This window comes from Mesocricetus auratus, unplaced genomic scaffold (genome assembly GCF_017639785.1).
Source record: "Mesocricetus auratus isolate SY011 unplaced genomic scaffold, BCM_Maur_2.0 Super-Scaffold_100707, whole genome shotgun sequence".
NCBI lineage: Eukaryota > Metazoa > Chordata > Mammalia > Rodentia > Cricetidae > Mesocricetus > Mesocricetus auratus.
Window position 1 is genome coordinate 5623697 of NW_024429269.1, and position 121751 is coordinate 5745447.

Consider the following 121751-nt stretch of genomic DNA (forward strand, 5'->3'; position numbering starts at 1 on the left):
AACACTAGTTATGTACTGTGGTGTTTTGAAAGAAAACGATCCCCAAAGGGAGTAGCACTATTAGCAGGTGTGGCCTTGATAGAGGAAGTGTTTCAATGTGGGGGTGGGCTTTGATATCTCTTTTGCTCAAGCTTCCCTCAGTGTGACAGTCAGCTGATTTTCTATTGCCTGCAAGATGTAGCACTCTCAGCTCCAGCACCACATCTGCCTGCACACTGCTATGTTCCCTGTCATGAAGATAATGGACCGAACCTTTGAAACTGGATGGGAGGCATCCCAATTAAATGTTTTCTTTGTAAGAGTTGCTGTGGTCAAGGTGTCTCTTTACAGCAACAGAAAACCCCAATTAAGACAGGTACCATCTTTTCCGTGTTCAGTGGGCTATGTCAGCATTGTCTTCAGCAATAGGCCTTATCATCAACTGATGGAGAGCAGCCAAGAGCCTTGGCAAAAGCCTGAGTAGTTTGGGGGTTTCTATGGAGCCCCTTTGGCCAATAACTCAATTAGATGTAAGCCTGGCACTAGAAGATTCATTTGGTGGAGAGACTGTTTAGTTGGGGCTTTGTCTTCCTGTTACTTGGTGATTTCATTTAGGTTTCTTCCATACATGTATATAAAGAAGCTTCTACTGTAGTAAGTTTCCATATGACCCCTCAAATGGCCCTTAGCTGTCCCTCCCTATATTCCATCCCTTACTCTCATCTTCCCTCCACTTCCCCATTTACATTCTAGTCTCCCCATTATCTCCCACCCCGTTGTTTCTAATAGAATTTCATGTGTTCTAGCCTCAAACTCCTTATGTAGCCTAATCCTCCTGACTCTACTTCCAGAATGCTGGACTAACAGACAGATACCAGCAAGCTAAGTTTGTGCACTGCTGGGGATTGAATCTAGGGCTTAATGCATGCAAGGCAGGCACTCTACAAACTGAGCCATGACACGGCCCCTGAAAATAAACCCAATAAGAGGAATGTTTTCTTTTCCTTTTCCTTTTTTTTTGAAGATAGTTTTTTTTCTTAAGCAATATATCCCAATTAAAGTTTCCCGTCTCCCAGTTTCTCCCCACCTCCCCTCCCCTCCAGATCCATTCCTTTTCTGTCTCTCATTAGAAAAGAACAGGCTTCTAAGTGATAAAAATCAAACATGACAAATATTAATAAGATGAAACAAAAACCATCACATTGAGGATGGACAAGGCAGCCCAACAGAAGAAAGAGCTGCAAGAGCAGGCATAAGAATCAGAGCGTGATGGTGGCACATGCCTTTAATCCCAGCACTCACGAGGCAGAGGAAGGCAGACCTCTGAGGCCAGCCTGGTCTATAAAGTGAGTTCCAGGGCAGCCAGGGTTGCGCAGAGAAACCCTGTCTTGGAAAACAGAGCAAACCAAAACAAGAAAAAAGAATCAGAGATCCACTCATCACACACTCAGAAGTCCTATAAAAAATACTAGGCTGTAAGCTGTAACACACATGCAGAGGACTAGGGCAGACTGGTGTCAGCCCTGTGCTTGCTGCTTCTGTCTCTGTGAGTTCATGTGAGCTTTGCTTAGTTGATTCAGAAGGCCTTATTCTAATAAGAGGAAATTAAATTGTGATATGTCCATGAATGGAGAAGCATGCACTTTTTAACATTATATTAGACATGAAAGCAGAAGGCATCAGTGGGAGTTGGGGGGCAAGAGAGGGTGATGGGGTGAATATGGTAAAACACACATTATGTACACACAGACAACATCATAATGAAACCCATTACTATGTATAATTAACATGTTAATAAAAATCTTTAAAATGGTTTTAACATTTAAAAACTAATTATATGAGCTAGGCATGGTGTTGCCTACCTTTAATCCCATCACTCAGAGGTCAGGAGCAGGTAAATCTATGAATTTAAGGCCAGATTGGTCTGCACAGATAGTTCCAGCCTGCCAAGGCCTCCCGTACACCTCCCAAAATGCTCACAATATATTAAGTAGAAAAAGAAGAATATAAAGGACTCCAATTTTATTTTGAATATAAAGGAAGGGATAGATACTAAAATTCTATCAGTGGTTAAATCACTGGGTAGTGAGGTTAAATTTTAAATTATTCTTCTTTTGGTTAGTCTCTTATATTTTGAAAAATGTTGACAATAACATCTACTTTGACTTTTTTTTTGTGGTGCTGGGGATTGAATGATCTCTCACAGGTGAGTCAAGTGCTATATCCACACCCCAACAATAACCTCTACTTTCAAGTTTTAGAAATATTCTCAAAAATTATAAAGCTTTGAAGAGAAAAACCCTACATCCTTCTATACTCTCCCAGTCTGAATAAATTTCCCACTTCAACTGGAGGTATGATTTGCACACATCTCTTTCGGCACTGATTATATCCTGGTAGTACTTTGTATCTTTATTTTTTCTCTTAGGCCACATACTTTCTGAAGGCAAAAATCTGTGCATTATCATTATTTCTAGGGTCTAAAGGAATTTCTCTATTTTCATGAATTATTTGAAAGAAAAACACATTTGAAAGGTTTTAATAATCTTGAATGATATATAATGTTAGCAATACAATTTTCATATAACATTTTTTTCATGACCAACTTAAATGTTTTTTTCAATTTTGTTAAAGGCAGGGTCTTACTATGTAGCCCTGGCTGTCCTGAGATCACTATGCAGACTAGCCTACCTTGAACTCATAGAGTTCTGCTTCCTTGAATACTGGGACTAAAGGTGTGTGCAACTACACTCAGCCAGAAATTTATTTCTTGACATAAGACTGTTCTTGGTTGTCAGGTAGATTTCCTTCACTAATTTAGGGTCTCAGTGACTTCTAATTTATGATTTCCTAGGTTACAGAGTATATTCCCCATATCCTAACTATATTTACTACTAATTGGTCTCTAGTGTGTTAAATCGTAAGATGAGGACTTAGAATTGCCATGGTTGGTAAACAAAAATACAGGATGTACAATAAAGTATGAATTTCAGGGAATATATAGTTTCTATTATGAGTATGCCTCAAATATCACAGGGAACCTATTTATACTAAGATATTATGCATTATCTGAAATTCCAATTTGTCAATCCTTTGTTTTATTCATTGACCCTACCTAGGATGGGTATTGGGTCTATCTGAAAACTACTGAATCCCAAGACAAACAAATCTCTCTGTTACATCCAAGCAGACAGGTACATAAAGAGAGCTGGAGTTAGGTTGTCTGGGCTCTCAGATGTGGAAATCTCAGCACCCTGCATGTTCAGCTTGTTTATTATTTAGAGGTAAACAGACGGTAGGGTTATTACAATACAGCTGAACATGGAGTCAGGGTTAGTACACACAGATAAACAAGGGGCCGGGGCTTATGATGTACAGCTGGGTCAAGCAGACACATAAGTTATTCTCAGTGGAGCAGTGTCTACAGGGGACCATCTTCTAGAAGGAAGAAAGGCGTGTTGGAACTCAATCTGTAGACCAGGCTGGCCTCAAACTCATGGAGATCTGCCTGTCTCTGCCTTCCGAGTACTGGAATTAAAGGCGTGGGCCACCACTGCCCGGCTAAGTGTACTTCAGGGCTTCTGAGGACATTGTATCTCATCATTTTACCTGTCTCCTTTCTATTGAAATACTAAGTTTCTGAGAGCCTAGCATAGTGCCTGTCACATATTCCATGTGCAGCTAGCATTAGTTGAACAAGGCTGATTCAGACTTGTAGTCCCTTGGGAGACTGAGGCTAGGACAACAAGTTTAGGACCAGTGTGGGTTACAGTGAGTTCAAAGCTAATGTGGGCAACTTAGTGAGACACTGTCTCAAAATAAGACAAGATGTAAATATAGCTCAGTGACAGAGTTCACGCCTAGCATGTGCAACAATCCCCAGTGACATAGACAGACAGACAGACACATAGACAGACATACTGAAAGGATATCTGTCATGCTCATGTTCATCTACCAGAAAAACTCTAACTAATCCTCACCCTGGGTAAGTCCACTCTAAAGGCTGACCTTGAACCATTTGTGACTGCTACTGTAAATCACCGCTCAGCAGAAAGATGTAATTTCTTTTTACCTCTGAGGACTTGCATAATGTGTACAGTCAAAAATAAGTTTCCTCTTATGTGCATTATCTTATTACCTTGTTTGCATAATTTCATATCCAATTTTATGCTTGCTACAATTTTTCTTATGTTCTCAACATCACTATCATGATCAAAAAAGGAGGTAGAATAGTAGAGACTGAGGAAGTGGTAAGACAGTCAAACGCAACTGTGTTTCATTACTTCTGAGGAACACAGGTCACCTGATTGCTCTGTGCAGATGGTCTCAATGACAAAAGGGGGCATGAGATCACCAAAGTTAAGTTTGGGGAGCCAGTGAGTTAACTTCCTTACCATAGGTGAGTGGTTACTTACAGGTGTTTGTAGTCTTCCTGGGATTATATATTCTCTAGTCCCTCCCTCAGGCCATGTGCAATTAAACCAGAGGTGGGTATAACAGGTGGTGGAGAGCAGTTGGACAGTCAGGTGAGTATATCATGTCTTCTCAGTTCTTCTGTTCTGGGATGTAAACCATGAACAAGCCCAGCTGGGGTGGTCTTCTGCAATCGAGTGCAGCTGAATGCCCAAATACAGGGGTTACTTGGCTTAGAGCACATCACTCATGACAAGGGCCTATCCAGATATCAAAAGTCAAGTTACTGGCACATAGTTATTTAAAAGTGTTACCCTGCTTGGTTGGTTTGAAGTGATTTAAAAGGGTTCTGTCAGAACAGTTCTACATGAACATTTTGGCTATTGTTTAAGTCAGAGTCACCATACTTTCAGTTTTCCATATAGTTGTTCCCTTTGAGAGTGGAGCAAGGGCATTTGGAGTACTCTCTATTTTTAAAGACATTGTTTTATGTTTACAAGTGTTCTGCTTGTATCATGTGTATGCCTGATGCTCATGGAGGTCAGAAGATGATGGAGTCCATGGAACTTGAGTTATAGGCAGTGGGTGGTGGGGACCAGACCCTGGTCCATGGCAAAAGCAAGTGCTCTTAACCACTAAGCCACCATGCTGGCTCTCTATAGTATTCCTTTAAAAACACCAGCGAAGACCAGCTTTTCTACCATAATGACTCTGACTAGTGCCTCTCAGAAACAGCTTTCACAACATGCAGCACAGTCCTTCCAGACACCATAGTCTGGCACTTTGACAACACAAGAGCTCTTTCTTCAGTTGAATCTTAGGAAATCCTCGGTTGGAATTTAGGGACCATGTTTTAGGAAGGTAAGCAGAACATAAGTAGATATCTTCAAGAGCCACAAGAAGAAAATGAACAAAGGAGATTCACTGTGTTCATCTCTTGTTTACTTCAGGGCCAAAGTCTCTGAGCAGTGGTAGCACTCTCCAGAGCCACCTGTGTTCTTGTTTTTCTGTCTCTCCTCTTGCCAAATAGTTGGGGTTATGCATGTAGGTAACAAATCCAATATACAGACTGGTGATCACATTTAGCATTTTTCCCTTTATTTTTTAAAACAGATGCAGTAATTATAAGGTTATGTGAAAAATACTACTAGAGGCCAGATACATGTATAATTCTTGTACATTAACAGTAGTATTGAGTATGTACATGATGTATACAGGACGGCAGCAAGGCACATGATATAAATGTGAAGGTCAGAGGACAACTTGGCAGGGCCAGTTTTCTCCTTCTGCCATGTGTTATGAGAATCAAATTGAAGTTGCCAGGCTTATGAGGCAAGTGTCTTCACCTCCTGTGCCATCTTGACAGCTCTAAATATGGGGTCATTAATAAGCACTATTAAGATTCAAATGGCTGGGCGGTGCTGGCGCATGCCTTTAATCCCAGCACTCGGGAGGCAGAGGCAGGAGGATCTCTGTGAGTTCGAGGCCAGCCTGGTCTACAGAGTGAGTTCCAGGACAGGCTCCAAAACAATATAGAGAAGCCCTGTCTCGAAAAAACAAAAACAAACAAACAAACAAACAAAAAGATTCAACTGAATAAAATTTAAAAATATAGAGACTAGGGCCTATCTCAATTCTAATTTAATTATTGTGCACATGATGTATGTGATGTACATGTACAACATCAAGCATGTGGAAGTCAGAGGATAATTTATGGAGTATGGTCTCTGCTACCTTTAAGTGTATTCTAGGGAGCAAAGTCAGATCACTCAGTCATCTTGCTTGTCCCCATCCTAATTCCATTGACTCTTCTTCCTCTGGGTATGGATGCTGAGTGCATTATGTTTTAAAGCTCTATAGACAATGCTAATATGGCAATCTTGGCTAAGAACTGTTTTTTGTTTTTTGTTTTTTTTTTACGAGACAGGGTTTCTCTGTATTGTTTTGGAGGCTGTCGGTCCAGCCCGGCCTCGAACTCACAGAGATCCGCCAGCCTCTGCCTCCCGAGTGCTGGGATTAAAGGCGTGCGCCACCACCGCCCGGCTAAGAGCTGCTTTTAAACCATTATCAACTAAGGTGAACCAGAGTCACTTCAGAATAAAGGTTACCCACTTCACAATTGTGAATGTTTCCTGGTTTCTGACTGTGTATCTGCTGCCTACACATGTGCTATCTCTTTCCTGTTCAGCCTGATGGCCTTGCCATTTAGAACTTCACTTCCGGGCTGAAAAGTTGATCTTTGGTCCCCAGTGCCATCACCAGCATGGCTTCTGGCTGTTTGCTTCAGGTAAGTTCTCTGGTCTTGGCTCCCCTCGGTCTTTGCATCTGTCTCCACCACACACTTGCAGGACAGCCCTAGTGTGACAACTTGCCAACAGTACTGACTCAGGGAAGAACTGCCAAGGGTCTGTTGGCAAGTGATTTCATATAACTGTAAAAGGGACAGTGTTACTGATGCATGTTACATCCGCAGGCTCCTTTGATTTCCTGCAAACATGGTTTTGCTTTAGTGCCCCCAACAAAACTGGTCTGAGATAGAGGAGGGCGTTTCTTTCGCTGGACTGCAGGCCTTCTTTCTGGGCCCGATGACCTTGCTTGTGCTTTGCTCGGTTTAGCTGATAGCTACAGCGATCTGCAAGGCTGTTCTACCTTCCTTCACATTTCTAATGGCTTGATTTTTCTTCTTCTCCTTTCATCATCAACTGCTGCTTCTTTAACTCATACTGGACTCATATAATTCCACAGCACACAGGAAATAGACAATTTTCATGGCCCTGTAGGAAGAAGTCTGCTTTCAGACAGGCAGAGCTCACACATACCTGAAAGACCCTGGTAAGAAATGAGACTAGATCTCTGAAAATCACGCACTCATATGGAAACAAAAATGGCATGGCTGTGAAAACAACTTGTCATTGATCCTTGAAGTGCTAAACACAAACCTTGGAAACTACCATCACCCCCGATTTAACAGGTTTCTTTTTCTTCCCGAATCAATTTCTGGTTTTCAGTGTCTTTTTGTTTTCTTACATTACTACAAATTCTTTGAAGTCGGGGCCCTCTTTTTTTATATATTAATTCCCACTAGCCCTAGACATAACTAGTCTGCAGCAAATACTGGCTTGCTTATCACTCTTTATAGTCTTAATCTCACACCTCTACTATGGTTCATTCCCACAAAACAGTATGCTATTTGTTGTTAATAAATTAAGAACTTTCAGAGTTTTTTTTAAATTCCTGAAATATTAGGAAAAGTCCAAACAAGAAAGGCAGATCTTCAAAAATAAAGTGTCACAAGCATGCCACTGCAGTTGAACAGGCCTGAATTTCAGCATAGAGAAAATCCGGAAATGCAGGGCCGGTGGGAAAGGCCCTATAAATACCTACAGTCTAACCAGGCCTCTATGTCCCCAATTCAACTTGCCTATCTGGCGGCAGTTTTCCAACTACATTTGAGAACAATTCTTCCGACTTGCAGGCACAGATTGAAGACTTCAGGTAATGTGACATGGGCAGAGAAATTTTTCTGACACAATACTGGCAGGGACTGAAAGGCGGGTTTCCGGGAAATCTATTCTCTGGGTCACCTGCACAACGTGGTCATCCTTTCCATTTTAAAACGAGGGCAGTGGATTAGAATTTGGCAAGCTCCTTTTATTTCTTAACATACTCTAGTGCCCAAACACGAGTTGAAGAGGGAACTTGGTTGGGGAGGACCGCTGCCTTCCTCGTCCACACCTGAGTTCCCCTTCGTGTTAGCAGGGTTGGGGGAGGCGCTCCAGGACTGGCGTCCTTTCCGAAAGGTCCTCTGACCCGCTGTGGCCGGAGCCGAACGACTGGCGGGGATTAGTACCAGGTCATAAACAACCTTTCACTTCCCCTCCCCCCAGGGCCATCCCGAGGCCGGGCCTGCTGCGGCCGCGTGGGCCTGCGCGGTTCCCTAGCCCACGTCGGTTCACTCTTCTCAGCCCTGCGCTCTCAATCACGACTCAGAGCCCTCGCCCACGGGCTGAGGGCGGCTTCCACTTCCCTTCTCCCGACTCTGTCGCCGAGCACAGCCCAAAGGCCGGCCGCCCTGACACGCACGCCTACAGCCGCTGCCGCCCTGCGCGGGCCGACCCAGTCCCCGCCCCCATCCGCCGTGCTTCCGCGGCGTGTCCCCGCCCCTTCCCGGAGCCCGCCTCCCCCGGCTGCGGGCCTGCGGCCGCCCCTCGCGCTGGCTCTAGCGCGCACCCGGTGCCCCGCCTCCGCGCGTGCTCAGTAACTGTCCTCTAAGTCTGCCTACAAGCTTCCCCCGCCCCTGAGCTGTTTGAATATGCTAATAAGGCTCTAAGGACCAGCCAGTAGCCCAGCGGGTCTGCGCATCACGTGACGCGAGTACGTGTCAGGGGCGGAGCCTACGTAGCCCCTGCCCGAGTTAAAACCGGAGAGTGAGAGAGAAAAGCGCTTCAGTAGCGAGAGGGGCTGAGAAAGTGGTGACACCGCTGGGGTGCGGAGGGAGTCCCTGAAACTTCTCCCAACAGCCCCAGGGCCAATCTCCCCTCAGCCCAGTCCCCTCCTCGCCAGATCCCTGGTCCCCACTCCCTGCACTGGGGGTGGGGTGGGGAACTGGGCCCGTCTCCCGCGGGGACACACACAGGGGCCGGGAGTGGGGACGGGACCCCCCAGGCGGGGGGGACGGACGGACAGACGTCCGTGCGGCCGCCCCAGCGGGCAGGCAGGCCGGAGGCGGGGGTACGACCGGGAGGACCTGGGCTGGGGAGTTTCCTCTCAACTATCGGGGGAGAAACTCCCCACAGCCGGTGTTTCCTCCCGGGGGCCGCGTTCCCCGCCCCGCGTAGCGGCGGTTGCCGCCGCCGCCGCCGCCGGTGCTTCCACCTCTGCCATCTCTTCACCTCCTCGGGCCCCGGTGTCCCCGGCCAGCACTATGCCCATCTTACTGTTCCTGATAGACACGTCTGCCTCTATGAACCAGCGCAGCCATCTGGGCACCACCTACCTGGACACGGCCAAAGGCGCGGTAGAGACCTTCATGAAGGTACCGACTGACCGAGCCCCGGCGGCGACCCCGACCCGGTGGCCCGCGGGGGGCAGGGCGGGGGGCGACCGGGCTACTGCGGGCGCCTCGGGCGCGGGGACCCCTCCCCCACCGCGCGGGCGTGCGGGCGGGCGTGCGGGCGGGCGCCGGGAGCCGGGAGCGGGCTCTGCTGGGCCTGGCCCATGTGGGGTTACTGTGGGTGCGGGGGTCGGCGGAGTGGTGGCCCTGTGTGTACGGTACTGTGGGGGCGGCCAGCGACCCTTCTGCGACTGGTAACCTCATCTCTGTGCTTCCCTCTCCCCCTCCCGTCCCCACCCTGGCCCGCAGCTCCGTGCCCGGGACCCTGCCAGCAGAGGAGACAGGTATATGCTGGTCACTTTCGAAGAGCCGCCCTATGCTATCAAGGTAACAGCCCTCGCCCTCCCCCTCCCTTCCCTGATCCTTCCTAGCTCGCCCTCCCCGCCCCCCTCTTCATTATGCTCCCCTCCCCCACCGCCGCTCCCGCCTCCAGGTCCCTTCCCCTGCGGCCTCCCACCCCTCCCCAGCTCGGGAGCGCCGGCGCGGTGGCAGTTTCTGGCCCACCGCCGTCCCCTCCGGGTCCGGCTTGGCCTGGCGGCGGAGGCGCTACGATCAACATGGCCGACATTTCCCCTCCGCGGCGTGAGCGGCAGCAATGAACTGTGGGGGATATTTATTCAAGTTAGCCCGAGTGACAGCCGGGCCCAGCCTTGCCTAGTCCGGGTTTGCATTAAAAGGGAATCAGCCAAGCTGGCAGGGAAGCCAGGAGGGGGGCTTCGAGACTTGGTCATCACAGAGTGGAACTAGGAAGGCCACCGATTGGTGGGACAGCTGTGGTCAACTTAAGAAGTCCTGCTGCCATCTGCCTTCCGCTAGTACCTTCGCAACACCCGCCCCTTACACACTATTTGGAGGATGTTATGCTAGCGAATGTCCCAGTGAAGTTATTAAAGTATTAAGATTGTTGTTACTTATCAAAAGGTGTAGGGCAAACAGGTTCATTCTTGGCCATCTTTGGAAGAGATTCCTTTCCTCACCAGAGACAACAGTTATAACATGTGACCATATCAACCAAAAGTGAAGTTAACTATGCAAACCTGAAGTGGATACCTGCTTGGTGGACATCACATTATAATCGGTGTCCATGTGTGCTCATGGCTTCACATGATAAAAAAAATTCTTACATCTTTCTTTTCAGGCTGGATGGAAAGAAAATCATGCAACGTTTATGAATGAACTGAAAAACCTTCAGGCAGAAGGACTTACGACTCTTGGCCAATCCCTAAGGACAGCTTTTGATTTGTTAAATTTAAATAGATTAGTAACTGGCATAGACAACTATGGGCAGGTAGGTTGAATACTAAGGTAGAAAAGAGTTGTTTTTATTTATGTGCACAAAACACAACCCAGTCCAAAAGTATGCAACATGGAATGCAAGTATAAAACATAACGAAATTGAAGTCTAGTTTGCACACAGTTCAAAACACCTAAGGTGTATGAGTTTTATATCCCTCATTTTCCCCTTTACTTGTATTTCCCTTTAGAATTTGAATCTAAATTCTTGCCTATAAAGTTGACATGAATTTGGTTTCAGTCCCTCAAAGTTCATAAAAGACATAAAAGGGAAGATGACCTGTCAATACACCAGTCTGAAAGTACACCACGTGTAGGCACATGTGTGACTACTGCAGTGGGCCACAGCTGTCTGTTGACTTAGCAGTTTCTTCTATAGTAGTAAAGATGCTGGAAGAGATGACTGTTAGATTAGGGTTTAGCTCAACTCAGATTGTATACTTTGAAAGGTAAGATTTGTCAGGAGTGCAGTAATTGGTCGACATTCAGATGTCTCTTGAGGCATATACTATTAGAAGTTACTGTAGTAGATAGTCTGAAATTAATGACAGATTGAGAATTTTTAAAGTTTAAGACTTCCAAACCCATGGGAAAATGTTTTCTGGGAAACATGAAAGCTGGCCTGTCTTCCTTAAAGTTGCTCTCTTATCTGTGAGGATGAGGCAAGAGCTTTAAGTCACAACAGTCATTTACCAAGGAAATGTGAGATGATCCATTTATGATATTGCTATCCTAGAAATACAAGATACCAAAGAATATGTAGTGCTGCACATGAGTAGTATCACACCCAAGGAATTCAGTATGCAAAGCACTATTACCATAATGCTATATTTAGGAATATATGTTATATACTCTTCCCAAGTTCCATAAAGCACAGTTCTCATGAATTTTGAACATTTTAGGGAAATTCTTCCAGTGACTTCACAAGCTATATTCCTCATTTGGGGATAACTCTTAAACACTTGACCTTCTGTAAAAATGATGGAATTTAGTCCTATAGCATTTAAAGTATGCATTCCTAGTCAGAATTCTTTGACTGCGTTTCCATCATTTAATTAGTAAATATCAGCAGGTATTGTCTTGTTGCCGCTTGGCCACATGTTGGTCTGTCTCTGTAAAAGCATTTTATTTCTCTGTTATATGTAGTGGTTTTATGATTTTAATCAAGCTTTGCTAAGTTCAAAGACACATTTGAAACTTGCTATTTAGTTTCTTAATTTTGTTGTCAGGTTGTGATCTATTTCCAATTTCTTGTGCCACATTTCATAAAGGGAAGGGCATTGGGATGCATCCACCTTCAGCTACATACTTAAAACAGCAAAAGTCTTTTAGGAGAACTGTTTCCTATGGAGAGATCTTGGGCACTTGTGTACTTATTCTTCTAGGAGGCTTAAGGTTGAAGGCAGAGCTTTTGTGTTTTATCACTTGGGTCAAGAGAAGAAAATCTGGAGATGGGATGTTCTTACTGACTAGGTTTTATTAGCTGGAAACAAGGAAGGATAATGCCTCTCAGTTATTTTAGTGAATCAGGATTCAGTAAGCAATGTTAATGGTTTTTGCTTATGTCCTGAGTTTTGTACATAATGAAACTAGCTTTAAAATAATTAGAAGCTACAATTTCTTAATTAATGGAAATATTTTGAGTAAATTTTACTTGGAAGAAGACATTCTTCTGGATTTTTCATCATAAAACCATTTTCCTTTATTTAAATATTTACTATTTCCTATTTATATGAACGTTGTTGGAATTTTGGATGATTGAAAATGTTTAATACTAAATATTTGGATATTTGGAAAAGAACTTTGTAGGATAGCTTTGTTCTGTAACCTTAGTATTTTTGTACATAAGTACTGCATGCTGAACAATAGGAATACCTGTATTCTCAGTAATTAAAGAAAATGAGAAAAGGTGGGTTATCTGGAATACAGCATGTTAATCATGTTAATCTTACAGAGCATCTATACATCTTTTTTTTTTTCCCCAAGACAGGGTTTCTCTGTAGTGTTTTGGAGCCTGTCCTGGAACTAGCTTTTGTAGACCAGGCTGCCCTCGGAACTCACAGAGATCCTCCCCAGTGCTGGGATTAAAGGCGTGCGCCACCAACGCTCGGCTTATACATCTTAATATAGTTCCAAATTATGTTCTTAACTATGTGTTAAACATACACATATTTATTTGTATATTTACATCAGTAACCTTTTCCCATATACATACAGACACATAGGTGATTTTATCAATTGCAAGAACATTAATTTTCATATTGCATTTATTAACTTGGCATTTTTAATTAGGAAGGATACTCCATATTGTAAGGGTCAAAGAGCTGAGCAAAAAAGATTGTTGAATGGTTTTCTTAAACACCTTTCAATATTCCACTAACAATTGCCTATGTAGAAGGTCCTTTTAAAGTTTGGGTAATCAGTACTATTTGCTGATATTTCTACAGTCAGAGATGAGTGTGAACCTCCAGTCACCTCTTCCCTTTAAAAGCAGCACATTATTAAATTGCTTATTGCAGATAAACTGTTTTTGTCCACGTATGTTAATAGTTTGAAATGTTGTTGATCCTTTAGAATCTGAAAATCAGCTAAAGTAGATAAGATTAAAAATGTAGACACATTGGACAGTTTTATTACATAGATTGACATGTTTTTATTTTTATGTGTTTTTAAAAATTTTTTTTCTTCAATTGTTTGTAGATTTTTCTTTTAAGTTAGGTTTACACTCTGAATCTGAGTCTGGCCTGTTTGTCATGATTTCTTTTTCCACTGGTATGACTATTCCACTCATCAGTATAGTAGCACTGATTGGATTGCCTGACCCATTATGCATTTTAAAAAAAGAAAAATAGTGCTTTGAGGATTTTAAATGAGAGTATATACCTTATTTGACAATGATGGCTTTGGCGTGAGATGAATTGGATGATCCTGTGTTTTGTTTTTTGAGTTGCTAGCCTGGAACTCACTATGTATAGATTGGCTAGCCTTGAACTTCTGAGAGTTGGGATTACAGGCCTGCATTACCATGCCTGGCCAGGCTTTTCTTTAAGTGTTAGTGAAATAGTGAACAACTGATTCCTATTTGAATTTTTGTTTTTTCTTTCCCCTAGATTATCAATAAGTTTTTTGGTATTTATTAAGCTATCAACAACCTTTTCAAGTAAAAGTAGATTACTGTACTTGCCTGTATACTGCCTATAGTACAGTGCTGAAATGTGACATGAAACAACAGTGAATAGTTAAGTCTTCGTGTGGTACTGGATATGAAACCCAGAACCTTGTGCGTGCTAGACAGAGTGAGTTCCTACTACAGAGGTACATCCTCTATCCTGTTATAAAAATTATAAGGCCCTTAATTAAAACAAGTTTTATTTTAAAACTTTAATGACATTTTTGTGTGGGGAGTTGTGTACCACAGTACATGTGTGAAGTTGGAGGACAACTTGTGGGACCATGTTGGTCCCTGTGCTCAAATTAAGATCCTCAGGTTTGGTGGCATGTACCCTTCTGCATGCGCCTTTCCCTGGTGAGTCATCCTGCCATCCGTAAGTTCCTTATTTTTAAGTTTGCAGTTCTGTAGTATTAGGCATATTCACATTTTTGTGCAAACAATGCCTAGAAAACTGAAAGTCTGCTTATTAATAATACCCATTCCCTATATTCCCTTCAGGAAGCTTTTTCTACTTCCTGTTTTTTTTCCTTTGGAGTTACATTACTTGTGTATATCTCTTGTAAGTGAGATGGACACTCCCATCTATGGGCTCGCTAATCCATGGATTCTGTCAACTACACATCAGAAACATCTGAACAAATCCTGCATCTGCACTGAATATATTGCCATGTCACAGGTGACTAAATACAACATAGCATTTAGATTGCTTCACGAAATAGGGCTGGAGAGATGGCTCAGAGGTTAAGAGCACTGGCTGCTGTTCCAGAGGTCCTAAGTTCAATTCCCAGCAACCACATGGTGACTCACAGTCGTCTAGATGAGATCTGGTGCCCTCTTCAGGCATGCAGGCAGATCACCATACATAATAAATAAATCTGAAAAAAATTGAGTTTGGTATTTTAAATAACCTAGAGATGATGTAAAAAAGTATGTAAGAGGTTATGTGTGGGTTATAGATACTTAATTTTATATAGCATACTTGAGAATCTGTTTTGTTAGCTTTTGGGCAAGACCAGGAACCAGCTTCCTGTGTGATACTGAGGGGATTCTGGTAGTGTGTTTGTTTCTCTGTCTGTCTCTCTCTGTTTGTTTTTTTGGAAACAAGACTTCTCTTTATAACAGCTCTGGCTGTCCTGGAATTCTCTTGGTAGACCAGGCTGGCCTTGAGCTCACAGAGACCCATCTGTCTCTGCCTCCCGAGAGCTGGGACTAAAGACGTGTGACACAACCATTTTGCTATGTTTATTTTAGTCATATGAGTGCTTTTATGGGCACATATATTAGTTTTCCACATGCATGCCTGGTGCCTGAGGAAGTGGTGAGCCTCCATGTGGGAGCTGGGACTCCAGCTCCAGTACTTTTTTTTTTGTTGTTAAGATTTGTTTATTACATATACACCAGATTGAATTGTAGATGGTTGTGAGCCACCATGTGGTTTCTGGGAATTGAACTCAAGACCTCTGGAAGAGCAGTCAGTGCTCTTAGCCTCTGAGCCATCTCTCCAGCCCCCCCAGCTCCAGTACTTTGCAAGAACAAGTGCCCTTAGTCACTGAGCCAACTCTCGAGCCCATGCTTATCTTTTTTAAAATTTTTTTATTTTTAAATTTAAATTTAAATTAGAAACAAGGTTGTTTCACATGTCAATTCCAGGTCCCTCTCCCTTTCCCTCTCCTCCTCCTGTGCCCTCTCACCAACTCCCCCAATATCCCCTCATTTCCCCAGGGAGGGTGAGGCCCTCCATTGGGGTGTCCATAGTGACTAATGATTATTTGCCTTAAGGTTCATCCACATTGTAGCATGTAGAATTTTTGTCAGAATTTTCTTGACTATCAGGAATAATACTGCAATTAATGTATGTAGGTAAGTATCTCTTTAAGACTGTTTTCATTTCTTTTGGATATACATGTTGAGATAGTACCCTCTTTTTAAGGTATTCTCCATGCTCTTTTCCATAGTAATTGCAACATTTTACATTCGCAGCAGTAGTACACAAAAGGGTTGTGCTTTCCATATCCTGCTGACCCACCCAGACTGCACAAGCCTTCCTTAGCCATCTTAATGGGTGAGAGAAGATAACATTATTGTTTTGATTTGCATTTTAAGGTTATTGTTTATATTAAGCATCTTTTTGTGTGCTGATTAGCCATTTATATACAATCCTTGGAGATACGTGTGTTTAAAGTCTTGAGTTAAACATGGAGTCGACACATGCACACATACAGGAGCTTTTGTTTTTGTTTTTGTATTCAAAGAGTTGGGAGTTGAATTATGGCCATACACATCTTAGGCAAGTACTGTGTGACTGAGCTGCATTCCTAGCCCCTTGGGACTCTATATGTTTTGGTTGTTAACTCTTTTATCTGTTAGTTCACACATTTTCTGTCATTCTGTAGGTTATACTTTCACAATCTTGATAATGCCCTTTTGGCATTCAGAATTTGTTTTTTTGTAGTTGAGCCTATTTTTTTCCCCTGTACTTTTTCATATCTATAAAGGTTTGCTTAATTTAGCATTATTAAAGCTTTTCTTTTATAGTTTTAGAATACATTTAGACCTTGCATCTATTTTAAGCTGATTTATATACATATATATGTGTATATATGTATATATATATATATGTATGTATATAGTATTGTATATAAGGATTCCACTTTAGCATGTGGCTGTCCAGTTTCCCCAGCACTATTGGATAGTCTTGGCAAGTCCTTCTCAGAAGCATTTTAAAATAATTTGTAGTGAGGGGAGGCCTTCCTCCCCATAAAAATGTTTTACAGAAGAGCAGTGCCCAGTCTTGATTTTGTCATTGAATCACTATATAATGTTAAGCAATGGCATTGTCACCCTATGTCTCTGCTTATTCTGAATAATCACCTATGTATCCATACTGTTATAGAATGGATGAGAGGCTTAAATCTGATGTGTATTTAAAATGTCTGTAAATGTTTAGTTAGGGACAAAACAAACTTGTAAAAAGCACAGACAGTGGGCTTGGTGGCCAAACTTTAATCCAGCAGAGGCAACAAAGCCAGCCTGGTGGGCACAGTGAGACACTGCCTTAAAAGCAAGAGACAAAAAGATACACAGTAGTTTACTGTTTTTCCCCCTTGTTTGCAACTGCAGTCATAAAAACCTAGTGAGTTTTAATGTTGTTCTATTACATGCTTTGAAATCTGTTAGCATGTTGAAAATTTTCCCCCCTTGGATTTTGTAGTTCATCCTAGAGAAGCAGGTGTGAGAGAAAATTCTTCACCAAAGTTGTCTTTGTATGAGATTATATTTTTAAAGAAATACATTAAATGGAAAAGGGGTTAAGTATTGCAAAGACTTCTGTTTGTTTTGTTTTGTTGAGAGAGGATTTCTTTGTATAACAATTCTGACACTCCTGGAACTCACTCTGTAGATCAGGCTGGCCTTGAACTCACAGAGATCCACCCCTGCCTCTGCCTCCTGAGTGCTGGTATTAAAGGCTTGCATCACCACTGCCAGACTTACAGGTCTGATTTTTAAGGAGCTTTCAGGAGCATATATTTTCTTCCAAAGAAACTTGCTACAGTATCTTTTTATACTGTAAATCTGTTTCTAAAAACTTAAAAATTATATAGTTTTGGCATTTCAGAAGAAAATGAAAAAAATGACTCCCAAAGGATGTCATTGTTTTTGTTTTGTTTTGTTTTAGGCAAGGGTTCTCTGTGGAGACTTGGCTGTCTTGGAACTTATTTTGTAGACCAGGCTGGCCTCAAGCTCTCAGAGATCTATTGCTTCTGCTTCCTGAGAGCTGGGACTAGATGCTTGTGCCACCATACCTAGCTTTAGATATTTAAATGACAAAAGCTCATACAATGACCTCATTTCTTCCATTAAAAAAAATGATTTCCTTATATAAACTTTTTTTTGTTAGCTTAATTAATTTATGTAATTTAAGCATGTTTTACCCATTATAAACAATACAGAAGAATTTTTGGTTTTGTTTTGCTTTACTTTGTTTCTATAACTTAAAATTACATTTATTTACTTATTATTGGGGGACAAAGCAGCCTTTTGGAGGTTAGAGGGAAAGTTTGCAGGAGTCAGTTCTTTCTTCCACCATGAGGTCCCAATGGACTGAACTGAGGTTAGACTTGGTAGCAAGTGCCAGCTGAGCAATCTTAGTTGTTCCCCAGTTTTCTTTTTGGAGTCAAAGTCTTCATGCATCCCAGGTTGGCCTTGAATTTGCTATGTAGCTGAGAGTGATCTTGAACTTAAAAAAAAATTGACTTATTTTGTGCGCATTTGCTAGTGCCTGTATGTATATGTGTGCCTTTGTGCTTGGTACACTGGCTTTGGATCCCCTAGAACTGTGATTAAGGACCTGCTGTGTGGGTGCTGAGACCCAAACCCTGGAGCCTCAGCAAATAGCAGAAGGTGCTCCTAACTACTGATTCATCTTGGTACCTCTGTTCTTGAACTCCTGAACTCTGCTTCCACTTCCTGAGTGTTGGGTACCACCATGTTGGGTATGTGGTGCCAGGGGTTGAATGCAAGGCTTCATGCTTGCTAAAAAGGCACTCTACTGAGTGAGCTACATCCCCAGCCCCTGCTTTAATTTCTTATTACTTATCATATCTACTCCAATGTTTTTATTGGAGTACAATTTAAAAACACAAATCCTGAACTTGAAGGTTAGTGACTTTTTATATGTACTCTTGAGCAGAGTTTCATCTGGCAACTATCCATTTTTGTGGTCTAGTATCTTAAGTTTATTGAAGAAAGGCCGGGAAAAGCTAAAATGTTTAATTTGTTACAATTTATGAAACATTGAAACATTTCAAAAGATCAAACTGTATTTGAAATAGTCATATAATTTATTAGTAATTGGTAATTTAATGACTCTTATTCTAAGCTATAATCAGCAGATTTTCTTTATTTCTGTTTTTCTGTCTGTAAGTGATGCAGTGTGAAGTCTTGTGGTTTCACTTTGAAAATAGCATTTCATACCTGGGCAGTGGTGGTGCCCACCCTTAATCCCAGTACTTGGGAGGCAGAGGTAGGTAGATCTTCAAGTTGGAGGCCATTCTGGTAGACAGTGAGTTCTGGGACAGCAAGGTCTACACAGAGAAATCATGCCTCAAAAAACAATAGCAGCAGCAGCAGCCTCAACAACAAATAGCAAAGAAAATAGCTGTTACTTTTAACCTTTCTTGTAACATTTTATCCAAGTATTGTTATTAGCTTCAGTTCAGTTTGGAAAAAAAGGATACATATGGCTGGAGGTATAAGAGGTGGCTGATAGGACTTCAGGACATTTTAAAGACAAGTTTATATATCTAAATTTTACAATTTAGTTTATTTTGGTGTGTGTATGTCTCTTAATCTGTTGAGCCATCTCCCTGTTCTCTAGACCAAGGTTGTAATAATATGTATGTAAGTTAATAGAATTTTTGTTTCCACATTTTAACACTTCATTTTCTGATTTAGGTGGTTAACACACAGCTAATAACTTTTCAGTTAATTAGTTGATCTTTCCATTTGAGCCAGCTAGTAATGGGGCTACAATAATAACTCCCCTGGACACCTTTGTAGTTGGTTAGCTGTCATGGTTTCTTTTTGTCTAAGATGATTTTGAAAATATTTAAGCCTCATGTCTTGAGCTAGAAAAATATGACTGACTTGCTTATGGATTTCCACCACACTGGTTAGTTCCTGCCAGGTCATTATTGCCTCTCATTCTGCTTTTCCATTAGGAAAATTGAATAGAAGAGCTCACCATAGATGACTACGGTGGAGGTTGAGTGGTGTGCAACCTACTTTATCACTGTAATATGATTTGTAAAATTTCCTTTCAGATTTTAAAAACTAAAATAATGGGAAGCTAACTTTGGTTTAATCCTGTTTCCCCTCTAGAACGTGGTGATACAGAAAATCAAAATCCCAAACATGCAATAAGAAGTATATGTGTGGATCTGTTCCATTTAACAGCTTATGTTTTGACAAGTCCTTATATGTCTGATCTTCAACTTTGTCATCCACAAAGTGTTGTCAGTACCAGTCTTTAAAGTTTGTAAGGATTAGAAATCATGAAGTAACCATGTGGCATGTGGTAGAAACTTGGTTGGTGAGGTTCATCATCCCATTGTTAGGGACAACGGTTAGCAACAGGATAAAAGCTTTCTGTTCTCAAACTGACCAGACCTAGAATCTCTGTGGTATAGTATGTGCGCCCCCCCCCAAAGTTATCCACTACTTCCGGCTGAAATCATAGCTTTTGCTGAGGGAACATGTTTTTAAAATTTTGAATCTCAATATGTTGTTTTAAAAATATATTAAAAAAACTTTATTGAAGTCTTTCCTGAAATCTTCATTTATCTTTTCAAAAGCAGTTTCACACCACTAGACACATGCAAACACATTTGTGAATTTCAGAATAAGAAACATCTTCAGTTTTTGAGGAATCCCAAATCAATCTATTTCTACGACTAAGTTTTAGAATTCTGATTGGTGATGGTTAGAAGATAACTTTGTCTAAAGAGTCCAATGTAAAATGTTCCTTTTTTTGTAGATCTGTGTGGGTAAACCTATTAATAGGATAAACCTATGAATTATTATTTTTTTAATATGAAGGGTGTTTATGACATAAGCTATTTGAAATGTGATTACTTACAAGATACAGTTGTATGTTGAAAGACTTCCTAATTGTCAGCTTAGTGACTTCATAATGAAAATGTATCCTAATCCTTATGTACTTGTCTTTTCTGAAATGTGTACCTTAAAAGACTATGGAATCTTTTTCTTCAGTTTGATTTGACCACATGTAGTATGGGGCTTTTGGTAAAGGTCCTTGTGGACAAGGGTTTAGAAGGATTATTTTTTCTACAAAACTTTACTGCTAGTTTTAAGTATGTTAGCAAAGACAATTGTAATGTTACCTGTTAGGTGGCACAGCTTATGGTTAATGAATGACAAAACGGATATGGTTTGTTAAAATATTTTCTTCGTTTTAAACTTTTGAAACCTGTTGGATATTAGAAAACAAACAGATCTTAAGGGGTATTTTGGAACTTCAAGATTAAAAATTCCAAATGCAATTATTTCAAAATTAAAAACAATTATTTTGTTAAGTAAGAAAATTGATTGCCTATTTAGAGTGCTGAGGAAAGTTAGGCCATAAAGACGGTGGATGATTGCAAAGGATTTGTTCATGAGATGGCAAGGGTTAGTGCTTTAGAATTGCCAGGCTTTAGTAAAACAATAAATTTTATGGTCGTTAGTAATGCCTAAATTGTGATAGTTCATGGTCATTTATGTTCTTTTACAAATATAAATGTTTGAATTTTTAACTGTTAAGTTAGAAAAAGAGGAAGAGATCATATGCAGAAAAATGGGTCTTAATGAAAGAGTAAAGGTCTTTATTTTAAATTTTTCTGTTTATTCTAACTTTTATTATTAATCCAGAATGGAATGTCTGACTTCAAACAAGGTTATATTGAATGAAGATCCTAATATAAAAAAGTATATTATGTTCATGGAGTTTCTATGAACTCTGAAATGTATATAGTAAGGTTTTAAATTTGTTGCAGTCTGTATTTTTACCCATATGTGACATCTACTCCTTTATGACCCATATTAATATGCTAAAGCCCTTGTCTGCACTGTGTGTGTAGGCAGAAGGCTTGTAGACATTTTGGGAGTACTGGGAGAGGTTGCTTCATACTGCTTGCCTGACATAAGAATTTTTGATCACTGGCACTAAAGAACAAGTAATAAGACCATTTTTGAAAGAGAGGTCTGGATAGAAAATGAAATTAAAATACATTAAAAATAAACCCTTAAAAAGCCTTGGAATTATTTTTGTCTTACCAGTTAAGATTTATTCTCAACCATAGCATATGGAAAATAATACCCTAGTAGTGAATTTTTTCCTTTCAAAAATATAATGCTGTGTGACTAATTTTTGTTATCTGTAACATATATCAACTAGATTTTCACTATAGGGAAAACTGTTGCACCATGTTTTTGTTTTTAAAATTTTTATTTAAAAAAGTAAAAATTTTATGTGGTTGGGTGTTTGGGGTGAGTGTTTGTGCATCACAGGTGTGCCTGGTACCCTTGGTGGCCAGAAGAGAGTGTTGGATTTCCTGAAATGAGTTCTGGATGATTGTTAGTCACCACATGAGTACTGGGAATTAAACCGAAGTCCTTTGGAAGCATAGCTGGTACTCTTAACTGCTGAGCCTTTTCTTCAGTACTCCTGTATTTTTGTTTTTAAAGATAGCATTGTTTGAAAATTTATTCTTTTGAGATCCTGTTGGTATTGTAGAGGTTTAGAGAGAAGTAACCAGAATCATTCTGTTTAGTCATACATGCAGGGTCTGCTTGTTAGAGTATTTAAAATTGAATTTGATATTTGAGTTCAAGAAATGATTTAGGGGGCTGGAGAAATGGCTCAGTGATTAAGAGCATGTCAGCTCTTAATCAGAGGACCTGGGTCAATTCCCCAGCACCTACATGGTTGCTTACAGCCATTTACCTGTAACTTCAATCCTAGGGGTATATCATCCTCAGATACCAGGCACATGTGGTGTAAAGATGCGTTTGTGGGCAAAACACCCATCCACATAAAGTAAAATTAATAAAATGATCTAGCCAGATTTTTTTTCTTTTTTCTTTTTTGGTTTTTACGAGACAGGGTTTCTCTGTATTGTTTTGGAGGCTGTCGGTCCAGCCTGGCCTCGAACTCACAGAGATCCACCTGCCTCTGCCTCCCGAGGGCTGGGATTAAAGGTGTGCGCCACCACCACCCGGCAATCTAGCCAGATTTTTTCCAAAACTAGTGTCTGTATATCCTGTGGTAGTCAGCAACCCAAGGAGATCATTAAGCTTGAGGGTAGGATAGACAGATCTGGGTGAGTTGTTGAGGCAAATTGAGTTTTGATTTTTTTTGCCGTCATTTACCTGTCTTTGAAAATATATTTTCATCTTGGCATTTATTTTACTTGCCATCTTTCTAACATTTGCTGTATTAATTTTTCCTAATTATATTAATTATATTATATAATATAACTATATAATATAATATAATTAATATTACCTAATCCCTGTAATATAGTAGATATATATTAGGTTTCTTTTCCATAATATCAATACTCCAGTAAAATTATTCTTGCATCTTCGTTTCTGTTTCTATGCAAGTATAAATTCTGCTTGCCTGCTGTTACTTTTGGCAATAGCTTTGGCTTAGGGATGCACATTTTATTAACTCATTTGCTTCTTTCTTTCTTTCTTTTTTTTTTTTTTTTGCTTTTTACAAGACAGTGTTTCTCTGTATTGTTTCAGAGACTGTCGGTCCAGCCTGGCCACGAACTCACAGATCCACCTGCCTCTGCCTCCCGAGTGCTGGGATTAAAGGCGTGCGCCACCACCGCCTGGCTCATTTGCTTATTTCTGAGCATTTCTTCCTGACTGCTTGGCTATACACATGTGTGGAATGTAATGGCATAGGAAGAAAATTTGGGTTCACTGGGTCAATAACAGATATAGCCACAACCATTTGCCTAGAGTACTCAGGACAAGTTTTCTTTTGCTTCAGATTAATTATAATAATAATTGGTTTAAGGGCATGATAAAAATCTATGTTTCTCTTCCATTGCTTTTTTTAGTTTTTTTTGTTTTGTTTTTCCATTTTTCAAGACAGGGTTTTCTCTGTAGCTTTGGAGCCTGACCCAAAATTCGCTTTATAAACCAGGCTGGCCTCAAACTCATAGATATCTACCTGCCTCTGTCTCCCAAATGCTGGGATCAAAGGCATGTGCCACTACCACCAGGCTCGTTTTTTTTTTTAGGGTTTTGAATAAAATTTACAGATTTCTGAGATTTGTTCTTGTATTTTAAAGAAATTGACTTACAATTTTAAAACTATTTTCAAAATTTACTTTAGCTTATCATGAGCTTACCAGTATTGCAAAAATATTGTTTGTAAGTGGGCTCTTTACATTAATTCTTTCAAGTTTTTGAAATTTATGCTTTCATTGACATGTTTAGCACCATGATCAGTTGTTTATTGAACTGTTAGTTTTATGTGAAATGGAGGTTTTTACTTTATATATCTTGGTCAGTATTAAAAATCAGATTTTCTTTTCCATTTCTTTGGTTTAAATTCTAAATCTCAATGTGTACAGTGGCCTCACCTTGAAATACGTCTGTGTATGTAGCCTACTGTCCTCAAACTACAGTTTTCAAGTACTGAGATTACATTTTTGTGCCACCATGGCCAGCTGAAAATCAGATAGATGCTTAAAGCAAAACTTTTATAACTTGTCATGTTTTCTAATTGTGTTTGTACACCTGAGTTTCTAATTGTGTTTGTACACGTGAGTGGGCAGAGTTTACTCTCAGTCCCTCTGCTGGCTGCTATGTCCTGTCACAGCTCTGTGTGTGTGTGTGTGTGTGTGTGTGTGTGTGTGTGTGTGTGTGTGTGTGGTGTGAGATTGATTATGGGAAAAAGGGAGGAGCCGGGGAAGTTAGTTAAAGCCAAGTGAGTGTGAAAGTGCTGTAAGGAAACCTGCTATTTTGCATGCTAAAAAACTAACACAAAACTTTGTGACCAAAGGGAATACCAGGAAAAATTCTTATGTATTGTCTCCAAATTAAGTGACTTTACATTTACATACATCGTTAGGAGTGAAAGTATATGATAGTCTCTTAAATATAAGATCAGAGAAGTAAACATTATAGGCTTGTCATATGCTAATTACAAGTTGAATTTGAATCTAATTCTTATGTAGACTTTTCAATGCTAAATTAAGTTGCTTTTTGTTTTACTGGTAGATAACTAAAACTTTTAATCCAATGCATACGAAATCTGACAAGAGAAAGTGACAGTTTATTATATAGCCATTTAGAGTCAGTGCTATGAAAGCAGGGGAGGAACAGTGGAACTGTACATGAGAAAACTACTGTAGCAGCATGTCTTGCTACTGTTAGTGATTTGAAACTCACTAGCTTCTAATGTGCATAGGGCTTTTTACCCTGAAGAAATAAAAACACTTCATTTGTATATTACATACTACTTTTAGTCATTATTTAGTTTTGTAATTATTTTGTGTGTGTGATTTTTGCTTAACTCATAGAAGAAGGGAGCTTAGTTATTGTAGAGAGGATTGGTGCCAAGAAGATGCTTATGTTTTTTCCTTGATAGTTATATGGATTTTTTCAAAATTGAAAGCTATTCATATTTTATAATTTATTCATATATGTGTATCTGTCCGTGCACTCTGGAAGTGTAGTGTTTTGTTCTTTTGTTCATTTGTTTTTTGAGACAGGGTTTTCTGTAGTTTTGGAGCCTGTCCTGGAATTCACTCTAGACCCGGCTGGCCTTGAATTCCACTTAGATCCTACTGCTTCTGTCTCCCGAGTGCTGTTATTAAAGGCATGCGTCACCACTGCCCAGTGGAAGTTGTAATTTTTACAAGTAATCATTCCTGTATATCGTGCATTGTTTTATGTTGGAAGAAGATGTATTGATTGATATGCAGGAAGAAAAAAGCACTAGTATGAAGTTACAGAACAGGCAAGTTAATTTTGCTGCTGATAGGATACATTTAAAAGAATAGTGGTAGGCTGTGTAGCTCAGTGATAGATGCTTGTGTAATGATGTGTTCCATTGCCAGCACTGCAAAAGCTAGAGAACAGCTGTTTGATCATGCATTCACTGTTGGTTGCATATAGCAGAAACCAGATTGTTGTAGAATTGTATCTAGAGAATTTATGTGCTACCTGTGCAACATCTTATTGTCAATTTACTTATTTATTGTTTCTTTATTTGTTTGACTTTTCCAGACACAGGGTTTCTGTGTGTAGCCCTGGCTGTCCTGGAACTCACTGTGTAGACCAGGCTGTCCTCAAAACACAGATCCACCTGCTTCTGCTTCCCAAGTGCTGGGATTAAAGGCATGTGCCGTCATTATCTGGCTTCATTTTACTTATTGTGTTTTTTGTGTATGTGTGGAAATCATAAGGCAACTAGTGGGGTGGGTCATTTGTTGGCTTTCCTCTCCCATTGGGGATCTAATTCAGGTTATCAGGATTGGCAGCAAGTGCCTACCTGTTGAACCATCTTACTAGTGTCTATATAACTTCTTGATGCCATGGAATAATCATGATTTAGAACTTTAAGTTCTGCCTGAAGTTGCTGCTTATTAATCCTAATCTTGAATATATCATTTCATCTTCCTGAAAATTTGACCTCTTCAAGACTTTTAGAACATAAGTAATCTGTTATTTCCAAGATCTGTGGTAGTGGCTCTTGAGAGTGTTAGGTGTGTTATAAGACTAGTAAAATTTCAGCTAACAGCTTTGTTATAGAAAAACCAATGTTCGTTCTCTTCTGAACTCTAGATCATCTGTAGATTATAATATGTAATTCTGTGTGAATTGTAGTTGCATTGCTTAGGAAAAGATCAGAAAAAGTAGACAACATGCAGTATATTCACAGTTTCTTTTCTGAATATTTTTGACATATAGTATTTGAATCCATAAATGTAGGGAAAAAGAAGTTCAATTGCATTATTTTTGGGGTGATCATCATGTACAAGGGTCCTAATTTACAATAGTGTTTTGCTACTTAATTGAAATTTGACCAATTCTCTGGTGTCTAAAAGCAAATTTCCATTGTGTTTATATAAGAATAAGAATGAAACTAAGTGAAACAATAGGAAGCAATATTGGATGACATATGTGCATACATACTGTTCTTTAAAGATTTATTTATTATATACACATGAATGGTTTGCTTGCATGTGTGTGCACCATGTGCTTGCCTTGATCTCACAGAGAGGGCATTCCTGGAACTTGAATTACAAATTGTGAGCCACCCAGATGCTGGGTGCTGGGAACTGAACAAATAGTCTTAACCTCTGAACTATTTCTAGTTAAGATGGTATTTATTTTTAAATCATGATGGAAACACCCAATGTAAAGATTAGTGTCTTAATCACTAAAAAATTATAAAAGATTGTGTTGTCTCTGTGTGTGTACACACATACTTATGTCTGAATACACATGCCGTGGGAACAACTTTCTGGAAATCTTTTCTACCATGTGAATCTTGGAGATTGAACTCAGGTTGTCAGGCTTGGCTTTTGCTTGCTGAGCTATCTTTTCGGTGCTCTTAACTAGTTTTTAATCTATAGTAGGGTAGTGTTAAGTGTTTTTAGTCTTATGAAAATGGTATATATCATTATTATTTTTTCTTTGTTGAGACAGCTTCTTGCTATGTTATTCAGGTTACCCTTGATACATTGTATGGGCTCAAGCCTATTTATTAATTTAGGGATCCTATAGATATATACAACTGCCTGACTTTAAATGTGCTCCATGAAACCACTGAAAAACCTCATTTATTTGAAGGAATGTTTATCTTAACATCATGCTTGAGGTTTATTTTATTTTTTATAGACAGGGTTTGTAGATCAGGCTGGCCTGGAATTCACATAGATCTGCCTGCCTCTGCCTCCGAGTGCTGGGATTAAAGGCATGTGCCACTATTGCCTGGCTAAGAAGTGATTCTTATCACAGTTTAATAGCTCCTGAAAAATCAAATTGCCAGAATTAAACTGTTAAGGTACCATTTAATAAATTGAATACCCAGGGCTGGAGAAATGACTCAGTGGCTAGGAGCATTTGCTGCTCTTCCAGATGACTAGGATTCAGTTAGTTCCCAGCACCTACTTTAGGTGGCCCACAATTGTCCATAATTTCAGTTCAAGGCATCTGATCTGTCTTTTGTCTTCCTTTGGCCTATGTGGTACCAACCACATGTGTAGTACATATACATGCATGCTGGTTAAACACTCATAAACTTAATATAAAATCCTTTTTTTTGTTTTTTTGAGACAGGGTTTCTCTGTATTGTTTTGGAGGCTGTCCTGGAACTTGATCTGTAGACCAGGATAGCCTTGAACTCACAGAGATCCGCCTGCCTCTGCCTCCCGAGTGCTGGGATTAAAGGTGTGTGCCACCAACGCCCGGCTCTTTTTTTTTTTTTTTTTTTTTCCTTCTTGAGATGTTTGTAGCATTGGCTGTCTTGGAACTCACTCTGTAGACTCTATGCTGACCTTGAATTCAGAAGTCCTCCTGCCTCTGCCTCCTGAGTACTGGGATTAAAGGTGTGCACCACCATCCCCTGGCATAAAATCTTTAGAAAAAGAAATGCTTTATAAGGCACATAAATAGAAATGTGTACTGTAAAAGGGAAAACTAAAGAATATATAAAGAAGAGAGAAATCCATCTGTATATCTATATCTCTAATTAGAGCTAACCACTATTAATATGTATCCGAACGTTTGTTTTAAATGTGCAAACAGGTATATGTTATGTAAATTTCACTAACAGGAGAGATAGGCTTTAGTGAGATGGCTCAGTGAGTAATAAAAAGGTACTTGATTGCCAAGACTGACAAACTGGGTTTGATTTTCAGGTTCCACATAATAGGAAAGAACAGACTCCTATAAGTTGCCCTCCAACCTCCACACATGGCCTCTGACATTTGAGTACACACACAAAATAAATGTAATTAAAAAAAAAACTTCTAGAAATGAAGAGATGTTATACATTGAGGGGAATTGGGACTATTTTGTTCTAAGAATTGGCTTTGTGACTAAAGAAAGTTAAGCCAGAATTTAAGCCTTAATACCTGTTTGTTTTCTGACTTCAGGGAAGAAACCCTTTTTTCTTGGAGCCAGCAATAATTATTACAATCACTGATGGGAGCAAGCTGACTACTACCAGTGGTGTCCAGGATGAGGTAAGTCATATGTGTATCACACAGGTTATACAGATGCAATTGAAACCTGTCTGTGTATGTGCATAATAGGGTATTGAATATTTTGTAGTAGATTTTCTTTTTATTTATCTGGTGCAATTTATAATAATCCATCTCCTGAGACCATTTATCTTTGCTAATAGCAGTTGTCTTTCTATTTTCTTGACTATGAATCCTTTCTTTGCAAAGTTTGTGAGCATACCTCCTGCTCCAAAGTCAGTCTGTATAGTAATAAAATTCTTACTTTCAGGTTTAAAAAAAAACCCAACAACCTACATATAGAATTCTAATAATTTTACTTAATTTTGTTGATTATTATGATAGCTTTTAATCATTAACAGAGCAACTGAAGTAAATAAGCTTATACCAAGGAAAGGTTTGTTTTAACTCCTCAAAAAGGTTTCAATCCATAGTTAGCAGGTTGGGAGTTTGGGCCGGTTGGTGAGGCGGCATTGGTGGGGCAGTGTGACAGAGTAAGCATCTCACTTCATGTGGCCAGTAAGCAACTTAAGAGACTGCAATCAGATACCACTCTGAAGACTGTATATGCTCCAGTGACCTGACTTTGTCTAGACAGGCCCCGTCTCTCAGTCTTGTCTTCATGGCTAGGTAGTGCCCTGTGCTTGGGCCTTTCGTAGACATTTCATCCCAATCATGCCATTTGTGTGTTTATACTAGAGTCCAGGCTGAAGTACAGCAATGCCAAGAGTAGGTTAAAACTAGAAAGTGAAGATTCTCCTGCATTTGTGTTTTTTCTAAGTCATATGTAGTATAAATAATTCAGAGCTAATGTTATTTGCTCTCTGTCAGTGAGTTATGTGTGTTTTATTACAATAAATCCATTAAAGGAAGCAAACTTTACAGTGTTTTTACTGTATTTGAACTGTTGGTAAGTGTTTTACTCTTTCTTTTTCTTCTTGACATGCTGATACAAGTGGTCTTTGAAAGACTTGTTATTGTTTACTCTTAGTTTCTATGGTATTTATTAGAGTTTGGAATGGGAAAGGGACAGACTTTAAAGACTTAGATTAGGAATTTGAATTAAAATTTAATTAAAGATTTGGAATTTATTTCCATTGGGTGACTCTGGAATATAAATTACATGGGATCAGAGCATGTGGGTGTCTTTCTTAATTCAAGTACTTCTAGTAGTGAACTTTGTATCAGTGACCCAATTTCCCTAAATCTACTTTTTCAATGAAATAATGACAATAATTCTTGCTTTCCTTCATAGGACTGTTGAAATCTAAAATGAAAGAGTGGGAAAGTGTGTGGACTATAAAGAAAAGTGTACTGTATCATTTCCGTCATGAGGCAATAGAACCAGTGCAGAATTTAGATGCACATTGCCTAATTTTATATAGGAGGGAAATGCTAGAATTGCATTGTTTCAGCAGTTAATAGTAAAGAGATTTTAGGATATAGTTATTGAGGTAGCACTGAAAAATACATTCTAAACTATAATTAGATATTTTATTGCTTGCTTAAAAGTGGAACCTAATGGGTTATTGGACTTTCTTAGACTTAGTTGGCATGTATAACATTTATGGTCCTGTCACTCTTAGTAGACAGTGATTGTATCTATAGTCACAAACAATAGACATGCCACTTAGCAACTCTCTAATTTTTCTCTCACCTATAATTATTTCAGTATTTGTATTCATTTTGTAGAAATTCCAAGTCTTTTTTTTTTTTTTTCTTTTTTTAAGGCAGGGGTTTTCTGTATACCCCTGGCTGTCCTGGAACTCACTTTGTAGACCAGGCTGGCCTCAAAGTCACAGAGATCCGCCTGTCACTTCGTCCTAAATGCTGGGATTAATGGACCATGCCCTGCTCCAAATTCCAAGTCTTCTGATGGTCGTTTTTTTACCTTAATGATTTTTTTTATTTTTTTTTTTTGGTTTTTCGAGACAGGGTCTCTCTGTGGCTTTGGAGGCTGTCCTGGAACTCACTTGGTAGTCCAGGCTGGTCTCGAACTCACAGAGATCTGCCTGCCTCTGCCTCCCGAGTGCTGGGATTAAAGGCGTGCGCCACCAGCGCCCGGCTTACCTTAATGATTTTGATTAAAGTTATTTCTGTTTTCTGTTTTAAAATATGCCTACCTGTAAGTTTATCCATTCAAGGCACTCTTTCTTTCTCTTGCCTTTTTAGAAATGCTTTTGGTGATGTATGTAGCTTGTTCCTGTATACCTGGATCTGCTTTATTTGTAAAATCTATTTATGGAACTTCCTCTGGCTTTAAGATATCTTGAAATGTGCATGAGAATTAGAATTGTTGAACTTTTATTCTGATTCCTTCCTTAGGAAGGATATTACTGTGTCTTTATAATATTCCAATATTAACTTGCAAATAAGATTTTCCTGTGGGCAGATATCTTAACCTTTCTGTTCTTTGTGTAAAATTTAGTATAGTACTAATAATAGAGTTTACATTAAAAATGTTATAGACATTGATGTATTGAATTTGATAGGAAGTTAAAAAATGATTCCTATTGCTGTTCCTTACCTGAAACAGAAAGTTCATTTATTTTAAGGCAAATATTTTTGATTATTAAGTTGGAGCATAGGTCTGTGAGCTATTTTGATGTTCATGCTTGAGAAAGCCCCTGCATGTTTCTCTTTCCCTCTGCCTTTCTCTCTAGCACCCAGTGCTGTCGATCAAACCTGCATGAAGTCTAGTGCATACCAGGCAAGTGTTGTAGCATTGAGCAGTATCCCAACTCAGTTTCTCTTTCTTTCTCTGTGGATGTGTAGGTGTTCACTTATATGCTTGCTTCATGCATGATCTATATTGCTATTTTTACTAGGGCATGTCAGTTTTGTCTTTACATCTTTACAGGTCTCTTTACCTTTGCCTTTGGTAAAACTGGATTCTCTTTCTGTATTTTTGAATGAGTAAATGTGTGATTAATTTCCATTGAAGGAATTTTATGGGCTATGTGTATGTAATTTTTAGTGGTTTGTGACTTTTTTGTTTTTGTTTTTTCCTTTAAATAGATTGTCTCACTCTATAGTTTAGGCTGACTTTGAACTCATTGAGTAACACTAGCTTCAAATTCAGATTTTCTTGCCTCCACCTTCGAAGTAGTTAGATTACAGGCATGTACCATGACATTTGGCCAGCCGTGACTACTGTTGATAAAATGTATTTCTGTTAGTGGGTTTGTGTGTTCCACCCTCATACTTTACTTGAGATGTATGATGTCTGTTGTGGTAGTTCATATTTGTTCTGTTAGTACAGAATGAGTGATCTCGCTGCTTTCACATAATTCTCATAGCCTGCCTGTACACACACACACATACACACACACACACACACACACACACACACACACACACACTTATTTGTGTGTATGTTTTCATTTAGTCTCTTCTTGTATTTTACAAATGAGGAAATTGAGATCAAAGGAAATAAAATGATTTGCTTTGGTTATGATATTTGTTGCTGCCAAAATCTATTTTAGAATTAATCTAAATTATGATGGTATCTCATCCCAATGGTGCTTCCTGGATTGACCCAGCACCTCTTTGATTCTGTTGTTGAATGTGTTTAGGATTTACCTTCTATTGTTTATATTTGTGTATGTGCTATGAGAGTGTATGGGCAGTCCATAAGCTGATGTTGGGTGTCTTCTTCTGTTCCTTACTTTTTTTTTTTTTTTTTTTTTTTTGGTTTTTACGAGACAGGGTTCCTCTGTATTGTTTTGGAGGCTGTCGGTCCAGCCCTGCCTCGAACTCACAGAGATCCGCCTGCCTCTGCCTCCTGAGTGCTGGGATTAACAGGCGTGCGCCACCACTGCCCAGTTTGCTCCTTACTTTTTAACAGACAGTTTCTGCCTAAATCTATATAGTTTAGTAACTGAGCTCATGGTTAGCACATCTCAGGGATTCTCCTGTCTCTACCTCACTAGTGCTGGGCTTACAGGCACTCACTGTACCTGACTTTTTAATATAGGTACTGGGAATCTGAACTCAGGTCCTTGTGTTTGTGTGACAGGCATTTGTCTGAATAAGCAGTCTCCACAGCCTAATTTACTTTCTGTCTGAATTCTTATCTTATTTCAGCTTTCTATGCACGTATGATATAGATAATTCTGTTGTTAATTTGTTTAGTCTCCCATGAATACTGAGCAGAGCATTTCTAGACAATGAGTATATAACAGGATAAGTCTTTGGAGTTCTGTTTCATGACAGTGTTTTAAGGAGTTCTTTGAGTACTAAGAATAGTGATTCTAAGTATGTGGGGGCACTGAAGAGGTGAGCTCATTCCATCTCTTAGACACTGCTACCTCTCATGGAATTGACAAATTCTTGGTAACATTATATACAATCTAATTTGATCTAAAGATCTTAGGATAACCATTTACTGTGTGTGGTTTGCTGCTAATATTTGTGAAGTTTTTTATGTTTAGAGTGTAGAAAAGTAGTTAGTTGAAATATTTAGAGCCATAATAAGCCTTAGCCTGCATATGTACAGACCCCAGTTTTTTACAGTGTGTTTGTGAGAAGGAAAATAGATGTGCTGTGTAGTCTGTGCTTTACACTGTGCATGAAAACTTGAGCTAGATGTGATCGTTTTATATTAGCTAATCAAATGAAGCAAAAGTGTTGAGTGCCATTTACAAAAGTCTAGGCTATTGCTTGAGGTGACCCTAGTATTGTCTAGGACTTTTGATGGCTGTTGGGATTAGAAGTTTAAGTGTATTATTTTGGCCTTGTTTTTTGAGTGTTTGTATGTGTATATGTGTACAGCCATTTAGTAAAGCTGGTTGTCTTCAGTATTTCCCTATAAGGGAAATGGTTTACATATGGATTTGGACTATGATGCACTGTTCTTCTTGCTCCCATAGTAATTACTTTTCGGTGTTCAAATACTCATAATGCTAATCATGTCAGTATTACTGGCATGCCAAATAATTAGAGTTGTTTGTTTTATTTCTTTAATTTAACTTTTGAGACAGGATTTCCCTTTGAACTAACGGAGCCTAGGCTGGCTTTAAATTTGGGGCAGGCCTCCTAGGTCTCGGCCACTAGAGTGGTGAAGGCTTGATTCTTTTTATTTTTTGCAAATATTATCTGGAGTACTAAGTTGCATTGGGAATGTGTTCTGAGCTGATTCCATAAACAGATGGCTAAGTACATTGTTCAGTAAGGCCGCAGAAGAAATCCTGCTGTAACAGTCAGTGTATCGAAACTAATATTTTTCTTGTTTCTGAAGATGCTGATAGTAGTCTTCTATTTCAAATACTGAGATTTCTCTCCATAGATGAATCTGTCAGCATTTCTGTATCATGATTGCCATGGAGGTGACATTTTTTGAGAAGATAGCTTTGCAGTACTAACTAGGTTTTTAAGGTCTAGTTAGATAACTGCTTTTATAACTTATTGGAGAAATATCCAGTTAAGACCTTATATAGAACAAGAATGTAAGAGCGGTCTCTGCTTATGGGTTCAGTTGGCCTTATATTTTGATTTGTCAATTCTTGGATTTAATGCCCCCTTTTTTTTTGTGGATCATCCTACACATTACACATTGAAAATAGTTTTACTTTATTTGACAAGGTGTGTAGTTATGCATTTGCCTTCTTATTGATTCAAAAGCAGTGTAGATTCTAGTATCTGAAATAATTCGGAAACCACTGTCTCCTCCTTCTCCAAAGTATTTTTAACCACTGAAGTCAAAACTATTTGCCAGAGGCTGTTACAACTATTTTATAGGTAAAGACTTAAAAACAAATTTAGAGTGGGTTCCACACTCCCTGGGATACTAAGAACATCAGGCAACTTTCTTTGTTTTAAGAAAGACTGAAAGAGGGGCTGGAGGGATGGTCCAGTGATTAAGAGCACCCACATGGTAGCTCACAGTGATCTAATGCTCTCTTCTGGTGTGAAAGTGTACATATAGACAAAACACCCATATACATAAAGTACATAAATAAATCTTTAAAACTGATATCTTTCAGAATTTCATAGTGTGATAGGTTTCTGAGTTCTGTGTTGTCTTGTAGTGACCTCTTCATATTGTATTGCTGGAGTATAATAACTTTAAAAGAGTAAGTAACATCATATTTGTGGTTAAGTATTTCAGACTTGATGTGGCTCTGGCACAATGGATAGCGCATTGGACTTCTAGTGATGAACTATTTCAAACTTATACTTTGTGTAACCTCTACTGAGGCAGTTTGTAAGAACAGCGAATGGAATTTGTTGGGTATAGACCATTTGCATTTTTTTCTATCTATATTTTTGCCTCCATTTTCTCCCATTCCTAGATTTGGCACTGTTGGTGTGGTTTAGAAATGTTTGTACTTGTAGTTAATAGTTTCTTGAAAATATAAAAATAAAAAAGTTTGACATACCTTAATATAGTGCACATTCAGCAGTTCAGTTATACAGTAATACTGTTAAACTTAGGTAGTAAGAGTAACCCCTAAGAAAAACATCTAGACAAACAGAATAACAAAAAAGATATGCTTTGGTCATCCTAATGAAAGTTACGGTGTGGCAGGAGTAGCTATTACCTAAAAGTCTGTGGTAGGATACATCAAACTAGTTTAGAGACATTTCTATTGCTGCTTGTGTTCCTTCGATATGTAAACTATTGTGGTACTTAAGTGGTAGCTTTTACACAGCTGCATCAAAATCACCAAGTGAACTTACAAAATATACAGACCTCAGTACTGATTATGTATCATTGCTTAGGCTGGAAATGGAGAAGTCAGTATTTTATAAAATGTCCCAATTGATTCTGATGAGATGAACAGTCAGATTTAAAAACACATTATAATTACAGATACTTTTTCCCACATAAAAGCATGTGAAAATACCCTAATAAATAGTAGCGAAATGTTTTTTAACTTAACAGGGCTAGCCTAAAGTTATTATTCTAAGGTACAAATAATTCTTGCTCTTTACAGTTGTTATACTTGGAATCCTTTCCAAGGTTGTGGAATTGGGCTTGTGTGAATATTTATAACAGGATATTTTCTAATTTGTTGATATGGTTTAGAATAGTTTATTGGGCAGTCTTAAAATACTAACTTCCCTTCTGACTACCTGTCAGTCTAAAGTTACTGTGTGCTGTATTGAGGACTTTCTTTCTACCCTCAATTTAAGATGAGGTAGAGGAGGTGAGCTGCTAGGAAGAGGTGAGTAATTGACTCTGTTGTCTACCATTGCTATTCTTGCTTTAGAAGTTTTCATCCAAAGGATAATATTAGAATTCTGGTATCTGTACTATGCTATAATTACTTGTTTTTGAATGCTATACAACTAGCATCATTTAAAAAATATATTTCTATGATCCTGATGAGGACTATTTACCAAAAAAAATTGGTAACAGTTAATGATTAATTTTCTGGAGAGTTGCCACTTAGTTATCTTCCAGGATGGGTTCCTTTAGATTAGAGTTGTTGAATATGCTTTAGTTTAGCATTTTTTCCCCTGTGATATATAATATGTTTGGCTGTATACCAGAACTTTGACAATCACTGTACACATGTATAGTTTTCTACTGCAGGAGCAAAGATGGAAGTAAATAAAACTCTTATCCCTAGAAAGCATACTGTCTTTGGAAACAGTCAACAAAATTAGCATTTGTAGTATAGTGAGAAATGTCATAGCAGAAATAAAATTAAGTTTCTCAGCATAAACAAAGGAACTTTAAATTTCGAGTAAGGAATTGAGCTGTGATAGTCCAAGAGAGAATAGTATGCCAAAGTATAAATACATGACTACCATTTAGTAGATGGTTGTAAATTGGAAAGTATAAGGTATCTGAAATGTAGGTAGAAGGCAGATGACAGTGCTATAAGGATACAGGGTTTCATTATGCTAACATTTGCAGGGGAGGGTATTAAACTGGGCGTTGGCACACACCTTTAATCCCAGCACTCGGGAGGCAGAGGAAGGTGGATCTCTGTGAATTTCAGGCCAGCCTGGTCTATAGAGCCGAGTTCCAGGATAGGCTCCAAAGCAATACACACAAACCCTGTCTGGAAAAACAAAAAAACAAACAAACAAAAAAATTGAAGTTGACCAGATGCATTAAATTTGCATTTTTAGCAAAGTTGTTCTGTCAGCTAAGTGAGTGAAGATGGATTAAAGACTAAAGGTGAGTGCTATTTGACTTAAATTAGTAAGCTATACTTACTAACTCAAAAAAAGAAATTGTGTCAAAATAAGCCAGTGTTAGGCAGGTAAAAATCAGAAGAGATTTGATAGTGTGTGATACAGGTTTTTAAAGATAGGTTAGGAGGAAAAATAGGATTCTGAACCTAAAATCTTGGCCTTCTAAGGGTTCTGTAAATTTCTTAAAGTAATATCTAAATATTATATTTGTGTGCATGCATACTTTACTGAGGTCAAGTCTATAGATTTGCCTATGTTTTGTTTGTTTGTTTGTTTTTGGTGTTGGTGCTCCAGTATGTAAATCTGGCCTGCCCTCAAACTCAGCCACCCTCTTGATCACAACTGCATTATTACACCCAACTCCATAGCTTTTCAAATAAGTTAAATGATCTAGTATTATTTCTAGGCTTCTATCTTGCATGTCTATGTAGGCAGTGGTACTGTTATCTGGAATATGGAGGATATAGAAAAAAGTAGGAAGAAAGAAAAATATAATAATTGCTTTTAGAATAAGGCTGTTGTCAAGGAATTATGAGGCAACTTGTAAAACAATCACATCAGGGCTGGGATAATGGCTCAGTCAGTAAAGGGCTGAAGATATGCTGCTGGGCTTTTGATGTCACTGAAGACAGAGCTAGAAGGATCTCTGTGACTCCCTAGTCAGGTAGTCTAGCCTAATTGGTAGGCTCCAGGTCAATGAGGGATAGACAGTCCTTTAGCATTTAGGATAATTCCCTCAAACTTTTTTTTTTTTTTTTTTTGAGACAGGTGCCATTATATAAGCCCTTCTTCATTCTTCCAAGTGTGGTCAAGGTTGTCCTGTCCTATCCTCCCCACCCCATGTTCTAGCCACCTCTCTGGCTCATTGCTTGTATTTTGTTTCTGAAAATTAATTTTGAGACAGTGTCTCTTTATGTTTCCTTGGCTGACTTGGAACTGACCGTATAGGCCAGGCTGGCCTCACAGAAATCTGCCTGACTCTGCCTCTGAAATACTGGAATAAAAAGTATATGACACCACATATAGCCTCAATGTTTTTTATTTTTAAGAATATTTAAGCTTGCTTGTTTAAAGTAGCCATTTAAAAAAAATACTAGAACTGGAATGTATTCTCTATCTCTGTTTTCCCTCTCTGTGTTTTCTCTGCCCACCCTCTCTTGTGTGTGTGTGTGTGTGTGTGTGTGTGTGTGTGTGTGTGTGTGTGTGTGTGTGTGTGTGTGTGTGTGTATGTGTCTACGCCTCAGGCAATTTTCTGTTGAACTTAGTCTGTTTGGTTATTTTCTGCCTTTCTGAGTCAGATTAGAATCTGAGAAAATGCAAATGTTACCATTTAGATTCCTGATGGCCACACTAACATGTGTTAGGCTGCTAGTTGCTTATATAATGATTATATTAGCTCTATTTCCAGTTTCTTAAACTTAGTTTCTACTTTTGGTCCTTTTCAGATATAGTATAGTAATTTTAAGTTTTTTAGATTTATTAGAAATAAACTTGAAGTGACTGGAACAATCTTGAAACTTTGGCCTTTACACCAACATGAGGCTAAATTTTGATCTAGACAAGGCTGTTTTGGTATATTTTTCCCCACACTCTCTTTTCAGATTGAATTACTGATTTCCCCCTTCCCCCTTGTTTTGTTTGTTGTGGTTTTGATGTTTTTTTTCCTTTCAGCTAAAGGAGCAGCCCAGTGGTTTTCAAGAAGTGCCAAAGTGCACTGACTGTCTCATGATGACTGGTGCCTCAGGGAGGGTCATGATTCCTGGATACAGGATCGACCTGATCCTGGATGTCACTTCAAGCAGTCAGATCGTGGGGAAAAGCCTTGTCTAATGGCTAGCCTTCCTCAAAAGTCTGATGCTAGTCATCTCGGAAGGCCTCAGAGAAAGCCTTAAAGGTGAGCAGAGTAGAGTGTAGTTCTCTCTGGGACTGTGCCTTTTTGTTGGAGAATCTGATTCAAAACAGATTGATAGACCTAACGCGATTATTCAGGTTTAATTGGTAAAATAACCTGAAGCTTACAAATCCACTGTGGATGATGAGCAGACCCCAGCTTTTGAGTTACTAGAGACTATCTTTCTGAGCTTTGCAGCAATATAGGGAATAGGGAAGAATTTGGTATTTCCCATGCTCTTGAGAGATTTAGCTTAATACTTGCTCTCTTAATTGGACATAGCCTTTTTATTGTAGCTATGTGATAACTTGATAAATTGCATTTAATTGTTAGCTACAAATAGATTTTAAAAACTTAATGAAGTGTTCTTTTAGTTTGTACATTTATCATATAAGTATCAGGCAGTTAAGCTTCAGAAGTTTTTTAGAACAAGTTTGCATTTGACTTTTGTCTGTCATAAAAAGTTAAAGAAAACCCAGTTACTGCTGGGTATGGTGGTGCATGCCTATCAACCCTATGTGGGGGTGGGGTAGGAGGATTATGAGTTTACCTGGGCTGCATACTATAATCCTGTCTCAAAAAAGTGAAAAACAAAATGATGAAAAAAGCATAGTAGCTTTGAAACAATTCATATTTTATTGCATTGAGCTTGAAGAATATTAGTACTATCTCCCTTCATCAACTTTTTTTTTCTTTTTTGGTTTTACAAGACAGGGTTTCTCTGTATTGTTTTGGAGGCTGTCGGTCCAGCCCTGCCTCGAACTCACAGAGCTTCGCCTGCCTCTGCCTCCCGAGTGCTGGGATTAAAGGCGTGCGCCACCACCGCCCGACAACATCTTTTCGTTTAAAAAAGATTCTTAAAATATTTTGACCATTTTATCTAGGAAAAATTTAATTTTAGATTGCTTTCTCTGTAATGTGAAACATTTACAGAACCTAGTAGTTCATTAATAACCTAAGTTTCTAAATTTAAGTCAACTGAGAAGTCCTGTGACCTACTAATTTCTTTTTATTGAATTACTATTTACTAGTAATATGGGGCATGTACCCTTCCCAGTGTTTGTAGTTTTTAAAGTTCAGTAATTATATGTACTAGGCCTGGGAATGTAGCTCAGTGTAGCATGCTTGTAGAGTCAGTGGGCCCTGGATTCAATTTCTCTCATTTGAGAGAAAAACCACGTGTTTTTTTTTTTTTCTATGTGTGTCTTCTCAAATTTGTTCTGTGCAACATGAGCTGTGATATATACCAGAAGTTTGTATTCTGTTTTGCTTTTTGTTGCTATGATGAAACACTGACCAAAACAAATTTGGGTAGTTAATTTCATCTTATAAGTTATGTCCGTCATTGAAGGAAGCCTGGGCAGGAGCTCAAAGCAGGAACCTGGAGGCAGGTACTGAAGCAGAGACCATGGAGGAGTCCACTTTACTGACTTGCTTTCCTTGACCTGCCTAGCTATTTTTCCTCTACAGTCCAGGTCTGCCTGCCCAGGGATGGCACTTCCAGCAATTGAGCTAGACCCTGTCACATCAATTAGCAATCCAGAAAATGCCCCATAGACATGCCCACAGGCCATTCTGATGGAGGCCATTCCAGAAATGAAGTTCTTTTTTTCTGGTGTATCAAGTTGTTAACTAAAATTAGCAAGGAGACGAGAACCCATTCTTGAAAGTTGTCCTCTGACTTCCACTCATGGACTGTGGCACACACACAGCATATGTATGCACATATACGTACAAATGTATAATTAAATGTAAATTTTTAAAAAGGGATAATGAACATTTTCAACCCCTGTGGTCTTTAGTAAAATCACTCATAATTATTAGTGGGTAAGAAGTAGTGGTGTTAAGAATGAGATAGACTAGACTTGTAGACTGTAGTCTGGGGAGCCCTAGACTGTCCTCTGTTCTGTATTCCTCTGCTGTAGAGCATTAGATGCTTTCCACATCAGCTTTGGGATGGCCTTCATCCATATAATTACTCTTTCTTAAAGCAGTGAGCAGAATAACACTAGAACCAGTTGATCAAATACTATAGAACTGTTCTGATGTGTAAGCACACAGTTAGGTACTGGGTCTTGATGGGTGATTATTTATGTTCTGGACTCCTGGCTACTGGTAGGTCATTTCATTTTGAGATGGTATTGTACAGTCTCTCCCAGATATTGCCCTGTACATCCCCAACCCCTCATTTCTATTCTTTCTGGATAGTAGAATTCTGAATTGAACTTTTCATCTTTGTTTGTAAATGCATTTTCTTTTCTGTTGGGCATTAAGGCTTGTGCCTATAACCCCAGGACTCCAGAGGTAGAGGCAGGGGAATCTCTGAGTTGGAGGCTAACCATCTCTGTGAGCTTTAAGCATTCTGGGACTATAGTGAGACCTTTCTTTCCCTTCCACCCCCTGTCCCTGCTATGCTCCAATTCCCCTTTCTCCTACATCTGTCTTTGTTGGGGAGTTTTCTTTAACTGAATTACTAAATTGCTTGACTTTTGAGAAGTGTGTGTGTGTGTGTGTGTGTGTGTTTATATGTGTGGGCATGCATGTGGTGGTGAGACAGGATTTTAAAGGGAACCTGGAGCTCTGATTCAGTTAGATTTCCTGTCTAGAAAACTTCAGGAATCTTCCCATGTCTCTCGCTCTCTAGCACTGGGATATAGGTACATTCTGCTATGCTTGACATTTTATTTGAGCTCTGGGGATCCAAACTCAGGTCCTCATGTTTACAGGGCAGGCAGTTTATTAACTGAATCATTTCCTGAAGAGTGTGTATGTGTATTTTTGGTGAAGCTTCCATAATAAAATTAATCATTTTGAAATGAGTAATATTCCTAGGCATTTTTATATATAAATATGAATATACACACATTTTTATACAGTGCTGGGTATGGAACCCTGGGCCTCCCATGTGAGTTCTGTAGCAAACTGTGCCACTGAGCTACAACCCTGACCCATTCCCCATTCCTACTCCTCTTCCTTTTTTTTTGTAGACTTGTGCTTGGCATCATATGAAATGCATAAATCCTAGGATAAGCAGATATCTTTCATGTACCTTGACCAGATAATTTTCAGTTTGGATAGCCCTGCATTTGGAATTGCTGTTGTTAGTACTAAGGATTGAGATGATTGGAAAGTAAAGCCTTGGAGAATAGAGGTTGAGGGTCTTTGCTCATGATAGATAATATGAAATCCAGTAAACAAAAGGCCCAATAGAAGAGAAATGTCAGGGAAGGAGGAAACTGAAGTAAATCTGTAAGGATCTAATACATCATAGCTTCTTGTCTTCCTCTGATTTGTTTTGAATTAAAGACCTAACTAAGGCAGTATTAGCTTTGAGAAACCCTGAAGACATTAAATTCCCTTTTGAAAAATTTCTATCTTTGTTACCTAAGCAAATCTGAGAAATTGGGACCGGAGTCGCTCACTTTCTAATTTCTTAGTTACATAAGCATTTACATTATTAGGATATAAAAATTCTTGCCCTTGCTACAGCTCTTGAGACAGGGTCTCATAACCTAGATCGGATCTCCTTCCTTTACCTTCCAAATGGTGGGATTACAGGCATGTATCATGCTGCCTTACAGAGTTGGTTTCTTTCTGATTGCATAGTTTATGAAGTAAATAAATCAACAAATCATAGTTCAGTAGTTTTCAACCCGTGGGTTTTGACCAGAAGGGTCACATACCAGCTGGGTCACATATGAGATCCTTAATGTCAGATATTTACATTATAGTTAATAACAGCAAAATTATAGTTATGAAATAGTGAAAATAGTTTTATGGTTGGGGTCAACATAGCATGAGGAGCTGTATTAAAGGGTTGCTGCATTAGGATGGTTGAGAACCACTGCTCTAGGTGTTTGTTTTGTTTTTTAAATAGGTTTAGAGTTCTTATTGGAAAACAGTAACAACAAAAAGAGACTTTTATTTTAAGATAGGTTTGATTGGGTAATAGTTCCAGAAGTAGAGTGGTTCTGCTCCAAGCTGTACTGGTCTCAATTGCTTCTCATTGGTGAATGGTTGATGCCAAGTGGGCTCATTTTACAAAACATCTTGCAATCAAGGTTTGGCTTTCAAGAAAAGCAGCAGACTTTGGAGAGCTGAGACTTCTTTATATGAAGGTGACTCCAGATTTAACACAGGACAGTCCCTGTTAGCAATATGTTGACAACTATATTGAGGTTGGCGGGCGGGTGGGAGGGGGTGATGTCGTTGGTTAGTAGAAGGATGAAAGAGGTTGATTAGACTTAGGAGAAGAGTTGGAATCAAAGGAGTAATAAAGATTATACTTCAGAAGCTTGAGTGTTCTTTGTTTTATATAATGGCTGTTTAAAGCTTACATTTTTGCCTCAGGCTTAGAATTGGGTCAGGTTTTTCATACTTAGCAAATGGTGTATGGAGACTATATATTCTGGGCTTAGGGGTAATTCTTGATAGTTGTGTTGGTGTCTGTGTTTCATTCAGTACCCCCTCCCCAAATTCCTGTTGTCAATAGACAGAGTGACAGAGTTAGAAATTTTTTTCTCTTCTAAAAGAAAATATTAGTACTTATATCCACTTCAAATTTAAGTTATTTAAAAAGCACTGGTTGAAGAGTTTAGAATCCTGGCTTTTCTAATTAGAGATCTAACTGTATTTATTCTCTTCGATACAAGGTTTAGTGTTCTTAACTTTAGAATGAGTGTAATAATGACAGCTTAAGGGTACTTTTGCTATCACTGAACATTTTACTTATTACAGGGGTTTGAAAGCTGTCTTTAATAGTAATTTGTGTGCCTTCAGAGAAGATTGGGTTTAAGTAGGATGTAGCAGGTAATTTAGTCAGAATACCTGGGTAAGGGACTTTACTTTGTGAGGTCATGGTCTGTATTATATAGAACCCAGAGCATACTGTTTTTCTAAGCTTGAAAATTTTCAACTTTGTCTAATGTAGGGACTTTGAATTTACATTTAAATTTGGAATCAAGATTGCTAAGTCTTATAAGAAAGTTGATGTTTTGATTGGGAATCCAGTTTAAAACTGTTGGAGATGGGATTGACATGAATATTTTGTCATTGTGATCCATTATTATTGCTTATTTCTCATATTTTCCACATCTTTAATTTTCTGAACAGCATAGTGTTCAGTGTGTGAGCTTGGCACATCTCTCATAAAATTAGATTTTTACTTTAAGTTCTGATTGTGTATTGCTAGTGTAGAAATACATAGTGTTTTTGTTTTTGTTTTTTTTTTTGTTCTGAGACCATTATCCTGTGAACTGCTCAAATTTAATTACTGTATAGTAGCCTATTCTGGAGTTTTGGGGAGTTTGCATACATCAAGTTGTTTCTAAATACAGTTTACAAGCTCTCTCTTTTTACTATTTGTCTACCTTTCCTTCCCTTAATGTACTGGTCAAAATGGTGAGAGTTGACATCACTGTCTTGATCAGGTTAGAAATGAGCCAGTCTTTTCCTCTGCCGATACAATGTTAACTGCAGGTTTGTGTTTTGAGTGGGAGGGGAGGTAGTGTATGCCTGTGTGTTCTCCCTCCCTCCTTTTCCCTCCCTTTATAGTTTTATAAATCTGTCCTGTATGTGAGGAAATGTACACAAGTGGTGATGTAGTTAGGCAATCCAGTAACCAGAGAACAAGTGTGAGCTTGCCAGTGTAAGGTGCAGCAGGAAATGTAATAAAACCACTATGACTTTCCAGATGTGGGTAGGCACTTACACATTCTTTCAAAACCTGCATCAATTAGGACATATAAATCAGTCCATGATAGGAAGAAAGGTCTCCTTAGCCTGGCCTCCCACCTTTCCAGTGGTAATTATGACAATTATGTTTGTTTATATAAAATAATACTCACTAATTCCCTTCCTACTTTTTGAAAACAGGATGGAACTAGAAATTACTGACAGAAAATTGCAAATTTCCATGCACAAAAGTAGTATATACACCTGTATCTGGTCATAGCAGACCAATACATATTCTCACAAGGGTATATGGTTACTTAGTGGTATTCCAGCTGAATATTTGCTTTAGGTTAATACCTCATACAGATGAGAATTTTAAATTCAGTTTTAAGTTTATGATTTTTTTTTTAAAAAAAGAGAGATTTACTTATTATGTATATGAGTGCTCTGTCTACATGTATGCCTGCAGGCCAGAAGAGGGCACCATATCTCATTATAGATGGTTATAGATGGTTGTGAGCCACCACGTGGAGGCCAGGATTGAATTCAGGACCTCTGGAAGAGCAGTGAGTGCTCTTAACTTCTGAGCCATCTCTCCAGCCCTAAGTTTATGATTTATTTATTTATTTATTTAGGTTTCTTTGAGACAGGGTTTCTCTGTATAACAGTCCTGGAAACTGCTCTGTAGACCAGACTGGCCTGGAACTCACAGAGATCCACCTGCCTCTGCCTCCTAAGTGCTGCCTCCCAAGTGCTGGAACGAAAGGTGTGTGCCACCACCACCTGGCAGGCAAGTTTATGAGTTTTGCTGAGTTTTATCTGAGAGGTGGTGATAAAAGTTATGTTTACCTTCCTATTCTGTTTCTTTTCCATAGAGGTTTAGATTTACATTTCCAGTTATTTGTTTTAATAAGGAGTTTAACAACCTTTTTATTGTGGAAACTTTCAAATATTTACAAAAGTGCAGGAAATAAAATGGTGAACATCAAGAGTCCTTGTCCAGTTTCAGTAATTATCTGTGCTTTGATGTGCAGTTCTCAGCTTATACCCATTTTCCTTACTCTCTCTCACACACAATTATTTAAGTCACAGCCTTAGCATGGCACACTCACTGTATTTTGTTGATTATTTTTTTAAGCTTGAAGTCTTATAAAAGTGTAACATACAATTGGCTTCCTACTTATCCTTAGAAAAAGAACAACCAAACCCAGATGTGGTATAAGTCCGCAGTCTCAGCACTCTGTATTGTAGGCGGAGGCAGCAGGGTCAGAATTGGAAAGGCCAGGGAGGACTACAGCCTGGTCTATAGAAGGAAAGGGGCTCTGAACAAAACTGACCAGTGGACATGGACCAATCGGTGTAAAGTCAGCTTAAATCTCTGAGTTTCTGAGGTTAAACTCAAAGCTTTAAGTGGTATTATAACTGTTTTGGCAACTGTAAAGAACTGTTTGAGTAATTAAACATTTGTTTCAAGCCAAACTTTAAAGTTTAAGCATTATTTTGCCTTATAATTTGAAATAAGGATAATATGAAATTATCCCAAGGCTAACCAGTTAGGAAACACAAATCAAATACTAATAGTCTTTAAAATATAATTTCAGGATATACTTAAACTATAAGGTGTTTTTAAAAAGTTGAGATTACAGACTGGTACTCTTCTTAACATTTTTTTTTTAATTTAGATTTGCTCTATTTTAAGAATGTGGGTATTTGTCTGCATGTGTGTCTGTGCACCATGCCCATAGAGTTGGGAAGAGAGCATTAGATTCCTTAGAATTGGAGCTGTGGCAGGGTGTTGGTGGCACACGCCTTTAATCCCAGCACTCGGGAGGCAGAAGCAGGTGGATCTCTGTAAGTTCGAGACCAGCCTGGACTACCAAGCGAGTTCCAGGACAGCCTCCAAAGCCACAGAGAAACCCTGTCTCAAAAAACCAAAAAAAAAAAAAAAAAAAAAAAAAGAAAAAAAAAAGAATTGGAACTGTGGATGACTGTGAGCCACCATGTAGTTGCTAGGAACTGAACTCAGGTCTTCTGCAAGGGCAGCCAGTGCTCTTAACCACTGAGCCATCTCTTAAACCTCACTCTGCCTAACGTTTACTGGCCAAAAAGAATTTAGAAAAACCACAGAACAATTTGGAGAAGACTTAGACCCAAATTCTCTGATACTCAAACTGTAAAATTCTGTAAGGAAGAAGGGGAAAGATAAGTTACTTTCTGGATAATCATACACCTTTGTTGGGATTTTAAAAAATCATGATGATGATGATGATGATGATGATGATATTGTGTGTGCATAGAGGGTGTGAGTGAGCATATCACAGTACTTCTGTGGAAGTCAGAGGATAACTTTGAAGGTTGGTTTTTTTCTTTTATGTTTACATGGGTTCTGAAGATCAAATTTCAGGCTAGCGAGGACAGAGTCCTCACCTACTTAGTCATCTTGCTGCAGAGAAAATTTTATCTATGCTCAATTTTGGGAAGCAAAAAAATAAATTGTTGCTGTTCCTTAGAGTCTAAGTCATAGTTAATAGATTTGTTAGGAGAGTTAAATAAAGCAAGGAATCTGATAGAGTTAGATTTACTATTTGGGTTCAATAAATGGATCATTGTTAGCCAACTTTATTATTTTTTGGCTCTCAAATGGTATACAAAGCTTTTATTTTGGTTTTCTTTACTTATATGTTTTAAATTAACTTTCTGACTTAATAGTTTATGATTTATTTCAAGTTAAATGCTTTATGCTGAATTCTGAATAGTTTGGGATATAGTTAATGTGTGTGGTTGCACGTTTTTGTTTGTTTTTGAAACTGTTTCTCTGTGTAGCCCTGGCTGTTCTGCAACTTGCTCTGTAGACCAGAACTGTCCTCGAATTCAGAGATACACCTACCACTACCTTCAAGTAAAGAAGGATTTGGTATTCTGAGGAGAGAATTTGGCTGGGCATATTCAAGCTGAATATGATATAGATTTAGATAGTGATTAAACCTGTGAGTAGGTGGGTTGGGGCTGACTGTAAACTGGCAAGGGCCCAAGCCCAAGTCTACAGATCTTCAACATTGAAAGTCTAGGCATTAGGGATAGAGACTGGATTTAGGGTGAGGCAGAAGATAGGGACAGCCAGAGAAGGAGGGAGAACAAGAGCAAGAGCTAAAGAGACTTGAGAGGGAGGAAAAAGAGGAAGATTGCAAATCTGAAATCTCAAGATGTAATGATGATTGTAGTTATCATTTGATGCATTGAAACTTAACTGGCTTAAAACAATTTATTATTTCTTTGGATTATGTGGGCTGGCTGCATTCGTTTCTGGTACTGGCTAGTGGTTGAGGTGCCTGGCTTCTCTTTTCTGAAGCTTCTGTATCTCTGTCATTCAGTAATCCAGTTCAAGTTTCTTTACATGGTCTCCGTTTCCCACAAGGGTGAAATAAGCCTCTAAAGGCTTAGTAAGACTTAGTTCAGAATATTTTGGCCACATTACGCTTTTACCACAGCAACTCAGAAAGAATAGTTAAGAATCGGTGCCACTTGGTTAAGTGGAGTGAGTGGACTGGGAGATAACTAGAAGAAAAGTACCTGTTATTTCTTTGTATTATCTTCTTTAAGCTTGACCTGACCTAGACTGCTCATTTCCCTGAATGTTAAGCTGTTTGTAAACCACTTGTTGATATCTACTTGGGGGTTGTGGTGCTTGTTTTTATTACTCTCTTTCCTTTCCATCCCCTCTTCCTGCCCCTCTTATCACACTCCCGCATCTCCCTCCCTCCTGATTTTTTCCCTATTCCCCTCTGCTTCTCTTCCTTCTTGGCCTCCTTCCTGTTCTCTGTCTCCTTTTTTGGAGGTCTTAAGGTCCTTACTCCATAACCCACACTGATCTTGAAGTTATGGTGACCCTCTTCCTCTAGTTTTTTGCCTGGATTGTAGGTTTAGCTGCTGTTCCGAAGGTCTCTAGTCTCTTCTTTTGCAATTTCACCATCAGTTCTGAAGTAGTTTTGAATCTCAAGTGTGTGTGTGTCTTTATGGGGGCTGTTGTCCTTCCTATGTAGTTGATAACGATCTGCACTCTTCATCACCTCCCAACCTCCATGAAGTTGGAAATTTTCAGTAAGCTTTTCATTCTTTACTCTTGCCTGTGAAGTGTTTCTACATTTTCTCTTAGATAGTTAATGACTCTCTGTACCTTGTTTATGCCTTTACTATTGTACATGCTATAGTTATTTGCTCATATGATCTTGAAGGTAAGAAGTTATGTGTAACATAACCCAAGTCACAACTTGATTTATGACTTCTATTCCATCCTAAAAAGGCCTCACCTGATAACAATTAGACCTTATTACACTTTTGATACTCTGTCAGACTCATTGGTACTAGACCAGTGCAAAGAAAGTTATGGTTTGATGTATTAGGTAAAAAATTATAAGAAATGATATGTGGTCAAATTTTTTGTATATCTCAATAAAGTGAGAATTTATGAGGTTGTATTCTGTGTGAGCCTATATGAGATTATGTCTGGCATGGTAAATTTTCATTGTGAATGCTGAGCAGGATGAAATAACTGCCATGGCATCTGCACAGGGAATGTTTGTATTGGCCCTGTTTGGTTTTTTTCCTCTATATGTTTTTATTTAAATTAGAAATATGAATACTTCATGTCAATCCCAGCTCCCTCTCCCACCCCTCCTCCCTTGTCCCTCCACCAGCCTCCTCAGCCCCCCACCCCATCCCCACACCATTCCTCAGGGAGGGTGAGGCCCTCCTTGGGGGGATTGTATTGGCCCTATTTGTGTTCCAGGTATTGGGCAGGTTTTGTAGCTCATTACTTTATCCTCTATGTCTGTGTACATAAAAGTGCTATTTAGAGACTAGCTATATCTACAGGAATAGAATAGCACACACCTGGAGATGGGACTACCTGGTTTTATGATCCATCACACTTTTGTGTGTTTCTTAAAACTCTGTAACCCTGGCTTGCAGGGAACTCACTTTGTAGACCAGGCTGACCTTGAGCTCACAGAATGCTGCTTACCTCTACCTCCTGGTTGAAGATGATCACCACATGCCCAGCTCCATCACGCTTATTTTAGGGAAATTGTTTGTGTCTGTGTCTGTTCGGTGTTGAGGTAGAGGTAGCAGTTTCTGTTGGCGGGACACTGAAAGGTGCTTATGCTCTGGTTGACAACTCTTGCTTACGCATTATCTTCTTCAGAGTTTCATTTGACAAATGTAATGGGTGGAAAGAAAAGAATCAGGTTGTGCTCTTGACCCTCACTAAACTAGTAAGATAGGCAGCCATGTAAACAAGGTCATTAAACCTTCAGTGTGAGTACTATTGTGAAGAGACATATAGACAATAGAGTTGGCTAGTAGAGCATGCCAGAGAAGGTGCACTGTCCTATGTGTTTGTGTAGACTGTGGTGTGATCCTCATCTAAGAACCATTTGAGTTACAATCAGGAGATGTCAGATGCCAGAGTTAGAGATGACTGAAAAATAATTTACCTACTTTTATTGTTTTTTGGCTTCTCTTTATTGCTTATATTCTGCAATTTAAAATGTAGATAGTATGTAAGAATTCTGGTTATTTGAGATTTTTATACATTTTCCATAAAGGGCTAAAAGAAATAACTCCACCACATAGCAGTTTACAACCATCTAGAACTCCAGTTTCAGGGGATTGATATCTTCTTTTGATGTCTGCAGGCATACACATGGTGCATAGACTACTGATATATAAGCAAAACCCTCATACAGCAATATGAATCTTTAGAAAGAACATTAAAAACTCGTATCTCTACTTTTGTTAATTTAGTGTGCTGTCCCATAAATAACTGAGTAAATTGAAATTGAACGTTCAGTTCACTTTTAGCTAGGTCACAGATAGTTAGGTTCTGAGCCACTGTCAAATCTAAGACCATCAAGAATGGGGAGATATGCCAGTAAAGCGCTTGCTTTGCAAGGGTGAGCATCTGAGTTTGGGGATGGCAACAAGGCTAACTAACCTTAGGCTCCTGCTGTGGCTATAGAGGTTGGGGATCAGCTGACCAGTTGGGCTAGGCAAAATCTTTTGTCTCCAGGTTGAGAGAGACTGACGGATAGAGAAGCTGTCAGGCTGGCACCCCAGCATACATATTTATCTCAACACACACAAGACAATCAAAAATAGGCTATTGGACTTAATAAAGACAGAGTTTGAGTTTGCAACATGATACTGTCATTTGTTTTCAGAGCAGTGTTTGGAAGTTTAGTTTTTGTGAGAAGCTCAAGGAGTCCCAGGTGAAAGGGGGTAGTAATGCCATCAAGGGGAAGAAAGCAGACAGTTTCCTGATTTCAGATCGAAGCTGTATTTGCTTTTCTGTTGGCCACCAAAAGAATCATGTCTGAATTAATGATGTTACCAAAAGTACTCGTTTATAGTTAACAATATAGAAAACCTCACTTGTACCCAAGTTAAACTTTGTAAGTATAAACAATAATTTCTTTTGCCAATTTGTCCATTAGACTTGACACTTTGCCATGTAGAATTGTATAAAGGCCAGTAATATGGTTATGGGAAAGTAACTGTTAATTGAGTTATGTGTGATTTATTCAATTCTCAAAGTTTACAGTCTTTTTAGGTGTTCTAAATTTAATTGTATAGCAGGGATTGTTTGTTTAATTGTATTGCAGACATGTTCAGAAACATGTCTGCAAACATGTTTCTGAACATATGATATTACATCTTAACTCTGTATGTGGAATAACATTATCCCCACTTATTTGTTATAAATACTACATCTAAATCTTGTAAAATGGTGCTCAAAATATCCTATTATAATTGTTTGTCAATCATTGTTGCTACCCTTCTTTTGAGAACTAGAAGGGGAAAGAGAGGGAGAAAACCGCTGTTCTTTTCTATTAGCTGGAGGGGCAACTGGAAAGTGTAAAGTCTGTATCAAAGCAGTGACCCCAAAAGTGCTTATAAGAGATGTGTAGACACTGTTGGTGGGTTCTAATCACTAACTTGATTCAGATACCAATTTAAGACTTTTTTTTTTTTTTTTTTTTTTGGAGAGAGGTTTCACTGTGTAGACCTGACTGTCCTGGAACTCTCTGTAAACCAGGCTAGCCTCACAGAGATAGGGATTAAAGTTTCCTTTTTTAAGTAGCTACTTTTATGAAGTTTCAGATTTTTTTCATTTGATAAAATTAGGTCTTTTAATGATTCCATACTTAGATTTTTAAAATGCAGATTGTGTGTGTGTGTGTGTGTGTGTGTGTGTGTGTGTGTGTGTGTGTGTGTTTTCTTTCAGTCATAGTTAGGTTGTATGATCTAATGTTAAAAGTCATAGAATCAGGAACCAGACTACTTAGACTTCAATTCTGTCTCATCATTTAACTCAGTACTTTCCAAAAGCTGTTAACGTGCTTCTGTACTTTAATTCTTTAAGTGGGGATTATAATAGTCCTTGTTTTAACGATTAAGTGACTGTTACATGTGTGGTTTAGAATTCTGTGTAGCATCTGATATTAGCTACTGTGAAATAGTATTGTTACTCATGGCTATTTATTTATTCCCAGGACCTCAGTCATTAAAGTATACATACATTTTACCATTGACACAATATCTAGCCCAGCAACTGTTTTGTTTTGAGATAGGATCTCGGTCCCCTGATACTTTGAATATTCTTGTACTAAAATTTCCCGAGTTTAGACAATATCTCACAAATATTTTCTTATCAATTGTTCAAAATTAGAACTACTGGTTAGTACCATAAAGGCTGCTGGTATTGTGATTCTTGTGTTTCCTTTCTGTTTGTTAGCTTAAGTTAAGCACATCTGAAAGAGATTCATAAAGGGTCATGATTCATTTCCCCAAACACCAAACTTTCTCAGTTTGGAACCATGTTTTATTTCATCTTTAAATCACCCAAACCTAAATTTGCCCCATTTTATTTAGTAGCTACATTCTTTTTAGATAGCTGATCAAATAGAAATCTTTTTAGGGTCCTAAAGGATGTGTGACCTTTGGGGTTAGTTATCTAACCTGTCTTCTATTTCAATGAAGCACATGTGAAATTTTGTCTTTGGCTTTGTAAAACTAATAAAAAATTTTTTGAAAGTCTGGATAACTGCCTAAACACCTCGTTGGTTTTCACATTATATCAATAAGTTTCAATGTTTGGATAAGAATAAGCAGTATAGTTTGCCATATTTACTTAATTGTATTCTTTTTGTTGTGGACTTTGGCATATTGAAGAAAACACTGCAAATATAAGTGTAGTTTTTATTTTCTTACATAATGCCATTTTTGTGTCTCTTGTACAGTTTTCTTGCCCATAATGTCATCAATTGGGAAAAGTAGTTACCTGAAGGTAGTACTCCATTAGGTCATGGTATACCTGACAATTTACCAAATTTTACATTCATATGTTCTTTTCGATTACTCCTTTTAAAAACTAGTTTTTAAAAGACTTATTTATTATGTATACAGTGTTCTGTCTGCATGTATCCCTGCAGGCCGCAAGAGGGCACCAGATCCCATTACAGATGGTTGTGAGCCACCATGTGGTTGCTGGGAATTGAACTCAGGACTTTTGGAAGAGCAAACACTGCTCTTAGCCGCTGACCCATCCCTCCAGCTCCAGATTATTCTTTTTTTTAACTGTGGTATAAACAAACAATAGACAACAGTTTTTTTTTTCTTGATTGTCTTGTGGCACTTAGCTGTAGGTGGTTTTTTAGTTTAGTTTTTATTTTTGTTTCAGATAACACCATTGTATGAAAGATTGAGGTAATTGAACATAGGGTCTCATGAATGCTAGATGTCACTGATTTATACACACTAATATTCTTTGCCCAGACTTGTGTGAAAATGAGGATGTCTCTGGGTGGTGGCGTTTCTGTGGTCTGTGCTTATCTTCAACTCTGCCAAATGACATCATCGTCCTCCAGATGGCCAGATATTTACCAGCTCAACAGCAGTGTGGGGACATTCTCACTGCTTTGTATTGTTGCTTTTGCTGATCTTCTGAATATGAAATAGCGTTCCTTGATATTTCAGTTTGTATTATCTGGTAACTAGTATCTTTGATTCTCTTTACACATGTTGTTAGCCACTTGGATTTCCACTTGAGTACTTTTCCAGTTTTTAATTTTAGAAAGTATCCACTTTCATTGCATGTTTTTATGTTGATCAGTTTTGTTTTTCTTGATTTCATGTGCAGCTCTTTCTAATTCTCAAAGTCTATATATTCATGAAGAGTCTTCCCCTTGTGACTATGATAACTAGGGTTTCAGCTATTTTATGTTGAAGAATGTAGTCTTCTTAGATTTTTCCCCCGTTCCTGCCTGTTTGCCAGCCGCTACTTTTCTTCATTTTATTCAAACATTCTCATGCCTTTACAGATGAGAAGTTGGTGATACTCAGGGAATGAGTAAGAAATAAACAGTATAGGAATGAAAAGTGGACAACTTTATAAAATTGAAGTAACCATGGGTAAAATACTTGAAAGTATTCTCACGAGCCTGTCTTTTTTCTTAATTAGAAGTGTATTTTAGACTTGTCATTATACAACCAAATGCCAGTTGTTTGTCGTCAGTGCTTCAGATGTTATCATGGCATGTGTAGTGAATTCCAGGTTCCAGCAGGGCCTTTTTTGCCTCTGAGTGCTTGAGATGGCCCTGTGTCTCCTGTAAGAGCACTGAATTAACAATGAAAACTTATTCAGCCAGTGTGTTTGATTAGTGCTTTTAAGAGTAAACTTGATTATTTATTTACTTATTTATGTATCTCTGTGAAATTTCACACCTAGATTTCTGGAATTGGTTAAATTGGGGTCTTCTGTAAGTTCTATCCTGATTTAAGGCTTGAGTTTCTATATTGGTTTAACAATTCCTTAAAAATTTTGATTTATATTCTAGGAAGTGTGCTCCTTGTAATATTGTACTCTGCCAGTACTTTGCATCCAAGGGTTCATGCTAGTAGACTGTACTTAAAGACTGTACTAGGTATAATGATCAATCAAGGCTTTTGTTTGTTTTTAAGATTTATTCTGAAAATCATGCATTTTATGTTATAATAATTTATGTGTATGGGTGTTTTGCTTGCATATAAGTATATGCACTATGTACATGCCTAGTGTCCTTGAAAGTCAGAAGGATCCCTGAGACTTGAGCTACAAACAGTTGTGAGCTGCTATGTGGTTTCTGGGAATCAAATCCAGGTCCTCTGAAAGAGCAGCCAGTACTTTTAACCTCTGAGCCATCTCTCTAGCCCCCTTAAGGTTTATTCTTGGTTTTTAATTGTGTGTGTGTGTGTGTGTGTGTGTGTGTGTGTGTGTGTGTGTGTGTGTGTGCGTGCGCGTGCGCATACAAGTATGCCCAAAGAGGCCAGTTGCTGGATCTCCTTAATCTGGAATGAGAAGTAGTTGTGAACACTCCCTGATAAGGAGTCTGGGAACCAAATGAACCATTACAGAAACATATTTTATCTTTCAGTTTAAGATCTTTATAATAAAGTAGTATATGTTATTAAATATATCTGAAGTTTTTACTTCTTAAACTTGGGTTTTAAGAGTGATAAGAGGTGCAGTGTATGGTTTTGATGTGTTTTTAAAGTTGATTTAAAAAATAGTTGGGTGGCTGGAGAAATAAATGGCTCAGGTTAAAGATAAAGAGCACTGGCTGCTCTTCCAGAGGACTGAGTTGGAATTCCCAGCACCCATGGGACATCTCATAACATCATAAGATATGCATACTTATCAGCAAAAACACCTATATGTATAAAATAATAAAATAATATTTAAAATTTAAATAAAAAGACTGTGTAAAACTTAATTATTTTTCTCCATTTTCTTCAGCTCCATTTACCTCTTAATTCTCCTTTGCCTGGAAGTGAATTGACCAAGGAACCTTTTCGTTGGGATCAGAGACTATTTGCTTTAGTACTGCGGTTGCCTGGTACTATGTCAGTGGAATCAGAACAGTTGACAGGTGTGCCTTTGGATGATTCTGCTATCACACCAATGTGTGAAGTGACAGGAGGTATGTTTGTTTTTTGTTTTTGTTTTTGTTGTTGTTTTTTTTTTGCTGGGGCTTAATTGTCTGTGTTGATGATGGTCTGTGGTCTTGACAAGTCAATAGTTGTAGTTACTGTTAGATTTCATGAATGTTAATTTTTTATACTTACATAGCAAATGGTGGTATTTGAAGTTGTTAAGCAAGTTGTCTACAAAGATTATCAGTGATTTAGCCGGCATGGTGGTATATACCTTTAATCCCAATACTGAAGAGACATAGGCAGGGGGATCTCTGAGTTCCCTACCAGCCAGGGCTGGCTACATAGTGATTCCCTATCTCAGATTCAATAGAAATGTTGTGGTCAGCCATTAATTAATTGATTAGAAAATATAGATAAGTTATAATCTTAATGTAAAAATTGTTATTAACCTCTCCTTTCATACAACACAATGTAAAAATTGTTAAAGGTTTTTTTTAACAGAAATTAGAGAAGATGGATAAATCATTTTACAAATAAAATTCTATTAATCTGAATTTGCTGAAGAGAAAAAGCAACTTTTTCTGTCTTTGGAAACTGAGCCTTATTCTATGTATTGTTCCTCTTATAATTTTGTTTATTCTTCCTTAAAATTGGGAAATACCTTGAATTAATTTATTGTTTTCTCCCCCCTTTGCTTTTTCTTTTTCTTCCCTTCTTCTCTCTCTCTCTCTCTCTCTCTCTCTCTCTCTCTCTCTCTCTCTCTCTCTCTCTCTCTCTCTCTCTCTCTCTCTCTCTCTCTTCCTTTCCTTCCCTCTCTGTCTCTGTCTCTCTCTGTCTCTGTCTCTCTCTCTCCTTTCTTATTTTTTGAGACAGGATTTCTCTATGTAATCCTGGCTGTCCTGGAACTCACTTTGTAGACAAGCTGGCCTCTAATGTACAGAGACCCACCTGTCTCTGCCTCATGAGTTTTGGGATTAAAGGCATGCATTACCCCTGCCTGACTGTATTGAATTTCTTTTAGTTGTCAGAAACCCTACTACAGTTCTTCTAGTAAGTAGACTAACTGGTTCATTCTTTTTATCTCAGGCCGCTCATACTCTGTGTGCTCTCCAAGAATGCTTAATCAGTGTCTGGAATCCTTGGTGCAGAAAGTACAAAGTGGGGTGGTAATAAACTTTGAAAAGGCAGGACCAGATCCTTCCCCTGTAGAAGGTATTGTTGTATTTTTCTTATAGTCATCCTGAGTTTGACTTAATGAATCAATTGAACTAGACACCTCCCCCAGAGAGAGAGAGAGAGAGAGAGAGAGAGAGAGAGAGAGAGAGAGAGAGAGAGAGAGAGAGAGAGAGAGAGAGAGAGAGAGAGGAGGGAGTGTGTGTGTGTGTGTGTGTGTGTGTGTGTGTGTGTGTGTGTGTGTGTGTGTGGACCTTAAAGATCAATAAGGCCAGCTGGGTGTTGTGGAGTACAATTTAAATACAAGCATCTGGGAAGCAGAGGTGGGTAGATCTCTGAGTTCAAGACCAGTATGACAGCCAGGGCTACACAGAGAGATCCTATCTCAAAATAAAATAAAACTTAAGATTAACAAAGGCAGTTGTACAGAAAGGAAGATAGTAAGAATATTAGTATAAACTGGTGGTTTAGGAGCATCAACTTTTTTGTAATAAAGATTGTTGTCTGTAGCTTTAGAGAAGCAAGCAACCTTTTAACTGTCTATAGATAGAGCAAACTCATATTTCCTTTTTACTTTTAGATCATTGATTTTAGTAATTTGCCTTTCCTATGCTTGGTAAGTCTATTTCAACCTGAGATGCTTATTCAGTTCTTTAGCTACTGTTGCTGTAAGCATAACATAATGGTTTGTGTGGGCACCAAAATGAGAAGCCAGTCTTTGCTGTTGAGGTTGGTTCTTTTAAATATTCAGCTGTGTTCCACCTGACTTTGTTCTTAGCTTGGTGTCCAGAAACCATATATAACAGCTAGTGACTCTGAGGGTTTCCATAAATCACATGACAGTTTTCCATAGCTTCAGAATTAGAATATCAGTGGCAATTTACCAAGGTAATTGTCTAGAGAATTATTGAGAGAAGAAAACTGTCATGGGAGAGTTAATGACAACACTCAGAGGTAATACAGGGAGGGATCAGATGATAGGAAGACTAGTGAATCATTGTGTCAAGTTTATATAACAAAAAAATTAAAGTTATTAGAATGTATTTTCTTTACAATTATTTTAATGTTTGGTTTAGGCCTAAGTCTAAACTGAGTAAAATGTTTATTGAATTATTTCAGAGAATTTCGGTTTTGCTAGAATTAGTCTAGATTGAAGGTATTTTACCTAGTTTTTCTTTTGCCATGATTAACCTTTAATTCTAAGGTTGTTTTACCTTTTAACTGTGTGTGTGGTGGATTCATTCCAGGGTATTGTCCTTGATTGATAAATGATCCACCATTAGCAATGCTATTTACTGTGTGTATGGCACTGTTTTGATAGTTGGTATACAGAGATAAAGAATGCAAAGTGAGTGCTTGCCTTTATCCTCTGGCAGGGAAAGCATGTAATTTATTAAATTCACTATGAAGGTTTTTTTACACATTCTGATTGGGTGAGCAAAAGATAAAACCTTTGGGCTGATGAAATATTTGAAATGGGCAGATTTTGCTAGCTAGTGAACTGCAATCTAGTTTAATTGTTAAGCAGTCATGGTATTCTCCCTCTTAAGAAATAGAAGAAAGTTCATAAATCAACAGACACTAGAATATTTCTTAATGAGTATTCGTGGATGTAACTTAATTTTGGTTTTTGTCCCTTAATGTTGTGTTTTTTTTTGTTCTAATTTCTTTACTATAGATGGGCAGCCAGATATATCAAGACCTTTTGGATCTCAGCCTTGGCATAGCTGTCACAAACTAATATATGTCAGACCAAATCCGAAAACTGGTGTTCCTATAGGACACTGGCCTGTTCCAGAGTCTTTTTGGCCAGATCAGAATTCTCCAACACTAGTAAGTACCAAACAGACCATAACTACTTGATGATAACCATTTAGATGGTGAAACCTTAGATGACTTGTTTTGTGAAGCTCCTTGCTTTTGAGAGAAGGCTTTCTTGAGCTAACTTGTAGCACAAGCTGGCTTGAAGCATAATGTGATTTTAAGTCCAATTGTTATTTAAAAGTGTGGTTTCTCACAGAAATTAGACAGATATATAACTTGCTGTGAGCCATTATCTGCTTCCACATATGGTGTTATAAAACAAGAGAAAAAAGGCATCTTGTTTCCTCTGGAATTTAATACTATCTTACCTTTTTGTTACTGATGTTTGGATTCTGAATTGTAAACATGTAGTAAAATTTCCTTATTTGAATTTTGTTTTGAGACAGGGCTTTTTTGTGTGGCCTTGGTTGTTCTAGAGCTCACAGAGATCAGCCTGCCTCTGCTTCCTGAGTGCTGGTATTAAAGGTGTGCTTCGCCAGCCACCATCTTTATTTGGATTTTAATTGTAATGTAGCATGAGGATTTATCCTTGGGGTACAATTTAAATTTAAAATGAAGGTTTAGAATACGTGTGATAGTTTACCTGTAATCTTTTAGGTCACAGTCTTGAAATTCACGATCACTTGTACACCTTTAGTTGTGTTCAATATTGCAACTTGGAAGTTTAGCTTGTAGGGATTTTTCTGGTTTTGCCTATATGAATTGTTTTATAACTATTGATGGCTGTTAAGTGATCATGGTACATATCAGTATTCTTTATGGTAGAAGAAATTTAAAACCATAAATAGCTATTATTTATTAATTGCTATTCATAATTTTAATAAATTGTTATATAATAATTTACATAAAAATCATCTATTCAGACTTGTTTAATCTACTATTTTTTGGATTATTTCTTTTTTTTTTCATAGTGTCTGCCTTGCTTATTCTTTTTTCTTTTCCTTTTTGAATGTATTAAATTTTTTGGTTTGCCCTATGAACAAGTTTTCCATTTCTTTGGTGATTTTTTTTTCTGTTTTTTCGCAGAATTTTTTTGAACTCTTTCCATATTTTTATTAAATATCATCTTGGTTATTATTGCTATCATATACATACTGCAGTATCTATAGTATTTAATTAATGCAAAGTGAAAAACTGGAAGTAAAAAAAGAACAAGGTGCATTTAGAAGAGGGGAGAGGTAAATGTAATACTGTTAAATAAACCAAACTACTTGTGGCTTGAAATACAAGATTAGGGAATGTGAGCTTTCCTAGTCTGGGCAAGAATGCATTTGAAGTTGTTTTTAGGGAGTCACCACTTCAGGAAAGTAACTTGGTTTTTATTTGAAGCAAATTAGGGGTTAAGTTGGAAGGGCAGGTAGATTACCTGCTGGGCTAGTAATATGGTTTATTAAGAGATACGTTTTTCTTTTTTTCTAAAATGATGAAAGGGAATCATGAGAAATAATACTGGAAAGAACTCTTTAAAAGTTGTTAATTGAAGGCTATTAGCGGGAATAACATGCCTACAAATTATAATTTTCACATAAGTATTGTTACTGAAGTTAAAAGTGATTTCCCCACTAACTGGGCCTCTGGATCATCTCTCTTGTCTTCTAAGATTGTTTTGGGAGTTAAATGGGAAATATATAAGAGAATTTTCTGTACCTAAATATAGAGGATTTTCCCTCTTGGGTAAGGAAAGAGGAATTTTTAAGACCGCCTGAAAGATAGTAGACAAACTATTAAAATATTTAAAGCCTTCATTTAAAGTTAAAGTATTTAGGTAAAACACCCCCCCCCTCCAAAAATAAGTTTCAACAAAATGCAGCAAGAGTACATTGAGCATCTTGATCGTTACCGGTTTGAAGGCAGATCCTCATACATGCATACTGGAGAGCACAGTCTTGCTGGCTGCAAGGGAGGGCAGGGCAGAATGACAGGAAATGGGACCTAACTGCTTGGTTGGTGTGTTTGGAGTGCATACTGGGAGGGGTACTAGAACAGGCTCCCAGAGTTTGGTTCTTGGCAACTTCCTCATGCTCTGAAATGTAGTTTTAAAGGAGAAAACGATGAAAGAGTCAGAATGAAACACAGGCATGAAAGATGATGAACTGTTGGTGCAACTGCATGTGAGCAGCAGGACTGGAACACGGAGTCTGTCTGTAGGTTATGGCTGAAGAGTGACTTGGAGACTAAACCAGTGAGGCTTCTATTTGAGAAACTAAAGGGGCTTGGGACCTCGCCCTGCCCCCTTGTGAATGGCTACTACTTTTACTGCATAATTTTTTAGGTAGGGAATTACATAAAATGGCAACAGGATTATTGGAGTGGGCTAATTAGTCAGGGAGTCTGATTAAAAAGGCGCCAATAATTGGAGAAACTGTGGTAAGAAAGATTAGTTGCTAAAGTTGGGGATTTGATACCGTCAAAAAGAAGATGGCAGCAGCTAGCACCGAACATGAATCCTGTTTGTGCTCTGATAGGTTCCTTAGAATTGCACTGTTATTTTATCTACATTTTTGACAGGTAAAATGGCAAGGTTATTAGAAAGAACTTGTGGTTTGGAAAGAAATAAATTAGATTTAATGTATCTGAAGGTTGTAACATAAGAGTCAGAATATGTCTAGTAGACAGCTGTAGACATACGGGAAATAAGATAATTTTGATTCTTGAATGTAGATTTGGGAGCCACCAGAGTATAGACAGTTCTGAAGCCAACTGAGTCCTTTCTAGCATTGAAATCCCAAATTTTAACTCGTACATTTTCCTGATTGGTGAGGTTTTTATGAACAGGACTGACTATATTAAGAGATAAAGAAATTAGTATCATGTCTTTTTTTAAGTGTTATGTTTTTTATGCCTCTAGAACAGGGATCTTCAAAAAAGGTGTTAGGTACCTTAGGAATGAATATACCAAAGGAATAACCTGTCAGAGGAATCTATTGGGGAATACAGAAAGAAATTGAACTTATAAATAAGATTTATATCTTTTATTATATATATTCTGTTATGTATATATCTGCCAATATTTATAAATAGTGTTTGAATATTATATATTCAGAAATTAACCAAAGAATGATTAGCTTGGAAGTTACTACTCTGTATATGTAACTAATTACCACAAATGAAGACTTGTACATTTCTTCTTTCTTGGGTATAAAAATAGTGAATGACTTTTAATTCTAAATTAGTTGAATGCTTTTATTCTAAATTTTGCATTTATGATAAATTTGATTAAAATATAAATTTTCATTTTGTGGGTTTTTCTTGGGGATATTATATAATTTAAACATTGGTTTGTTTTTCCAGCTTAATGGTATTTATTTCTAGTAAATCAAACTTACAAAACTGAGGAAGTAAACTTTAATAAGAGAAAGGTACTTAAAAATGTGTTGATTTCTGGTATTTTGTGTAAATAGTAATGAGATTTTCCCCTCTAGCCACCTCGTACATCTCATCCTGTAGTGAAGTTTTCGTGTACAGACTGTGAGCCAATGGTTATTGACAAACTGCCTTTTGACAAGTATGAGTTGGAACCTTCACCACTGACTCAGTTTATTCTAGAAAGGAAATCTCCTCAAACATGTTGGCAGGTAAGCTGAAATACTTACTGTTTAGGCGAGGTCTCCCCTCCCTCCCTCCCTCCCTCCCTCCCTCCCTCCCTCCTTCCCTCCCTCCCTCCCTCCCTCCCGTTTCTCTGTTTAACAGTCCTGGCTGTCCTAGAACTCACTCTGTAGACCAGGCTGGCCTCCTGAGTGTTGGGATTAAAGGCATGTGCCACCACCACCCATCTCAAGAAAGATGTTTCTTACAAAGCTAAACTTAGGAACTGGAGATATGGGCCAGTCAGTAATGTATCTGCTGTAAGAACACTAAGATCTGGTAATCCAAATTTTGGATTCCCAGCACCCGTGTAAAAAGCCAGGCACAATAGCCTGTCTTTGTATTGGAGAGGAGATCTGAGATTCATTGGCTGGATAGTCTGGCTGAAATGTGAGCTCTAGATTCAGTAAGAAACCATGCCTCAAAGAATAAAGCAGAGAACAATTGAGGAGGATACCCAGGGTCAACCTCTGGCTTCCACACATACCTGCCTGCATATACATGTATATACATATACACACAAGCTAAACTGAATTAATCCATGGTTTGCATAGCATTCACTGCAGGTTTATTGAATATGAATTCTAACTTTTCTTTTTAAACAGGTATATGTGAGCAATAGTGCAAAGTATAATGAACTTGGTCATCCTTTTGGTTACTTGAAAGCTAGTACAGCACTGAATTGTGTGAACTTATTTGTGATGCCTTACAATTACCCAGTCCTCCTTCCTCTCTTAGGTAAGTCATTCTTGTCATGTGCTAAGGAATAGCCCTCTTTTCTTATCTCTGGAAATTAATGAGAATGCTAAATTTACTTAATGGTATTTAAATTATAACCTACTTGTGTTTGTGATTAATTGAAAGTCATTGTAAAATCCTTACATTTTACAAATAGTGGTACTACTATATCTCAAAGTTTTAAATTATGTATTCTTACAAATGATGCTTTCCGGCAAAAATTTTCTGCTTAATGTACAAAGCATGCTATATTCATTAAAACTGAAGACATGTTGTAAGAGCTTACCAACTTTCCATTTGCAAACAGTTCCGTGTGAGCGTGTGCATGTGGAGGTGGCAGGTTATCCTTGTGTATCATTGTTCAAGGAGCCATCCTTCAGAATGGTTGGGTTGTTTAATTTATGTATCTTATATATAAAAACATGTATGTGTGCATATGTGTCATGATGCATGTTTGGCGGTCAGGACCACTTGTGGGAGTTGGTTTTCCTTTTACCATGTGGCTGCTGAGAAAAGGATTCAGGTTGTTTGGCTTTGTTGCAAATATCTTAACCCATTCAACCATCTTACCAGCCCAGAAAATACTTTTATAATCAAGGAATTTGTTTTAACATGGGAAAGCCCAGCGTTTGTTTTCAGGTTCAGTCTGGTTGTCATTTTTGAAGAGTGCTGAGAAACAATCCTCCCACAACACATCAGATTTAAAAGTTGTAGTGAAGATATTAGCAGTTTTTTTTTGTAGGAACTATTATACATACTTGGTTTTCTAGCAGGACATAACAATTTTTTGGCTTGTGTATTTTCTGATGCTACTTCATTAATGTGTATATTTTAGACACATAATTAACACTGTTTTACCTTTAAAATTGAATTACAAACAAGAACCCTAGAGCTAGGTTTCCTGCTCTTTGTTAAGATTTGAGGAGCTTTGACTAGCTCATAGTGAGTAATGCTGCTCTGCTGTTGACTGTTCCCAGATGACTTGTTCAAAGTGCACAAAGCAAAGCCAACGCTGAAGTGGAGACAGTCATTTGAAAGTTATTTGAAGACAATGCCTCCCTACTATCTTGGGGTAAGAATAACATTGTTAAAATAGACCTTAGCACTTACAGCTTATTGTTGGTATTATAACCTTTTACTCATCACTGTAGATACCATGAAAATTGAATGTACAGATGACATACTATGAGTGTAATGGTGTAAATTTTAGTGGCTTATAGAATAATAGTGGTTGTGAAACTATGTAAATACTGTATAGCAAAGGTCAGGTACTGTCTTAGTGTGATGTGTCTGTTAATGGTGTTTACTCCTTACAGTCCCTCTGGGAGGTAGAAATGATTTATTTCTACCTCACAGATGAAGGTCAGGAACCAAAAGTAAAGTGGTCATTCCTAGCTCTAGTTTCTACCTTGATGCAAGAATTTTCTATCTCTGTCTAGAACTAATCTTTCTAAGCAGCCCCCTAGTATCATAAGATTAATAATTTGGTTTTATGTTTGTAAGCATTTAGTCTAGCACATGGTGCGTGTCCTGTTAGAGATTAAGAAGGGGCCTGCAGATATCTTGGCTAACTTGTCTTTCATAGCAGTCTTTAAAACTTAGCCAGAACTTCCTGAGCATTAAATATGAGCTCTGGGATTTGATTTCAGGAGATGCCAGAACATAGATAGGCATTTTCCATGCCATTGGTTATCTTTCTGTTTTTGGCTGTCTCTCATCCACATACTTGCTGGTGACATTTTACTGTGTCAAGAGACTTGAATTAGCACCTCCTTACTACTGAAGATTTTTACTGTTATATATGTGTTATAAAGTTTTTATTCTGCTATTCTGTTTCTTTTTCTTCTTTAGAGCTTGTTTGCTTTTTCAGCTCAGGTAGTGATAGTAATAGTGAGGGTCAAAACCTGTTGGATGTTTACTGTATGCCAGGTTCTTTTATAATATAAGGCGCTCCATGTGTTAACTCACCTAATTCCATGATACTTGATCAGGATAGACGTTACTGTCCTCCTTCTGAAAGTGAGAGCTGAAACAGGAGAGTTCACTGGTGTGCTAAGCTGCCGTCCAGCTGCTTACCCTCAGGTGGCAGTCAGACTGGCTCCACAGTGTCTCTGCTCCTGTCTTCCACATGAGGATCTCCCCATGGTACTGAGCACTTCAGGACTTCAAACTGACTGCCCTGGAATTAATTGTTATGCTTCTAATACATGTTAACTATCTTTACTTGCTTTTCATGCTACTTATAAACATTGTATTAAAATACAAATAATTATTGTATTATGTTCCTTTTAAGGCAAAGTGCAATTTGGGGTGAGATGTTTTAAAAAGTCACTATATAGAACATTTTTAACAAACTTGACATTCACTGCTGTTTCTTCTTCTTTTCTATAGCCACTGAAGAAAGCTGTTAGGATGATGGGTGCACCTAATCTTATAGCAGACAGTATGGAGTATGGACTCAGTTACAGTGTCATTTCATACCTCAAAAAATTGAGTCAGCAGGTAATGTCAGAAAGTGGAAATGAGCATTAAGAATTTGACTGATAGCTGGCTGGGCAGTGGTGGTATATGCCTTTCATACCAGACCTCAGGCAGAGGCAGGTGAATCTCTGGCAGCTCGAGGCCAGCCTGGTCTACAAAGTGAGTTCCAGGACAGCCAGAGAAACCCTGTCTCATAAGTTTGTAGACCAGGCTGTCCTCAAACTTAGAGATCTGCCTGCCTCTGCCTCTCAAGTGCTAGGATCAAAGGCCTGCTCCACCTCTACCTGGTTGAATTGTAATTATTTTAATTGATAAGGTATTGTTATTTAAGGTATGTTTGGTTTGCCTAGTTCTCAATGTAAGCTATGATTACTTGAGACTTTAATTTTTTAAATTCAATAAATAATTTATGGAAGGGCATATTCTCTGGTATCTGAGTTATGAGCTTGTATTGATGCAATTCTTGTTTCTTTTTATTTTAGGCCAAAATTGAATCTGATAGAGTCATCGGATCAGTAGGCAAAAAAGTAGTGCAGGAAACTGGAATTAAAGTTCGAAGCCGTTCACATGGTTTGTCAATGGCACATAGGAAAGGTTTTCAACAAATGCTGCAGGGAATTTCAGAGGATGTCCCCCACAGACTGCTAGACCTTAATATGAAGGAGTACACTGGGTTCCAGGTTGCTTTACTAAACAAGGTAACAGCTTAACACTGCTTTAGTTGTGCTATACTCTTTATAGAGCAAGCCACAGTTTACATAACTACCATTCAATTTGTCTGAGTTTCAAGAGGCCCTTTTATATGACTGCAGAATAATACTCATTGTATTATCACTGAACATTGAGTTTTGGAATTCAGACAGAAATTGTATATGGTATGAATGAGTTGATTGATGAGTAGTAAGCTTATTTCTTTTATAGATGTAAACAAAGGCTTAAAGATTTCTAAAAAGTTAGAGAGCTGATATTAGAATTCACTTACACTAAAGACCTTAAAATACTTTATACTCATTAAAACTATTTTCATTTCAGCATCCTTTTTGTAGACGATAGCTAAACTGATTCTAATATTTATATGGAAATATAACGGGTCTGGAATAGCCGAACCCGAACCAATATTGGAACAGGAATAAAGTTGGAGGACTGAAACTACATGATTTGGATCTGTAAAAAGGGCAGTAATTATATTGAGATGATTGTGTATGGTTAAATACACAAAGGAGAGGTAGAATGGAATAGACTAGAAGTGGGTTCTCACACACAGTCATTCAACAGAGGTGCTATGATAATCAAAATGGAAAAAAAGACTTTTAAACAGTGCTACAACAATGGATATTCCTATTCAAAATAATTAACTAGACCTTTGGCTCACATTATTTGAAATAATCATGGTCATAAATAGAAAAATGGAAACTTAAGCTTATAGATGAAAAAAGAAAGTCTTCATGATGTTTTAATCTAATGAAGATTTTTGTGATATAACAAATATAAATACAAAATATTGGTAAATTGAACTTTTTAAAAATTAAAGAATTTGCTTTTCAGTGAAGTGTTGTAGCAAGATGTAGTTGAATGGTAGAGTGAGCGCCTAGCATCTGATAATCCCTGTTTTCACCCTCAGTACTCTATACATTAAAGAAAGAAGAAAAAAAGAAAACAAAATAGGCAAGGTACAGATCAGAGAAACACATAACATCTGATATAATCATTGACATCCAACTCACTAACGAAAAATTGAATATCTCAGTAAAAATAACCAAAAAAACACAACTGAAGAAACACAAACAATACATAGAAAGGTAAATAGCCTTGTTAGTCATCAGAGGAATGCAACTTAAGGCATAATGTGATATTCATTTTCAGAGTTACTGAAGTGTCTAGTGTTGTTCAGACACAGAAGAATTGGAACTCTCATAAGTGAGTGAAGGAAGGCTAAAGAGATAGCTCAGCAGTTGATGCCATTCCAGAGAACCTGAGGTTGATTCTTGGCACCCACACTATAGCTCATAAGCATCTGTAACTCTGGTACCAGGGGGTCTTAAGGCACTGCTCATACATGGTATACCATGCAGGCAAAATACTCAAACACATAAAAGTAAACTAATTAAAATAAACAAGTAAATGACTTAAGGGCCATAGCTGATGGTTTCTTAAGAGGTAACACAGTATTTGTGTACAATCAGCAATTCTTATTTGTAAATAACAAGACAAATGAAAATACATTATCTATAAAGATATGTGTGCCAAATTTTCATAGCCATATTATTTATTGTAGCCAGAAATCTACATCCTTGTAGATTTTTTAAACAAGTTCTATTTCTATAAAATGAATAGTATTGTGTAATAAGAAGAAAAACAGGCTGGGTGTTGGTGGCACATACCTTTAATCTCAGCATTTGGGAGACAAAGGGAGGCAGATCTGGTCTACAGATTGAGTTTCAGAACGGGCTCCAAAGCTACGGAGAAACCCTGTTTCAAAAAACAAAAAAAAAAAGAAAAAGAAAAAAAAAACCAAAAAGAAGAAAAAGAAAAACAGACTAGTGAAGTAAAAGAAAAGCCAGATTTGAAAAACTTAGGAATTGGAAGATTTTGCATATAAGACAGAATGAATATAGGGAGGCAAAAAGCTACATAGGAAGTGCCTGGGGATATAAATAGGAATTGATAAGAAACATGAAAGTGCTCTAAAGCTAGGTTACGATGATGTCACCCAACTATAAACTCACATACTCACTCATCAGGTCACATGTTTGGGTGTCAAAATGGTTTCTTCCTATGTTTAAATAGGGGTTTTATTAAGTGATTTGCTTCTCCTACCCGGAACATACTTAAAAAACCTTTAATATTAAAGGTGAATTTGAAATTATTTTGTTGAGCTTACAATAAAATTTCTATCATTTGGCTCTAAACTCATTGTATTTCATATTACATCATGTGTTTGTTTTTTGTTTGTTTTTTTCTTTTTTAAATTTAACTTAGAAACAAGTTTGTTTCACATGTCAATCCCATTTCCGTCTCCTTCCCCTCCTCCCCATCCCTCCCCACCACGCCCCCCACTCCGTGTGTTTGTTTTTTTTCCTTTTATAAAGCTACGTAGTTAACTTACATATTTTATATTTTATTTCTGGTTCTATGCTGCAGGCTAAGAGATTTTAGACTCTTGTAAATTCTGTTTAGAAATATTTTATCCTTGAATGTGTTTGTGTAGGATTTGAAGCCTCAGACCTTTAGAAATGCTTATGATATACCAAGACGGAATCTTCTGGATCATTTAACAAGAATGAGATCTAATCTTTTAAAGAGCACCCGCAAATTTCTTAAAGGCCAGGATGAAGGTTAGAGTACAATTTTAAATGTTCCTGTTTGTAAAATAACTTTTCTTTATAATTTGTAAGGGAATGGTCACAAATTTTACAGGCTTATACTCTCGTTAATTCAAACAAGTGACATAAAGAGAGAGCATTCACACATATACATAATTACGAGTAAAAAATTTTAAAACAGGTGATTCATCCTTTATTTTCTATCTTCCTTCTTACTGTCACTGTTAACCACAAATTCTCTTAACAGTTTATTTCATTTTTAGCCTTCCTCATACCTTCAGATACATGGACACATACAGTCATTTTCTTGTTCTATTTTAGTGTCTGATAGTTTTACTCTGGGTGGCCATTTCCTTGATGTGTCTATGGTATTAGTGCAAATCACATCAGATAATTATTAACCTTTGCTGTGACTTGAACATTCTCACCACTGGTTTACATTCCTCTGATAATTCCACTCTACAAATTCTATTATATTTTGCCTAGAAGATAAAGTTAGTACTTTTACATTTTAATTTTGGAGAATTAAAGACTGTTATGTTTTTAATTTCCCCATGTTAATTTCCAGTATGTAATAACACTTCTGTGTAATTATATTAGTGAGGGTAACTTTTGTTGTTGATATATTCTCTCTGAAAAGATCAAGTGCACAGTGTACCTATAGCACAAATGGGGAATTACCAGGAATACCTCAAGCAAGTACCTTCTCCACTAAGAGAACTTGATCCTGATCAGCCTCGAAGGTTGCATACATTTGGCAATCCCTTTAAACTGGATAAAAAGGTAACTCTGAAATGTTCTGTGATATAACTTGATTGTGGTAGCTGCTGTCAGTTTAGCTAAAGTTATTTTCTGCGTAGAATATCCTATTTAGAAAGTGTCAGTAGTGTTGTATTAGTTAAAGAATTGAGATTAGTTGTGCTACTTAAAAAGCTGTATAGAGAGGGTGGGGAGATGTCTCAGTGGGCTAAGGACTTGCCTTGCAAGCCTGAAGAACTGAGTTCAAATCTCCAGAACCCATATAAAAGCCAGCCACAGTAGCACTCATTTGTAATCCCTACACTCTGTCAAGTTGGGAGTTAGAGACAGGTGACCCTCAGAATCTAGTGGGCCAGCTAGCCTAGCACACACAGTGGCGAACAAGAGATCGTGTATCTTAAGCAATGTGGCAGGTGAAGACTGTTACCTCAGTTTGTAACTCCTGACTTCCATGTGTATAGTATGACATGCCCATGTCCATGCTGACATGAATGCATGCACCCCTACACAAATGGCATAGACATTCAAGAAAAGGGCATGTATGTGTGTGTATGTGTGTGTGTGTGTGTGTGTGTGTGTGTATGTATGTATGTATGTATGTATGTATGTGTGCATGTTTGTAGTACAAAAGAGATACCGGAGGCTACGGGAAGAAGGTAAAGAAGGGGAAGATGATAATTAAGGGGTACTAAGTGTCAGCTTGAAGACTAAGTTTTAGTGAACTATTGACAACATTGTAATCCCAATTAATATAATGCTAATGTGTTATATATTTCAAAATGGTTAAAAGAACATATTTTAACTCCCTTTTCCCCTTTATACTCAAGTTGGTAAGATAATGACTGTTAATTACCTTGATTAAATTTTTTTAAGATTTTATTTTTTACTTAACATGTATAATATGTGAGTCTGTGAGTTATTCTCCACATATGTGCTGGAGTTTTGGAGGCTAATAGAGGGTGTTGGATCACCTGGAATTGGATTTGTAGGTGTTTAGGAGCTGTCATGTCTGGTTAAGAGCAGTAAGTGCTCTCAGCTTTTGATCCCAAAATTAAATCTTTAAAGTGTGTGTGTGTGTGTGTGTGTGTGTGTGTGTGTGTATGTACATGTGTATGCTCATGTCATGGCACACATGTGGAAGTCAGATGACAAGATTTTATGGAGTCAATTCTCTGGTTCTTCCACCTTTCTGTGAGTTCTTTCTGGGCTCTGAACTCAGGTCTCCAGGATTGTGAAGCACAGCACATTAACCGCTTTTCTACCTTACCAGCCCTTGATTAAACCTTTCTATACTATGCATAAATCAAGCTGTCACATTATATGCTATAAATGTGTAGTTATTCATCAGTTAGAATAAATAGTAACCATTGCATTTTAAAAATTATATATAAATTCAAAACATTTTATTCTGTTAATAGGGTATGATGATAGATGAAGCAGATGAATTTGTGGCTGGACCTCAAAATAAACATAAACGGCCTGGAGAGCCGAGCATGCAAGGGATCCCGAAGAGGCGCCGGTGTGCCTCTCCACTCTTGAGAGGCCGGCGGCAGAGCCCTGCTGTGAACAGTCACATTGGAGGAAAAGGACCGCCTGCACCCATGACTCAAGCTCAGCCAGGTCTTATTAAACCCCTTCCTCTGCATAAAGGTAGCACTTTGGGACTTTCAAATACTACTTGCTATTGGGTACCTAAGGGAAGAGATTTTTATAATAGAAACAGAGAAAGATTGTTCAGCAGAGTCCAGTGAGCATTGTTTATTGTGCATTGGTATGCAGTAGCTTCTGGATGTCTTTTTGATGAACACTTTATATATTCATGCTCTATTGCATTATATGTCATGCTCTGAAATGACATTAGTAAATCTCAAGTATTTTATTTTACAAATGGTTTTGGAAAGAGTATTTTCACTACAAGCAAAAATATGCTTTTCAGTTTAGCAAAACTTAACAACTAAGTATTAAATGCATAACTGTGCTACAGACATGAGCAAGGCAGTAGTGATCTCTGTTCTCATAGTAGACAAGGAAAGAAAGTCATATTCAATCAATTACATGTGTGATAAATGTTAGAATGTATACATACTATGGAAGCATTTGACACAAGAATGAATTTCCTGAGAACATTATGTTTGTGGATGAGAGTAAATTAAAGCTTTGCTTGTACTAGAGAGAGTATGCATAAAAATATTTAAGAAAACCCTAAAGAGTCCCAATATAGCATTGGTTTTGGATGTATTTAATAAGAAGAGACTAGAAAGATATTCAGAGTCTAGATCATGAGTGGCCTTTAAACCTATTGTAAAAATTGTTTTATTTCAAAGACAGTGAGAAACCATTGAAAGAGGTAGTAAGTTGGTTAATTAGGATACTATAAATATATTTGAATATTATATGGGATATTATCAGGGAGAATGTTTATATGGGAATATAGAACATGAATAAATCAGTGTTTTTATTGTACATAGTGACCCCACTGGCTTATATAACATCTTAAGTGGAGAGAAACCCAATATTATGTACCATTTGATGGAATTCTACCTGACCCTTCTCCTCTACCCTCTATTGGATATCAGAGTGATCAAGCCTCTAGAGCCAGTTTTTCCACAGGAAATAAAAGAGACAGAAAAACATGTTAAATAACAAAAGAGGGATAGAGTCAGAAAATTAAGGTCATAAGGAATTTTATAGGACAAAAAAAAAGTCTGTTGTGTTATTTTTGTTGTTAAGGTGAAAAGAGACACAGAAGGTTTATAGTCCGAAGTAGCAGGAAACAAACAAGTTATAATTCAAGAGCCTCATTTGGATCAGAATCAAATAAGATCAAACTTTTTCAAATACAAAATGTATAAAAATAACTGAAGGATGTGATGTACATACTGATGGGGTAGTTGATGTTATAATGTAATTCTTATTCATCCACAGGGGCTCGTTAGTAAGTGCAGATGATTATAACCTGACACTGTGTCTTGAGAAACAATAGGCAAATTGGGAAAAGCAATGAGTGTGAATGTACTTTAATAGTGTGTTGGCAATTTCAAATGCTTTAAATTATCTTTTGGTCTCTGGCTGTTTTATTAATAATGCTTTTTTTGTGGAGTAAAGGATAGAAAGGTTTTTTTTTTAATGATGAAGGATAACTGAGAAGAAAAAAAGAGACAATGAGTATGAAAAATTATCTTTAAAGGACAGAGAGGCTGGTGAATGGTCGAGAAAAGTTCAAGGAGATGAAAATGTTGGTTTTGTTTGAGAGTGTGTAAATACTGGCATGGTGGACACATTATAGAGAAAGGTCAGAAAGAGAGACTAAAATCTCCATCAAGAAGGCAAGAGGAAATGGCCCAGAGTGTTGGTGAAAGAATGCTGCTTTTGTTGAACAAAATGGGTTTGAGTATAAATTAATTAGGAACAAGGGTGTAGAAGAGATGTCAGGACTTTGCTTTTCTCCCATAAGTAGAAAGTGGATATATGGCTGAGGTAGAAGGGTGATTGGAAAAGTTAGAACTTAGAAGAGAATAAGGGAAGCTGAATAACATCTGTGGGAGAGGGAGAAGATGTTGTGGTAGGCTTGAGCAGTGCTGAATGAAGGTCTAGACCTAGATGATGATTGGGACCATCCCTGCATACCTGGCTCCCATTTCCCCAGCAGTTGCCATCGTTCCAATTAAAGGTCTGCAGCTAGCACACAGGATAAACCAGTCATGAAGTCTGGTGTTTTACTTGACAGATAGTGCAGGAACTAAAAAAGTGACCCATCATGGAGATAAGCTTCATAAAGAAGAAAGTGAATATCTAGCAAAAGTCTGATTATTAGAAGAAAGTAGGAGTTGCTGGAGTAAAAGTCCAGCTGTATTAAGGATAAGGAGCTGAATACTGCGAAGGGATGCATGCACCTTCATCTTTGAGTTTGTGTTAGGTGAAAAAAAGGGATATAGGACAGAAAGTTTTTTGAGTTATGGTTTTTGATAGATGCTGCTGCTCTGCATAGATACTGGTGCTGCAGAACTTACCAAATGGAGCATGAATGAGGTTTACCTGGGCTCCTTGTTAAAATACTTGTTATCATGCACATGGCGGCTGGGGCACAAAGGAAGCATTTGAGAGGCTCTGCTGGGGCTAATGCCACTTTGAGTTGTTAGAGGCTCCTAGAATGTCAGGAAGGGCTTGAGAATATGCAGTGAACAAGGTGCTGTAGCATGTGCACTGGGCTCAATATGAAGATAATGATGAAGGGATTAGATCAGTTACAGTATTTCGCAACAGTGTAAGAGTTTAAAAAAAAGAATTAGAATATTTAAAATTAAATTTATGAGGTGAAGGTATATCCCTCTTTTACACTGTATATCCCACTTTTACATTCATGAAAAAGCAATTTCTATTCCAGGCTCAAAAATGAGAACAGTGTTGTTGTCTTTATTTTTAAGTAGGAGAGCTGGGTTTTCAGCGAAGCAGAAATTATTGTGGTTTTTTTTAAGCCCTCACCTTAGCCAAAAGGCTGAGAAGCAGTTGTGCAATGGTTAGAACTTAGAAAGGAGCAGGGAGATGATGGAAGGAGGAGAGCAGTGGATTTGTGGGAGTGTTTGTTTAAGGAAGCATGTAGAAAGCAGGCCTTTATTGAGATACAGAACAGATGAGCTCAGCTGGTGCTCTGGAAGACTAGTGAATAATCCAGACTTTAGGAGTCATGTCTAAGAGTCTTGTAGTTAATGGCATACTAGTAAACTTTAGGGTCTACTTGTCTATTGAGCTGAAGTGGGCACCAAAGTATTGTGTGGCTGGGACTGAAAGGATAGCTGGAAAACCATGTGTGCCCTATTGGGGCTTCTTGCAGAATATTGAGCTATAAACACCATTCATTGTTTACTTTTCTCTCTGAAGAATAACAGGTTAAGACAAAAGTAGGCTTAAGGTGAGGCAGGTAGGTAAAAAGGTGACAGTGACAATTTTAGTGATGTATTTTTCTCTGAAGTACTGAAAACTTGCTAAAATAAGGTAGAAAATTGAAAGCTAAAATAGGCTTTGTCTTTGTAAGGACAGAATTGCAGGATTCTGTATGTGTTATGAATGCTTCATGTTGATATACTGTATCTTTGGCAAAGCCTAAGAACCATATCACATTGTTGGTATGTCTTAGTCTAAGAAATGAGTTATTTGTAGTAATTGTGTTACTTGAACATTTTTATTGTATACTTTAATGCCAGGTCTCACTTTTAGCTATATTTCTTTGGTTTCATTTCAGAAGCCACTAATGATTCAGCAGTAGATGATGTGGTTGAAAATCATGTTGCAGACCAGCTTTCATCAGACATGACACCAAATGCTATGGATACTGAATTTTTAACATCTCCGGCCAATCTTCTGGAACCATCAACCAATCATACAGAGGCCCTTGGTCATGAACATTTAGGAAATAATGACCTCAGTGTTGGTGGATTTTTAGAAAATCATGACGAGCCGAGAAATAAAGAACAAAGTGCTGAAGAGAATATACCAGCATCTTCACTCAGTAAAGGAAAGAAACCGGTGCATTGCAGAAGCCATGAAGAGGTCAACACTGAACTAAAAGCACAAATAATGAAAGAGATCCGAAAGCCAGGAAGAAGTATGTAGAATTAGAGACAAAATGTTGATTTTTTTTAAATGTGTTCAAATAATCAAATTCACTAAAGCACACATCTGAGTCTAGATTAGTCTTGAAGTACTTACTATATGAGTTCTGTAAGATTTAAGTTGTTATTCAGCTAGAAAACACTGAATAATTTGGTGCTCATGATACTCCAGTGGTAGACACATGTAGCTGCCATGACAAGGACTCAGAGTCTTGCCTATTACTTCAACTAGCAGTTGAAATTTTAGTACAACAGCTAACCCAAACATATAGAGTGAATACTAACTACTAAATGACTTGAGTGTTGGGTTGTCAATATATCTAATAAGTAGGGCACCTGTGTAGCCCAAAGTTCAGTTCTCAACACTGGCCTGTCTGCAAGCCTCTTCAAAACCATTGTGTTTGTGAAGTTCCTCTCTACTGCCTACCACCATGTGTGAATTATGATAGCTAGCTGGATGTGCTTTAGCTTAAAACCAAAGTCATTAAGATCATCACATGGATGCAAGAGAATTCTCTGGGTACAAGAACTATATTGGCATCCATTCAGGATATAACAGGTCATCACTACTATGATGGCTCAATGAAATACAATGGAAGGGTATTCAGGAACTTGTAGAATCTTGGATGGAGTTATATGAAAAAACTTGAAAGTGAAGCAATACCTTTAACCGTGGAGAGTTTTTTTGCTTTCATTTTGTTAGAATTTAAAATTTAAATGATAAAGATGGCTTCTGTAAAAGCTGTTTCTCTGGGTGACTGTAGAGTTCTTTAATTCATCTCTAAGCTGGCTTGCTGTCTTATTGGGAAGTTTTGGCAAAAAAAAAAAGTGCTTCGAAAGTTGTTTAATTTTTGGTGATACATACTTTCATGTACACATTTAACATGTGGGGCAGCTGTATCTGTGTTAACAGTGGTAACTTTTTTGTGTGGAATATTTTTGTCTAAGTATACTTTTGTCTAAGCTAAGAAGCTGCAGAAGAAACATTGTGAGAATACAAATAAAGCCAGTTAATCATTTTTCCTTCTTTTGTTTTAAGAATATGAAAGAATCTTCACTCTGCTGAAGCATGTGCAAGGAAGTTTACAAACAAGGCTAATATTTTTGCAGAATGTCATTAAGGAAGCATCCAGGTAAAGAAGCTTGTTTGTTACTGAATACAGTGAATGGTTTTCAGTCGGCATGCTTGATGTTTGAATGGCATTTGATACACCCTTGAGTTCATGTATGCATTGATTCATTGAAATGTGAATTTTCCCTGTTAATTCAAAGCTGGTCATTGAGGAATTATGTGCCTTTTCCCTTGTAGACTATTACATTCTTTTACAATTCTTATTTTTTCTTCTCATGCTTTTTGATGGTGTTGTATGTAAATCTTTAATTTTTTTCCCCTTTCTATATTAACCTTGAAAGGTACTGCTGTAATAATAGGAAGGTTGAGAACAACTGCTTTAGTTAGAGAGGATTTTTTTGTATTTTGAGTGGCTTGGGCATGGGCTACTTGAATGATCAAGATAAGGCTATACGTTTTCATATAAGTTGAAATATTTTCAATATTCTGTTTTTAATGAAAACTATTCTGTCTTTTGTTCAGTTTATAGTATACCTTGAATTCTTAGTGCAGATGATTTTTGAGGTGGTGTTTTTCTGCATACCCCAGCCTGACCTCAAACTTAGATTCATTCTGCCTTAGTTTTCCAAATGCTGGGATTATAGGCATATGCACCCATATTGATGAATCTTGGATCTAGTTGAGTTCCTTGCACCTGCCTTTCTGTCACTTTTGTTATAGAACTTGGTGCATATTTGCATCATTTTACAAGAAAGAAAGAAGGAAAAACAGAACATCTAGTATTCTTGAGATATTCTAAACAGCATCAGTGATAGTCATGATTTTGTATATGTAATTTTCACCTACTTATATTTGATACTGAAAAACATTTTGTGCTGTACACCCTGTGTTGTAGATACCTTATTACACTTGATGTCCTAGTCCTCAAATTGTAGTAGAGCACTGTGATTTTTAAATGCTACTACCAGTTTTCCATTTTCATTTTGTAGGCACTTGCTTTTCTTCATTGTTTCCATTCTTTTTTTTTAACACTTAGTTTTCAAAAAAGACTGGATAGAGTAACTGCTTTGGGATCCAACTTTTACTATAATGTTTAGAATCCTTTTGTATATTAATATTTTTTTCTTTTTCTTTTTTATGGTAGGAAGAATGACTACTTTTTCATTGTTCCTAGGACTAGATTAGCTCTTTTAAGGAAAAACTGTAATTCTGTTCTGGTATGAAGAATAATTTACAAATCTTTCATCAAGTTTGCACCACTTTGTTTTGTATGTTTGATACACATGTGGAGGTCACAGGATACTTTTAGGAGTTGAGATCGAACACTCAAGTCATCTAGAGGCTCATTATCTTCTGAGTTATCTTGTTAGTCCCCAACAGATATTTATTTTTAAGTTTTTAAAAATTTTTTGAGACTATAATATTATGACATTTTCCCTTCCTTTAAAACCTCTCATATACCCACTTGCTTTCTTTCAAACCTAGTCTCTTCTATCATTAATTGTTGTTACACACACACACACACCTGTGTGTATGTATGTGTTTGTTTTTATATATATATACATATATGTATGTATATTCTCAAATATATAAATACAACCTGCTTGGTCTGTGTAAGGTTACTTGTATGTATGTTTTAAGGGCTAACTGTTGGTTATTCCATAACCAGTTGGTGTGCTCTTCCTAGAGGAAGACTATTTCTCCCTCTCTCAGCATTCCCCAATTGCCTGTTAGTTTTTTGTGTTGGGTTAAGACCTCATGAGCTTCCTCCATCTACTTTAGCATGTGTTTATTAGTGTAATCCTTGTTTGGCTCATGTTTAGGCAGTTCCCAACAGGTCTTGGGTGTTGGTTTTCATTTTCATTCTAGTTTAAATAATCTTTCCCAAAGCCAGTTTTTCTTTTTGAAATGTATGCACTAGTTTATGCTATTAAGAGATGATTGAGAATGTTCTTATTTTACTCACACAGGTTTAAAAAGCGAATGCTAATAGAACAACTGGAGAACTTCTTGGATGAAATTCATCGAAGAGCCAATCAAATCAACCATATTAATAGCAATTAAAAGAAAATAGAATGTGGCCAGTTATTTCACTGTCTTCTCCAAATACAAAGTAAATACAAGACTGTTGTAATCTTGCATTCATTCTTTGACATGCATTGTTGGCTATTTGAAATACTAAAAGTCTACAGATTCTTTCCATCATTTTACAGTGACCTTTTCATTTTGGTTTATTTTTGTAATGTGAAAAGTATCGCTATTTTTTTTTTTAATTTAACAAACTAAAACTATTCTCCAAATCCTCCGCTTGTCATTGGCTCTTGCGTGTCAGTTTCCCTCAGGTTATATTTTCTTAAACCAACCTTTAAAATTGTCAGCTCTGTTAAGGTTGAACTTTGCCAAAAAAAAAAAAATTAAAAAGTTACTTTGTAATTTTTGGGGAAAAAAGCACATACATTAAGAACTAGGTAATGTTTTGTATATACAGTTATTTTGGATATATTATTGTAAGTTGTACAAATGTATTTTGAAGAATATTTAAGAAAAGCACTTTTGTTATTCCATCAATAAATGCTCTATTTTATCTTTGTGTGGTTTAGGAAATAATCACATTTAAAAGTAACTACTTAAAAACATTCTAAGACAATGGAATTTTAAAGGCCTTGCTTTTTAGCATTGAAAAGACACAACTTAATATTTGTTAAACTATTGTAATTATATGTTACATAACATGCATTGTCTTTTTTACATATGTTCTTAGTTTTTGTTGGCCATGCCAGTATACTCCACTCTTACTTGGATAATGGGAATGGCTATGCCTGTGGCTGACAGACAGACAGACAGGTTTTAAAAAGCAACTTTAAAAGTAGATTACTTGGGGTATTACTGGTTTCTTAGCACCCTTCAACCTTTTTCACAGGAATTGGATGACACTCAAGCCATTAGTTAGGGCATGGTAGGTTTTGGGTATGTCACATTCTGAAATGTGTAGTGTAGTATTTGGCCTCCCGCCATGCTTACATGAGTCCGTGACATGATGATTCAGAGGGGATCTCTTGGTTCTGATACTGAGACTGCTGTTTAGAAGATGGCTGCTCATTTTGTTTTCCCCTGATTTGCACATGATGAGGATATCTGGCACTTGGGTTCTCCATTCTCACAGGGCTGCACACCCTTACAAAGGATGCCGCCCTGTGTCCTAACTCATGCACACATTCATAGACCACTGCTGTGCCTTGTAGTGATTTGGAGGGATCTAGTAGTAAAGATTAGGAGTTTTAGATGTGGAATAATTGAGGTGGGAAAAGCTTCCAAATTTATTTTTTTAATTGAATTATTTTTAGATTAATAATATTTGGAAATCACATACCCTTAAAATTGTAAATATTTATGAAGGAAAGCATACATAGAACATTCTTGAGATTTGCTATTTTAGTCAAGGGGATTTGAAACTCTCCCAATACTGAAGACAAACCCTGTAAAGAAAAAGAAGCATTTAATGTGACTTGTAGTATTTTCATATAAACAGTTCATTAAACATTTCTTACCTCTTCAAAATACCTGGAAGTAATTGAAGATATAATTTAGGGATGGAATTTCTGAAATAATCGCCTTTAGTCATGCTGCTAAATTCAGTAGGAGCTATACAAAATCAAGATTGACTTTGTGGTTGTGAATTTTCATATGTTAAGAGTGAAATGAGTGGAAACACTGGAGTCATTTACAGATACTTAAATATAGAAGTTATACTTAAAGTCTGAGCACTTGAGGAGCTGTACTTGGAAGGGTCTTCATGTCACAGGCTGCTGGTAGAAAATGCTCAAATCGTTTGTCTTTACTACATTTTACCTAATGAACCGGCAAGGGAGTGATAAAATAATAGATTCTTTTGTCTCTGCTCACTGCTTCTCTCCCCTTATCTGCCTGGTATAATAATACTCTTTATATCTTAATCCTAAAACTTAGTCCCAAAGTTTGCAGCCTATCAAAAGAAAGCTTAAGATCCATCTCAGGCTTTTGACTTTAATAAATGGTGGTCAAGTTACTAGTTAAACTAGTGACATTTCTACAGAATCCTTGTCAGCAAAGGTAGGGGTGGGGTACATCTGGGGGCAGTAGTTTTTTAAGTCTTTGAGGTCCTGGAATGATGCTGTACTAGACAGGTGGGACTCTCAAAGGCTGACTACTGGAGTTTCAAGGTATTTTTTCTTAGCGTTCTAGTGTTCCATTTGTTTTAAAAGTAAAGGCTGAGACTTTTTTGTTTGCTTTGTTTTTATTCGTTCAGTGTTTTGCCTACATGTATGTAAGAGTACCATGTGCATGCCTGGTGCCTGTGGCAGCCAGAAAAGAAGGTGTCAGATCCCCCAGAACTGGAGTTACATATTGTTTGGAGTTTCCATGTAGGTGCTGGGAGCCATTTTCCAGCCCCAGCTGAAAGTTTATAATCCCTTCAGTAATATCATCAGGAAAGTAGCCACTTTATCTTGGGTACTGTGAACAACCACTTTCTGGAAAGGCAAGGAAAAGCCACGGGGGCTAAGATTTGTGGTGAATTAGGGTACTAGTTTTTGATTATATCTGAATTCTTACTTTGATTCCTAAAGCAGTTAAAATTGATACAATGGAAATTGTGATTCGTCTTTTTATAGTTCAATAACTTTACAAGGTTTTTATACAGTTGAATTTCAAGAATCTGTCACTTGTCTTCTAATTGTTCCCTTTATTGGATATGAGTTTTTGCAGTGACCTTTCTAGAAGTTCAAGATTAGTCCTCTTTCTTGGTGTGAGGGTTTAAAACTTGTCTTTTGTTGCTACCCCCCTTTTCCTCTCCTTCTCCTTCCCTTCCTTTTTCCCTCTCTCGCCTACTCTGTGTGATCAGTGCCATTTTTGTTTAGTCACAGTCACTGGGGTTGGGGTGATCATGGTGAAATATTAAGTGGATATTTTCTGTTATGAGCCCTCTTCCCAAATGACCCCCAAGTAGATTATTTCCAGGGAGTGATTATCTATTTATACTTTTCATCATGAAATGTTCCTTTGATTTCTAGTACAAGTTATGGCAGTATACAAATGATTCTCAGATAAAATGATGTTGACAGTATTTCCTTTTAACAATCTGTGTTAAACTATGCTAATTTTAATAATGATATTTTTTTCTTTCCACGAATAAAAGTAATACCTGATGTTTAGTTAAAGTAGATCCACCTTGGCTTGATTTTATTAATCTTGTTTCATACTGATGTTTTAAACACTACTGAAAATTGCCAACAACTCTTAACTGAGAATCTCTTCCTTCTGAGGCCAATAGTTGGGGGAGAACAATTAAGGGAAAAAAATAATTCAAAGACTATTTTCAAATTTTAGGGATATCTCTTCTGTTGTGCTACCTAGGCTAACCTGTGCTTGCCATCTTTGCATTGAGACTGTTCTGTAGTGGTATGGAAAAGTACTATGATAAATATTTGGTTTTTGAGAAAAGGCCAGCAACCAGCATAGAAATCTGCATCGCTAAAATGCCAGTGTCACTGATGACTTCTGTGGTATATCTTGACCTGAAGAAATGATCTTTTCTAAAATGATAAGACAGCAACAAGGAAAGGCAAGGTTTGATTGACTTGTGATTTCATGACTTTTTAAGTATCTAAAACAGAAATCTACTCAACTTAAAAAAAAAAAAGTCAGCATTAGCTACAAATAAATAGAATGAAAAAGTAAAAGCCACGAAGGAAAAGAGGTTCCTTTGTACTATGAAAACACCATAGAAAGCACTAGAAGAAATGTTTATTTGAGATTATAATGGGTAAGTAAAATTAGATTGCTAGAGAGATGAAGATAAATGTCTGAATCCAATTTTTAAAAGAGTCAGTACCTGTGCTATGTTCTCGCAGAAGAAAGATGAAGGGCCGATCTGCTTTAAAAGCAGGAGTCCGGGACCTCCTTAACAGCAGCACAGCTGAGGAGAGAATAGACCCTGTCACATTTCCTATCACTGCAAAACACATACAGATGTAGATACATAGGGACTAACCTTGATAATACCTTTAAGGAGTTAAAGCATCTTAGTGACATTTTACTGTGTAGTACTATAAGAGTGCAAATGGTGAAATTAAAGAGGAAAGATACTAATCAATCCTGTGTCTCATTTTTAAGATATCCCATGAAATAGCTTCTCTCTAAGGTGAAATACTGATGGGGCAATGATACTTTGTTAAAATTGGTCCTCACTTTTCAAAAGGATTTTGCCTTCTGTCATTTTTTATAAAATACTACATCACACCTGGGCCTGGGCTTGGGGCTTAAGTGGTGTGGTTTACTACTGGAGTCAGCTGGGCAGACTCAACAAGGTGAGACTAGGTGAGCCGCTCCAGGGTGCTTAGTGCTTGGACTTGTGGATGTACCTGTGGCTGCAGATGACTTGGTGCCCTCCTCTGAAAGCTCCATCTTGGCCTTGTGGGTTGCTTCAGAAACATAAAAGCCATCTTGACCTAATTTGCAAATGATAGAAACATAAAGTGATTTATATTTTCTGTACACATCGTGTATGTGTTTAAAGACTCATAAGTAAAACTTCAAGTACTCAGTGCTGCAAGAATACACAGAGTGACTGTAGAAAACTGCCAAGCTTAATTATTTTTCTCCAACTCTCAAGGGTTTATTCACTAAATTCAATTATTAGTCAATAGTGTCTTTCTTTTAGTCTATATTCCTAAAACTTAGGTATGTTATTGGGCTCTCGAGTGTGTTATAAAATAGATACTATTGCCCAGGAACAACTTCAACAGGCTTTTGAGATAATTTCCTCTTGACTGTCTTCTTGGGCTGTAGCTTTCAAGAAGACACTGAAGATTAAAGTCATGGGATTATATTATGAGGATAACCCAGTGTTAGAAATGCCCAGTGCTCCACAACTCCATCCTTGGGCACTGGCTTTGCTGCTTGGCTAGTTAGTTCACCTTAAGGATTGGAACCTGCCGAGAAATGTGAGGTTCTAGCTAGATATATGTGCTAACAGTTTCAAATAGAAGCTTAGAAAATAGTGATGAGAGAACTTAGAAGGCTTGACAGATTTCTGTAATTTATCAACTCTCCAAAGAAGAAATGACACGTGTTGCAATAAAAGGTGAAGGTGGGCGTGTAGAGCTAAGACTTTAAGCTATTCAGCCCTTCTGTTTCAGAGGAAGTTCTAGTGTGATATCACACACCCCATGAGAACTGAGAATATCCAGGTTTCAACCCAAGGCCCATTTCTACCCAACTCCCTCCAAGCAACTGCCCTCTGTAGCACACCATCAGAGAGACCTGCATATTCACTTTGGGAAGCTTTGCTTGTTTGATTGGTCTGAACTAGCCATGCACATAAGAATATGTGAAAGGTCATGTGAAATTAAAAATGAGTCTAGGATACAGATTCTTTTGTCTCATCATTGCAAGAAGACTATGGGATATCAGAAGATGGGTATTTTCACTGTAAGGAACAACTGTTTACTGGCAGTAGAAGATGGGCAAGTGCCACAGGAAGGAAGAAGTCAGTAGATATTCACATGGTACCAGTGGAGAATCAGATTAGTTTAATGGTGGCCTTTTTCTGCTTGACCTTGATTGAGAGAAGAAACAAGATTCTCTTAATGATTATTAGCCCCTTCTAGCTTTTCAACAGTGCCAAAATTTAAAAAGCATCTTTGCCAGTTGAGGTTTTACTGTCTCTGACTTCCTTATTATTATGCTGTCTGAGCATTTTGATATGATTAAATGAGAACAGCGTCCCTCTGAAACTCCTTGTCAGCTAACATATAGCAAATGCACAAACATCTTCGGTAAGCTAGGTTGGGTTGTTTTTAGTGTCTTTGAAAAGGCAAGTGAATTGCTTAAGTAGCTTTTTCTCCCTCTACCAGATTGTAAAATGACCTGATAATTGTTGACGTTTACATAACCATAGCTGAGTCTACTAATACCATATGCCATCAACAGCACATCTTTGAAGTTCTTTGGGGAGAGTTGACGTTTTCTGTAGACTAGACCATGTTCTTCCTTTATCTAGTATTTTGACGGTAGCTTGCTCACTTTTGTCATGCGACTATTGAAATGTTATGCCACTAGTGAAATGGCCAGGAAAAGCTGAGAGGTTTTCTTAGCCTTCGCTTATCTGAGTTGTTGGCATTTACTTAGTGCCATTAAAGGTCACAACTTGTTTTCCCGAAATTTGCTGTTAGAATCCTTTATAGGTGTTGTTATATAGAAAAGTCTCCTTTAATGTGGGAGATGCAGGTTGATGGAGCCCACATTGTTGTGCACAGGAAACTTTCTTGGAGCTGCTGACTTGCTAATGTTTACAGTGTGGCTCCAGCAGAACTGTAATACATAGCTTTCAACCCTGAAGCCACCCTTTATCCCAGTTCACTAGCTGAACTTTCTGGAAAGCATTTCATAGCCAACTATGAACATATCAATGCCTATATCACATGCTACACAGCAAATATGAGGGCTTTTTCTTCTCTGCTTCCCATTCCTCTTTGTGGCACTGCCTATTAAGGATTACTCTTTCCTCTTAGACTGTTAGCTCTAGCAAGTAGAAATTATGACATTCACTTTATTACTTTGCTCAACTTTTAGAATAATGTTTAGTCCACACACGTGTCAAAGAAATGATGGTGTGTTTATCAGGAAGGATGAAGCACCGGATTTAGTTCCCACCCCTTTGGTTGGTAGATGCAATCATTCTTCTGTATACTGTTGGTCACACATTTGTAAATCATTGTCTGCATTTTGACCCCAGTTCCTCATCAGGACAGAGATGGTACATCATTTGCTTCCTTTTGTCTTTCATGTTTTGACTTAGCTAAGAAATGAAGGGTAGATGTGTAATGTACCATTGCAGCTAGCCCAGGATATAGGAAGTGTTGGGAAGATTCTTGGGTGGCTCAATTAGCTTGTTTTCTGTGCAGTGTTTTCTGTACTTCCTATGGCCCAAGTTAATTCAAAGTCATTGCACACAGCTTGAACTTCTTACTGGCAGAAATTGGAAGTGGACTTCCTGCTTATGAAAGCAAAGACTAAGAGAGTTTGTTAAGAGTCTTGAGTTTGTACACAAGGAAGATCTCAGCCGGAGGTGTGACCATATATTAAAGGCTGCTGATGGTCCTTAAGGAAGGGGATTACCCAGAGCAGGTGCTTTCTCCAGTGAGGAGGAGACTGGAACAATTCAATGACTTTGTAATCTGTAGAGATAAAGGTGTCAGTGGGGAGGGACAGCTATATCTGGGCTCAGGTGAGCTTTGAAATACCGAGTTCTTAAAATGATGCCATGGAGGAACAGAGAAGTAATTTTTAGCTGAGAAAGGAGAATTGTGAGTGATTCTGGTTTGGAGATCGAATGGAAAGAAAAGCTTTGTTGGGGTTCCCCAGTAATCCAAAATGTGGTGACCCTTTGTTAGTTGAAGAGAGGATGGCTCTGTTTTCTGATCATTTCTTCTCTTGTGAAAACTGCAGATAGGGCTGATAAGATGGTTCAGCAGGTAAAGGTGCTTGCCTCAAATCTGATGACCTTGGTTCAATCCTTGGAAGGAGAGAACTGATGTCACAGAGTTGTCCTCTAACCTGCACATTCGTGGTTCATGTATTCCCTCCACCCCAGCATGCACACAAAAATTTTAATTTTAAAAACCAAGACATTAGGTAATACATTTGGTGAGGTGGGTGGTAGCTTCCCATTTGTTTCAATGGTCTTGTCTCTACAATAGGCAGAAGCCCACTTGGGTACTGGCATGAGTCATCTTGGATTATGTTTAAAGAAGAGTATCAGAAAGCAATTATCTTAGTAGGCAAGATATATATATATATATATATATATATATATATATATATATATGGGTAGATATTAAAAATTTTAACTCACCAATTCCATGTCTGTCCCAGTGACTCAACATCACTACCATAGCATGAAAACAGCCTTATTTTAATATTATTTGTTTTTTGAGACAGGATTTCTCTGTGTAATAGCTCTGACTGTCCTGGAACTCACTCTGTAGACTAGGATGGCCTCGAGTTCACAGAGACCCACCTGCCTCTGCCTCCTGAGTGCTGAGATTAAAGGGATGTGACACCACTGCCTGGCAGATTATTTTAAATAAGTGTAAGCTGCTTAATTAATAAAAGCAGATGTTGGGTAATCGTTTGTTGACTGTTATTGGAACAAAACAGTGGAAGAAGATTGTTAAGTCTCATCAGTAAATAGCATGAATACAATCTCCGTATTTAACACATGCTGGATTATTAAATAAGCCAGATCTGTGAGCCTATAATTATGTTGGCTTGAACAAATGTAAGTAAATGGATTGCATTAGATGTGAGCCATCTCAATGGTACTTGTAAGACTCAGCGACGGGCTGGGATGATGGCTCAGTTGGTTAAGTTCTTGCTGTGCAAACATAAGAACCCAAATTTGATTCCTTGAACCCACGTTAAAAAGCCAAGGGACATGGTGCATGCATCCAATTCCAGCACTGTATGGGAGAAAGGCAGTGGAGTCCTGTAGCTTGCTGCCCAGTGGAGCCTAATCCCAGTGAGAGACCCTGTCTCAAAAATGTGGATCACTCGTAGGCCATGGGTATTTTTGTTTATAGTGGGACTGCAAGATACAGGTAAGGACCACTGCTCTTTAAGGACACAAGATTGACATGTCTTTCTCAGATGCTGAGGAAGAAAGGCTGGGAATTATGAAGGAGCAACAGTAAAACGGATTAGTGCAATAGTGTGTAAGAGAGGGCCAAGAATAACCTCAAAGTTGCTCCCCCACCCTTTCTGGTACTGGGTACCAACCCCAACACCCTAAAGTTTTTAATTTGGATGACTAAAAGAGTGATAGAATCTCCGTTAGCTACTGGGACACCGTAGCTGAGTTCTAAAGCCTTGAGAAGACAACATGACAATTGTCTATAATTGAAGATAGAATGTGTATAATGTGGCTGTCCCTTCTCCTTGCCTTTGATCATTTTGCTGTTATGTTTTTCCTTTTCTGCAGTGTCAAAGCATGCCTATTAATAAGGAAGATTTCTGGTTGAAAATTTCAGCTAAGCCAGCAGTATTGCCTTTTGTCTAATTGTATATCAAGTATTGTGGACACTAGAAAACTTAACTGTTGTCTCTCTACATTTAGAAAAGAGGTGGCAGATGGGTTTTTGAGGGGTGTGTGTGTCTGTGTCTGTGTCTATGTATGTGTGTTGTAGTGTTGGAGATGTTATCCAGGACTTTGTTCATATTCAGCAAGCAATCTACTATGAATTCCTAGCCCCAACATGGCAAAGTTTTAGTACTCTAATTAGAAACATCCTGCCATGCTTTACTTACTAAGTGACTTGAAGTTGTTCTGTCTGGTCACGTCTAAAGCACAAGCCAGGACTTGAAGATCAAAATCCCATTATTTTCTGTGATTAAGAAGGAAGATTCTGAGCAAAGTTTTATGCCGGGTATTCCAATGATCTGTTGTTTAAAATGATAACTTACAAGTTCATCGAGTAAAGGCAATGTCAAGACCAATGGGAATGTCTACTGTAGTGTTCTATCCACAGATAATCTGTAGAGTAGTTACAATCTAGGGCCTTTTGAGTTGGCAAAATTTGAGACAGTGGTTCCTTCAAGAAATTTTCAATGTAGATGTTAACATTCATTTTCCTTTCGGTGTGCAATGTAAGCTCAGACCACAGGCAAACATGACCCCTATTGATCATCAGTAGCATGTCCACTGTGGGGAAAAAAGTTGAGAATGGATGCTAAGAAGAAGAGCATCTTAAGGCAAGGTCATGAAAGTACAGGGAATTTGAGGAATGGATAAAGGAAAGGTTTGTGCGTAGCTCATTGCAAAAGGCAGGCAGAGTTAAAGGCAGCCAGGAAGGACTAAAGGGTAGAAACGGCATAGTGTTGATGTGACAGCAGAGGGCATAATGAAGGTTCTGGTGCTGCCTCTAGTCTTCATGAGAGTCTGGTCGTGGAAGAGGGATGAGGGCTTGTTACCTATGGACACCTGTTCCACTGTTAAGGTGGTTTCTAATGTCATCACACACCAAATCTAACCAAAACTTGACTGTCAGCAGAGGCCGCACGTCCTTACGTAAAGTCACCCACTTGATTCTTTTATGCAAGTGTTTTACTGTCAAAAGTTGATGGAAACTCCTTTAATCAGAGTATAACAAAACTGTCCCCAACACAATGCCCCCAAAAGATGAGAAGAATTGAAAAATTATTACCTGAAATTCCTTTCAAGTTAGCTTTGAGTGGGTCAAACAGATCAGTGATACCCCATGATCCTAAAATGCTTTTTAAGTCAAACTGATTTTGAATCTGAAACCTGCAAAACAAAAGCAAACTATCAGTTGCTATTTAGAATTCACTGTTCTTTCATACATACCGAATCAAGCATGAGGTTCTAACTGGAGGTCAGTGCACACTGGACTCCCACTCCACCGTGTTTTTCCTTGTTCCTTTCCTTGAGTCATCCATCCCTTGAACCACGCTGACTCCTCTGGGCTTCCCCCCTGCTTTGTCTATACTGCTCATTTGTGATAGCCCTGTTTCCCTTGACTGCCTTTAAATAACTCTCCATTCCTTAGCTGTTACCCTCCTACTCAGATTTTCTGTATCAAAATGGTACTAGAGATAGGATCCAGGACCTCCTGCACACTCAACAAATATTCTATTATTTGACCTCCACCCCTAGCCTCGTGACTCCTGGTTCTTAAAGCCCAATTTGCAAAGTTGTACTCTTAGCGTATACACAACAGTTTGCTTCCAATTAATACTCTTTATGACACCATAAATGACCTGAGACGAGCAGCTGCCTCAGCTCATTTTAATAATAATATTTCGTGAGTGTTGACACTGTGCTAGACACTATGATGAGAACATCATAGAAATTATTTCATCTTCCTATAATGGCCATTATTCCTTATGCAGTAGGTGAAAAATTCAAGGCATAAAGTATTTAAGAAATGTGCCCAAGAATGAACTAATGAGTATGCAATGCACCTCAGTTCAAATCTGGCTACGGGCGCTTGGAGCCCAGTCACATTCTCTTGAACTTCACTCTTGACATTTGGGTAGAATCTCAGATATAATAGATGCAAAAAAGTAGCTATAGTACCTTGTGTATCTTTTCTACTGTGTAACATTTTCATGTTTGCTGTGTGCAGTGTGTGCCTTTGATGTGCAGCAGAGAACAAGCTCAGCCTTGAATTGCCCTGTAATCACTGAGAGCAGAAAGATCAGCACACCAACATTTCCCCAGGACAAAGCATTTACTTGCGGTTGAAGAAGACTTCAAATAGATTGCTATTGCTATTTGTCTTTGAAAATAAAAAATTGAAATATAATTCAAACCGCCTTTTATGTAAACCATATATAACTTTAGAAAAACAAAAAAATATGTTGACATATTTCAAACTTTTTGGCCCACTTCTGAAATTGCCTTAAGCATAGAAAACACCATTTTTGAAACCCATAAACACTAAATATAATGATTAGTACTATGGACCTGGCTTTCTAGTTTGGTTCCTCTCACCAGGAACTAATTGCTTTACAGACTCAGTGACAAGTTGCCTCTATAAGAATCCTAATTTATTTCTATATGAAATAAGCATGGCAGTAGTAAAATCTAAATAGGGTTGTGACAACTAGGTGAAAATTCTTGTAAAGTGTTCAGTACAATGCCCAGCATGGCCTAGGCACTTAGCATTGTGTTTTAACTGTGGCTTCATAGTAATGGTAAGAAAGTTAAAGTCTGTTTGAAACCAAAGATGTGCTGGTGAGAAAACGGAATAATATGTTTTAATAAAAGCAACAAAAGTCAGGTCTGATTTCAAAAAATTCCAGTGATATTCCTGTATGATTATGAAAGCAGAACTACAAGAAATGGCAAACAGCCAAGTAACTTGAGCAAACAGCCAAGAAGTTGCCTGCCTCCGTACAAACACTAGTTATTAAAGCAAGGTATTAAGGAAAGTAAAGCCATATTCCATGAATTGTCAACAACATAGTAGGATTGACTTGAAATAAATTGGGTCCAAAATGAATCCAGCACCACAGAAATCCTGCCTATGACCAAGTAGAATTTATTGCAAGAGTGTAAGATGTGTTTAAGACATGAAAATAAGATAACACATGTTAATAAAGTAAGGGATTATGATCTTAACAAATGCAGTAAAGGCTTATGTCAAAATATAACATCTTTTTATGATTAAAAATCAACAGGACTTGGGGTTCAATGATAGAACATGTGCCTAACTTGCTTGAACCTCACTACTGAAACAACAAAATATAATGCTCAAACAAAACACCCCAACAAGTATCAAATATTCAGCCAACTTGGGACATGCGATAACTCTAGATGATGAAGAATGTCTACAAAATCCTAACACCTAGCATCTTTCCTTCAAGTTCCCCTCTAAGATCAAGAACAAGACAAGGATAGCACTCTCATCACTTCTATTTGACCTTGTGCAGTAGGATGGGAAAACAGTTACAGGAGACAGATAAAAGCATCCTTATCAGCAAGGAGATGAAGGCTAGGGATATAGTTCAGTGGTTACAGCACTTGCCTAGCATGCAAGAGGCCCTGAGTTCAATCCCCAGTACCATGAAAAAAGGTTGTAACATAAAATAGTTTTAAAAAGGAAGAAGAAACTATATGAATTCACAGATAACTTGGTCTTATATGTAGAAAATATTGAAGAACCCTATTAGAGTTAATTTGAGACAATCCCATTTGAGACGCACTATCAAGATATAAACAATGGCATTTCTAATATCGACAACGTGAAGAGGAAATTCAATTCAAATTCACCAAAATAAGTCAAATACTAAGAAAAAATTTAGTAAAAGAAGTGTAAGACATGAACACCCAAAAGCACAAAACCAACTGTCTAATTCCAACTTGCTTGTTTTGGGCAGAAACCAGTAAGCTGATCTTAAAATTCATAAGTAAAATAGTCTTTAGGAAGAAGAGAACCAAGTTAGAGTCACCTCCTGATTTCTAGACTGACTGGTATTCTAGGAGTCACAATGACACAACAGAATACAAGAAGCTATGCCCATAGAATCAAACAAAATTCAGAAATAAACCCATTTATTTGGCAATCAGACAGTGATGTCAAGACAACATAATGAAGGAAAGAATGATCCTTTCTTTTTTTATTTTAATTTTAAATAGCTTGTTTTACATGTCAATCCCAGTTCCCTCTCCCTCCCCTCCTCCTGCACCCCCCCACCATCCCCCCATCCTCCCACCCTATTGCCAATTCCTTCCGCATAGGGGATATCTAGAGTCTATCATTTCATTCAGGGTAGGGTCCAGGCACTTCCCTAAGAATCCAGGCAGAGAGAGCAACCCTCTTTGTGTTATGGACACACGATGTCTGTTAGTATTCGAGGGATAAACACTGATCCACTGTCCAGGACCCCATAGGAAGCCCAGGCCTCCTCACTGACTCTCACATTCAGGGGGTCTGGATTGGTCCCATGCTGGCCTCCCAGCTGTCGGTCTGGGGTCCAAGAGCTCTCCCCCGTTCAGATCAGCTGTCTCTGCTGGTTTTGCCAGCCCATTCTTTGCCAATTTGCTCATCACTCCTCTCTCTCTGTTGCTGGGTTCCTTGGGTTCTGTTCAGTATTTAACTGTGGGTGTTTGCCTCTGCTTCCATCAGTCACTGGATGAAGGCTCCAGGATGGTTATAGACATCAAGTTCACTATCAGGAATGGTCATTCAAGGTGGTCTCTACACTATTGCTTAGCTTGCCAATTGGTGTCATCCCTTTAGATCACTAGAGGTCACAATGGTGCCTGATCTGTCTTCTAACCTATGATTCCCTCTTCCCCCTATCCTACTCCCCCCAGTCAACCTTCCTGTTCCTCCATGACCTACTCTCTCTTCCACTTCTCCCCCTCTCTATTTCCCAAGTCCCCCTCTCCCCCATCCCTCGCCGTGTTCCCCATCTGTTCAGAGGATCTTGCCTCATTTCTCTTCTCTTGGGTACCATGCATATCTTTTAGGTTCTTTCCTGTTTCCCAGACTCTCTGTCAGTGGAGGTGCAGACTGGCACTCTCCTGATCCATGTCTAAAATCCATATATGAGTGAGTACATACCATGTTTGTCTTTTTGTGACTGGGTTACCTCACTCAGGATGATTGAAAGAATGATCCTTTCAACAAACGTATAGGATATTGGGTCAATCGCCACATTAGAACACATGAAGGTTTGGCCTCTTCTTTACACCAAGTGCTGTTGACTCTCAAATATGCGGGCTTCAACGGATGGGTCCACATAACATTGAGTTTACGAGAGAGAGAGAGAGAGAGAGAGAGACAGACAGACAGACAGACAGACAGACAGACACAGAGAGACAGACACAGAGAGAGACAGAGAAAGAGACGGAAGGACAGACAGAGATAGAGAGAGACAGACAGAGATAGAGAGAGACAGACAGAGATAGAGACAGAGAGACAGAGAGTCTAATGTATTATATGATAAACTGAAAAAAAAACACGATAAGATCTGGATTTAGACATATACCTTGGACCATGGTAGACACAGCCAGGTTCTTGTTGTTTTTTTAGACAAGCTCTAGACATCATAAAGATTTTACTGAATGACAGACCAAAACTATTCCACCTTGAGGACAGTAGTTTGTGCTTTGTAATGGTTTGGAAAAACAATGCCTGAAACTAAAAAGTAACATGTTTAGGAATATAGAACAGCCCAAGCCAACAGGGTTACATAGTGAGACCACTGAGCATGTTGAACTAAATGGTGAATAAATAATTTGAGGGAGCCAGAGGTAAATTCTTACTCAAAAGCTGGCTGTGAGTGGAATGTAGTGGCACATGTCTTTAAACCTGGGCACTAGAAGCAGAGGCAGGTGGATCTCTGTGAGTTTGAGACCACCCTGTCTACATAGCAAGTTCCAGGCTAGCCAGGGTTACATAGTGAGAATCTGTCTAAAAATCAAGCAAGCAAGCAAACAATAAAAGGCTGACTGTGTCTATTATGGTCCAAGGTTCGTGTCTAAACTCCAGCCTATAGCAGTTTTGACTTTTTGGTTCATTCCCTAAAGCAGTGGTTCTCAACCTTCCCGTCCTGCAACCCTTTAATACAGTTCCTCATGTTGTGGTGAGCCCCGCAAACATAAAATTATTTTTGTTGCTGCTTCATAACCGTAATTTTCTAGTTATGAATCATAATATAAATGTCTGCTATGCAAGACATCTGATATGGGACCCCCGTGAAAGGGTTACTTGATCCCCAAAGGGATAGTGACTCACAGGTGTAGAACCACTGCCCTAAAGAGTTTATAACTAGGCTTTCTGTTTGGTTGGTTTTGTTTCTTTGGTCTGCTGTGTGCGCGCGCACACACACACACACACACACACACACAAATGAGAGAGAGAGAGAGAGAGAGAGAGAGAGAGAGAGAGAGAGAGAGAGAGAGAGAGAGAGAGAGAGAGAGAGAGAGGTTGGTTTTGTTTTACTAAAAGTCTTCCATTAGTCTTGGCTTGGACGCTTGATACCCAGGGGTGATTGCATATGTTTATCAGAACAAGGTTGTTTGAGTCATTGTGAGTCCTTCAGACTTCCTCCTCCTCTGTCCTGTGTTTTCAGGGTCACTGCTGAGTGCTCCCAGGGGATTCTTCTTACATTAACCATTCCAGGCCAACCTACTCATTTTCATGTGAGAGCAGGTTCCTCTCTGGGCTGCACTTTCTCTCCATGCTGACTGCAAGATCAGCCTTCCCTCCTGCACTTATTATTCCCAAATGTCACAAGATCGGGGCTCTGGCAGAGGCTGAGCATTTAGCTTTGAGAGAGGGGTTTTGTCTTGGCTCTGAGTTCACCTTTGGCTCTTTGTTTTGTCTGATCTCATTTTAGACCTGGGCTCTGCCCCCTTGGAGCTCTCCTTGTATATTTTTGCTCCAGGAGATGGACTTATTTTTAACTGCCCAAGGGAGCATTGCCAAGACCTTTGCTTTTACCCACTGGGAGCCTTGTTCTTGGAGTGTGACCAAGGCCCAAAGTAGATAGGAGTGTGAAGAATTCACACGCTGCAAGTGAGCTTCCGGACAGCAACACTATGCATTTAATACTGACCTACAAAGTTCTGTTGAACCTCCTCAAATTGCCAGACAAGCTCATCATTCGGAAACTCTAGGCAGAACCCTTTTGTAAAACAATGACTTTTGCTAACATCTTTGCTTTGGAAAATAAGAGCTAGTACTATCATTAGATTTTTCTTTTTCTTTTTTGCCATGTGTATTTGTATCAACTGGATTTTCTTCAAGGAAGGAACCTCTCCACTTAGAACTAATGTATCTTCCGCATAAAGATGTCAAGCCTTGAATTTACTAGCTAATAGACACAGGCTCCCATTAAATTGCCCAGGCTAATTGATATCACTCTGTAGCCCAGGATGGCTTTGAACTCACTGACTACCATCATCTTGATGGTCTGAATTTACAGTTGTACCACCATGCCTGGAAAAATCTTGAATTTTTGTATCTTAATTTGGTTTCTGACCAGAATTACACATATGCTTTCTCAGTTACATAAGCCATCTTTTCTCTTTGGTCAATGACAGCTGTACCTGTAGGCATTTTGGGTGAATCGGATGGGAGTCACAGAATACTGTTACACAGCTCAGGTGGAAAGGTATCCTGGAGCTCAGGAGCCAAGGACTACCACAGGCTGCGGTAAGCATAGCAGCTTACAGCCCTGCCTCAGGGAAAGGCTTCCCCAGTGTACAGGCTCTGCTGTAGCTAGAGAGGGCCTTCCAGCTGCCCAGTGTAGCAGTTTTGCTCCGGAAAAGGTTTCCCGAGAGAAGTTGCTGCAGTTCATCTCTGCTCCAGGCAAAGTGGAGAGCCGAGTGTAACAACTCTGCTCTGCCAGGGGAAGGTTTCCCTGGCCAAAGAGTTACAGCCTTGCTCTGCTCTGCCCAGGGTCATCTCTGCTCCACCGCAAAAGAAGGTCTTCACCCAAAGCTCATCGAAAGGGCTTATTGGGAGGGAAGAATTCAGGAGAGTGGCTGCCCTCTGCCAGAGTGGCAGAGGACAGCCTGGTAGGGCAGTCACAAGCTGAACAGACACAGGGTTTACATAGGGCTTCCAGGGTGGGGATTGGTCAGATTTTAATCTTCTGCTCAGGGATTGACTAGTTTTCTGCACAGGGTTAGGGTCAGATTTGGCTCTGGTTTTAGGGCCAAAGTGTGTTTCTTTCACCGGTCCTTTTTAGCCTTTTGGCTCTAATTTTAGGGCCAGGGTGTATTTCTTTCGCTGGCTCTGATTCCAGTGTGTTTCTTTGGCTGCTCCCTTTTCCCTACTTTACCCACAAGTGTGCCTCCTTAAACTTCTTCGTTCCACAGTGACACACCTCGGGAGCAAGGAGAGAGCCCAGTGAGAGCAGTTTATCTCTGGAAGACCCAGGAAGTTAATTCAACAGGATGTACCATGTTCTCCTTTGCAATGATTTCAGAATAGATTCAAACCCCAGGGAACTTCTCCTTGGCCTAAGTTCATTTGACAAACTGGTCCAGTGGGAGGATGGGCATTGGAGTCTGACCACTGGGCTCTTAAGTGCTCAGCCCCACTGGCCACCATAGTAATTCCCCTGTAAGGAAGATGTAACCACTCACCTGGGGAGGAACACATCCATCCTGGTTCTCTTCAGCCTGGTGGCCCAGAGGTGGATGGCTCTGGCTGTGAGGTGTGGTTCAATGAGGTCCAGAGGGGTGTCCTTGTTTTGGGGAAGCACCAGGAACAAACTGGCCACCCTTCCCAGGTACAACAGCTCCAGAACATCTACCTTATGGCCTGCAGCGTCCTGGAACTGGCCTAGGGGTTCAGTGGGTCAGGAATTAGCTCCGTCCTAGGAGTCAGGGAAACCAAACAACGCCACAACCTGGGGTAGGCAGCCTTACCCCACAACAGTTAAAAGAAAGAAAGAAAGAAAGAAAAAAGACAGCAACCGTAAATCAGAGTGCCAATCTCAGCCTCAGAAAGCAGCCTGGGACTGGGAGCTGTGGGGTGACATGGCCCTTTTACTGATCCTAAAGCCCCCTAAGCTCTCCCACGGGTCTTACTCAGGGAGCTCAGCAACTGGGCCTGCTGGGGCAGTGTCTTGAGTCCAGCCTGGGTTTATTGGGGCCCAGGCTCTTTGTGTTTGGTCTTGTCTTTAAGAAAGGCTTTAAGTCTATAGTTCCTACGAAAACTTCCCAACTCTGAAACATCCCACACACCCAACAAAACACACATCCTGGCTGGATTTGACTTGAGGGCTGATCATTTTAAACTGTGACCTAAACAGATAGGTCTCAGGAGGGGCAGCTGGGCGTTTGTGGGCAAAGGAAATTGCTGGCTGAAGACTGGTCCAGGGCGCCAGGCAGAGTGTGGCTGCAGAAGGATGTGGTGGGACAGGTGGCAGACAGCAGAACATGCTGAGCTGGAGGAGGGGAGGGGTGTGGGGAGAAGGGTGATGAGTGTCAGGTGAACCCACTGCACACGCTGGCGCATCCTTAGCATAGAGCCCGCTGGCATCTACGGCACACAGCAGGCCATCAGGCATCTGCTGGCACTGGGAACCTCCCCCACTGACTGGGACAAGTAACCGTAAGCAGGAGTGCCACACAGAGCAATGGCATTTCAGGGCCAGGAGGTTCTGTAGTGTGGAGGCCTCTTAGCCTTCATTTGGTCCTGGCTGGGGGTTATGGCATGAAAGTGTCTTCTAGGAGAGGTGTTTGGTCCAGGCATTTTTGATTTCACATGAACATGTTCATACACAGTGCACAGGCCAATGCCAAGCATGAAATTGGATTCTCTTTCACATCTGGGTCCTCAGCATCCAGATGGGTACAGCACTCAAGGCCCTCTGTAAGTCTCCTGCTACTCTGGACTTTCCTTCAGTCCACCCACAGCCCAGAGAATGGATCCTCTGAAAACATGTGTCCATCCAGTCCTGTGAAACAGAGGCCCCCTCCCCTCTCTGAGTTGCTGGGTTTCTTCCAACTTTCTGAATGTGGGAATGGAGGAGGACTCACCGTAGCTGACCTCTGTCACTTGGTGCATTGCAGGAACTTGAAGGACGAGGCCTTGGGCGCGGGTGAAAGGCAGGGGCTGCGAGGCCATGGAAGAGAATCTCCTCTGCCAGGTACTTTGGAAGGTCATGGTGCTCATGATGGAGAGCTGAGCAGACTGGGCACCAGCCTGCTCCCACAGGGGGCTACCTGGGCCCTCACCTATAGATAGAAGGGTCTCTCTCTCTCTCTGTCCCTGTCTCCCTCCCTCCCTCCTTCCCTCCCTTCCTCTCCTTCCCTACTTCCCACTCCCTCCCCTACTTCATGTTATTTTCAGTTTACCACAAAAGCTTTAATTCTTAATGCTACCAAGGGACCTACCCACAGCCATTAGCTGCTAACTGGCTTTTAACTTATTGTCATGGAAATGCAAAGTGAGAACATAGGCTCAGAGTGGGTCCCCGATGATTGCACCCCTGCTCAGGGCCAGTGAGGCACCTTAGAGTTTGATTGCAGCCTTCTTGATAGCATGTATTCATTGTGGTTCCCCTCCCTGTCTCTAACTGGTGTCCAGCATGCCCCTGGGTCTGTTGAGTCATTTCCCAGAGATTAATAGGCACTGTCTGTCTCCCCAGGCAGATGCTTGCACAGGTGAGCTCTATGCCTGGAAAAGACTGCACTCTGTCACCCCCACCCTGGGGCCCCCTAATTGCTGAGCTGCATCACCACACCTTTGCTGAGGCAACTATGATCAGAGTGCAGTTGGGGTCAGGCTGTGGTTAAAATTGCATGTAAGAACAGGAAGGAGCAAGCAGACCATTCCTACTGGGCCAGCTTCTGTTCCAAGCCTTCAACTGTTTAATAAATACAGGCTATGCTAGTAGGTTCTGCCTAAACACTTTAAGAAATCTCCCTGACTTTTTCCTGTCATTCTTCATTTCCCAGATGAGAGGAGCGAGGCTCAGGGACATTATTATCATCCTACCATCCACCCAGTCACCCACCGAAAGATCCTTGCTTTTGAATCTGAGCAGATGGGCTCCACAGTCATCGCTTTGGATAGCTACACAAGTCCTTTTTCTTAAAGGGAAGCCAGGCCTTGAGTTGAGAATACCTACGTTGGATTTTGAGTGGATCTCCTGGCAGCTTAAGGAGGATAAAGGGAATCACTCCTTAATTAAAACAATATTTTAACTATGTGTCTATGTGTTTGTCTCTGTGCAGGTATGTACACATGAGAGCAAGTAACCGTAGATGCTAGAAGAGGGCATCAAATTCTCCATGGGGCGGGGTGTTAAAGGTAGTTATGAGCTACCTGGCCCACCCTCTTAATAATTGAACCATTTCTCTGTCCCCAGGGATCACTCCTTGTGCAGTAAATTGCCAAAGACAGCATTGAACATTTGAAAATATTGAGGGAGTGCAGCACCCAATCCGCATGTATTCCAGCTTTCTGTTCTGTTTTTAAGCAACAATGGATCTTAAATACTCTGCACTTATCTGAGTCTTTTGTATCTTTACTGAGAACACTGCAGCCAAACTAGCTGGATCGGAATGCTGGCTTGGTGACCCATGGGCAAGCAAGAAACTCAAGCCTTGGTGCTTCAGTTCCTCCATTTGTAAAATGAAGATAGCCTCCGCCTTTTAGGATCAACGGGTGAGTGAAGTGGAATTAAATTTCAAACAGCACTAAGTAGATAAACTAAAGGCTAGCAGATGTTAGCGACTTCCACCCACTTCATAACGATTAGAGCACATGGCGGCTGCCATTGATGGTTGGATTATGCATAGCAAACCTCCAATAGAACCAAGTGAAACATATTGATTATAACTTGTCCTTGTGTGTGTGTTTCTTTAACCTAAGTTTCCCAGAAGCTACTTTCCTGGCTCCTGCTGCCTTTTGCTCTCACCTGGCATTAATTGTAGGTGAAACCAGAACTTGGTGAGAAATGGCCTGGGGAGAACGACATGGGACAAATCCTGCAGGGTATTTCCAGAGGTGGTATGCTCTGAGGAACATCTTTCTGTGTGTCTGTGTACTCGACTATGGGCGTGTATGTGCGTGGGCGTGTGTATTTATTCTAGGGTGGGAAGAAGAGGAACAGAAGAGGAACAAATCACTTGTGGTTGTTTCACAGAAAACGTATGCCACTCAGAGATAAATCTGCCATCTCAACTTCTGCTGTAATCCAGGGCACACTGAACCTCACCATGGCTCTGACAAATGATGGGCGGCACTGTTTCTTTGCAGCCCTCTGCCCTTAGCCATGCCAGGGAGGATGGTTTTCCTTTACCTGTGTTCTGTCTGGGTGTGCCTTTGGAGACATCCATGGTGGTGCGGTTGGACTCACCAAAGTCAGCTGGCTCCAGACTGCTGTTGGCCCACCAGGAGACCTGCTGCACAAAGCAGGGAGACAGGGATGCCCCGGCGTGGATGAAAAGGGTGCAGGCCAGCTCCATCCCGATGCCTCGACTGGAGTTGTGCAGTGCCGTATACACACTGTGCAGGAACCCTCTCACTCTTGGGTCTGTGGGAAAGGAGTGTTTGTAAGCTTTTGCACAGCTCCCACCTGCTGACTGTTGATGGGGGAGGTCCTTCTGCTCTCTGTGAATATACGTTTCTCTTATTGGTTGATGAATAAAGTTGTTTCAGTCAATGGACCGGCAGGATGTAGCCAAGCAGGGAGTATAGGTGGGGCTACCAGACTAGGAGAATTCTGGGAAGAGGAATGCAGAGAGTGAGTCTCGAGGAAGATGCCATGTAGCTGCTGAGAAAGCAAGAGACTCAGGCATCACTGGTAAGCCAAGACCGTGTGGAGATACACCGATTAATAGATGTGGGTTAATAAGTAAGACAGAGCTAGCCAATAAGAAGCCCGAGCCATAGGCTGAACAGTTTATAATTAATATGGGATTATATTTTATCTATCTATCTATCCATTTTAATTTAAATTAGAAACAAGCTTGTTTCACATGTGAATCCCAGCTCCCTCTCCCTCTCCTCCTCCCACACCCCCTTTCAACCTTCCCCCAAGCCCCCACCCAATCCCCACTCCAATCTGTATGTTTGTTTGGGACTAAACAGTTGCAGGATGGGACAGGACAGAAACTTCTGTCAACAGATTGTCTCAGAAGGCACACACCTTCAGAGTACCTCCCAAAAGTCCCTCACTGGATATGGCAAAATCCACCTAACCCATAGCTTAAAAGTCGGGCAGAAGACAAGCTAGATCACAAACAAATCTAGTGGGAAGGGAGTCTGCTGATGTCTTGGAAGTGGCAAAGTGTGCTTTCCTGAATTCCTGATTCAGGAACATTGCTGAGTTCCGGAGGAGAGTGTAGCAAGCTTTTTTGTCAGCCACCAGCTTACAAATAATGACACAGAGACTTCTTACTAATTATGAAAGCTTGGCCATTAGCTTAGGCTTGCCCCACTAGCTCTTTTATCCATCCATCCATCCATCCATCCATCCATCCATCCATCCATCCATCCATCCATCTGTCTATCTTAATTTAAATTAGAAACAACCTTGCTTCACATGTCAATCCCAGCTCCCTCTCCCTTTCCTCCTCCCCTGCCCCTTTTCAACCTTCCCCCAAGCCCCCAACCAATCCCCACTCCACTCTCTAGGGAGGGTGAGGCCTTTCATGGGGATCTCCAAAGTCTGTCATATCATCCAGGGCAGGGCCTAGGCCCTCTCCTATGTGTCCAGGCTGAGACAGCATCCCTCCACGTGGAATGGGCTCCCAAAGTCCATCTGGATTCCAGGGATAAATGCTGATCTATTGCCAGAGGCCCCAAAGAATGCCAAGGCCTCCTCACTGATACCCACATTCAGGGGGTCTGAATCAGTTCCATGCTGGCCTCTCAGCTATCAGTCTGGGGTCCATGAGCTCCACCTTGTTCATGTCAGCAGTTGCTGTGGATTCACCTGCCAAGTCTTAACCCCTTTTCTCATCACTCCTCCCTCTCTGCAACTGGTTTCCAGGAGTTCAGTTCAGTGTTTAGCTGTTGGTGTCTGCCTCTGCTTCCTTCAGCCACTGGATGAAGGCTCTAGGATGGCATTCAAGGAAGTCGTCAATCACATTATGAAGAAGGGCATTTAAGGTAGCCTCTCCTTGGTTAGATTGTCAGTTGTGTCATCCTTGTAGGTCTCTGGAAATCTCATTTGCTTAGGGTCACCATGTTGGAGGTAGTGCTGTTGCCCTCAGGGAGAGGAGTGTCTGGGCTCCTGCTTGGGAGAGCTCTGTTCAACAGATGAACAGGAGTTGTGGAGCACACAGACTTTGGGGGAATGGGAACTATGTTTACTACATTCTAAGGCCTTCTAGAGGGGCAGATGTGAATGGTCTGAGAGCAGAGATAAGGCTCTCCAAGCTCTCCAAGTAGATCTTTATATCTGCTGGCTTCTACTCAGCCTCCTGCCTCCAAAGTAAAAAGATGTTGGGAGAGGACCTATAATTAAGTGGCTTTTACAAGTTCTGAGGGAGAAAAGGAAGAAGAAAATAAATGCTCAAGGACTGAAAATCACCCCTAAGTTCATCTGATAGGTGACTCTAAAGCTGGTGGATCTGGGCTCTGGACTCTGCAGAGTTCTAGACTCTGGACGATTCATGTCCATAAAAATCTCAAACTATGAGAAACGTCTTCCAAATACTGATATTTGCATTTTCATGAACTCTAGAGGGGTGAGTGCAAGTGCTCCCCAGCAGGTTGATTGGATGGGAGGGTGATGAAGCTGCCTTTGATGAGGAAGAGACAAAGTAAGCTACTGCTTCCTGGCCTGAGTGGGGCTCAGGAGCTGTGGACAGAGCACAGGATTTGAAATCAACAATCTGGAGCTTGAATCCTGCCTCTGCCAGCTGTCACTGGACCAGCTGGGTTTGGCTAAGCCATTTACCTGTCCTGTTAGGTAGTCTGTGAGAACCAAATGACATAGTTGTAAAAGAAAACTCAGTACGTATGCACTACAAAACAGAATTCTTTGCCTGGGACTAGACCACCTTCCTTTCTGAAGCCGCTGTGCTAAAATGTTCTGATTAATTTTCCTAGAAGAATAATGAAAATGCTTAGAAGATGGAGCATTGGGAAATTATGCATTCCCATGGAACAAGGCCTAGAGAATCCAAGCTGGATCTGGCTTGAAAGCCTTCTCCCTGAGGACTCGTTTTCTCAGTACTAGAAGTTGCTTTACCAGCTCCCAAGGGAGGAAAGCAGCCAGTAGTGCTACCCAGCAGAACCACAGCAATGACCAGCATGGCACAAAAACCCCAGAGGTGTAGTAGCGGCATGCATACCTTGTCAGTAACCAAGAGCTGTCTAATCCAACTTAAGACCCATTCAACAAGAGGGAAGTCATTGTTGGTATGGGAAACTGATGGGGAAGTCCTATGTATATGTCAATAAAGCACTGTTGGCCAATAGGGAAGCAAGATAGGTGGGACTAGGAGTCCAGGAGGACTCTGGGTAGGAGAAACACAGGAGTCATCATGTAGCCTGCCATAGAAGTAAGATGTCCGTCCAGTAAGAGAAATACTTAGATGGGTTAAATACCTAAGTCAGAGCTAGCCAGTAAGAAACAAGCAAGGCCAACAGTTTCATAATTAATACAGTGTCTTGTGTGTTATTTGGGGACTACAACACGGCAGAGACCAAGCGGCTGGCGGGGAAAAGGCTTCACTCAACAGGAAACCTAATCAACTACACAGATCTTAGAGCAGAACCTACAACCACTACTTTACTAAACCAGCATGATTCCTAAGTGCATTCCAAGGATTTATTCTTTATACCCACAGATAAGAGTAGCTCTCAACCTTCATCAAAGAAACTTCTCCTTGCAACAGATTGGAGACCATTTACAGAACACCACAACTGGTCAAAATGCAGTGCATGAATGACTCTGAAGTGCCCAGACCCAACTGATAACACCTGCAGCACAACTCCTTCACCTCAGGAAACACAGTGAGGGAGAGGGGCGCTGAAGGGCTGTAAGGATGAGAGGACCAAGAAATCTACTGTGAGATTGTGTCTCCTACAAATGACAGGGACTTTTACCCAAGAAATCTCAATGGTATGGCTGCCTAAAAAGACTAGAACAAGTACAACCCCAATAGACATGCTAATACAGCAGAGAAATCTCATGGAGCCTCAGCCCTAGAAAAAGAGCTGCAGACAACTGAGGAATGCGGAGAAAGGAAGAAATAGCCTTCCTCGTGGAAGAGCCTCCCCCTTATTGGTTATCCAATACCAAGTGGTCAAACCCTGATCATACATACACAAGTAACAGTAAATGGACGGAACAGGTTGTGTTTATATATTTAGGTATTCGTGTGTGTGTGTGTGTGTGTGTGTGTGTGTGTGTTGATAGCAAATAAAGAGAGGCCATGCTTTCAAGAAGGAGCAAGGGGGTGGAAGCTATGCATGGGACAGGGAAGGAGCTGAAGGAGGAAAGGGAAGAGGGAAAGTAATGTAATTATATTTGAATTAAAAATATATTAAGAGCTAAATTCTGTGTCTAGGTGTGTTTGTGAACATGAATGCAATGCTCTCAAAAGCCAGAAACCAGTATTGGATCTTCTACAGCTGGAGTTACAGCTCTGACATGAGTGCTGGGAACCGAATTCGAGTCCTCTGCAAGAGAAGCATGTGTTTTTAACTGCTATGCTATGGACATCTTTCCAGCCCTGTATTACCTTTTAAAAGAAAGACTGGGATTGGCAGGTAGCTGTTAACCAGGTACCATGATGGGATCTGCTCTCAGAATTGACCCTCTTGCATGTCCCAACCCAACCATTCTGACTTGTGTGTGTGAGATTCTTCTGAAGGCTGAAGTGCCTGCCTTTTCTTTCATAGTCACATTTCTTCTCCTGGCCATGTCACACATAATGCCTTCAAGGGATCCTCTGACCTGCTGGTGGAATGACAAAAGCACACGGCATCCACCCCCATCTACACGTGTTGCTCCCCTGGGACAGAGCTGATGCCTTCAAAGTTCTCCTCATGTACATAAGCCAAGTCCCTCCCCAGGCGTGGCCCTCATGGTAAGAGCACCGTGACACTTGGTGAGTAATATTACGTGGACTCTAATGGGAGCCCGAGGATGTGTACACTGCTATGGTATATAACTGTGGAGCACAACTAAGTTCTAAAGACTGCCTTTGATTTTAGTTGTCCCTAGAGAGAACAAATCTATCTGTTGTCCAGCAGGAGTGTTTAAGCAGTGGCCAGAGTACACACAGAGGAGGGCAGGCAGTTCAGGTGACACTTGGTACCTGGCATGTTGAGTACTAACCTTGACTTGGCAGCTCAAGGGTCCACAGCAAAGGATGCCATGGCCAGGCTGGGTTGGCATTATTTCTTGTGCCTTCTGAAAAATCGTAATTCATACAAAGACCACCTTTGTCATTTCTAGTGACTTGTTCATTGTTTTGAAAAGGGGCTCTTGCTACATAACAGAATGGCCTGGAATTGAGACATCCATCTCCATCACCACAGTAAGCTTTTCACTGGCGTCCTCTTCTGAGCTTCAGAAGGGAAGGTCGTGTTTGCCACAGCTATAGTTGGTCAAGGATTGAGCTGCACCAGGAATGTATGTCGATGTGGGCTGACCTGTGTTCTATGGACTCTCACTGCTGTCAGCAGAGCTGTTCTGAGATACACAATATATAGATATAAGCTGGCAGATTGAGCACTGGCCAGAAATCACAGAATCGTGAGAACAGGTTGGTGCAGAGCATAGCCTTGGCTCGAAACAGTTTGAATTTAAGTCCAGCCCTGCCCCTGATTGACTGTGTGACCCCCAGCAAGTTACTTCTACCCTGTGCCCATCTACTTCCCCAAACAGGGGTGACAATGAAATCACCAGCCTCAAAAGGGGTGCTGAGGCAATGAGCGAATGTTTATAAGGTGTTTCCCACCCTGCCCAGCACTATGAAAGGGGGAGAGATGCAGAACTGAAATACTGCCATGATTCTAGAAGGGAGTCTCCGCAGTCAAGCATGGCTGTGAGGTCTGAGTGCATGCTTCACGCATGGCCACACCTCTGTGTAGTGTACACACCTGCAGCTGAGCTCGCCACTCCCGGGAGCACCTGGGTGGGGAGGAGGAGCAGGGACCAGGCGAAGCATGAGAGAAGAGCCACTTACCTTGCACAGTATATCCCAGGGCACTTGCCAGCTGCCAGCCAGTGTTTCCCCGGGCTCCAAACTGCAGGATCTCCAGGGAGAGGGACACGCTGGCGGGTGAGATGACGAAGTTTGTCCCGTTCCTCTCTGCTGCTGCACTCCGGTAGAGGTGAAGGGCAAACTCAGTCTTCAGCAGCCACAGGCTTTCACTGAGAGGGCTACCTCCTCCAGCTGAGAAGCCGGAGGAGACAAGAAAGAGAGTGACCAGCGGGAGAGGCAGCATGGAGGCTGGACACCTGCAATTCAGGGGGAGGAGGAGCGGAAGGAGTGACGCTGGTGACAGTGATGACGGCAAGTCTCATCTCCTGAGAACTGGGGCACCCAGCTCTGTTTCCAGTGTCCAGGAAGGGCCAAAGGACAGGCTCATTGAGCATTCTTGACTACCCACCATGATCCTGCGTGGCTAGGCTGCTTGACTTGGCTGAGATCAGTTTGAAAACTCAATCATGTGCTTGAAGGTCTGTGCCTGTTACTGCATATATGGCCTTGGGAAAGTCCTGATCATGTCGGGGCGGGGAACTCATTATGTTGGGAAAAGAAATGCCAAACATGCATCGCATCCCTTGTTTCTTAGCACTTAGTCTATTTATAGCTGTGTCAGATTTATCATGAGTAATTATATATTAATCACACTCCAAGATTATCTTCTATGCTAAAGAGAGTATAGATTCTGGGTTAATATTCTAATGAGCATATTAGCTATCACAGCTACAGACATGGTGGCTGTGCTCCAAAGAACTCAGTGACTCCTCGGTCTGGGAAGAATAACAGGGCTATGACAGATCCTGGCTTTCAAGAGTGCTCCAGGAAATATCAAGAATGCATATGTGCATCCGAAGATGGATGCAGATGCATGAGATAGATAGCTGGGACTAGAACACTGGAATCCATGCTACGTGGATTAGTTCACAGAGAGATCAATGAAAAGAAAGCCCCTCCTCAGAACTGTGCCCTTCCGAGGAAGACAGGGTACCACGAGTAAGAAAGCAATGCCCGAGGAGAACAGAGCAGCCTTTCCAATGGCTGTGCCAGCGGACAGACAGTAGCAATCTTCACTAAGTGCTTTAACTGTGGGGCTAGACTAGGTTGATGGGAGATGGAGGCTTAGTGCAAAGCGCTTCCTGTAGAATCTTCCAAGCAAGGCCCTGGGCTCAGTGGTGTTCACTTTAGATGAAGACCCTAGAGAAAAAGCCATGCTTTGCAGCTCTGCCTTTCACAGCTGAGCACAAATGCACACCACCTTGGAACCCAGGGAGTGGGAATTTGCATGGGGAGTGTGTGTTTGCAGAGAAAGTGGGCTTTAGTCTAGGGTCATTACTGAAAGCTTAAAACCCTACTTCGAGAGCTCTTGCAGCTTCTACAAACTCCCCAGAATACTGGCAACCCTCAGCAAACAGATTTTGACGCCCAGGTTCCATGTGACCCATGTCCTGCCATGGCTACCAGGGATGAGCTGCTTACTCACCGACTCTGATCAAACGGCTGTTTCCTTGTTTGATTCTGTTCTTGAGTCTTGAGTGTCAACATGCTGCCCTTTTTAAAAGAGTGGAGCAGAATGTGCTCTGAATCACAAGACACCCCAGGGAGGAAGCTGGCGATTGCCGTCTCTGCCGGCGATGTCTCTACCACTCGGTCCAAATTCCTGGAGTGTGGAGGTTCTACAGGGAGCCAGGGGAAGCAACTCAGCTCTAGGCAGCAAAGCCCAGATGAGAGCAGAGTACGCTCTGGGGACAGAGCCAGTCATGCCCATCAAACCTTCTTAGGCCTGTGACCTGGTTGTACCAGCGAGGAACCCTTCATCTAGCCCTGTATTACTTTGAAGAATTCCACGGTAACTCTGGGTTTTGCTGGGTGCCAGGTACCTAAATCGTCTCTCCCCCTCCTGGAGAGAAAACAATAGATCAGTCTGTGAGTGTGACCTGAAACTTTGAACAAGTGCAACACTGTAAAGGAGAAGCAAGCAGTGCAAAGTCTGGTTCAATCAGGATGGAGCAAGACAGCTGGTCTCACCTGTTACTAACAAGAGCCAGTGTACCTGCCATGGATGTGAGCTCTAGAGCAGTCTGCAGACGCAGCACAACAAGCCCACTCTAGTCATTTGAGAAGGAGAGATCCTGTGGGGGCTCTTTAACCTGACAAGCACCCACACCCCTATAATCTGTGGGCAATTCACTGCAAAGTTTTCTTGTAGATACTCAAGCCAAGGGTAATTAGGGTCTTAGGACAGTACAGTTCTGTAACTGTTTCATAAGAAATCTCCCCAAATCTTGAATTCTGATGTGGATTCACTATGGTGTCTCTTGGACTCTAAGCCACAGTATGACAGGGGAAAGAAATGTATTTAACTCCCATTCAAATACTCACAGAAAACATTTCATCCATCTATCCATGCATGCATGCACGCAAACATCCATCCATCCATCCATCCATCCATCCATCCATCCATCCATCCATCCATCAATCCAAGGGACAGCTCTTGGTTATTTGCTGGGTTCCAAGGCTCTGGACCAGGTGGGGGGGAATGCAGCATTGAGTTAGCAACCTAACCTTTACTCTCACGTGACTCAGTCTTTCTCCTTGAAGGTGGACTTTAGATGTTCACCCTGACAGTGTTAAACAGGAAGCTGCAGTAAATGGCAAGGCAAGCACTTTCTTGCAGGACTGTGAGGTTCTTAAGGCTGGACGGCATTTAGCAAAAGTTGGCAAACTAACTAATTGCTAAAGTTAGCATGGATTGCTGCTTGAAAAACAACTTCTGAAAAATTGGGCGATCTGGCTGTGTCACTTCTGTGAATATGATTTCCCAACTTCATGAATGTACAGTTCTAAATTGCTTTGGAAACATTTTCATGAAACGTTGACAGGGAAATTTAAAATGCTGGAGATATTTCCTATGTGGATTAAATATTTCAAGGTGTGGATGAATAAAATATGAATAGCAACTGAGTTTTTCTTTGTGGTACTCAGCAGAAGCTGATGTCACCACGGTCTCTGATCATTTAAAGACAATGTGTATTGGCTTCCATCTTGCCAGGATGGATGGGTTACACTGCAACATTTATTCATAGCCATAACAAGCAAGGTGAACATAACTGAGTATTCTCTGTGTTCTAGGACTTTATTAGAATTTTCTAGTCACAGCTGCCTTGTGTGAATCCCCACAACAAATGTCATATTATTCCCATTTTGCAGAGGGGGAAAACTAAGGCAGAAGAATTCAAGTTTCTGCTGAGGTTTAAACCTATAGCTAGCTTCTTTCACTCTGAGGTTTATGTTATTTCTCACAGCCTCGGTACGTGTTAGGGGCCTAGACATTGGATCTTTTGAACTCCCCATGGGATTATGAGAGTTTTGATAATCTACTCAGATTCTATGGGCTGGTGATGTGCTTCTACTCCTCTTCCATCTCCCAGGGCTGCTCTGGTGAAACATGGCTAGATAGATAGAGTGCCGTACCCTTAGATTATGATACTTCATTCTAGGCACCTCACTGAGACCTCCTCCAGGCCCCCTTCCTCCATTTGGGATTCAGTAGTTCTCAACCTGTTCCACAACACGTAGCTGGAAGATACAGGTCATTTCCTCCTTTGGGGATCACCAGAGCCCTTGTCACCTGCCTGGCTCTGACCCTCTCATTGTCCTAGCCCATCTCCAGACCATCTTGAGGTCCACACTGTTCCAGGGGAAACTTGTTCTGTGCTCCTGGACCAAGCCACTGAAGACATCAAATTGTAGTTGAGAAGCAGAAGACCTGAGAAAGAGGTTGTATCTCCAAAACCAGAAAATCAAGGGCAATCAACATCCCCAACCTTTGTACCAGTAGCTTCCTGAACATTATAATTGCTCATGGGGAGAGAAGAAAGGCAATTTAAACAAAAAAGAAAGAAAAAAATTGCAACCAACAAACTAAACCCAGTTGTTCAAATCCTGACAGATAAAAACAATATAAAAAACCCTACCTCTGAATTATGTTCATGAAGCAGAATACCATAGACAAGACATTTAAAAAACCAGAAAAATCATAGACCTGGAGCAAGAGATGCCATCCATGTAGAAAGAGGCCTTCAGAATGTGAAACAAACAAGGCCAGAAGATAATTTCTCCTTGACACATTACAACCAAAACATTAGAAACAGAATAATGAAAGGTCATTGAAATCTGTAAGACAGAAAGGTCAAGTTATGTACCGAGTGTGCCCAGGTGTCATACTGGGTTGCTTGGCAGAAACCTTTAAGGCCAAAGGGGCCTGGGAAGCTGTGTTCCACGTCCTTAAAGATCACAGTTGCCATCCTGATTAACGTACTCAGCACAACAATTTATGAGAACTGAAGGAGAGATAAAAATTCCTATGATAAAAACAAATTAGAGGACTTTCTGACTATGAAGTCACCTCTACAGAGGGATGAGAAGGAATACTTCAATCTGAAGAGAAGAGTAAGTGCATCCAGGAGCTCAAATAATACCAGAGCAGCTAATCAAAAGAGATCCAAGAAAAAGTCAAGAGGTCAATAAAATCATAAAATGACACATTTCAACAATATGTCTGAATATAAATGGTCTCAGTTCCCCAATAAAAAGACACAGGCTAGCAGGTTGGGTTAGAAAACAAGATCTGTTTTTTCACGGCTTCCAAGGAACAAACTTCACTATCAGGATAGACATCACTTTATGGCAAAAGTATGAAAGAAGGTATTCCAAGCAAATGGAACTGAGAAAAAAGCAGTCATAGACATTCTAATATCTGATAAAACAGACTTCAAAACAAAACTAGTCAGAAGAGATAGAGAAGGATTTATTAGAAGAAAAATCCACCAATGGGATATTACAGTCCAAAATATATGTGCACAAAACCCAGGGGAACCCAATTTCATAAATGAAACACTGTTAAATATCAAACTACGGACTGATGCCAACACATTGATAGTGGGTGATCTCAATACCCTACTCTCACCAATAGACAGATTATTTGGTGGGAAAACCAAGTCAAATTTATATAACACACATCTATAGAACATTCCACACAAGGATTAAAGAATGCACAATCTTCTCAGCAGCCCATGGGACTTTCTTCAAAATCTGCCACCTAATAGGACACAAAGCAAGTCTCAACAAATATAGTACCACTGAACTCACACCTTACATCCAATCTGATCACAGTGTAATAAATCTGGATTTCAACAGCAAGAAAAAGCACACGAACTCATGGAAACTAAACAACACACTACTGAATTATAATTACGTCAAGAGAGAAATGAAGGAGGAAATTAAAGAAATTCCTGCAATTGAACAAAAAAGTAAATATACACACTAAAATCTATGGGACATACCAAAGACATTCCTGAGACTTAAGAGCCCTAAGTGCCTACATTAAGATTTTAAGTGATGTCAAATGAACAATGTAAAGATATCCCTGAAAGACAGAAAGCCAAGAACACGCATCACTTCAACAAAAAAGTCAGGGAGCAATAATCAAAATCAGGGCTGAAATCAGTAACATACAAACACAAAAAATAAAAATAAAAAGAATCATCCCAATAAAGAGTTGTTCTATTTGAAAATATTAGCAAGAGCGATAAACCTTTATCCAAATAAGCCAAAAGAGTAGAGAAAGAATCTAAATTTCCTTAAAGAATTAAGGATAAAATAGGAGACATTGCAATAAGCACAGGAAATTTAGTGAATTATAAGGACATGCTTTAAAAAAAGTCTATATTTCATCAAACTGGAAAACCTAAAAGAGATTAGCTTATAGATAGTTATAGCATGTCAAAGCTAAATGAAAATGAAGTAAATTAATAGATCCATAATATAACAATGAGCTAATGAGCTAGAAGTAGCAACTAAAAATCTCCCAACTAAAATAGACCCAGAGCAAGATGGATTCAGCACAGAAATTTTTTATATATAAATTTTACTTAAATTAGAAACAATCTTAATTTACATATCAATCCCAGTTCCCTCTCCCTCCCATCCTCTCATGCCCCCACTGACCCCCCTCCATCCCATCCCCCATCCACTCCCCAGGGAGGGTGAGGCCTTCTATGAGGGAACATTAAAATCTGTCAAGTCATTTGGGGCAGGGCCTAGGCCCTCCCCTGTGTATTTAGGCTAACATAGTATCCCATCAAGGGAAATGAGCTCCTGAATGCCCTAGGGATTCATCCTTGGTTCTACTGCCAGAGGCTCCATAAACTGCTCAGTGCTCCTAGCTGACACACACTTTCAGGGGGCCTGATTTGGTCCTATGTTGGTTCCCCAGCTATCAAACTGGGGTCCATGAGTTCCCACTAGCTCAGGTCAGCTGTTTCTGTGGGTTTTCCTAGCATGGTCTTGACCCATTTGCTCACCACTCTTCCCTCTCTGAAACTGGATTCCAGGAGTTTGGCTCAGTGCTTAGTTGTGGATCTCTGCTTCTACTTCTATCAGCTATTGGATGAAGGCTCTAGGATGGCATTTAAGGTAGTCATCATTCTCTTTATAGTGAAAGGGCATTTAAGGTAGCCTCTCCACTATTGCTTAGATTCCTAGTTGGGGGTCAACCTTGTGAATCTCTGTACAATTCCCTAGTGCCAGATTTCTCTTTAAACTTATAGTGGCTCCCTCTGTTGATGTGTCTCTTTTCTTGCTCTCCTTTATTCCTCTCCCCACTCAATCTTCCTTATCCCTATGTTCTCGTACCCCCTCCTCTTCTCCCCTCCTCTTTCTCCTCCCTCCCTCCCCTCTCCCCCATGCTCCCAATTTGTTCAGGGGCTCTTGTCCCTTTCTGCTTCACTGGGGGATTGTGTATGTCTCTCTTACAGTCCTCCTTGTTTCCTAGCTTCTCTGGAGGTATGGATTGTAGGCTGACAATCCTTTTCTCTATGTCTAATATCCAAATATTAGTGAATATATACCATGTTTGTCTTTCTGTGACTGGGTTATCTCACTAAGGATGGTTTCTTCTAGTTCCATCCATTTGCCTGCAAATTTCAAGATTCCATTTTTTTTTCCGAGTAGTACTCCATTATGTAAATGTACCACATTTTCTGTATCCATTCTTCGGTTGAAGGGCATCTAGGTTGCTTCCAGGTTCTGGCTATTACAAATAATGCTGCTATGAGCATAGCTGAACAGATATCCTTGTATGTATGTCAGCACAGAATCTTACCAGACCTCTCAAATAAAAACTAACACCAATACTATTCAACTATCACACAAATTAGAAAGTGATGTACATTTCCAAATTCTTCATATGAACCTTGTATTACCTTTATACCAAAAACTCAAGTGAAGAGGTAGCCCACAAACTGGGAAAAACTTTACCCATTATGCATCTGACAGAGGACTAGTATCTGCACTATAAAGAACTAAAAAAACTAAACATCAAGAAACAAATAAGCCAGTTAAAAATTGGGGATGGAACTAAACAGAGTTCTCAAAAGATGCAATACAAGTGGCTGAGAAATGCTTACCAAACAGTCAATCTCCTTTCCCACCAGGGAAATGCAAATTAAAACTATCTTGAAATTTCATGTCACCACAGTCAGAGTGGCTAAGGTCAATAATTAAAACAAACGGTGACAAATGTTGGTGTAGATGTGGGGAAAGTAGTATAAATTGGAGTAACCAGTGTGGAAATCAGGGTTCAGATTCCTAAAAATAGCTGGAAATGTATCAACCACACAATTCAGCTATACTACTCTTAGATGTTGTGCTGGCTGGTTTTATGTCAGTTGATACAAGCTAGAGTCATCAGAGAGGAAAGAGTCTCAAGTGAGAAAATGCCTCTATAAAATTTGACTGAAGGGCATTTTCTTAATTAATAATTGATGCGGGAGGACCCAGCCCATTGTGGGTGGCACCAACCCTGGGCAGGTAGCTTTGGGTTCTATAAGAAAGCTGGTTGAGCAAGCCGTGAGGAACAAGCTAGTAAGCAGCACTCCTCTATGGCCTCTGCATCAGCACCTGCCTCCAGGTTTATAAGCTGCTTGAGTCCCTGTCCTGACTTCCTCCAGTGATGGACAGTGATGTGGAAGTGTAAGCCAAATACCACCCTCCCAGTTTGCTTTTGGCATGGTGTTTCATCACAGCAATGGCAAGCCCAACTAAGACAGATGTGTACCCAAAGGACTCCATATCCTATTGTAGAGACTTGCACTTCCATGTTCATTTCTGCTCTGTTCACAAGAGCTGGGGATAGAATAGTCTAATGTCTATCAACTGATGAATGGATAGTGAAAAGGTGATTTACACAATGGAATACTACTCAGCTGGTAAGAAAAATGAAATAATGAAATTAGTAGATAAATGTGTGGAGCTAGAAGCAATCATTCTGGAGTGAGGAAACTCTGACCCAGAAAGAGAGATGTCACATATTTTCTCTCATTTGTGGATGTTAGCACTGAACCTTCAGATAAGTGTGTTTTATTTGGAATACACATAGAAGCCAGGAAATTATTAAGGGGTCTTGCTGGGAGGTGTTCAAGAGAGGGGAGATAGAATCAAGTGGTATAAAGGGAATAATGTCAAAGGAAGAGCCAAATTGTGATTGGGGAGGAGAGGGCAGGGTAGACAAGGGGACAAGGGAATAGAAAAATAACACTAAAGATCTTTTGAAAAAATCATATGGAAACTTACTGTTGAAGCTTCCTAAAGCATATATACGTATGTATATATGTGCACATATGTTTGGATATATATTCAAAATGGAGTTACTCTATGATAAAGTGAAATGCCTCTAGTACATACAACACATAAAAAGCTCAGTGCCAGGAATGGGTTTTTTAATTGTTGGCCAGTGAGGTCCTGTAGACCTCCCAAACATTACAGGCTTGCAAATACTCTGCTACCCTCTAGCTATTGACAGTAAGACCCTACTGCTGAAAACACCACATACCTGAGTTGTAGACTATGGAGAAGTCAAGCTGGAAGCTCCACCCCTTCTGGCTAGCTTTCATAGGGCTGGAAAGTTCTATATAGCCTCCCATAGGAGGAAAATAAGCATCAGTCTTACCCAGCTGTGCACCCCATGAGCTATAATTATAATGATTGGCCTGACAAGACAGGCTTACTGATGCAATAGTGGCATGAATATCATGGGCGTAACCAACTGTTTTCTTTTTTAACTTAAGTCCTCCTTCATAAGATAAAACCAATACCTGGCACCATTATCAGACTAAGGACCACCTAGTACATTATTCTGCTAAATAGACATAGTATTAAATTGGATAATAATGATATCATTATACCCATAGATTAATGCATCTCCTCACTTTCTTCAGAGAAGCTTCTATGTGCAGTAGTAGATTGTAATAACACAGAGACCCTCAACTGGCCAAGGTTCAGAGAATGAACTGAAGAATGCTTAGCCCTAAATGGAATATCTATACTGCACCCCCCCATCTCAAGGTTCAGGGATCATTGTGGAAGAGAATGTAAGAACTAAAGGTGATGGATGACCACAAGGGAACAGTGTCTTCCAGACACAGCAGGGCAGTTGCACATCTGAACTCACAGCAGTTTATGACAACATGCACAAGACATGTGAAAGCTCAAGCCACACAAGATTCCAAATTCCAGCATGGCGAAGGGAGTTGGTCATGAAGCTCCACCCCTCACCGAGAAGCTATTAGCAATTGATAGCTTCATGGAGAGGGACAGTGCTACTTTAGTCATTTGGGTGACTACCAGTGGCTTGAAGATTTCATAGTATGCTTGTTTTTCTGTTTCCTTTCTTGAAATTACCTACTCATATCCATTATGCATTTTCTAAATTTTTATTACATTTTATTTATTTGTTTGTTTGTGTGTGTGTGTGTGTGTGTGTGTGTGTGTGTGTGTGTGTGTGTGTAGAGGCCAGAAGACAATTAGAGAGTTGCTTTTCTTCTGCCAACATGTGGGATCTTGGATCCAACTGGAGTCATTAGGTCTTTACTTGATGAGCCATCACTTCCACGCCCATGTTTTAAAATTTTTAATTATTTCAAAGTTTCATACAATGTATTTTGATCATATACACAGTCCTACTTCTCCTCCTACATCCTCCAAGATGCACCCCTATTTCCCCACCCCACGAGAGACTGGAACTCTAAACTGTGAAGAAAATGACACTTGGCTCAGAACACTTTAGGGAGTCCAGGCTCCCGTGGTTCAGGAATCAAGCTGAGATTCCTTTCTGCAAAATGTGAGACCCAGTGCTCAGGGATTCCCTCACAGCCTGTGGGCTGCAGTTGTATTCACCATAGTGAGGTATCACAGATTACTTACGTAGATGTGTAAGTGACTTCCAAGGTATACCACAACCTGCTGATACATCTCATCCATTTTTACCTTATGCTGTGTTTCTTACCTTGGCATAGAGTAGTTGTTCATCCCTTGAAAGGACAGCCATGCAGTTGTCAGTAAGGGGATAAGCATGCTTACAACTTTGCTTTTGAGAAAACCATTTCACCAGGAAACAAATGCTTTTGGTGGAAAGCATAACAAGTACTTTTTTATTCACTTATAAAACAGAGGATAAGAAACATTTATGAACTTCATCATGTGTATCACAGGCTAATGGGTTACCTTTGGTACCTACTGTTTGTGTTAAGTATATTTAGATTTCTCATACTCTAGGCTTACCCCTCCCAGAAGCAGACCACTGCCTTCTCATTTGTGAGCATTCCACTAAGAAGAATGCTGTGAAGATAATAATGCATAAAGAACAACGGGGTTGTGAGCATACTGAAAACTGGAAAATTGGGTTTTGATTTTCTGAACATTGGCTCCATAGGATAAAGAAGGTTCTCACTTACAGCTTATACTGCTAATCTGAGAAGAAAGTCTTGCCTGTGGAAGGCTCTCAACACACACTGGTTGATTGATTGGAGGAATGACTACTCGTCATCTATCTGTCACTGTAATATATATCTGAGCTAATCAGATTGATGGATAAAAAGCCCGTTTCATTTCACAGCCTTAGCGTTTCAGTCTATCATGGTCACATTGATTTTGGATGTATGGGGAGGTAGCACAGCAGGGTAAGAGTTGTGGCAGACCAAAGTCACTCACCTTATAGCTAGAAGTGAAAAAGAGAGAGAAAGAGTTGAGCCCAAGGACCGAAAGACCTCCAGCTGGGCCCCTACTTCTTAAAGTGTTCACTACCACCTTCTGGCCCATGCTGGCAACCAAGTTTAACACACAGACTTTGGGGCCACATTTCTGATGCAAACTAAAGCAAGATAGGAAAACAGATGTGTTTTGTTTTTGCTCTCTGAGGTAGGGTCCCATGTAACCTAGACAGACCTCACACTCAACATGTGCCCCATGCTGGTCTTGAACTCCCTCTTTCTTCCTCTGCTTCTCAAGCTTCTGGGATTACAGACATGTAAGAAGGCTGAACATTTTAATGCTTGATCACCCCATCCTCCATGTCACTAACTTTACCTTTGACTCTGAGCACTTTTCCCTTTGAGATGAGAAAAGAGAATGCATTTGGACCATTGCACAGATAACAATAAACACATGCTTTTGAAGCTTTATCCTCAGATATTCAGGCAGGGGCAGGGTGAAGTGGGTTCTCATGGCTCTTTCCCAGGCTCTATGGGGGTAGGGACTTTGCTAGGTTGGGACAGTTATACTGACTGCCCACAGGTCTGCCAGAGGCAGCTCTTGTCCCAGACTTGGACTCTGGGTCCTGAAACTGGCTTCTTTCCTATTATGTCTCAGGCTTGGGGGTTATCCAGATTCCATGGGATGGGAGGGGTTTTAGGGGCTAGGGCACTAAAACTCAAAGTTCTCAGAAACCCTTTGCTTTGGTTTCTAAACTCAGGAGTTAACAGGGAGTCCTGGGTCAGGGACCTGTCACCAGTGACAGATTGTTTTCTCAAGAGGCTGGAGGTGAGATGGGACAGAGCTCCAGGTTTCCCACTGGTCCCCAGGGTGAGTCAATGAACTAGTTATTATGGCTGCCACATGGCTGCTTACCAAGTCATCTGGATCACGGTTTTGTAATATTTTGAACCACATTTTCACAATCTCTGAAACAGGAAAATAAACTATTGAAAGGGGTGACAGGAAAGTACATTGTAACCAGTAAGCTTGATAAACACATTTTGCTTGATTTTTATAATTGAGCCTACTTTTATTTCGAGGCACCATGTGAAGCCTTTCAGAGGTTTTTAACAGTTACAATCTTTTGTTGGCTGGGTTATGTTCCTCGTGGTCGTTAAAGAAATAATTCACTAACACAGTTCCTCTCATGCACCCATTTTCTTTTTCTGGGAGGGATATTGATGCTTGTGGGTTGAGGGGAAGGGTCAAAGATAGATGTATGTGCAAAACCGTGTGTGCCCCTGTGCTCTGGCACTGACTTTGACCAGTGGGTGGCATGGCCTCAGGAGTATACACTCCCAGGAGGAGTGGGGGAGGGGCCTCCATCTACATGGCTATAGGAAAGTCACTGTCTCCACTGGGATACTTTCTGGTGAAGCCTTTTGGGGGCTGGGAGAGCACCCACACCCCTGTACATAGCCCTCCCCTATGCTCTATAAGGAAGCTCACAGCCTCAGAGTGACCTTGGGAGGAATCATGCCTCTTTGTCATTGGGACTGTAGGAGAAGCCAGTGGTGTAAGCCCAGTCCCCGAGTCCAGTAGATTCAAGACCCAAGGATAGCTAGAGTTCGGTTCAAGTCCTGAGGCAGGAAAAGACCAACACTCAACTTCAGATAGGCAGCCATTGCCTCCTACTCAGCTCCTCATTCCACAGAGCCTGATTGATCTCTCCAGCTCCATCTGCATCAGGGAGGGTCACCTGCTTTCCACCGTGGACAAGTTCCAATCCCCAGCTCACCCAGAGCACCTTCTCAGGCACCCCTGGAACAATGCTGGCCAAATGCCTGGGTGCCACGTGGTCAAAGCAAGTGTATACAATTAGTCATCATAGTAAGGGATGCCACAGGTAGCAAATCTCAAGCTCTGAAACTTGAGGCTCTGGGGGAGAGTTGACTCTGATAGTGGTCATTTTAGATGGCTTGGACAAGGGTAAAACATGCCATTGATAGGGAGATGAGGGCTGGTGAGGTGGCTCAGTGGGTAAGGGAGAAGGGCAGAGGCTCTGGAGTGAAGGCTGAGGCTGGCTGGCTCTGTAAAGTGTCCTTTGAGTCATTGCACACATGCCTTAGCACTCTTGAAGAGTAAAACTCTGATATTAACCACTTATGTCAAGTGGCTGTGGGCTGGAGCCAACAGAACATGAGAAACCAGAAATGCCTGCCCAGGAAAAATGGCCATCTTGAGGGGAGATGCACATGCTGAGTGCCTATGTGAGGTCCTGTAATTGTAGGGTCTACAAGGGCTGTGCAAAGACAGAAGGAGCACATTGTCAATCTGTTTAGAATAGCAATACTGCTGGGAGCTAGGGATGATCACCCACTGCTAGAGATGTGGGAACTTAGGAACGTCTCTCTGTTTTTCTCCGTTGCTATCCCTTTCCCATTACAACAACCTTTCTTTCTTTTTCTTGTTCTCTCTTTCTTTCCATTTTTCTTTCCAGGTTGTGCTAGGAGCTAAAAGCAGCAGACACATTTGTCTGTGTCTCCTCAGGCACCTACAGCACAGTGGTAGCGTGGGCAGCAGCCACACAACAGCATTCAAAGCCATGACCTCTGCTGGGATGGTGGGAAAATGAGAAAGAATACCAGTGGTGACTCTTCTCTAGCCACGGTGCCAACCAAAGCCACTCAGCTGGTGAGAGTCAAGCCCCATCTCTTGAGCCTAGGGTCTTGCTTGCTATATGACAGTGGTTCTCAACCTGTAGGTCATGACCCCTTTGAGGGTCACATATCAGATATCCCACATATCAGATATTCACATTATTATCCATAATAGTAGCAAAATTACAGCTATGAAGTAGCAACATGAGGAACTATATTAAAGGGTTGCAGCATTAGGAAGGCTGAGAACCACTGCTGTATGGTAAGGAAGGGAAGACTTGAATATCATCCTGGGTAAGTTAGAATGAGGTAAATAAAGAGAGAACCATATTCTAGAGCTGTGACTGTGGTGTGTGAAACCCTCACCACCCTGAGCTGGGTGTTGTTAAGTGACAACACTGGATTGCAGCAGTCTAGCTCGTGTTAGTCAGAAATGGTCCTCAAGGACATGATTTTTTCACCAAGCAAAAATCTCAGCAGAGTGCGACCTTTCATCTGCTGTTCCTAGAGTGCCCCAGGGAACTATGAGGAAATGGGAGAGGGCTGGGCACATCATATTTCTTCATCATGTATTAAGTTGAAAATGAACTTGAGGAGGACACCATCTCTCATCTCAAAGACTTAGAATTTTATTGGAAAGGTAGGCCTGATACTAGTTAACAACACAAAATTATTCATTTCTCTATATTAGTGAATTCATTAAAATATTGTCTCTTGAGTGTGGGTTTTGAGCTAAGGCACTTTGTCGAGTACAGGATATCAGGGGAAGGGGGAGTTCACACATTGTTCATCCCTTTGAGTTGGAGGCAAGGGAGACAGACACACGCGATCTTTCTAGCTGCAGGGCCATGCCTGAAAAGAATGGGACACCTACCTCAGCAGGACAGTGGGGAGCTGAATGTGGCTTCTAGGAGATGAGCTTTAGATGGGAAGGGAGTGATCCAGTGAGGGGGTGTGTTTCTTCACAGGGAAGATCAGCCTGCTGCAGAGGGTGTGAACCCTGGCTCTCTCACACTGCATGTGAGATGAATCTGGGGAAATGGGCTAGGAAACAGCTTCACAGACACAAGGTAGCCTGCAGCAGCCCATGCCACATAGGAAGCTGGCATGGATCTATTTGTGGTGCTCAGCAGGAACAGAAACAAGGCACACAAGAACCCCAAGGAGGAGTACTTGATTCTGCCTAGGAGGGTGGGGGTCAGGCATCATCCAGAAGTTTCTGGGAAGGATAGAGTGGGGTAAGGATACACCCCAGGGAAAGGAGAACTTACATATCCTCAAGGGCATGGATGCTTATGGGGTGATCAGTTTTGACTAGTACAGTTGCAAAACTCCTTCATCACCTGACATAACCTACACAGGGTTGGACCCTGTACTAAGGTGCCTATCACAGAACCTAGATGTCTGAGCTCAGTTTATTGTTATGGGCAACACCTAGCCCATACTGGCCTGTTAGTGTGTTACTCTTTAGACCAGTGGTTCTCAACCTATGGGTCATGACCCCTTTGGGGATCACATATCCTGTGAATCATGTATTTACATCATGATTCATAACAGTATCAAAATTACAGCTATGAAATAGCAATGAAATAATTTTATGGTTGGGGTCAGCACAACATGAGAAACTGTATTAAAGGGTCGCTGTGTTAGGAAGGTTGAGAACCACTGGTATGGACTGAAGCTGAGGAGTTCCCAGGCTAGCTCTCAGTGCTGAGCCCTAGGTAGAGCTGAGTTCCAGCATGATGCCTCTGGAACCGATGTTGTGACTTTTTGGCTGTCATTCTTTACAGTGAGTCTTTCTCTGCCTTGCCAGTCGGCTCCATGATAACCACACATAGACTTATTATTAATTATAAAAGCTCAGCTGACAGCTTAGGCATGTTTCTAACTAGTCCTCACTCAAATTAGCCCATTTCTATCAATTTATGTGCCGCCATGTGGCTCATGGCTTGTTAGCTCTCTTGCATGTCATGCTTCCTCTGTGTCTGTTGGCGACTCCTGGTGTCTCTGCTCTTCTTCCCAGAATTCTCTCTGCTCCCCCCCAAAATCCCGCGTAGATATTGGCTATTTAGCTTTTTTTTTTTTTAGTTTTTTTTTATTTTAAATAGCTTGTTTTACATGTCAATCCCAGTTCCCTCTCCCTCCCCTCCTCCCGCACTCCCCTTCCACCCTCCCTCCCACCCTATTGCCACATACTTCCACATAGGGGATGTCTAGAGTCTATCATTTTACTCTTGGTAGGGTCAAGGCACTCCCCTAAGAGTCCAGGCTGAGAGAGCATCTCTCTTTGTGCTATAGGCACATGAAGACAGATTGTATACCAGGAATAGACACTGATCCACAGCTCAGAGCCCCATAGGTTGTCCAGGCCTTCTCACTGACACTCACATTTGGGGGGTCCAGATCAGTCCCATTCTGGCCTCCCCACTGTCGGTCTGGGGTCCAAGAGCACTCCCTGTTCAGATCAGCTGTCTCTGCTGGTTTTGCCAGCCCATTCTTTGCCAATTTGCTCATCATTCCTCTCTCTCTGTCACTGGGTTCCTTGGGTTCAGTTCAGTGCTTAGATGTGTGTTTGCCTCTGCTTCCATCAGTCCCAGGATGAAGGCTCCCGGATAGTTATAGACATCAAGTTCATTATCAGGAATGGGCATTCGAGGTGGTCCTTCCACTATTGCTTAGCTTGCCAATTGATGTTATACCTTTAGATCACTCGAGGTCACTCTGGTGCCTGATCTGTCTTCGATCCTATGATTCCCTCTTCCCCCTATTCTACCCCCACCCCCTCAACTTCCTGTTCCCCCATGACCAACTCCCTTCCTCTTTACCCCCTCTATTCTTCCCAGGTCCCAATACCCCCCTC

General features: G+C 39.8%; 2 protein-coding genes across 8 annotated transcripts; one reads left to right on the plus strand and one right to left on the minus strand.

The window, feature by feature from the left end:
* Positions 1–8832: 8832 nt before the first annotated feature.
* Ints6 (integrator complex subunit 6) lies at positions 8833–89355 on the plus strand. 5 transcript variants are annotated; one of them, XM_040740547.1, is made up of 19 exons: positions 8833–9427; positions 9755–9832; positions 10644–10793; positions 28658–28747; positions 55291–55474; positions 56517–56642; positions 58282–58436; positions 61850–62002; positions 62618–62750; positions 63728–63822; positions 65142–65252; positions 65714–65929; positions 68440–68566; positions 69195–69337; positions 70732–70963; positions 74553–74915; positions 75962–76055; positions 77965–78107; positions 89176–89355. In XM_040740547.1, the coding sequence occupies exons 1-18, from the start codon at positions 9317–9319 to the stop codon at positions 78056–78058; spliced, it is 2655 nt and encodes an 884-aa protein (XP_040596481.1). In that variant the 5' UTR covers positions 8833–9316; the 3' UTR covers positions 78059–78107; positions 89176–89355. The 5 variants fall into 5 exon arrangements, with proteins under 5 accessions (XP_040596481.1, XP_040596480.1, XP_040596482.1 ...); XM_040740546.1 differs by lacking the exon at positions 89176–89355 and having other exon boundaries at positions 77965–78578; XM_040740548.1 differs by lacking the exon at positions 89176–89355 and having other exon boundaries at positions 70732–70933; positions 77965–78578.
* Positions 79361–106816, minus strand: Serpine3 (serpin family E member 3). 3 transcript variants are annotated; one of them, XM_040740552.1, is made up of 9 exons: positions 106684–106816; positions 105180–105454; positions 99329–99562; positions 97059–97256; positions 95658–95856; positions 88234–88334; positions 82393–82479; positions 81864–81947; positions 79361–79470 (listed from the first exon to the last, which is right to left on the minus strand). In XM_040740552.1, the coding sequence occupies exons 1-9, from the start codon at positions 106743–106745 to the stop codon at positions 79427–79429; spliced, it is 1284 nt and encodes a 427-aa protein (XP_040596486.1). In that variant the 5' UTR covers positions 106746–106816; the 3' UTR covers positions 79361–79426. The 3 variants fall into 3 exon arrangements, with proteins under 3 accessions (XP_040596486.1, XP_040596487.1, XP_040596485.1); XM_040740553.1 differs by lacking the exon at positions 79361–79470 and having other exon boundaries at positions 81522–81947; positions 99386–99562; XM_040740551.1 differs by lacking the exon at positions 79361–79470 and having other exon boundaries at positions 81522–81947.
* Positions 106817–121751: the final 14935 nt, after the last annotated feature.

Excerpts from the sequence above, each read along its gene's own strand:
- Serpine3 (XM_040740551.1), bottom strand. The coding sequence starts at position 106,745 with ATGTTGACACTCAAGACTCAAGAACAGAATCAAACAAGGAAACAGCCG. Across the intron at positions 97,257-99,328 it reads CACACCCAGACAGAACACAG|GTGAGGGCCCAGGTAGCCCC; the intron begins GTAAAGGAAAAC and ends TTCTATCTATAG. Across the intron at positions 88,335-95,657 it reads ATGGATGTGTTCCTCCCCAG|GTTTCAGATTCAAAATCAGT; the intron begins GTGAGTGGTTAC and ends TTTGTTTTGCAG.
- Ints6 (XM_040740547.1), top strand. The coding sequence starts at position 9,317 with ATGCCCATCTTACTGTTCCTGATAGACACGTCTGCCTCTATGAACCAG. Across the intron at positions 28,748-55,290 it reads CCAGTGGTGTCCAGGATGAG|CTCCATTTACCTCTTAATTC; the intron begins GTAAGTCATATG and ends CATTTTCTTCAG. Across the intron at positions 69,338-70,731 it reads CCTTTAAACTGGATAAAAAG|GGTATGATGATAGATGAAGC; the intron begins GTAACTCTGAAA and ends TTCTGTTAATAG.